Genomic DNA, 144179 nt, shown 5'->3' with positions numbered 1-144179 from the left:
GATTCAGGATGCAGAAATTATTTAAATATATAGCCAACGTAAACTGCCTCATATTAACTCTGACCCCAAAAGGCACACATCATTTCAAATGACCCAGAGCATCCACCCCACCAGAACCCCACCCTCTCCACTCTGAAGGGCCCGTTTTCAGCAAAAGGGTGTACTCAATTACACTTCACTCAACATCTGCTTGAAGCTCTTGTTTTTAATGAGTCTGTACATGGTCAGGTGTCTTATTTGTACATTGTATAATGTGTACCGTGTATGTTCTATGTTTAAACGTGCGCCACAATGTGTACAGGAGTCATGTGTAGCATGACCATCATCCAAAGCATACTTGTGAGACACCGAATGTCAGACATGTCCATGCTTGCAAACACAAAACAAACTCAAGCCAAGATATGTCCAGACAGGTAACAAGAGGGCTTTGACGACAACATCGGCATGAGCATCCATGTCCACAAGCTCAGCCAATGGCTGAGTCGCCCAATGCCCCTGGACTATATTTTGATAGATATACACATGGCTCCAGCATCGGCTGCAGTCGGATTCCATGCGCGTTCGCAACGGCCTAAATTTACTGGATGGACATCCAGTTTCCTCTGATCAGTGTGCGTAACACAGAGAACTGTGCCAGTACTCTGCCTCTGTGTTGTCTGGTGGATGAGGGGGAGTGAGACAGAAGGCATGTTTTTCATAGATTACACAGGGTGTGTTCCCATGCCATGTTTTTTTGGACATCACACAGGATGAATTATGTGGATGGCTAGATCTTCAAAATACTACAATAATGAATCAGGTAAACCCATCAGCAAAATGAGAATGAAAATATTCACACATATGCACATAACTCCCAGGCAAACTTGCATGATCACATGAGACTTTTAATGCAGAGTCTCAGTTAAACTCTGAGTGTGTAATTATGAGGTTTTCTGGCTAGAATATAGTCTAGCCGGAAAGCATAATATTCCCTGGTACACTGGTGCACCAGGGGGACTGACTAGTCATCCTGATAGGGGGGTGAAGGGGGCCATGACCCTCCACCTTTACCTCCACCACCACCACCACCACCACCACCACCACGTCTTTCAGGACTAAATAATCAACCAGACAACTCTGCGACACCGTGTCCACTCAGACAAACACGTACACGCAAAACACACACAGACAGGCTCCAGGGTTGCGGTTTTGGCCAAATGACAGCAGTGAACGGATTGAAGGGAGTGAAAACACAGGCTGAAAGACACCTAGAATAGCCAACAAGTGGGACAGGGACATAAGGAGGGGAAAAAACCAAGACTCCCTACCATGAAAGTGTGTACTGTCCAGACAACCAGGCGGCTCTCATTGCCCCTCTTTCTCACACCCAGGCGTCAACAAACACGGCAGCCGGGTGGAAGAGCAGAAAGGCTCCTGTCCTTTGCAGCTCGGGCCCTGAAAAAAATAGCGACTAGGCCAGCCCACCGTGGGACAGGGCGAGGTAGGCGTACAAAAGTAATTATGTAAATTAATGATGATATGCACGTCGGCAAGTTCCTGCTCGTGACAATAGGGCCGGATCCGGTTCCGAGCGCACAGAGGATAACAAGCAGCCGGTGGATAAGAGTGAGAAGAAAGATATGGAGAGGAGAGGAAAATAGAGGAAGAAAAGGGAAAGAGTAGGTGGAGCAGAGCAGAGGAGTCATCCGAACGTCTTTCCCAAGGATTTGAAAAATCGCCCACAGAGACTTGCATTCTTGTAAAGAGCGAGAGAAATTAGGAAACCGAGGCGAGAGATTAAACACACAAAAACACCTGCCTGAGAGCCGTGCAGAGTTGCAGGTCATTGCGTTCCCATTCTTCACTTAAAGCGAAAACAAGGAAATAAACGACAAAAATGAATTCCTCGCCTTCTGTTATTATTGCAACTTTTGTAGAGGGATTTCGACCTGGCAGTGTACAAATCCCCACATGGTGAAATTGAGCTGAGCTGAAATGCCCTTAGCAGAAAGTAAGGAAGATCCACCAGAGGTCAATGGAGACAACAAAGCTACAATACAAGCATACTGTTGCAGTAGAAAATAAACATTTATTCCTACTACTCCAGTCCACTCAATTTACCCAATAGGGTTTAACACTGGGCATCATGGGAATTTTTTTTGGCGATGCTACCAAACCATATTGCAAGGAACCAAAAGTAACGTCTTCCATTACAAATGAATCAATGACCTAAAACCCATACTACTAACATAACAATATCCATTCCAATGCACCTATGCTTCCAAAATGGAGGTTGTTTGGATATAATAGCAACGGCCTATATATACATATATAAAAAAAAACTCTCATTGAGATTTTTGGATAAGTCGTCTTTATGAAGGCATAACATCTATATCAACTATAAGATCACAAAAAGGTTCTAGATTCAGCCTCGATTGTACCTCCCCCCCATCGACTTGCCCACCATCCCCCTTCGCGTGATTACTCCCCTCTCATCTTTCTCCCCGGGGAGAGGACAAGAGCTCCTATTGCATGCCTCCTCACTCCTTCCATCCTCGCTCACTACTTTACCCAGAGCCTTACGCTGTGCACAGTCTCGCCATTAAGCTCCAAGTGTTAAGCCCTGCATCTCGACTTCAGCAGAAAAACCGAGGCTAAAGCTTCCACTGAATGGAAACAAAATGCACACTCACCACATTCCTAATAGATTCAGGTAGACTTCAAGAGAGCCTTCCCACCCACCGCAGCGAGAGCTGCCGCATGCCTGCCTGCCTTGTTTCGGCCTGGCCTGGTGTTTTCATAGGGCATCATAGGGTAGCTGGAAACCGAATGACCTTAGGGGGTGGGGGCGGAGGGTCAGAGTGTTCGTGCCTGCGTGTGTGTGGACACTGCACTTAGCATGGAAAGCAGAGAAGGCATTTGATTGATGAACAGTGAATGAATGATTTAGAGAAGCCGTCGTTGACTCCAGCAGCAGGAAGTAGATATATAAAAGCCACTTAAGCGAATGATCGCAGGCCGACAGTGTGTGCCCGGGGGGGGGGGGGGGGGGGGGGAGAAACTGAACAGCAGGGAATGGGGAATTAGAGCAATGGAATTAAAATTGCAAATACCGCCGACATAGCTTGAACCTTCAAATGTAACTGAACTGAAGAGCCTTTGCCCTACCTAACGGGCTGAGCCTAGGCTTGGCCGGTACTAGGAAATACTGACTGTATACACACCGTCAAAAAAAAAGACTCCTCTTTTTAATATTTTAATTTCCGACATCTGGATCAATGGTTTCATCCATCTATAAATCCATCTTTTTATGTGTTATTTATTTTGGCCGAATGTAAAATAATAGTCCAATATAAATTCTTTGCCGTTGCATCCTTGTTGAGACAATAGGTTTGTTCGGCAACATTTAGTGGCCGAAAATTATAAAACTTGTAGCCTTGAAGCCCGCCCTGATAGCCAAACTAAAATGCAATTAACCCGGACACGTCTCAAAATGTCCCCAATGGACGGAATATTTAAATAGCAGTTTTAGCAGTCCCATTACTTCAACAGTAAAGAACAGTGGCGCTTCGGTTCAAGTGTAACGCACATAGGAGGCACAATTAAGAAAAAAAATACAGGTTTAACAGGCTTTCCATGGACCATACACAATACACTTTACAGGTTCAACTGACCTTCCATAGACCTTATATAATACATTTTAACCTGGCTTTCCCTAGGTGAAACTCTCCCGTCTTTAATTCAACAGAGTTTTGGATCGAATGTATGGAAGAAGGGTGATTATTTCTTAGCTATTCATTATTTGATGGGCCCAGTATTTAAACCCAGCAAGACTTTTGTCAACTACACATTTCACAGTTGCCAGCAGCATTGTAGGCTAGGCAACATCATACATGTTACAAGATCTTCTACCACAAGCAGTTCAGCTTAAAGTTGAGTAATCATTGTATTATTTACAAATTACCTGGTGAAATGTCAGCCAGGTATGAAAAAGTAGATGCCGCTCAAGCCTAGCTGGGCTTTTCGTTCACACAAGTGGGGATGAAAGGGTCTGAGCAGACTGAAGAGATGGCGTGGGACTGAGGGGCTCGGCTGTGGAGAGACCATTTGTCCAAACGACTTCCTTCCCCATAGACGGTCGTGCTCACAGGCCGATGGCTTTTGTGCCGCCTCCACATCTTTATTTACACAGGGGCCAAACGTGCCTACCACCTCATCGAGGTAGCAGCCAGAGCCCAGTTCAAAGCCAGACGTTGCCTATTTACATTGGAAAAGATGTGCGTGCGTGCGTGCCTCTCCCCAATCCGCATGCATTCGTTTTGCAAATTTACCATTGGGGGGGGAACTGTATACTTTGAATGAATGATTGCCATGGTTTATTTGTAGAAATCCTGCCTCATTCTTTTGCAAATACTGCTGGTCCAACACCATATTATTGGTCCCAAGGTACTAGGGGTGTAACGATACATGTATTCGTATTGAACTATATCGGTACGGACGTCACGGTTCGGTGCATGGATTTACACGGAGAATACACAGTATAAAATTAAATAAAACTGGCGTGTGAATTAATCAATGTAATGCGGAACTAATGTTAGGTACGCAAGTTCTTCAGGGACAACTAAACTGCAACCCCCGCCCACTTTTGGCATTTCCTCCGCCAAAAGTGGGTGTGATCTGAACTGAGCCGTATTGAGCCGTACTCATCTCGCAGTACTCCTCCGTTGGTGTACTGAGATGCCTGAAAGGGTGCCGGCAAGTTCGAGCTACACGCGCCATCCATTGATTGGTCGACAAAATCGCACTTCTGTGCGACAGGGGGATGATAACAAACACATTATCCGCAAGGTATTTCTGGACAACGGCGAAACCTTCGTTTATTGAAGAAAATGGATGGATGGAATGTATGATACACTTGGAATGTATGGTACACTTTCACTTCCTTTCTAATTTGAAAATTGCACTTTGAGACTTGATACAGTTTTGTTTACAGCTCAAGTTTAAACAGTCCAATTTACAAGTTTGCACTTAAAACCTGTAGTTTAATATCAGATTATTCATTATTTAAGAGCAGATCGAATCTAATCGAATCGTGATTAATCGATTCAGAACCTTATGAATCGAAATTGAATCGATTTAGGAAATTGGCCACGATACCCAGCCCTAAGTGAAAATGCTCCATTTTAATTCTGTGTACTTTGCACTTTCATAAGTAAGACAGGGTGCATTTTCAGTTTTAAATGTTGTTGTTTTGTACAAGTTATGGCTGGACTGGTCTGGAGATGATGCGGGGTACTTATTGTTTACATCTTAAATTACACATTTCAGGCTATTGCAGCTAGCTCAGGGGAGAGACTGTATGACACTAGTTGGTACAACGTGAGACATGCAAAATAAAATGTGCTTGCGTTCATGGTGTATGATTTTATATCCTCCTCACGGCATCTGGTAGGCCTAGTCACCAAGTGTCTCCCTGTTGAATTTAAGGGAGTATGGAATATTGGCAGGCGATTGAGTCGACTAGTTCTGATCTGACTCACATCTGCGTCATGTTCTTATAAGAATGCAACAGAACTCTCACCCTTTCATTCCATGACAGCAGTGGCCACATTGCACACTGAAGTGATTACACCGAGTATAACAATAAGAACCATTATAAAGACAGAGACCATTCAAGCCTTCATACAAAAGCAGAGTAAGGTCTGTCTTCATTTTGGTCACTGAAGTACCCATGCATTGATTTTTTTATACTTGGACAGGATACACTGGATACTACAAATACGAAAGGGAAACCTCACCTCCTTGACAAAGGAACTAACTTTTTTCTTGCATGCAGAGAGAATGTAGGAGTAGAGTAGGTCAAATGGAAATGCAACAGGGCTCTCTGGGGCTTCCTTACATGGATCAGAGGACGTTTCTGCAAGGTAAACCACGGGCAACGGCCTAGCAAGTCAATCAGAGTTGCTAGAAGTAGGCAATCAAAAATAAATACGTTTAAATTAAGTCCCCTACCGTTCATTCTATTGCAATTCTAGGACTTCACAAAAGTACCACACAGAAAACTGTTTTGCAACAGGAAGTGAAGAGAGCAGATATCAATGTAAAATGTTCGTACGCCTGCTTTGCACACTGTGGCAGTTGGTCGTTACCCTCAATATCCTCTTAATTCTTTCACAACTACCGAGCAACGCATCAGATTTCCATATCTTACGACGGGGTTCGTAAAAAAATGAGTGACCCGTTGTATGAAATCCCAACCGGGTCTCTGCAAGCCCACAGGCTCATATTGGGGTTTGAGCCTAGTTTAAATAATCAGCAGCAACCTGTGTATCTATTTTCCTGTACCTGCAGGCAAGGCCAAACAAATAAGCTCACGTTTCGTCCAGAACCTGAGTTTTTACAATCGTCGAACAAGGCCTCCTGATGACGTCAGCAAGTCCCCAACTATCAAGTGTTTCCCCATTCTAGCATTATCATTTTAAATTAGTCATTTGTGAGGATGAAAAAGCAGACCAGTACAATCCTACTCCTCTTGTAGTCCCTACTGGGTTACAAAGCTGTGTGATCTGCCATACAAATGTCATTCAAATAATAAGTAAGACAAGACAATGGCGGCAGTGTTGAAGTCTGAAATGAATAGTGAATGGGCCGGGTTAACAGGAAGACTGAAAGCTAACCTGTTATTCCATTTGAAAGCCAGTGTACAGAGAAATCCACATCGCTGCCAAATCCACGGGGCAAAAGGTTGTACAGGGTGAACAGTCTGCGCACTTTCTGTGGAGAGGAAATAGAAAAATATAAGGTATAGGTCAATAGGTCAATGTTCAAAAAAGATGTATAAGCAGGATGGAAGATATATTGAAATTACTATGCACTTCCACCATATTTGCAATGTGGTGGAACACTTTAATGAGTTGTATCGAGCATAATGAATATCACCAAAAAAGTTCAACACAAAATAAAACCTCTTCCTCTACAGCCATTTCTGCAAAAATGAAGATAACAAAGAAGCACCATTGTGAACACTTTGTATAAGGACACATACACACCCTAAGCAACTTTAAAAAAATGTCTAGGAAAAGAGTGCATCTTTTTGGTCTACACCCCAGTCTGGTTGTGGCTTTTTGAAAACACACAACAAATGTTCAATACTGTATTAATCCCTGAGGGGGGATTTGTTCATTACAGCAGTTGTAAGAACAAACCCTGTGAGTGGGGTATAAGTGCAGACAACAGTGTTTATTCAAAGCTTGGTAGAAATACAAACTTTGAAACACTGAAAGAACCATGGGAAGAGACACGTTTACAAGAACATGGTAAACAAAAATTGGTTACTTTGGGTTAACTAAAGAGGGGTGATGAAGGGAGTTGTTGATTGATTAACAAGCAATGAGGGACATGGAAAGATTAGCGTGCTGGGGATTTCTCTGCAACAAAAGCCATAGATGTGGTCATGACAGCAGAACATATTGACAAATGTACCAATGTAATAAAATATTCCAGTCCCTCTTCAGACGCTTCAAAACAGAGTTGGCTTATCTTCTGAAATAATAATATACCTTGGTTGCATACAATTATGATGGTTTCCATATCAATACAGTCTCAAAACATCTTGTTATAGGTCATAATTCATTGCTAGTCTATTCGTGTACATTGGAGTTTAAAGTAATGATCCAAAGCCATAACAGAAATGTGCCAATGGAGGGAAATGTATGTAATTTTGTACTGTTTTACCCCTCTGAAACATCTTCTGGCTCACTGTAGGATAGCTATCTGAAAAATGAGCTTTACAAAGGGGCTCCTAAGTGAGCCACCACAAGGCCAATTGACAAAGATTTCACCTTTCCTTGATAGAAGACTTCGAGGACTTCAACCACATGCTGTGTATCCAGATGTTGACGAACCAGAACTCTGTGCCACGCCCATGAAGTCAACACTGAGCATCATGACGCACCAGCAGGAACTCTCGCTTAGGCCTCAACAGCTATAAAGAACCAATCAGTAGCAGGGGAATGCAGTTTGGCTGCTTGGTGTCAGAACTCAGTGAGCAGAGGGCTGGGTCAGCTCAACAGAAAAAATAGCCATCTAGGAGGCTGAGAATGAGGAATTGTACATTTTTGGCATTTCATTAATGAGACAGATAGAATACTTGGAATAGTTGGAGAAAGAACAATATACCGATTTTAGAATAGAATATTGTTAGGGGGAATGTTCCCTTCAAAAAAAGAGCTGCAGAGAGCTAAAGCACTGCCATCAGCATATCCAGTACATCATAATGGATAAGCAAATGTGACCAGCCAAACCAATGAGCATAAATATAATTCTGTTCTGTTCTGTTTGGATCACTCAATGCCCCAGTGGTAGCAAAGCATACAGCTGACAATTAGTTTGAATTTGTACAAATTGGTACTTTTTCAGAGCTGTGTTAATAAGCAGGCGCCGTAAGCCGTGTGGATAAAAATAAAGCAAACCCGGCCAGATATGACCTTAACAGCTATTTATATTGTTCTCCGGTGAGCCTTGGGAATTACAGCCATTTAGTGTGGAGATATGACATTTCTCAGGCTGTGTGCATGTCAGTGTGTGGTGTACATGTTTGCCTTTGCCTCAGGTCAGTGGTCGCATTACTGATTGGCGGAGAGGGTCACCTTAACTAAATCATGCCCGGAGGGCGCCATGCCGCTTGGCCCTTGACTGGTCAAAGAATTTATCGACGGGAGCCCTTCAAAGCAGACCTCAGCTGCGGTGTTCGTGATGGTGTGCAGTGCACCAAACTTTCAAAACCAGAGTTTGATCTGTAAAACTCCAGTTTGCATCTTGGTGTCCTCCCTGCTCATTTTATTGCTGATGGTCGTGTTTTCATTAAAGGCCCCCACATGCTTAAAAACATTTAATAAAAATAAACATGTGCGTTTGTACTAAAATGAAGCGCCATCGGGCTGCCATTGTTTTTATAAAAGAAATGACAGGTATTTGCAAATATTTGGCATTTGTAAAATATGACCATGATGTTCCCGTCCTTACCATCGTCATTCTCCATGTCGATTCCAAAAGAATGATCGTACCCAGAGATGTCACAGAGAGAAGGAGAATTGATATACCCTTAATCTAGGAAAAGTGAGGAAAGCTGGTGGCAAGTAAGCAAGTCTTTCACATCCTGAAATGGTGTAGATTAAAATGATGTGTCGTCTTAAGTGATGACTAAAATGAATGTCTGAAGGGGACTTACTTATTGTAAGTCATTTTGGATAAAAGCATCAGATGTGTATTTTATCAGCTGTAGAATGCGGTTTGCACCGTCTCTCCACAATACAACTTATACCTCCCAATCTCTACATCCTTTGGACCATTAGAGTCAGATCTCCATTAGTCCTGGCCGAGTAGGACTACCCGGGATCATTACTTTGTGTTACTAAAGTATAGCCAGAGCCCTTGGTGTCGCTCCCCTTCCCATCTATTAATTCTGTATGCAGCTCCAGTAGAAAGGGCAAAAGGGGCAACGGAAATACAATGTAGCAATTGCACACATGGCCCTCCAGACATGGTGTTAGACAGCTGACTAGAGGGCGGGAGGCCACGTTAATAAACAGAAAAACATTGCTGAAGCCTTACGTCACCATGATCCCCTCAACAACACACACATGGACAGGTTGCTTGGTCTACATAGTATACATTGCTTCTGAATTCACAAATGCAGTCAACAAGAAACTACGTTTGTTAACTTTAACCTCTTCCCACACTCCACTAAACTGAGGAATGTACGAGTTGCAAGTCGTTACGTTACAAAATGAAATGGCTAAGAAGGCCATTATTTTTCATATTTCCTTTGTTAAAACTCAAAGTAGCAGCCGATTATCAGAGTGAGAAAGCGACATTAAATAAATAAGTTGAAAAATTGCTGAATCCTGCTGGATGTAGGCCAATGCATGCCCCAAAAGACACAAGGCCTATTTGGATGACTTGTTACCCAAGCAAATGGTGCCAGTTCACCTAGGCAGCTAAATCACATCATGTCAAGCTAGGGCCTTGTGTGTAAAAAAAGAAAGCAAGTACATTAGCACCATCATATTGTAAATTTGATATTTTATTGGTCGCTTTGCTCAACCAGTTGACTGCCTTCTAAAAATGCTGAATTGTATTTTATTACAGCACCGCGCTTCTGTTATAGCAACAGAACTGTCTTGCTCTGCAGAAAGATCAATTTGTCAGTTGATCTGAAAAAATCCCTGAACTCAGAGGGTTGGGCCAACTGCCAGCTACATGGGAACATCAACCAAGACAAAGAACCCAGTTATATGGCCTTAGATTAAGGTAAATTAGAGTTGCGATCGTGTGGCGGGAAACCGGCTAGTGTGAATGAAGATCATTACATCATGCAGCAGAGGTAGGCCGGTCGGGCCAGCATGCAACAAAGCTGTGAAATCAATTGCCACTAGGACACACACACACACACACACACACACACACACACACACACACACACACACCCCCGTCCCCGCCCTAGACCTCCAACATGTCACCCCCAATTTGGCAGGTTCACTTTACTCTATAATTAGCACTACCGCAGCTAAAATACAACACTGCTCGGCGTCCTCAACCTTGTCCAGCCTCGTCTACTCCTTCCTAAACAGCTTCAATAAAAGCATTTTCTTCATACAATTATGTTCCACTAGTGTAGTGGTATTCACTATTTTCTCAGGAGAGCCGCACTGACAGGACAAAGTCAGCAGGAGAGACATATTTACGGCAAAGTATCAAAACCTATAAATCCAGTCATACATAAGTATGCCTGCTTATTAATATGTCATCCCTGAAGCAGTGTTTCCCACAGAATTTTGTGAAACTGTCGAGGGAACCCAGTCCTTAGGGGGGTCCGGGAACATGCTCCCCCGGAAGAAATGTTGGTACCTTTTAACCTAGAATGCATCAATCTGGTGCACTTTGAGAGGAAAATTAAGACTTGTGTGACTGTACTATTTTCTGGAATAATGTAGAGACACTGGGCCACATAACATGAAAGCTATTGAAGAATAAGTTATTACTTTTTATTAAAATATTTGTAAAAAAGAAAAAATCCCCACAGTAGCCCAACCCATCCAAGAGCACATTCTTTCGTTATGCAGGAAAACCGCCAATCTGGCAACCCCATTGTCAGTCATCATAGGGCCGAGCAAGTTTAAATATATTTTCTTGTCTAGGCTATATTTTCACCTTGTAATGCCGCTGATTTATTTTTTGATTAATTGTTTATAAGAGAGCAGCCACATTTGTTTTGTAACAAGTTTTATGGTATATATCTGCTTGTTTTGCTCTTCTTTTTTTAAATCTGTATTCACTGCATGATCATATCATTACTTCCATATAGTCCACAATCATGCATCAACATTTAAAATGTTGTTTTTTTTGTTATATATGCAACATGGGCTTACAAATTATAATTACATATGTCCCATCTTAAAACACTTTCAGAAACTCTTTCAAAAACATATTTGCATTTGCTTTATTCAGATTTGACTAAACGCATAATGGCTACTTCTAGGCCCGATGTACTTCTAGGCTCCAACTTAAATATTGATGAACGACCACACTAATTAGGAGAAACGAAGCGGCATCAAAATGCTAACTTGACTTTATAGGGCCCACAATAAATGAATAAAATGGGCACTACCGTACATATGATCCTAGTTTTACGTATGTGTCCTTCAGCCATACAATAGGGAAACACGTGAGAACGAGGGGGAGGCAACCTGCAGAGCCCCAAAGACACAGTCAGTGTCATCAGTAAAAAAACTCAAGTAAATGGCAATTTCGTAAAAGGTTTAGGTTACAGGCCATTTTAAGAAACCCTCAATTAACAACGCAGCCGGATGAGTGGGACTTAAAGGTCCCATGCTATTTTATGTATTCTTTAATAAAGGTATTAGTGGGCAACTAACACAGTATTCAAAGACGTTCCCTAAATTCAGCCGTGGTGCAGAGTTACAGCCACTCCGAGCCAGTCGCACATTGAGCTTCCCCCAAATACGCTGTTTCGGTGGGCGTGTCTAGGAGGAGGGGGGGGGTGTGGCCCTGAGCAGCTTGCAGCCACCATGCGCTCTGTTTACAGTGGATGTATCGCAATGGCGAGGCGCACACCTTTTAGCCGTGTTCTGTAAATATTCTAGAACACACGGGAGTCCTGGAGCTCTACATCTAAATATTATCATATAGCCTACACAGATATCTATATCATATAATATATATTATCACGGCCAAAAGCTGTGTGAGCCGATATTATGAATCTCAAACGACCGCGTTGGGTTCTCCGACGTTCCTGGTTCTTCAACGTCCACATCAATGTGAATACACACACTAACGCAAGTGTTTCTTGTTGGTTCTTTGACTTGTCTTGTATTTCCACAACGAGACTGTCGTGGGGGTTATCTGAGCCATGGTTGAGAAGGAATTGGGGGAAAGGAACTTTGGTTTGACTCGCTGAAGTACATGAACTGCGACATGCCGCCGGTTGCCGCGAGGCACCATCGCCCGGCAGCGGGCAGCCGGCAGCAGGCAGCGCGCGGTTCAGTCGACTTCAGGTTGATGTGAAATTGGAAGAACCAGAGACGTTGCAGAACCCGACAAAGTCGTTTGTGATTCATAATATCGTCTGGAGGCGCACACAATATGTTATATGATATAGATATCTATGTATTATATGATATTATTTAGATATAGAGCTCCAGGACTGTAACGCAAGTGTTGTACACTTCCTTGTTATTTGGATAACCGTTCTGCTGTTGGTGTGATGGCGCATAACACGAATGAATGAATTGGGGGGAAGGAACTTTGGCTTTGACTCCCTCAAGAACATGAACCACGACATGGAGGAGAAAGGGATTGTTGGCGGCGAATGTCTCCCGCTTGAGCCCCGCTGAGGGACCACCGCCGGAGGCGGAGGTGCATAAGCGCTGCCCGGCAAAGATCCCTTTCTCCTCCTTGTCGTGGTTCATGGTCTTGAGGGAGTCAAAGCCAAAGTTCCTTCCCCCCAATTCATTCTCAACCTTGGCTGAGATAACCCCCAATACGAGTCTCGTTGTAGAAATACCAGAGACGAGAGTCCGACGTGATGCGCCATCACACCAACAGCAGAACGGTTATCCAAATAACAAGGAAGTGTACAACACTTGCGTTACAGTCCTGGAGCTCTATATCTAAATAATATCATATAATACATAGATATCTATATCATATAACATATTGTGTGCGCCTCCAGACGATATTATGAATCACAAACGACTTTGTCGGGTTCTGCAACGTCTCTGGTTCTTCCAATTTCACATCAACCTGAAGTCGACTGAACCGCGCGCTGCCTGCTGCCGGCTGCCCGCTGCCGGGCGATGGTGCCTCGCGGCAACCGGCGGCATGTCGCAGTTCATGTACTTCAGCGAGTCAAACCAAAGTTCCTTTCCCCCAATTCCTTCTCAACCATGGCTCAGATAACCCCCACGACAGTCTCGTTGTGGAAATACAAGACACGTCAAAGAACCGACAAGAAACACTTGCGTTACAGTGTGTGTATTCACACACACACATCTGGGGCTCGCACGGTCGAGTCTCATTGGCGGGCCAACGTCTCTGGGCGGGCCAGGCAGAGTAAGGGGAGGAGCTGAGATTCCTCATGACGTCATGAGCACAGATTTCCAAATCAGCGCGCTTGAGCCTCCGTTTTTTCAAAGGCGAGCAGAACAGCTAGTGCTCGTTTTACACCAAACGCAAGTTTTAGCCACTGGGGGACCATAGGCAGGCTAGGGGAACTCATATTTATGTTAGAAAACCTCATAAATTGAGATTTTCATGTCATGGGACCTTTAAGAGGCAAATTCCAATCTCAGCCTGCTTCTGCACTATCATCGGCCCCCTCTCTGTTATTGATCACAATAGCCCTCCTTCCCAGCCACTCAGTCCCTGTGTCCAACTTATCCTCTACAACCAGAGCTTATCCCCCTCAATCGTTTTTTGTGTCCCATTTCAATGCATTTCAATGCAGAAACCAGTGGTTGGTTTGCATCTAGCAGCCTCTGGCATCGCAATTATGGGGACAGCAAAGTGAAGGGCACGGCAACACACGACGCACACGTCCATATAAAACACTACTGGGCTCCTCTGCACAAAGACACTTTACAGAGTACCCAAGTACTAAAACCAAACAGCAATAGCAGGTGGTTGAACCAGGTGATATCTCTCACTATAGGGATAGAAGACACCTCCTAGGTCTCACTACTCTGATGTGTGTCAAACATGACATGGCCATGAAAGATGAGTAGTAGAATATTGCCCATTTACAATATCAGAAGAACCATTACCATCTGAAAGCAGACGGCAGCCCAATGCTGAACAATATACAGGGAGCACCTTGCATGCAGATGTATAGTGTGTTGTGTGGGTGGAAGGTGCCTTTAATTAGTCTGTCTCCCGCTCCTCTAGTGCCGCACGATTTGGTGAAAAAATCATATTGCGATAATTGTGGACAATATTGCGATTGCGATATAATAAACAAATGGTGTCATGAGTAGGGATGCAAATTATCGAGTAATTCATTAATCGATAGTTGTTTCATCTTATCGATCGATGATCGATTAATTGATAAGCGGCAATTCTTCTGAGAAGCTGAATTTCCTTCTGAATGTGACACATTTAGGTGGTAATTCAACGAAGTCGTTTAGTTGTTGTACTTAAAAATACTTCCACATATTGTGCATTTGGCGTCTTTGTCATCATTAACCAACTTAAAGTGGCTCCATACTGCACTCCGTTTTGCCCTCTTCATCGTGTCAGTGTCCCGCTTTTCGTTTGTCTTGTCCTGCCGTGTTCCAATACCCGTACTGTCCGTACTTACTAGCCAAAATTTGAGTACGCAGTACTCCAATTCAGATCCGGCGAGAAGAAGTATACTTCAAGGACCCGGATGCCGTACTCAAAACGGGCTAATCGTGAAGTGTGGATCGAAGGACACTCCCCGTACTCAACGGCAGCCTTCTTAGCTACGTAGCAGAAGAGGCGGAGCCAGGCTGAGCCAAAGTCGGCGCATTTTCCACATAGCCTGCATTAATAGTCATTTTGTAGTTTTTATAGTTTTTATAGCTGCTAGGCGTAAAGAGTTCACCGTTCAAAGCGGGATGTTTATTGCGGGGGAGGAGCCACGGCGGCAGTCGTGATCGTAATTTCCGGTTAGTGCACCACGGAGTAGCCTACTCGATTTGGAACAGCACTCACATCTGAAAAATTAACGTAGTAGCCAGTGCGGATAGTATACTTCCTTTAAGTATACTCATGGAAGTACGGGTATTGGAACACGGCCCTGCTTTGCTTGTGTTCCCGCTTGTGTTCCCGCGTGTGCGTCAAGTACGTCTGGCGTCAAGTGCGCCCTCACGTGGACGGTTGGGGAATTACGGGTTAAAATGCGATTAATTGCAAGTAATTTATTTTAATCGAGTAATCTCTTATCGACAATTAATCGATAATCGATTAATTGTTTGCATCCCTAGTCATGAGTAAACTTGCTTGGTTATCAAGGAAAATGCATACAGATTACCGATAATTTTATTCTCAACTCATACAAACTTAACTAGCATAAAAAATACAAAAACTAAAAAATGTGTACAGTACCGGTCAAAATAAAAATATTTTACAGAATTAGATAAATATATATTATTTTCAATATAAAGGCATTTCTGCTGTGCAAACTTGTTAGGTTTTCTCAATAGTACAACTAAATAAACTAAATAAGAGAATACATACAATTATTTATTTATTTATTTTTAATTAAATGGCAGCCTTCTGCGGTTATACAATCGCAAAGGCTGATATCATGATTGCGATTCGATTAATCGTGCAGCACTACGCTCCACCTCCCCCTCATCTGCAGACGACGCAAAGGACTGACACACATATGCTTGCGTCACTCCTCATGCATCACTCCATCGCACCATGAGACAGCTAAGGCATATGTATTCAGTTAACTATTCTGTTTAAAATAAATACCACAAAGCCATGGCTGCAGGATAGAAAGCGGAATGTGGAGAGCACATTAGGAACCCTCTTTAATGGAGCAAGATTGGAATCAAGCCTAATCAATACTCAGGCCACTGATGTAGAACCAATGAAGTTTAGACCACACCCACCCAGAGCAGTAAATCCAAATGACATTGAACAAATTATATTGTGCGTGTTGGCCCTAGAGAACAAGTAATTTAATTTGAACGTAGTGTGAATGGGTAGAACACCATCCAGTAAGCAAAATATAACTTCCAATTTTGGGAATCTACGAGCACTATGAAAATACAACCAAAACGACAAGAAAGTAATTAGCTTAAAGATGCGGATGGTTGCAGGACCACGTCCATTTTGACCTCTATTCCAAGGTTTCCCTCAGCAAATTCAGCCGCTAACAGCAGATAAGTTTAGCTGCCTCAAACACTCATTATATTATATGTAATTTAAACACTCACAACACTAACTGTAACAACACATAAAGCAGATGAAAGGGTTTTTAAATGTTTGTGAAAATACTTCTAAGCCATTACTAGTTGAAGACGTAACAATGAGGTTCGGCACCACCGTGCCCTATTGAGGTGAACCAGGAGTTGAATCCACACCCTGAATTTGTACACGTTCTGACAAGTTCTCAAAATCCAGATACCTATTAAGTGGTGGAACAAAAACATGAGTTGGCGTTAAAGAAAAGAAAAACCTGATGGAGCACAATTTACTCCATCAGTGTTGTCAATAAAAGCCATAGCATCGCCCAGCCCCTGAACAAATCGTCAAAGAGCAAGCGGACATGGGAGGGCCGCATTAAGGGGAGTGCTACTTCTTTTTCCTCTCAAGTTGTTTGAATCCAATACGGTGTGAACCACAAGGGCAGCGTTGGCCTTCCCACAAAAACAGCCTGCTCGTCCACTGACGTCCGGGCATGCCCCCGCTCTGTCAGAAAGAGCCCTTAATGGGATTTCACAACCTTAACACATTGTCCGGACTCAGCACCACTCGCACACTTGCTACAGCGCTCCACTGCCGAACAGCCTCGTGGGCGTGTTTTGGTTTGTGTGTGCCTGTTTGGCATCAGGGAGGGGTGGGGAATGACCGGGTGAGGTGTGTAGGAGGGAGTACACCAACTTCTCCATGTACAACTCCTGCTAAGTAAAGTCTTAAGGCTGGCCGACAAACACAGCAGTGGGAGGGATCGAGAACGTGTGCATGAGCGAATGTATTCAATGGTAAGGTGGCCTGTTTTGTTCACAAATATGAAACAGAAAGACGACATTAGACTAGAGCCCTGTTTTCTGTACTTCATTGTGTTGCTGCACTTTTTTTTTCATTACTCACTTGTCTCCAACTTTAGCCAAATCCTTACGGCGATGCTAGATAAATGGCTACTGATGAGTGAGACTGAAAGAAAAGACAACGACAGTGCCAGACGTGGGCGAGAGAAAATATGAAGAGCGAGGGAAGCACAAGCAGCATCATCATGCACTTATGTGTCACACATTGTACGTTGGCGATGGTATGATTGCTGCTTGACACAGGCGGTAGTGAACGGGGAGGAACTCCGCCATCATCCTAAATCTCCCAAGAAATTCTGGTGACAGTTGATGCCAGGGTAATGAGCACCGCAACACACAGGATTTCCTCTTGGGCTGGAGCCTCTCCTTCAAAAGGGAATTTAGCAAGCATGCATTCCCGTTGACACAATGCACTGTTCTGCGTTCGTGTGGATCACCGGGTTCCAGTTTTTCCGGGCGCTCAAGTCAGATCTTGTGTGACTGCCTGCACGGTGATTGCCTTGAGACATTAAGAGGGAGGAAAGGGAGGGAAATCTGGATCATCGGCTCAGCCAATCAGTATGTGACAGCATGAGACAGAGGCACCTTATATATGTGTTGCATTAAAAAGACAAGTATTCAATTCAGATTATGATATAATAAACATTCTGCTAGAAGGACCTGGACCCGGCATACACTTGCGGGTGTAGTCTATCAAAAACAATTTAAGTCGCCGTACAACTGCATCAACGAATATATAGTAAGTTATATATTAACATGAAAAAAATGGAACGAAAGCAATCATGTTTGCAACAACCGTAATATAAGTTGATTCTTCACAGTGATTGAAGATTAAAGAACAAACGGAAAATGACCCAAGAGGGCTTCAGACCGTTTTAAGTGGCACTTTTTGTTGACTGTGATAATATTAAGTAGCAGTAATCTCTGTGGGTGGAAACTAACTTCTAATGCCAGCTCACCGCTTCTGCACCTTGCGTGTTATCTGGATGCAATATCACACCAGTTGTTAATAGAAGCTGGCCAAGCAGGACTACAAGTTGGTGGCAAGAACAGAATAAAATAAACCTCCAATAAGCCCTTTCAAAGACTCATGTGTATGGGGTATTAAAAAAGAACTGTGCTTCAGGATTAAAAGGGTGGGCATATGCCAGTTATAAAACAGCACAATGTAACCAAAGCACGTTCATGTTGGCGAGGGAAAAACTGAAACGCATCAAACTCTCTTGGTTGCCAAGGGCAGGTGGCTGCTGGGAGACACAGGATCCCTCCCTGTGGATCCTAGGCCTTTCACAGCCTGGAATATGCTCCTGAATATAGACCAAAACAGGAGAAATGGTCCCACATGCTTTAACCCCAGCAAGGACTCCAAAAAGACTGTTGGAACAACATTCACAAGAAGAAAGTGTTAAGCGATCTCCTTGATGGAATTTGTCCCAGGTCCCAAGTTACTCATGTCAAGGTCAAGGTCAAGGTCGCCGGCAACAAAAATTAATAAAACATGTTCAAGCAGTCCTGGTTTCGTATAGATTTTCAATGACATGTGAAATTTGTGAAAGTCATTTAAGATGAAGAAAATAAAAATATTCTTGATAAGATGATCATACCACAGCTCTTGAGAAAGGCCTTGGTGACACGGAAGTGAGCGAAAGTTCTTCCATGGTTTCGATTCTTATTACAAGCTCAAATCGAGAACTCAAAACAGGCAGGAGAAAGTTTTGGGAGTCAAAACTCTGGGCATCTTTCGTTTTCTGGAGTCATGTTAAGACATGTGGCCCCTTACTGAACTGCTACCATAGGGTTTCACCTCAAGCGTACACATATTTGGAGATGTGTGCCGAGGACAGCCCTGTTTCGCATCCAGTGTTGTTGTGAACTGATTGTTGTTTGCCCAGGGCCACACAAGCACCATGACACACACACCCAGGTGGCAACACAGGGGGAGGAGCATAGGCCACCTGATGACAGAGGTCACAAGGTTATCTCCCAGATGCTGGTTGTAGTAGTTGGGAGATTATGTTGGGAAGAGAGCTCTATGATGGCCCCATCGGCATTAGAGAACAACAGTCGTGGACTACTGGCTGTATCTGGGAGTTTTGATTTCATTGAGGTACATACGTAGTGCAGAAATTGATACGACATACTGTGCCTACACCGGACATGGTAATAACTAATTAAGGGCATCTGGTGAAATAGGGTCCTCATCTGCTGCCATTGGCTCTCCTAATTGCCGTCCCACATTCTGATGTTGGAAGAATATGAGACAAGATGCGTTATTTGTTTTGTTACACAAAATATAACGATTTTGCCCCTAGACTGACCAACAAACATTGACGTAGGATCAGACCTGGACGCCAGACAACTCCGGGTGGGGTGGCCAGACATCAGCCCATGTTTGCGCACCTGTATGTTTGCCCACCTTGGTTGTCTCTATCACACACACACACACACACACACACACACACACACACACACACACACACACACACACACACACACACACACACACACACACACACACACACACACACACACACACACACACCTACCTCTACCAGTGGTGTTAGAACAAATGAATCCATCGTTACCTTAAACGGCACATGCCGAGAGTTGGTTAGAAAAGTTGGTTATTAGCCTATGTTTACATGCCGAACACGTCCCATCGGTGAGAATAGGAATTCAATCGCCTTGTTTTATCTTAAGATATCCCGAATCAAGTCAGTAAATGTAACCTTTTTACTCACGTTGTCGGATAAAAGAAAAAGGTGAAAACGAGGAAGCCTCGCCTCCGGTTTTCTCCTCGCGAGTCGCGACGCACGAAGTTTCCTCTTTCTCGGGCAACGAAAAACTGTTGGAGTTTTCCTTGGGTGTCGGTTGAAATGTCCGATTCGTCGTGATTCGCACGGAAAACGGTACTCAAGGAGGAATTCTTGTAGTCAAAACGAGTTCAATTTATGGATACAAGCCGACTCCGCAAACCGGCGGCTTCTTTGTTCCTCGAGCCCTTTTCTGTGGGACTTCCCATTCATGTGTGGCTGACACGCGCTGATTGGCTGCGCCGTCAGAGGGATGGGATCATTGGGAATAGGTGAGGAGGAGGCCACTGAATGACTTTAAGGACTGCCATCCCTCCCTTTGGCCCCTTGGGCGAAGCAGAAATGGGTTTCATTAGCATGATAGTGATGCCTTTACAGCCCAAGCATTTGCATTGTCTTTGCATTGTGGTAGAAGGCTACTTCACTGCAGACTTCTTTACATTGACTGGACTTTAGCAACGCTCAGCTGGGCTGAAAGGGAGTTTGATTCTCCTGACCGATGCAGCAATTTTCTCAAAATCTCAAATCTTTCAAATCTTCTTTTCATTATCATATCTACATTTTTTGTTATATCACACACCTTATGTATTCTTTCTTTAACCGAGAAATGCTCTCATTCTCTCGTTTCATAGATCTATCTCCATATGCTTTGAATTCACATTTGAGCCAAAGCCAAAACCAGATTCTTCCATACCCCTATATTGATCAAGATACATACTGTATATCAGTATAGGGGTGCAATATTTAATGTGTAAACACAGATTGTGAGGCCGGCAGGCGTTAATCAGTTCTCATGAAAGGCCTGCAGTGTCGATAGGCGACTTCTCTAATGACAAAGGGATGCAGAGGACTTTGTATAAACTTGGCTCAGCTGAACTTCCTCTTTCTGCTTTTGCCTCTCACGCTTTTCGAGGGTCATTTTTGTGTGTGTTAGAGAGAGAGAGAGAGAGAGAGAGAGAGAGAGAGAGAGAGAGAGAGAGAGAGAGAGAGAGAGAAGGGCAGTGGGAGCAGTCTTTAAATGTCTTCTCCCCAATGGGTATTTCATGCACCACTGTGTGTAGGAGGATTAGCACACACACACACACACACGGACACACATAAGCACATTCACATAAGCACTCAAACACACACACTCAATCAATTCAAGAGTTACTTGATTTCAACTCATGTGTGTGTGCAAGCTTGCATGTGTATGATGTCCATACGCTATTGACACGGTCTTCCCTTAGGGGAGGCCCAGAATATTGTTTTGATTCTTAAAAAGCCTTTTCTTCCATCTTTACCAGGATGGTCCTCCTAACTATGGTCCATCTTTACTAGATAGATTCTAGCTGTGGTTAAGTTGTAAATAAACTGCTTTTTATATCACACTTTTCTAACCATTGACCACTGAAACCTCTTTATTGCCTATAATTCACACAAGCATTCACACACTGGCGGTGTCAACCATGCAATACAACAGCCAGCTCGTCGGGACAAGTTAGGGTGAGGCGTCTTGCTCAGGGACACCTCGACACTCAGGAGGCATTGCCTCCTGAGGCAATACCTCCCAAGGTTTTTTTTCAAAATGTTAAAACATAAAAAAATAAAGAAACCTTACAGTGACATCTACTGGCCGTATTCTTAATAACAACAATAAAAGAAAAAATCAACAGAGATACGTGCATTCTTTCCATTTTATTGAATGTTTTCCAAAAACAGGCATGAGAATGCATAGACAGAGTCACACTTACTCATCAAATATGACATGGGAAAAAAGGGGGCCAGAAAACCAACCTCACATTCAAATGAAAACACTGCTTGTGGCAATAAGAACGACTGCATACTATTATACACACACTGAAAGAGACATGACGCAACGTGGAGACGAGCGCACCAACACAAACGCGCAGACACACACCAACACGCACCCGCGCACATACACACACACACACACACACCTCAAGGTGACGCAATGCAAACGTTTAATTGCCAATTGAGCCATCTTCAGGCTGTGATTTTCGTCAAGGTTAACACAACTCCAATTAGATCGAACAGGGAGGTTGGTAATCCCGAGCCACAGAAAGCATAAGCAACCCAACATAGCCTTTACATATAAAGGATCACCCAAGTCTAGGTCCAGCCCTACAGTTGCAAGCTGAAACTGGAGTCTGAGCAACATTATAATAAACAACGTTGTGTGGACCATAGCCATATTTACTTGCATATTTAACTAGTGTATTTTAGTAGTCTAGAATCTAGTCAAGCCTAGATAGTATATGTTGGGCAGCAGGCGCAGATACTTGTATAGCTTCAGGTGAGACGGCACAAAGTGTAGCACATGTGTTGCATATTAAGGACGGGGAGTTGGGCATGAGGGTGCATATTGCCAGTTGGAAGTCATCAACATAAGCTTGAGTGAAATGCATCATAGAAAAGGATCAGGGTATTCACATAGGACGCTTCTTTATTACGGGAGTTCATCATTTGAGAGGTCAAATGATGAGGGCCCTCAATGGTGCAAAAAATAAAAACAGCTCAACAAGGAATGGGTTCAGCCTCAGTTGTGTAACATCACACACAAATCCTGACGCACGTACACATACAAAAGAGTAAATTAGATGATTGACCTGGTCATCCATCCTGGATTGCAAAAAGGGCACAACAATACAACATTAACATATAGAGAACACATACAACTGCTAGAAGCAATGTAAAAGTGCATAAATAATGACGACAGCTTGATGGAGAAGCAAATGACGTGTGGGAAGACTGGCTTATGCATTTAACTTAACACATAAAAATGCCACAACAACCCTTCATTTGTTGAAATTAGGGATGCAAACAATTAATCGATTATCGATTAATTGTCGATAAGAGATTACTCGATTAAAATAAATTACTTGCAATTAATCGCATTTTAACCCGTAATTCCCCAACCGTCCACGTGAGGGCGCACTTGACGCCAGACGTACTTGACGCACACGCGGGAACACAAGCGGGAACACAAGCAAAGCAGGGCCGTGTTCCAATACCCGTACTTCCATGAGTATACTTAAAGGAAGTATACTATCCGCACTGGCTACTACGTTAATTTTTCAGATGTGAGTGCTGTTCCAAATCGAGTAGGCTACTCCGTGGTGCACTAACCGGAAATTACGATCACGACTGCCGCCGTGGCTCCTCCCCCGCAATAAACATCCCGCTTTGAACGGTGAACTCTTTACGCCTAGCAGCTATAAAAACTATAAAAACTACAAAATGACTATTAATGCAGGCTATGTGGAAAATGCGCCGACTTTGGCTCAGCCTGGCTCCGCCTCTTCTGCTACGTAGCTAAGAAGGCTGCCGTTGAGTACGGGGAGTGTCCTTCGATCCACACTTCACGATTAGCCCGTTTTGAGTACGGCATCCGGGTCCTTGAAGTATACTTCTTCTCGCCGGATCTGAATTGGAGTACTGCGTACTCAAATTTTGGCTAGTAAGTACGGACAGTACGGGTATTGGAACACGGCAGGACAAGACAAACGAAAAGCGGGACACTGACACGATGAAGAGGGCAAAACGGAGTGCAGTATGGAGCCACTTTAAGTTGGTTAATGATGACAAAGACGCCAAATGCACAATATGTGGAAGTATTTTTAAGTACAACAACTAAACGACTTCGTTGAATTACCACCTAAATGTGTCACATTCAGAAGGAAATTCAGCTTCTCAGAAGAATTGCCGCTTATCAATTAATCGATCATCGATCGATAAGATGAAACAACTATCGATTAATGAATTACTCGATAATTTGCATCCCTAGTTGAAATACTTTATCATTATAAAGCATGTCCTGTAGCCAATAGAATAACTAGTTTAAATTGTCTATTTTGGATGTTTCACAAATTGGTCAGTTACTGGTTTGAGTTAATGGCTTATTAGTAATGATGATATTGTTTTTCCTTCTTAGATTCCAGTTGGTTAAGAAACTGCTGCCTGCAGGCAAATCTCAGACTCCATGTGATACGCACACTCCATGTGAAGAGGTAAGGTCTGAACACTGCCTTTAAACCGATACTTTATTCTATATTTGATGAGGTATAATCACAGAACTATGCGTTAAACATCGGGTACGTTTAGGGACACCTACATGTCTCGACCACGGCAAGCATCTGGCACATCTTAAGGGACCGGGGTGTTGAGGATGAACCGCAGAGCTAGCTATCGGTCCGTGAGTTTGCTTAGCACTTATCGATAAAGGCTCCCTTGAGTGCAAGCAGCGACCACACACACAACTCACCTTGTGTTTAACACTAGGAGAATGAGCATCCACAACCCTATCACTGCATCCATTGTGCTTTTCTACTCGGTTCACACAAGAAAGCACAACCCCCCCCCTGGCCCCTAGACTGCACCAGTGGTCCCCCGACCACTTACAGATTATCAATGCGGGGCAGCTGCACTGCAACGGCCATTCAAGTTTCTGAATCCAACTTGCAGACAAAAAAAACAAAATAATCTGAAAGGCCCCCAAAGCCAAAGAATGCATCTAAATTATCAGATGGCAAGAATATCTGGTTTGGTTTCCTGCCACTATACTTAATTCCGGCTCAGTGCCAGCAATGAGATTACTTTGACTTATTTTTTATTAGTATTGGAGTTTTTTTAACTTCATTTATTGTCTTCGGCTCGGTTATCGTAATTAAATATACTTTTCGGTACAGTAATGTGGCCCCTATAACCCCTGAGAGAGAGAGGGAGGGAGGAAGGGTGGTCAAATTATAACGTTTTCAAAAGCAACAAGAAGTTTTCAGGGGTCAACACCATTGGCCAACAACTTCACAATGTTTTAGGCTGCCCATGGGAACAGAGAAAGACACATCCCCATTTATAAAGCAGCCAACTGACCTCAGTAAGACACAGGGTGAGCCCAGCGCTCAGGCTGTCTATCTGAAGAGGGGGTCTCGCTTCTTCACATACCGTTCTATATGGGAGTTGGTTCCCTCTCTCTCACACTCTTTTTCTCAGTCCGACTCTTTGAAATGGAAAGGGGGCAGGGGTTACACAAACACGAATGAATGACTGCGCTGTTTGTTTGTTTTCTAGTCGTGGTGGTCGATGTTGTTGTTTAACCGCTGAGGAGGTAGACCACCAGCTCGTAGGTGCACATCATGATGGCGGTGTTGGGGATCTGCCGCACCAGGTGGGTGGTGAGGCCGCGGTACAGCGCACGGAAGCCCTCCTCCCTGGGCACCGTGGTGAGAGTCTGGAAGAATGAGTGGTACTTGGTGCCTTCCTCTCGTAGCCGGGTACGAATCACTTCTGCAGAAGGAACACGAGAGACAGGAGGAAAGGATTCAGGGGCTTATTAGGGCTACTCCGTGGTGATTCACTACAATGGGATTTCCATGGTACAAATCAGCTTCAAATCATAAATCGGAAAATCCACAAATCCAAATCATGTTTTACGTTATCCTACATAAATCTCCAAAGAAAAAATGAACTTTGCAAAGTTTTTGTGTGTCCCATTCCTGTAAATGATCAGTCACGTCTGCTCTAGCGGGAGCCGGGATGCTCTCACCGTGAGGATAGGCGATGGATGTGGCGCAGGTCTTGGAGGTGGCGGCGGCGAGCATCATGCCAACAAAGTCTGAGGCGTCCTTGGACGCCTCCTCCTCGTCCTCCATGTGGTGGGCGGCCTTGGCCTCCTGGAGGCGCCGCTTGATGCTCTCGTAGATCACAAAGTGGATCACAGTCTCTGAGATGCCCGCGTAGGACGCAGACATGCCACGGTAGAAGCCGCGCAGGCCGTCGGCACGGTACACCCGCCGCATGCACTCAAAAGCACTCATCTGATGCTCCCCGCGGTTTCTGAGGGACGTCAAGGAAAGCACGCGTTTAGAGACAACTTTAGTGTTGAAATATTTGCCATTGAAGTATTGAATACTATCGTGTGTCGTCTGTCCCACTTTTCTTCAACCATAGCCTTGGGCTGGGACAATACAAAACGTCTCATGTTGAACAAAGTGCTGATAGTACCTGATAAACAAAAATGACCCCAGCAGAGCCTACCTGGCGTCCAGCTGCAGCCGAGTCTTTATGAGCCAGATGGGGTTGGTGGCGGTGATGGCAGTGAAGCCTGGGGACAGGGAGGGAGAGGATCACGTTACCATACTATGAGGGCTATTTTAATCTATATACTATATACCACATGAGTGCTAAAAAAACCCCAGATAAAACCAACGTCTTTAAATAAAGAGCTACCAGTCGGGAAACAACTTTACCTACTGGTCAACTGTTATAGCTGAGATGTGTGTATATTCTTTATGCTGCATTCCTGAACTTTGGTTGGCCAGGAGGACAGTAGGGAATTAAAAATTGAGAAGTTTAGCTGGTGTAAAGACTAGTAAGGCAGCTCGGAGAGAAAAAGGAGGAGTTAAACTATTCGACATGGCCGCTGACAGACATAGAAAAGACCCGTGCACTGTGCATCTGATAACTGGTGTGGCAAAAGAAAGAAAGAACAAAAGAAAGGAGGAAGACTGATAGGGGATTATGGAGAAGAGGAAGAAGAAATAGAAGAAGCACAGCTCTGTGGTGAGTACTCACGCAGACCCGAGCTACTCTCCTCACAGATGCAGCACCTCACAGAGACCCCAGGTGGAGAGTGGGGGAGTAGGGGTCTCTGTGCCCTTGTGCCAGAGAAGAGCTACGGTAGAGCAAAGGCCTAAAACAGACACAGGCTTGTGTTGTGTGGCACACTGACCGGCATGCAAGCCCCTCAACGTACCCAGATACACCCCCTCCCCAACGTATCCAGATACAGCCCCCCCCCCCAACGTACCCAGATACACCCCCCCCAATGTACCCAGATACACCCGTCCCACCATCACCACCCTCATTATAGAAAATACACCGTCAACGTACAAACAGCATCCACAGGATTCAATGCACCAGAGTCAAGCCCACAGTGGAAGAAATGTTGGTGGAATAAAGACAGGTTTTGTCCTTCATTTCAACCAATAAACAGAACCCCTTGCACATCCCTGTGTATGTGCCAGCATAGGCCCCCGTGCAAGCTATGCCTGCGCTTGACTGAATTTAGTAACGTTTATCATGTTTGGGGCCCATTTTAAGTGAGAGCCATCTGTATCAACTATCAGAGTGCCTTTGGCAAACAGACGGGCTGGGTATCTTGTTGGCCCATCACCTCATCAGGCTTAGGATTACAGCTAACTCGGGAGCACCCATAATCAGGTCTCCCTGTGAGCCTGCAGCGAATAGGGTTGGCCCCTAGGGGGAGACGTTAGTTTAGGAAAACATGATGGTGGTGGCGGCTGCTAGGATTTGTGTTGTGGTGCACGACACCAAACACGTGGTCAAGCCGTCTGAGTGACATGCACTCCCATCATGAGTATAGGTTTCTGGACTGAACTATGGAGGTTTTTGCTACAATTGAGTGCAGAACATTGCAGAAAGCCGGCAGCAATCAATCAATATGATCGATTTGAGATTTGTTTCCATATATACTGTGTATGGGTGTAGTTCACACAGTAGTTCAACAGCTGCTAGTTCTCAGGAACATGGCTGGATATTAAATAGCTACAGGGTGTGGATGATGTAGGACCAATAATCTTTACACCGGCTTAAATGCAAATTACAACACGTCATGAAGTTGATTACCTGCCAGGCCAGCCGATACCATGTGCACCTGCGTGGAGTCTGGCTCCAGGACTCCATTCAGCCTCTCTTTGGCGCTGGAGTACGCAGCAAAGTAAATGGCTCTGTAAGAAACGGATGCAATTACACATAAAAGTGAGACATTAGAAACATGTTTACAGATGCATGCTACGTTCTGTAGTACGACGGCTAATTAAAGTCTATTTATGTACATCTAAATAAACAAGCCACCCACCATCACTCGTCATGCCGCTACTTAACAACATGACAACCGTATTATCACTGTAACAAGCTAAAAGCTGAAACATTTCAACAGACCCTAAAAGAGCAAAGCATCAAATTCCCTTTGTCCAATTGTGGAGATTGTATTCCCAAATAGGACAATAGTAGGAGGGCAGACTGGTTGTAACTGATGTGATTGACACAAGCAGGGAGATACACAGATGCTGATCTGGCTTAAGCAGATGAAACTCTTGCGGCCTGAGCCCCTGCCCTCTTTTAAGAAGTTTGTAAATAGGTTCAAGTTCAACATGTTTCTGACAAACACGTATCACCACTCAAAGCTTAGTCTCTTTAAGAAAGGAGAGGTTCTGAACTTGGTGGTTTCCTCTATGTATTTCAGTGTTCATTTCAAATTTAAAGAGCAAGTGAACCCAAACCAGTTTTGAACGTGGTCATTTGTCGTATATGATTGGCAACATAGTGATCAATGCATTTGATCACCGTTACTGAAATAAGTTCCCAAGTTAGATGTTTTGTCATTCTCCCCAAAACACTATGTGAACGTTCTACTCTGCTGAACGAAGGTGGCGTTCTTTTCGTGACGTCAAACTACCTTTTCGAGGTAGACTGACGTCACGAGTCACGACCAAAGGGCACCGGCGCCGCAGTTTGTGTGGACGTGTAGAGCTTTGTCTGGGCAGCGGTTGACTGCGATGTCCGTGAGAAAGTAGGGCTTTTTTTTTTACACTTATTTCCAAAAGGCTTTTTTTTTTTTTTTTTTTAACAATGGGCTCACTGGCTCTTTAAGGGAAGACCAGCACGTGTTTACACTGCATAGTCCCTGTGTCAGCATTCATTAGCCCAGAACGCAAACACTCGACACATGCCTAGTGCCAGCACTAGCTCAATATAGCATTAGTCACCACCCAGCATCATTAGGCACAACGTTGCCGACATTATCATCTGGAGGAAAAATAGCATTAGCAGAAATTTTGCATGGCAGGTGAGCAACACTGACACTTTCCACTCAGATCCTTTACTATTCCATGAGTGTGAGCGTCAATGTTATGTACCCTGCTTCGATCCGCTAAGCAGATGTAATTCAGAACCCCATTTGTGTACAAGATGTAACAGTATAAAAGTGTCCTACACAGCATTGAGGGCATTGCTGGCCTTTCAAGGTAAATGGATTCCATTAATAAGCATGCATGAATGACTTTCCCCGAGGTCCATGCATTACTCTAAATGTCTACCGAGACTTTGGAGTACTGGCAAGTCCTGTAGTCTAATTTAAAAGCATGATGAGGGATCCCTTCTTAATGACGTTTTGAAGCGTGCTCTTCTGTCTGTACATGCTTTGTTTGATGATGTTCTGACTGTGACTCTATTTATATGCCTTCTGTTGTTTTCAAATTATTGTCTGTAACTGTGAAACTGTGCTGCTGCCTGTCTTGGCCAGGACTCTCTTGTAAAATAGATTTTTAATCTCAAGCAGACCTATCCTGGTTAAATTAAGGTACTTTTTTTTTTTTTATGTAGGGAAGGGTAGGTGATATAAGGATTTTAAAAATAACTGAATGCTTAAATGTAACAAATATGATCAGATATTGGGCACATCTTTGGCAGGATTTTGAACAACTGTCAAATGTTTCCAACATCGTCCTGATGTCAGTGTTGTCATCAATCAAAGAAATGCCTGAACAATGGAAAAGTAGTAGTAAGTAAGTATAGTACGTAGAGAATAAACCCATTCAACTTCTCCACTAGCCATCCAACCCTAGTGTGATGTGATAACAGAACCTCTTATATCAAATGATCTGGATGGACACAAGCAAAATTGGAGTGGCAATTCCGTAGAGTTTATCTATTTTGTCCTCATCATTGTAATTATGAACAGAAAGGGCTTTTGAACAGAAACAGTCTTACACATTCTTGACACTTTTTACACTCTTACCTGGATGGGGCAACGCCCACCAGGTTGGGTCCCAAACCCCGAAACAGCGAGCGAGGTCCTTCTTTCTCCAAGATCAACCTGAATACACAGAAATACGTGTTAAAGCCTGAAACAACCATCTGCCCAGGGAAAGGAATTCAAATTCTTTGGCCCTCAATACTTTCAAAATGGTATCCTTTGCAGCGTCTCCCCCAGCACTGTATGGTTAAGGCGGCCGCCTTAAACAGTAGGGCCCGCCTTGACTACCAATGTATAAAAATATCTATACATAATTTTTTTTTTTAACAAATATTTTTTTATTATTGTACAATTACATAGTGCAAAACTCTCGTAGGTAAAGAAAACATACTTACATCAAGTAAAAAAATAAAGATAAATAATGAATCGGTAATACTGTTCAAAACAATAGTAGTGCCAAAAAGCTTTTTGAATGGGATTGAAAAGGCGGCGTTGTATATATTATTGCGTAACCCAGTGCAACGTGTTGGACCAGTTTGATACACTTTGCCCAAAAGACCGGAGGGAGGGTGCAGGTTTATGTTACTTGGATCGCCTAACTGACTGCGGCATTCTTTTCTACGCGTAAAAGTAAAAGACCAAAACTGAAGGCCAGCGGGATGCATAGTGAAACCTAAAGGATTGGTGTCTTTTTGGTCAGTGCAGAGCCGGCACCCTCAAGCTGGCGTTGTAGAGTCTGATTACAGAGAGAGGCTGTCAGCATGAGCAACCATGGCAATGACATCCTTTAGCTAATCCTTTTCGACGCTGCCGTAGAGTACATACATGTGGCCGCACAACAGAGCTTCTACCACTCATAAACATACCCAACACTCAACGCTCATGGACACTATAAACATGTAAATTACGTTGTCAACGTATAATAGCCCAGAGAGCCCAGACAAATGTGCGTAGGGAGGAAGCAAACCATTGTTTAATGGTTTAAAAAGATGTAGGCCAGATTCAAGAGTTATTATTAGAGTGAATTTTGTTATAAATGGCATAGCCATCCATCAGCTTCAAGTGAGGGAAATGCTTGGTGAAATATCTGTTTTGAGTCAAATGCGCCTGCCTCTGTATGAGCCAATGTCAGGTTCAGACCACTCCCTGCTAATTTCTGACCAATCAGGGCATCTTTTCTGTGATTGGCTCAGGGAATCTATCTCGTCTGTCAGTCACAGTTGGGTGAATATTACATTTAGCAATAGTGGAAAACAAAGGGAGCAGAGAGGGAGGGTTAATTGTTTGGGTTTAGTCTCAAAATCCTGCTCTCTTGTACGCTTTACCACCATCTTTCATTAAAACTCTTGAATCTTACCGATAGCAGCTTGAAATGTAATTAAACAGAGACCTACTTGAGGCAGTGCAAGGGACCCGGCGGTGACATGCGGGCCACACTCGCCCCATTGGCAGTGCTCAGCTGCACCTCAGACACATAGAGGGTGACGGAGGAGGACTGCAGACGCGTCTTCACCACTTCCAGCGGACAGGTCAATATGGCTCCTACTGTACCTCCAGACCTGGAACAGAGGTAGAAATGACCTTGTTGCATGGCGACGACCACATTCCATGCAATAATCAACGTTCAATATAGCAGGCCTGCATGATAATTGTACAATCTTTAGGTCAGGAGTTTCAAAATAAACTGTTTAACTGCCATAGAAAAAGGGACATCATTGACAACTGCTGTCAAATGATCAATTGTTTACAAAACCTTGGTGTAGTCGTAAGCGTTTAAAGATTTTGTAATTGTGTAATTACTGTATCAAGCAAGAGAAAGGTAAAGGTTTTGTTCATGTTAACCTGATTGCCTAGGATTGGCCCCTCTGTATAGGTATTATTGTAGCAAAATTCTTTAGCACCTGTAACTGCAGAATTTGAATGCGTACACTAAAGTCACAGTAAATTTGAAGTTGTATATATTTATTTTGCATGTGTACTCTACAGTCACAAATGTGCTACAGTACATTTGAAGTCGTAAATATTTTTTCTACCATTGTAAACACAAAATAGGGTCTACGAGTACGCAAATCGGTGTTACAGGTGTACAAATCCTTTTGCTACAATCATTGCAGCGCAGTTGGTGCAAAACACATTCGCACACCCGTGTTTCATAATCTGAGAACATGCCCAAAATGTGTGCATTCGTAAACCCAAATTTGAACTAATGCATCAGAAGTTGCACATCTGTGAAAAATGTCCTCACAAATAAAATGATAAAGAACGCTATGTTGATTCGGCATTTTAATGAGCGAGCACAAGTCCATCGTTACAACTGCTCGAATCTGCTCCTGCAAGTCTCAGCTGTGGGGTTTTTTGCAACACGTCTAGGTGGTAAATGTGTAGCAAAAGTATTCGTATCCGTAGATGCCAGAGCGTCCGTGGGCGGGACAAAATAGTTCCGCCCATAATTTCCTAATCCAATGAAAGTCGCCGGCAGGGATGCATTTCTCAGATTACACTGGGACCCACCGCGTGCCAGCCATGGACCTATAAAGATCGCAGCATACTCTTTGCGCGGGATACGTACCTTTCTGGAGAAGTAGGTGGGTAACCTACATTATGTTAATGAAATTACTTTGTTCAAGTGAATTCCCCCCAAAGTATTGCATTAACATGCCGCAAATGTCCTTCAATGTATTTTAATGGTCGCCATAACACAAGTTCAGAAATGTCTTTGATGCTGCGCCGCCTGTGTGAAGTTGCCCAAAAAAAGATTCAAAAAATAGTTTGAATCCCCCTCATCGCCCAAATGATTTGAAAATATTTTAAGCGCTGGTTTGAACCGGTAAAATTACAATTTGCTACGCGATCACCAGATAGATAGGCTAGTGGTACTCATGCTTGTCCATTGAGCACATTTGCGGCATTAATGCAATACTTTGGGGGGAATTCACTTGAACCAAGTCATTTCAATTAACATAATGTAGGATACCCACCTCCGTTCAGTAGGACGCCCTCTTCACTTCTCCAGAAAGGAACCTATCCCACGCAAAGAGTATGCTGCGATCTTTATAGGTCCATGGCTGAGACTTGCAGGAGCAGATTCGAGCAGTTGTAACGATGGACTTGTGCTCGCTCATTAAAATGCCGAATCAACATAGCGTTCTTTATCATTTTATTTGTGAGAATTTTTCAGATGTGCAACTTCTGATGCATTAGTTCAAATTTGGGTTTACGAATACACCCATTTTGGGCATGTTCTCAGATTATGAAACACGATTGTGCGAATGTGTTTTGCACCAACTGCGCTGCAAAGATTGTAGCAAAAGAATTTGTGCACCTGCTGCAACAGATTTGCGTACTCGTAGACTATGGAGTCAGTTTCCTGCCATAATTCAAACCTGAAAAAAAAAGTTTCAAAGGCTTGTAAGTCTGGGTTTGAAAACTCAACACCTTGTAAAAAAGGTTTTGCAACACTGAAAAAAGAGATTATAACCTGAAAAAAAAATAAAACCAAAATTCAAACATCTGTAAACATGATTTTGTGTTCTATTTTATCTTCATCATTTTCACCAACACATTTTCAAAGTTCAAACAATTTCACCAGCGCATTTGCAGAGTTTCAAATCTGGCACTGTTCTAACAGTGTATTTCATTGTTGCCCGGTTTTGAAACATTGTAAATGGGATTCTGCAAACAGGTGTTCATACATTGAGAAATACGTTTTGAAAGGTTGAATATTTAGTGTTAAAAACTTGTAAAGGTGTACGTTTACGACATTGCAACATATTTTTTCAGAACTTACTTTTCAGCACTGACTTTTCAGAGATTTGACCATACAGGCGCAAGCTTTAAGTCACGTGAATATTGGCAGTGTTCTGACGCCACTCGTTTTGAAACTCCTGACAGTCGAATCTGAAAAAAAAAAAAAACGTTCCTGGGGGCGGTACCATTTAGCTCTAAACCTATTGGTTGCTCTCGGCTGACGTACATTCCAATCACATGTGCCGTTCACCGGGCTGTGCGTGATTGACAGTGCTCTGCCGATGACACGAATAACAAGCGACTTCCGCGGTTGATAGTCTCATCTCCATAGGACGCGACTAGCAAGGACGTGTCCTAGCAAGGCTGCAGCCTTCACTTTGGGAAACAGCCATGGTTCCAGAAAATGGAAATCAAAATCAACCGCGAAAGTCGCTTGTTATTCGTGTCATCACAGCACAGCCCGGTGAACGGCACATGTGATTGGAATGTACGTCAGCCGAGAGCAACCAATAGGTTAAGACCTAAATGGTACCGCCACAGGAACGTTTTTTTTTTTTTCAGATTCGACTGTCAGGAGTTTCAAAACGAGTGGCGTCAGACACTGCCAATATCCGTGACTCACAGCTTGCGCCTGTGGTGGTCAAATCTCTGAAAAGTCAGTGCTGAAAAGTCAGTTCTGAAAAAATACGTTGCAATGTCGTAAACGTACACCTTTACAAGTTTTTAAAACTAAATATTCAACCTTTCAAAACGTATTTCTCAATGTATGAACACCTGTTTGCAGAATCCCATTTACATTTACAAACCCAGACTTACAAGCCTTTGAAACTTTTTTTTTCAGGTTTGAATTATGGCAGGAAACTGAAAAAATATTTACGACTTCAAATACTGTTACACATTTGTGACTTTAGAGTACACATGCAAAATAAATATATACGACTTCAAATTTACTTTGACTTTAGTGTACGCATTCAAATTCTGCAGTTACAGGTGCTAAAGACTTTTGCTACAATAATACCTTCATAGCTCTGTTGCAATACACGGAAAAGGCAACACAGAGGGAGCAGACCTCTTCAGTAAAATCACTAATTCTGTGATTGCATATTTCTATAATGTTTTTGATATACTGGGCAACCCAACAAAATGTAGAAATATGGTCGAGCAATAGTGTCGGGAGCATGCACATTAATTTTTTGCATGTGTTCATTACAAATGGGAAATTAGTTACCTGACTGGCAACATTCTTCACTGGATAATGTGCCAGACTTTTATTTCAAAACCCCTCTTGATAAACCCAAGCTTATAAAAAAAGGAAAGTCTACTACGAATTCAAAAGTTCCTCGTTGTACAGAATATACTCCAGACTGAGGTCATCTGAAAAAAAGATAAACTACTCTGTTTGGCAGGACATTGTGTGTCTACCACTTATCAACAGTCACAGTACTGTGCCACTGGTTTGGGGTTAATTTTCAATCATTACAAATAGAGACGGCAGCGGTAACAGATAAGCTCCGTCAACGGATTTTGCTAGCAGGCCAGCATTTCATGCCTGGGACAAAATTTTGAGATTTAACATGCTGCAGAGAAAGTGCGCTCATGTCTACAGAGGACACTGGATTTGCTTACAAGAGCTCCTTCTGTATCTGAAATACGGTACCAAACTCCAAAGATATTGGTACGACGTTTATTACTTCTGGCATAGGTGCTAATAACATATTATAAATGCAAAACAAATTGATTCTGTGGACATTGGGCACTCGTCTGGATTTTGCCTGACTGCAAACACGTTGAATATATCTCTACAAAGAGACTGCATAGACAAGCACAGATGGGCTACAATGCATAGACAAGCGTGCATTCCGTCTCCAATAGAAACAACGGATGTGATGTTGCATCAGTCAGTTATGCACGACTGGTCTTTATCGATATTGCAATAACTCTGTATAACAGTTTAATCTTGCACAAACTTGTCCTATCCTTCAGTGACAGCCTTGCCAGTCTCACTGTACATTTTATTTGAAGGCTGAATACTGCAATAAACCAATATCACGATGAGCTTATCACAATCGGTTAGGCATGCAAGTGTCATTGAAATAAAAAGCTGAATGACAAGTTTGACATCTTACACTTTACATAGTACATAGTCACCATGTGCCTTGTCACTATATTTAAACATTTCATTTCAGCATTTAAGTCAAGCAATTCGAGGCACATTTAACGTGGGGCATTTCTCTACACCTGTGGTTGTTGTACATGCATATCAGCCTCCATTAGCAGGGTTCACGTATGTTTTGGGTTTCACAACATTCAATTTATTGCAGTAAATGAACACCAATGACTCAAAGTAAATGACACATGCACATTTTGCATTGAGCCAAACTGGGAATCGACGTCAAGCGAAGCGAGGCGATGCGGCGCATCACAAAGCAGAGCAAGCTAACTAGGCTACTGGGAGACATTACTGGGATGCGAACTCACCCTCCTGCGAAGAGATGAACCACGGTGTCCCTCTGACTCATGGTGTATCATATTCAGGAACCGTCCAGACGACCCCAGCTTGGACAAGAGGAGACTATCGCACTGAAGCAACCCACGCCCCCCCAAGCTGTTACTCAATGACTGTTACCAATAAGACCTAGCTAGCCTAGCTACCTAGCATACAGGCTCCCCTGACAGTAGACACTTCCTAGGGGATGACGGGTAAGGCTGCTGGCATGTTTCTGTATCTTTTTTTGTCTCAAAAACTAATTTCCATTGCAGCTTGTGCATACGTTTGAACGCCTCTAATCGAGCCCCTGTAACGAGTGATATTGAACCTCGGCCTCACTTACTCAGTCTGCTGCCCGCCGTGCCTGACTGAAGCCTGCGACATACGGTCACAGTGTTTATGGACGAATGGGAAGCCGCACAACAGATGCGCGGATTGGGCGAGGGCTCTGCCTACGTCAACTTAAGCCCGCCCAATCACTACCTTTGCACGTGATAGCGCTCTTTTACAGAACACAAAAAAACGAGATAGTTAGTGATGATTATGTCTGCCTTATACAGTCTTTCAGTCTTTCACAGACATAATATACAAGCGAGAGATATTTTTGTGGGTGTGATGGGGAATTTTCTTATGTTTAAACATATTGTCCATTTTGTGTAATTATTGTTAGATAATAATTACACAGATTGTTATGTATTATTGGTAATAATCCAATAATATTATAATACTATTATGATATATAGAAGACGTCTGAACAAGTGAACAATGTGTGTAAAAAATCTTAAATTCTAACACATGAAGTACATGTAGAAACTATAGAATGAAATACAACAACAGATACAAAGACAAGACATTAATGCAACAGCTAATATATGTTTGCAATTTAATCACTAATTAACATTTGGAAGGTTCAGTTGTAGAAAAATATCAGGAAAGTAGGCCACAATCTAAAGGGGCATTATTTAATTGTGTGTACAGTTAGTGTTGATTTTGTTGTCCTTTGTTGATGTAATAAGCATAGGTGTACTTCCCCAAAAATCTATAGTATTTCTTTATTTTCAAACGTTGGGACCCTACTCCTTCCACAATTTTTCCACCTAGAGACTTTCAATTTTAGACTCATATTAAGATATCCTATGTTTAATATACTATTTTTACAATGGAAGTCAACCACCTCAGACTTCATACTGTTTTCAGAATCAAAGATTAATTTCATACCTGCTTTGTGCATCTTGGTCTCATTGACTTACGTTGAGCCTGCTAGAGCATGAGAACTTTCTAGATGAGCTTCAGCCCAAGCTGGCTATCACAACAGCAAACCGTTGCAGACAATACCATTTAAACTTGATCACTAGCTATTTGTTTAACTCTTGACTTTATTTGTTTCTAACCATTATTATTTTTTAAATGGTGTACATGTTTACATTGTTTACTCCATTTAGACTCTGTTCAAATCCCTTCACTTGATTTAAGCCATTTAACATTCCTTTACATCTTATACCATGTGTCTTTACTAAAACATATTTTGAACCTCACTTTGTTCTACAGGACCCACCACATTTTCTGCAGGAGATGCATTTTCTAGTTAGCGTTGGTCTTTTTAAGATGCAGGAAGCACGTGTTACCAACGTCTCAATTGGATCAAAAGGCTCCGCTTAGTTTCCTTAGTTGGTTTTGTATCAAACTTGCCCACATGTTCCCCTCTTGTAACCTATTCCTACTAGAGGTCAGAATCAAGTCAGGCATTCTGTCTTGATGTTAGGCATCAGGTATTCTATCTGTGTTCAAATAGATTAAGCCCGTACAGGGACTTGAACCCTGAACCCTTAGATTATCATCCCAAATATTGTGGGATTTAAGGAATGTCCACCCTCTTCCAAATCAAATTCCCCCTAGCACCTAATCAAATACATAACTGTCACCTGTCCACAATATCTTAATGGGCTTATCAGACTCCATGCAGAAATATGAGCAATACATATTGCAAGAGAGCCAGGCTCTTGTAGTATTAAAACCCAAAGACTAGATTCATGGATGACATTTATATCCCTTAATGTTTTTCAGAATATATAGCACAAATGATTTACAAACTGATATCCACATGATTGTAGGGCTGTGTATGTGTGTGTGTGTGTGTGTGTGTGTTTGTGTGTGTGCGTGTGTCCGTGCATGTTCATATTCATTAAATTCAACTGCATTTTATTTATGTAGCCCATCATCACAGTTACAGTCTCAAAAGGCTTAAAATTCCATATTATATTTATTGTATCCCCCAGGGGCAAAAAAAAAATCCCTTAATTAGCATGGAATAGCATAGAGTGCAATGGTGCCATAATTGAAATAGATAGGAATACAAGCAAACATTTTAAGTCATTTAAGAAAAAATAATGGTGTCTATGCTGGCCGGTTAACCGTCAGGGGTTTCCCGGCATTCATTCACAGTCTCCGCAGCATACAAGGCATCCAGTCGCAGTCACCGCAACACAGTAAAACAAACAGAATTATGAACAAGACTGGGCAAGGTGGACAGAAAACCTGTTAATCTAGTTGCTATGTTGTTCATGTCTGTGCTATATTGTAGGGGTCTCGTGCACAAGACCCCTACAATATAGCATAATTTGAACCAGGGGTGCAGGTTGACATGAGCGAATTTTCTGGCGTGGAACGCATAAAATGTGGTATACTCATTTGAGTGGCTAAATAAAATGCATACGCCTCTTAGTTTGATAATTGGAGCTGAGCTTCACCAGGGCCCAGATCATGTGCAGCCAGTTGCAGCAGCTAGTCTAACAACGTTAACTACTAAATTGCCTCAAGATTAAAGACAGACGGAGCAGATAAGGGCCCTCAGCAGACAGCCCTGTCCTCAGTTCTGCATCCTTGGCCCGTTTCAATATTCAACCAAGCACAGCCTTTTGTGTCCTGAATGGCGCTTTATAGATGTTATGTATTATTATTGTTTGCCATATCTGTGGAATATGGACGATGGCTTCATGCCTACATTGTCATTTCATGATGCCTGTTGGATGCAGGGCCTAAACCTGATTCAAAGCATGGCTCTATCTGTTAACGCTACTGTTTGAACTTTTTTGTAAAAATCGGTTAAACTGAATTTAACGCAACACGCCTTTTCCTGCAAAACGCAAGCCCTGCGGTAAGTGCCATGCTTGAATGGGCTAGGCTTGGTTTGTGAGGGCAAAGTATTTTTGTTTTTGTTTTGGGGAATTACCCTGAAGTGGAGCTCCTGTTTCCTTGTATCACTGACTATTGGTCAATAGTGAAACGAACAGAATGCAAGTCTGAACTTTGAGAGTAAATACAGATAGTTTCTGCTTTTGGGTGGCCTCTTCGTCAACATACCTTAAGAGCTAAATGTAGGAATACCAATGTTTTGTTCAAATTTGCATTTGATGCACAGTCCATGCCCAATATCTCTCATGGATAAAGTCCATGTCCCATGCTTTCACGTATATACCCTATGTGGATATACAATCTGAATGACGAAGTAGGACCGTCACTGAAACCGAACCTTTCCTTCTCAACAAATTTTTAGAAAGCAAAAAACGTGGGCAGTATGCATAGTCCGACTAACATGAATAACATAACTGCTCATTGAGTTTTTTTGTTATTTTTACTGTCGTTCACTAGCTCCAGTAGCGCCGAGATCGTTTATTGGCCTGTGGCATGTGACACCACGACCACTGACATACCATGGCACATGCCGTTCAGAAACGGCATATGCCGTTCAGGATCAGTAACTGCCGTTCAGGAACGGCAACTGCCGTTCAGGTGGAACAGTCACTGCCGTTCAGGTGGAACGGCATATGCCATTCAGGAACGGTAACTGCCGTTCCCAACAATGGTATATAACCAACATTTATAATTATAATAAACACATCAGCCTTTTAAATGACATTTCAATTTCCAGTTGGATTCATTTGGAATGTCATTCCCTAAAACCGGAGCGTTGAAAGATGGTTCCTCTGCCTTATATGAAGAGCAGTTAGTGAGTGGTTGTCTGTGACAACCATATTAGGATGCTACCTTATAAAGGGAATTGATTTGGGGGTATTCCTGTTAAGTCATCTTTGCTAAGTATCTGTGTGTCACTGTTGGGTATCCTTTGTGAATCGATACCAAAATACCGATAGCCTATTTTTTTTTATGCATACTGTATGCATTATCCTTAGCCCTTTTGGATGGATCCACTGAAAATAAATAAAAGCAAAACAATACCCCTTTTTACTTGCATTGCATTTAAATGTATTTAAATTAGAGCTGTCAGTTAAACGCGTTATTAACGGCGTTAAGGCAAACCAATTGCAAACCAAATTATTATTTTTTTTTTCTTTGGCTCAAAACAAAGAAGCAGTAGCCTGACTGCTATGTTCAAATGACATTTGTTCAAAGCAGTCGTTTAATTGCACTATAGGCTCTTTTTTTGTATCGTCCTGTTTTGATCAGTATATGCCAATGTTGTTATCAATAAAAAATAATTTGCACAAGGCAAGCCGATGCACTTCACCATGTTTAAAGAGAATTAAAATGATAAGAATTATGGGACAAAAAAATCAAGGGATATTTAGCATAGAAAAATAATTTGCGATTAATCGTGAGTTAACTGTGGCATTAATGCGATTAATCACGATTAAATATTTTAATCGCTTGACAGCTCTAATTTAAATACTTATTAATGACTATTTTCTGATTTGCATACAATCAACAAACAAAAATGTGCTAATCAATACACGATATATATGTAAATATATTAGCCTTAATTTTAATTAAAATGAATGTATTATTTTAATTTACAGATGTTATCCCTGATTTTACAAATAAATGGTAATAGCAAAGTATCTGCAAATAAAACTCAATAACCTTCATTGTTATTGCCATTTATGAGAAATAGATTTTCCTGGTACAGCATTAATGTCAACACGGCTGTTCTCTATTAATGTTTGAATTGGGGTGACACTGGACCTTTGGTTTGTTGACAAATAATGGCACTGAACTTTTTGCTATTAATAGATTGTGGGATTTTAGTTTGTGTGTGTATGTGTGTGTATGTGTGTGTGTGTGTGTGTGTGTGTGTGTGTGTGTGTGTGTGTGGTGTGTGTGTGTGTGTGTGTGTGTGTGTGTGTGAGTGTGCGTGCGTGCGTGCGTGCGTGCGTGCGTGTGTGTGTGCGTATGTGTGTGTGTGTGTGTGTCTGTGTTTTTGTGTGTCTCCTGTGTGTGGTTCATCGTCATTACACATCAAAAAATTACTGGCCGCCAGGCACAGACATAGAGGCCCATGCTTTAATCACATGCTTCTTCTATGCCAGAACTAGGTCAGGTGTAAAGTTCATCCGTAATGTAATATGTAATTTGTCTACACATATGTTAGCTAAAACTTTACCAAAACCTAATCAAACCAAATATAAAAGAAATGTGTTGCCACATATTTACTTCTTTTTTTTTACTTTTGAATTGATGTGCACACCTAGTTATTATGAATATTATGTAATTTAGCTTACATTTACACTTTAGTCCAAAGTGAGTTCCAATGAATTCAGATAGGCCTACAATTCATTAAAGAGCAGGTACTCAGAGGAAGATTTTGATAAGAAATAAAAAAAAAAAAGGATAAAATCAATAAACAACTAGATCGATATTGTTACTTTTGTTACTTGAACTTCTGTTATATTCTCTTGTCAAGACTAATATTTCCTACTCACAGAGAGTGGAACAAAGCCATTGCATTTATGAATCCAATGCTGAGAGGATAGAATGGTTCTATTGATTACTGTAGATTGAGAAAGGCTTTGTGAAATTAATGTTTCTGGAATCAATAGAAGTTCCCAGGCTGCTAGTTGACCTCACTTTTTGCACTTTAAACCTGTCTTGCATTTATTTTATATACATTGCTATTTTGGTAAAGCTGTATCTGGTATTTAGTTTACCTTGGCTTTTTCAAATTTCTTGTACTTTGTTGTGCACTACCTGGGAGTTTTAGTAAACAATATTTAAGCATATAAACTTGCATAATGCAAGTTGCATATGAGGAAAATAAATATCTCTTAAATCTTGAATCGCATATAACTAGTCAAGTGACTCACTGTGATTCAGGCCAGTGTTTTACAATTACAACAATGAAACATCAAAAGGATGCTCCACCCTAAAAAGTATATTGTAATAGGACTCGTGAATTATGACAAGGCACGATGTCATGCCAATGCCAACAATCACATAAGAAAGGTCAGGCCCAACCAGCAGTGTCCTGTGATTCCCATTGGTATGGGCTGGGAAGCCAGAGTAAAGTGGATGCACGTTTTGGCGACTTGTCTCACATGACCACGGTACCTCTGGTCATTAGAGAAGACAAGCACGAGAACTTGATTCAATCATTCATAATCTTTGAAAAGCTCAAGCCTGGGTAATTAGAAAAAGAGAGAGAGGAGCCTCTCTCTGATCACATTTGTTTAGCAACAGAAAAGAAGAAACCGCAGAGGAATTCTCCTTTGTCATCATGAGTAACCTGAGGTGTGAATGTTTCACATAGGCTACTGACCAGGGACAAGACTTGTAGGCCTACATGGCCGGTCCACTCTGTAAAGTCAACACTCCCTGATGCCCTAATGAGGATCCCCTGGATCCATTCTGTGAACATGTTCTCTTCATCCCCTTGTAACAGAGAAGTGTTTTTTTCATGCTACCATCCGTCGACGGACGCAAGTAGTGTGAACAAGGCGTCAGGGCTCAGGCCTCATGGTGCGTTCACATCGCTGGAAATGATGGGGATAACATTTTTGCAACTTTGGAAAGTTTGCGTGAACGACGCCTCATGACGCTCTTCTACTTCCGTTCAGCAACTAGGCCAAATTTTGATAACAGAGTTGTCCAGTTGGTGACGTATGGTTTACTGGTGACGCGCATGAACACGGCGGAACATGATCGTTTTTACTCAATATAAAATAATCATATCACTTTACTATTGATTGACGTTGTAACGTCTGTTGGCATGACTTTGCTCAGTATTAAACATTGTTTACTGGTAAACCAGCTCTCGATTGGGGCAATTGTTGCCTTCCATACAGTGGCAAAACCGTATGTGCTTCTCATAAATAAAAGCAAAAGGATAGTAGGTGATAGGCATCAAGGAAATAAAGGCATGCAAACTTGAAACTGATTCTACCAAGTTCTATTTAATTCTGAGTGTTTTTTATTGGATTAAAACCCCTGCTTTGAAGAACTTTTAGATTCCCAACGCAGTGCACATGAACGGTCGCTGTTGCGTAAGCATGAGCGTCATCACTGGCGAGCCGCTCGTTATCACCAGGACAGTGAACGCGCCTTTACGCCTTGTTCACACTACATGCGTCCGTCGACGGATGACCGAGGGCGTGTCAGAGGGACTAGACTTTGGAGACGCATACTGCAGCCAATCAAATTGCTTCCTGCTACAAAGCCGATGTGTGGATATAAATACAAAAGATGAAACAAACAACAGGTGACTAAAAACAATCCTATCATTCCACATTTCTTTAAAAAAATATAACGGCCGGATTTTTCCTGCTTCTTCCAGCTTGTTATTGCAAAATCCAGTAGACGCGTGGAGTGCATTTGCATAACCACGATCTGATTGGCCGACGGATCCGGCGCTGCCTGAAAAGTTGAACATTTCTCAACTTTTTGACGCAGGCCACGGCGCCGAATGGATGGACGGACCCACAATGCATTTCTCGAGAGCCCCATGCAAAGGAGATCCGTCGACTGACGGAGGTAGTGTGAACAAGCCCTGGCGTGTTCACACTACCTCCGTCTGTCAACGGATCTCATTGATCCCCCAATTATTTTCAACCATGGCCGAGATAACGCCCCACTACGACTCTTTACTTGTTGTGTGCATTTACTGTACTGTTGGAGGTCACGCCCCTTTGCCGACCTTTTCGAGATAGCTAGGGATGCTAAAATGTTTACACACATTTCCCGGGGCCCCGTGTACGACATATCCGAGATTTGGAGTTCTAGCCCTTAGAGAAAAAAAGTTTTCCCAAATGGAGTGTCATTTGGACAAAGCCCCTCAGAAGTGTAGCCTGCAAGACCGAATGGTTCAGAATGTGGTGGAAAAACAGTTTTTGAGATAGGAAGGTCCTACCGCCCTGACATTTTAATACCTTATTCTAGGGCCTAACTGGGACCTCCGCACCGAAACTTGGCCCGGTCGGACCCCGAGGGGAGGAAGGGGGGGCCCTTCCTGCCCGAGACTTGGCCCGGTCAGACCCCGAGGGCAGGCCCCCCCTTCCTGCCCTCGGGGTCCGACCGGGCCAAGTTTCGGTGCGGGGGTCCCAGTTAGGCCCTAGAATATGGTATTCAAATTTCAGGGCGGTAGGACCTTCCTATCTCAAAACTTTTTTTCCACCACATTCTGAACCATTAGGTCTCGCAGGCAACACTTCTGAAGGGGCTTTGTCCAAATGACAGTCCATTTGGGAAAACTTTTTTTCTCTATGGGCTAGAACTACAAATCTTGCATATGTCGTTCTCGGGGCCCCGGGAAATGTGTGTCAACATTTTAGCATCCCTAGCTATCTCGAAAAGGCTGGAAAAGGGGCGTGACCTCCAACAGTCCAGTCAATGTATATAAGACAGAGGTTAGTTTCTAGGCCCCATTTTTTGCGGGATGGAGGTGTACATTTGTGGCTTAATGTGTGTAGACACCGCTGGCCTGTGGCCAAGTCTTTGAAGTCTGGGGTCAAAAGGTCAAAAGGAGCCGGCACCACGCCGCTTATGAGATAACAAAAAGTGAATCTGTATTTCTCTCATTACATTTTGTCATTATTGAAGAGAGGCCTGATTCTCAGATATGCATATTGGACTGTTAGGGTATAGGTCTGGGAAGAACTTCAGGCCAAAATCTTGCAAGCGAGCCGCTGGGTGCAGGTGCAACGAGATGGAGCACTTGCTGAGCCTGGACTTTCATAATCTTCGCTCTGTGAATGTAAAGGATATTTGGTCGGATGTTACGACGAAGAATCATAATGTGAATGGGAATATTCTATAAATCTCTTGATATCATCTTTCGTCTCAACACTTCTGCTGCAGCCACTTAAAGTCTCACTCCGAGAACCTTAAAATATGAATCAATCCATTAGAAGTATGAAAATATGTTCCCGGTGGTGCAACAGAGCAAACAAGGTGTCCTTTGACATCTACGTTTCGAGACGATTGCAACAGTGCCACACATGATCATATTTAAATATGTTTCGGGGTAGTAATTAGCTGTCGATTTTGGAGGCCTTTATCAATAATGACCAGCTATAGATTTGCTTCCCGATGGAGATTTTTGACAAATTACATGTTAATTAGCATCTACACGTTAAGCTGAGTCCAATGAGATCAAGCTCGGCCTCTTGCTACACCGAGATCATGTCCTAGACCTAGGTGTACCATGTAAAATACATGTTACCATTAGCTAGAGTGTCGTTCTTGGTGTCATTGGACTCAGCTCAACGTGTAGATGCTAAATAACATGTCATTTGTGACAAATCTTTATCGGGAAGCAAATCAATAGCTGCTCAGTATTGATTAAGGCCTCCAATTTCGACAGCTAATTACTACCATTAAACATGTTCGAATATGCTCATGTGTGGCACCGTTGCAATCGCCTGGAAGCGTAGATGTTGAAGGACACCTTGTTCGTCCTCTTACCACACCGGAAAGATATTTACATGCTTCTGATTGACTAATGAATTGATTCAGCTATTCCCCCAGAAGTCTGGGGTCAAAAGGTCAAAAGGAGACGGCACCACGCCAGGTCCTGCAAAAAACGTGCCCCCCACATACCGTTCAAAATCCACCCAAAATGTCCTAGAAGCATCCCAAAAAAAATATTATTGGCCATTTTGGCCAACGTTTTGAAAGTAATAATATTTGAGGGAATATTTTTTTGTTGTTGTTTTAGCAGCGAAATGCACCGTGTGCGTGTGTGCGTGTGTGCGTGTGTGTGGTCTGTGTGTCTGTGCGTGCGTGTGTGTGCTTGTGTGTGTGTGTCTGTGGATGTGCGTGCGTGTGTGTCTTGTGTATAACACGCTATTTTATGTTGAAATGCGACGTAATCCAGTGTTCACGAAACGTACACTGTCAACGTAGGTATGATTTTGGCGACTGGGTTGGCTCTCAGATATACGTGTTTCTAACAAGATGATATCATTAAAAGTTACATAAAGTAACAGTTTAATAACACAAACGCAGGAAGCACGTGAGCTGCTAGTTAAGCGAAAGCAACCTGACGTCGTTGAAACATGCGAGCGAGCCGATCAACTCCTAATAACTATAAAACTAAAGATCAGACACAATCACTGACTGAAGATTATGCAATTAAAAAGTATATTTCTCGCTAGAAATGTTGTTAGAAACACGTTTAACGGTGAATCGGTCCTAAAATATTGCATTTCCCATTCAGATAATAAAGATTAATAAAGATCATACACATTCACTGACTGAAGATTATGTAAGGAAAATGTACATTTCTCGCTAGAAATGTCATTAGAAACGCGTTTAATGGTGTATCTGTCCTAAAATATTGCATTTCCCATTCAGATAATAAGATTAATATAAGCTACGCCGTGTTCCGGAGCCGCGGGGGATTCTGGGAATTGGGGTTCTCAGTTGACAAATGGGGCTTTTGTTAACTTGTTTTGTTGTTAGGATTAAGTGGGGTCAATGGGTTCGGGATGTTATGTTTGTGTGTTGTTCTATTAACATTGTTCGTGTCTTCATTATTGTCGACACCGTCACCGAGAGTGACGTGACCATCGTTTCGAGCAGCTGTTCCGTGTTGAAGTCTCGTTCAATAAAAACCAACTCTCGTTGTCGAGCGTTCAATAAAAAACAACTCTCGTTGTCGAGCGTGCCCCCCCCCTACAAACGTGTCTCCCCCCCCCCTCAACAAACGTGTCCCCCCCCCCCCCCCCCCCCCCCCCCTTCAACTAACGTGTCGTCGTCGTCGTCGTCCCCCCACAATCGTGTGTCGTCCCCCCCCCTCAACAAACGTGTCTCCCCCCCCCCCCCCCCCCCCCCCTCCCCGGTCAACAACAGTCTCCCCCCCCCCCCCCCTAAACAATCGTGTCCACAATTTGCCGCGAAAGCCGTGAAACCCAAACCCCGAAACCCGCCTCCACAGCGGCACACGTGGATACTGTAGGTATAACACGCTATTTTTTACGTTGAAATGCTACGTATCCAGTGTTCATGGAAACGTACACCACTGACGTTTTTTCTTGGCGACTGGGTTGTGTGGGAAGTACCAGAGACCTCAAACGCAGTCTTTATGATTCATAATATCATCCGAGGCGCACATTGATTTTGGCCGTGATATTAGATATAATTATGTCTGTAAAATTAATAATAATGAATTAATTTTGATTAATTAATCAGAGAAAAAAATAACGCGTTAAAAAAATTAACGCAGTTTAATCGCGCTTCTATAGTGCCCTTGACCCGGTGCGTCATTTGCATTGAAACTAAATCGAGGCAGACGAGAAGACGCTGCTCGGCCCCGTGAACGAAATGTTTAAGTTTAAACTCCCAGACGGAACTGTAGATAGGAAAACCGTTATCTGCAATCTCTGAAAGGAATTTTCCTATCACCGGAGTTCATCAACCCTTAAATATCACCTCACCGCCAAACATTTGGTAGCAAGCTCGCAGGTACGAGCTACCACAGCCCCTGAAGCTGGCGCTAGCAGCCAGCCTCGTCAAGCCACACTCAACTGAGATGCATTGAATCTTGAGTGAGATGGAAAAGATCAATAATTTGATCTTAAAATGCACCTTATGTTAATGAAAGAGTTTTAAATAAAAGAGGCATTGAACTTTATTATTCATTGAATCACTCATCTGCCATAATTTATTTGAATTTAATTATTTGAAATTCTTTCTCAGAAAAATGTAAGTATGCGATTCATTAAGATTCATTAATCACAGAGCCTGTAATTAATTAGACACATTTTTTTTAATCGCTTGACAGCCCTAGATATATTATATAAATACCTATATATTTTATATTATTATTTTTATTATTATTATATTATATTATATTATACTATAGATATAGTCAGAGCTCCGGGAGTCCGCACACGGCAACAATAACTTCTCCTCCATGCTGTGGTTCACTCTGACAGCATGGTCAATGGGGCAGCAGCTAATTTGCATTAAAGCTACAAAACACCAGAAACAGCTTCAAAAACATGTTTTCTGGAACTCATATACTATGTTTACTTGTTGGGAAAACACCATAATATGTCTCCTTCAAACCAGTCTTCATCCACACACACTCCCACAACCAGCATGTGTTTACATATTTTATATCAACCCAAAATACTAAGACTTCAATGACATGACAAATTGTGATCGACATTCATTTGCTTTCAGCTTTATAAACATTATTGTATAAAAAATAGGCTTCATACATACGTTATACCATTGTACCTCATACCATTATTAGATTTGAAATATTATTTCCATCACGATTATTAAGATGCTTAATAATTACAAAGTTGATACTACATGTAACATGACACATACTCCCCATCCATCGGCATTGCATGACCATGGCATGTTCAAAGTTCAAAGTTTGTCCAGTAAACCCAAGAATGTACACGCCTCTTATTGTGTTACCACTACTTGTCCACTAGATGGCACTACTGAGCTTCAACATATGGAGATTGAATTGAGGCTGGACTGTCTGAGAACCATACGATCCTAGCAACAAACGTGGCGCTGATACTGCCGGCTGTCTGGACGCCAGTCGGTTCACCGTCCGTCATAATGATGAGCAGAGGAGCTGAGTGACGTGCGACTCACAGCCCTACACTACAACATCAGGTCAGTGTGCAGCGATCCCCCCGTTCTCTATTTTTTTGCTTTTTATGCTTTAGGATGATTTGGGATAGGCAGGAAGGTATTGGAGATAGAGGGGAGGACATGTAGCAAAGGACCACGGGCAGGAATCGAACCCGGGTCGCTGCGATCAGGACTGATCCTTCATACGCGCTCTATCCGGTGAGCCATTCCTCTGGTTCTGAACGCTCGTCTGGACGTTCACCCCTTGGCGTCCCGCGGTCATTGTAATGGTATGTGCCTATTTGTTGTTGACAATAGCGTGGGAAGCTAGCGATATAGTTCCAGTCAGCCGAACTACTTTGGTGAAGTTGAAACACTAAGGTGTTCAAGCAGCAGTGACACGTAGCCGTGCTCTGTAATGCGACGTGGGGACCAATTGATCTAAAGCGCGGTGATTGATTTGTAGATGGTTCATAAACTTCCCCATTTACATTTACTGAGCTTATTAACGCCGACCAACAAGGTAAAGACGGTTAGTAGCATTAGCAAACTTGCTAACTAGCAACCAATAAAACAACAACTTGCTGTGTTTCTTGCTGTGTCTTGCATTGCCGAGGAGAACAGAAACGTGCGCGTGCACGCGGGTTTGCATACGCCTCACGCATTCAGCTCGGTTGTTCATGCGCTGCTCGTGAGTTAATAAGGGGGCGCAGCGGCGCGCGCAGTGAGTGAGCCATGTTCGTTCTACCGGGGTCGTCATAACTGCATCCAGACTACCGTAGAGTATTTCGGTCTACTTAATGCTAGGGTTGCAGTAGCACTGCATTTAGTTGGTGGCTGTTTCGTCATTTCCCCCCCCCCCCCCCCCACACACACTTTGTTCTGTTTCCATCCAATTGCTGCTCGTGAATTAGATGGTTGGAGGAAAATTACATAAAGTGGCACGCTGTGTGTGTGTGTGTGTGTGTGTGTGTGGTGTGTGGTGTGTGTGTGGTTGGTGGTGTGTGTGTGTGTGTGTGTGTGTGTGTGTGTGTGTGTGTGTGTGTGAGAGAGAGAAAGAAACCATGTATGTTCATGCGCCAACATGCAGTAATGTCATTTAGATTATACAGTACTGTGGCTCATGTTATATGTCATCATGGGATGTGTTTCGCATCCATCCTTTCCAACGTTTAGATGTGACATGTCCTATGATTAAAATGAGCTCCCCTGGGTGACTTCCAGCGGATCAAGATTACAAAACAAGCAATTTAATTTAATATACAAGGCAGAAATCATCGCACTCGTGATATAATGTTGGCCTTTACACAGAACGGTGATAAAGAATCTGCTAGTATTATATAGCGGGTTTCATTTAAGAATTGACAGACTTCAGCTGTCTGAAGCAGAGAACAATAAAGTGAACTGGTAATAAGAATGAGGAACTGTCTAGGAATTGTACAGTATGGATTCCATACTGGATGCAATCATTTAATTCTGACACTTTACAACATTTACTAGCAGACCATTTCTTCTTCGTCTACAGTTCAGCCTGATGCTTTTCTCCCCCTAATTCTAGTACTATTATCTTTTACGAAATAATAAAAACAACACTTGATATTGTTTTCTACTTTAGTAATACTACTTTACTACTCTTTTAATCATGATCGTCTACTGTGTCCAGACTCGTTGCGTATGGTTGTCTTTATTTTCTAGGGTCTCGGCTGTAGGGATGGTGTGTGAGGTAAGGACGTGGACCAATCAGGTGACAGGATGCTAGCTCGGAACCGCTTCATCCTGCTGGTGTTGGTGGGGGCGGTGCTGGCTATCGTCAGCCTCAGCCTCCAGTTCTGTAAGTCACGACATGTTTGTTTGTTATATTGTCTCAAACACACAAATTTCTAGTTTTCCTACGAATAATGTGGTGTGCTTTGTGGAATTCAAATTTCCACCCAGATTATTTACAAATGTAGACAAATCCAAATATATTGAGATGAGCCTCCTAATGTCCATATTTCTGTAGTTTATTCTTAGTTTATTTCTTTGTCCCAACCATCCCCCCTCCTTTATAGCTTATCCTTTCTGTCCAACTGCCATGTAAACCTAGAGCCATTCATGTATTGTATTTGCATTATTGCACTCTAGGGCTGGTTTGCTGGCCATTACGATGGCAGAGAGACAGGCGGGCAGGCATGCTGGCGGGCTGGCAGACAGACAGACATTGATCACTGGTGCAATAAATTCTGCTCTCTGTTGGACGGATGAATGCAAACCAATGAAGATTCTAAAACACATTCTTGAACATTCTCTATTGGGCCTTCAACATCCCTGGTGGACTCAATCAGCAAGTGGGCATGGCTTAAAGTACTGGTTCAGTTTCCATTTTGTATTATATCTATGCTTCTATCTGAGACTCATCACTTCCACGTCTGCCAAAGATGTGTCAAGACTTTGATGTACCACACACCTTCATAAGATGAGATGGACTGATCCCAGACAGGAAGCCCAGCTTCCACAGAAGCAAATGCATAGAAGTAAAATAAAAGAGATAACCACTTATTATGTACATATACACAGTTATACATTTGTAGGGCATTCATACTGGTTAAAAAGTCATCAAAATGCAACCATTTCACTATGAGTAAGGATGACTGCTGTAGGGGAAGAGTCAAGCAGTCAGTAAAATAGGCATAGGGCAGGTTTAACTTCTCCTCCGACGGTTTTTGAAGAAGTGTCCACTATTCTGTTCTTTCTGCACTGGTACATGCTTCTGGTTGAATTAGAAACTCATTTTTGACACAGCAATGCATTTAAAAACATGCTCTCCTATGTTCCTCTGAAGCCCGGTTTCCCTATGGCCTATGCACAATACAAATGCAGCTGAACTGCAAGAAGTCACTGCATTGGAAGGTATCCGGTGCCAAACGTTGAGTTTATTCGAACGAAGCGTACTGTATTTAGGTCGTTCTTCTATAATATCTCCGTATAGTGTTGACAGCACCAAGTACTAAGTGTGCGAGCAACCCCGTAATGAGTTGTGAAACAGTTTGCAATAATCTTTTTAATTTCCCGTAACAACTATAATGTTTTACAGAAGTGTGTTGCCTTGTAACTAGATAAGGTTAGGATTGGATGCTTTTAAGCCACACAATGAGTCACTTTGCGTCGTTTGCGATAAAGATTATTTTTAAAGCACACAAGAAGAAGCCCATCAGCCATCTGCCCCTCTATTTCCTCTTTGCTCTTTGCTGTTGTGTTAGCCTTTCTCCTCAATGTTTTTCAGTGGAAATCTTGTCTTCAGTGTTTCTCTCCTGAAAATGTCTCAGGGTTTAGGTTGGGCGTTTCTGTACCGTGTGTATTAATCGTGGTAGCTGCTGTGTACATGTTCTCATAGCCCGTTACAAAAGGCCCATTATGTAGTGGACCATGCTTTAGTCAGGCTGCACAGCCAGAGCGGACATGAGCATGTTTGCGTGTGTGTGGGTGTGCTTGTGTTTTTGGCAAGGGGTGCACTGGGTGCCGAGGGGAACAGGTTGTAATAGTGAAAGGGCTTCAGTGTGTGGCTGCACTCCTCACTAGCACACAGTCTGCAGAATGCTCTCCATCGCTGCCCCACACCTTCTACTGGTCCTTCTCGCTGGTGAGTGAATCATGGGGATGGAAACGCTTCCGTAATGATTTGATGGGGGCATCTAATACAACTATTAAGATCACTCTCTGATATCTACTGTAAACATCCACTATGTTCTTTGGTTGCCTGTTTGGGTTTATGTTAATTAATTTGACTAGAACGCGACTAAGGCAGCTGATGAAATTGTAAAGACTTGCCATGATGAGTCTTATGTTGAGCCAGAATGGACAATTCCAACGTTGGTTTTCCTTATTGGAGTGGTAGTTCTCTGTTCAGAGTTTTTGCGTGAGGCAAGCTAGATATTCAGATTGTCCCAGGGAGTTCCCTGTCAGCTTTTCATTTGAGTTGCCATCACCTTCACTGGGCTGAGGACATAAAGGGATGCTTCAGTATTTAGATCCTCTGGAATTGGAGTGGGAGTCGCCATATCCAGCCCCACAGCCAAACCATGCCGTCTTCAGCTCTACTGTGAAACCAGCTGCAGATGGGTCGTTTACCTTTCCGTTCGGCCAGACAAAAACAAAGGGTGGATATTGCAGCGTGTCTGCGCCAACGCAAAAGAGGGAGAAGGTGAAGACTGACCGACTGCTATGCAGAATCCTCCCACGTTGTGTTTGTGCAAAGAGCTTGCAGTGCCGTACCGGTGTTGGTGTCGTGGCAAGACGAATCCTGATGCACTTGTGGTCTTTTATGTGAGGCAGCAGGTGCCCGTCTACTTTGCAGTTAACTCCCACAGTAACACGCAATGTTTGGCTAGTTCAGGGGCTCCTTTCACAGTAGCCAGGGGTTCTTGTGTGTGTGTGAGGGAGAGCCTGCTACATACAAATCTGTGAGAGGAAAAGTGCAAGGAGACCGCTTTCGGTGGTTTTTGTACCGGCACTGCCAGTAGGGACCCCCCCCAATTTTCTTTTCTTCCCTGTGTTCCGTCTCGTTCCTGAATGAGAGGAGCTGTTCCCTTCCCACACCTCCTGGTTAATGATGAGGGCATTTCTTTTTGCGGGGGTCAAAATGTTCTCTGGTCTCCAGGGCAACATCGGTGGGGGGGAAGGGGGAAGGGGGAACAGGTCTGAATTATAGACCCTTCTTTTATTTTCCAGTTTATGCCTTCATTATTACTTAACTCAAACAAGCCTTTGAAGAATATACAGTTACCCTTTTTGGGTTGTAGAGAGTCGGGAGGTGAGCACAAACAGTAGGACATTTGACGAGGAAATTGGACAGTGATCTCAGCGTGATTCATACAGTAAAAGCACTAATGTGACGGGGAGAGATTTTAAATGTGGATGTCGTCTGGCATATAGCCTACTGGAAAACTATTTGTCTTGCTAGTCAATGCCTCCAGTGTTGAGTGGAAAGAAATACTAAGCAAACATGCCCATTTTATGCCCATCCAAGTTCCATTCTTACTAGGGGTAACACAAGAAAATTCACCATTGTGCCATCCAAAAGTCTCCTTAGGCAATTTTCACCGTTAGATGTACCAACTCTGTGTTTCTTTTCAGCACAGTCCCCAGATTTATTTCATATTCATGACAGACGAGCTGCTGACAAAACTCTAACGCCCCTAGCCTCCCTGAAACCTAACATTAGTTCCTGATGCCCTCCCTTTGTGGTCAGACAGACTGTTGTTTGCACTGACACACCTGTGCCATCCGGCTGCACCCTGTGGTCATGTATTATTAGGTGAGTGCTGCATGCAGCGCTCAACTATTGTTCTTCATAAGTTTTATTAGGTGAGTGCTGCATGCAGCGCTCAACTATTGTTCTTCATAAGTTTAATTTGTTCTTTCCTCTTCATTAGGTGAGTGCTGCATGCAGCACTCAACTATTGTTCATAAGTTTTATTCTTTCTTTCTTCATTATTCTCTACAAACTTTGGGACCTATCTCCTTCCACAATTTTTCACCTAGAGACTCCATTCCAATTTTTTAATGTTCAGAATAGCTTGGAATCGCGCACTTCTATTCAGATTTTTTAAATATCTTATACTTTTTAAGATATTCTACTCCTAAAATCCAGAGTCAATGGGAGGCCTCCCATTGTAGTTACGTGACGTCTTAACTGTTTAAGACGTAACTAAATCAATTTGCAACCGTTTATCTTCGTTCAAACCATTTAACATATCTACACACTTGTATCTTCATATTCTACAGTTGTCCCATTGAAGCCATCTGCCCATTCTGACACTTAAATTACTTAAGACATCGTAACTCGGTCAGATTTCCACCGGTTACCATCGTTCACACCTTTAAACAAATCCACACACTTGTATCTTCAATTTCGATATCATTTAAACTTTATTCAGAATCACGGTTTTAGTTTCATACCGCCTCCTTTTTTTAGTTGGTCTCATTGACTTACGTTGAAACTGGAGCGTGAGGACGTTCAGGCAGTGTTGCCAGATTGGGCGGTTTTTCCCGCTCTATTGGGCTACTTTTAATCACACACCGGCTCGCTATTCTCTTAAAGACCTCTCACTCACTCACTCACTCACTCACTCACTCACTCACTCACTCACTCACTCACTCACTCACTCACTCACTCACTCACTCACTCACTCACTCATCACTCACTCACTCACTCACTCACCTCACTCACTCACTCACTCACTCACTCTCATCTCACTCACTCACTCACTCACTCACTCACTCCACTCACTGCACGCACTCACTCACTCACTCACTCACTCACTCACTCACTCACTCACTCACTCACTCACTCACTCACTCACTCACTCACTCACTTGATTTAAGCCATTTAACATTTCTTTATGTCTTAATCTATGTGGTTTTATAAAAAAATATTTACAACCTCACTTTATACCACAGCACTCACTGCATTTTCTGCAGGAAATGCATTTTCTAGTTATTATTATTATTGCTCAGTTCTCCTTCTCCCTGACCTATATTTCCCCCCGGTCCTTGTCTCCCCAGTGAACCTGATGCCCACCACTCCCCTGGAGAAGGAGCAGGTCCCGGGGGGGGCGGCGGGGACCGGCCTGGGGAAGAGCAGGAAGAGGGTCATCCCTGTGCCCCACACCAAAGCCCCAGAGCTGGACCCCATCGCCGAGGCCTATGGCTACTGCAACACTCCCAACCGCACGGAGCAGGCCTGGGAGGGTAAGAGAGTCCTGAAGCCTTAATGAATCAGCTGTCGTTGCTCCGTTATATAACCTGGATGAAGCTGAAAGGCGGAATGTAGATGTGAATGTGAATGGAATTCCAAGGCGCCAATTAGTATTCACTCTGCTTACTGGAATCCTTCAGTTCTGAGTTCACTCTCCACCATGCCCGACCAGAATAATTCATACCTTTTGGAGTTTCCATTGTAACAATCCCGCTCTAAGGTTAAACAAAGACCATGTTGCCCTCAGGGATCAGACAAAACAGCTGAACAAAGTCAAAAGGATCCTACCCTGGGGCAAACAGCTTAAGACAACACAACTGACCTGTATTAATGTTATTAAGGGGTGCATTAAGCATCCCACAATTATGGTTTTAATTGCAAACTCAAGTAATTTCAGTTGATTGACTTCCTTCTATGACTCAAGGCCAATATGAAGCAGGTGTAGTCTAACCCTACCCACCTGGTTACATAGCCATGCCGGGGACTAACTACCAAACATAACGGCAAGCTAAATTAAGCTACAGTGTTTGGATCGTTACAAACTACAAAACATGGCGTTTGTAACTATACAAAATATATGTGTGTTGCATGTGGCAAAACATATTATTTTAAAGATGATTTTGAAGAAATAAACTCTCAAACACGGGCACAAAGTGGCCTGTTTTGACATACACAGACTAGGCTGCATTACATTGTACAGTACTTGAACTGCACTGATGGCTCAGGATGTGAAAGGACACACACACACACACACACACACACACACACACACACACACACACACACACACACAACACACACACACACACACACACACACACACACACATGTCCATAGTGACGTGAACGATGGTGGCGTTGAATCCTTGCATTGAAGAGGAAGACGAGGTGGGACAGCCACTATGATTCTGATGCGAGCGGAACTGTTTCCTCTTCCAGGTCACAGTCCCGCGGACTACACCCTGCTCTCCGTTCAAGTCATGATTCGCCATGGCGACCGCTACCCCCTCTACTCCATCCCCAAGACCAAGCGTCCGACCATCGACTGCACGCTGTCCCCCAACAGGTGCGCACAATCCTCCCCTTCTAGATACATAGATAACAACTTTATTAATCCCCCGGAGGGGAAACTCCTTTGTCCCAACAGCCCAGCAGTAGTTGAACAGTAGTTAAAAATACAAAGTACTAATGAAAACAGAAATAGAGGCTAAAGTAAAGGCTGAAATCAAAACTAAACAGGGCTAACAAAACAAACAGTATCAATTATAAAGAGGCCCAGTACCAGTACTTCACAGGATATTAAAGTGTAAAAATGCAAATGTTGGGCATTGTAGTTTTTGGATGACACACACTTTTGGTTTTACTTGAGGGACAAGGTCTTTGTTGGAGGATGCCGCACTTGCCCTGACGCGTTGGACTGGGTGTAGCGCACCACTGACTTTAAATGAGTGATGCTCGTGTCTAAGTATCCCCGGTGTGAGGTATGCCCTACTTTCTCTCCATTCACTTCGTCTGCTTGTTTCCTCCTACAATCAGAACTTGACACACTGTGTGATACATCAGCAGGTGGGCTGGTGAGCTACTGGTGCAGATGGTTACACATAGATGCTATATATATATATATATCTGTGTGTGCGGAGAGCGCTGGAGCATAGCTGTTGATGGGTTAATCTCGCTCGATTTGAGCAGCACACTCCCTGAGCAATCCTGGCTAAGCACGACAGGGACGTCTAGTTAGCCCCGCTATACATCCTCTGCCTAGGGCGATACACATGCAATCGTACTTTCACCCACACACATGCAAACACGTGTTTAAATACACATGCAGAGTGTGTGGTTTAAGGTGAGGAGGGTGACGGAGAGAAGAGGGTGAGGAGGGAGGAGGGGGTGAGGAGAGAGACGGGGCTGAGGAGAGAAGGGTGAGGAAAAGCGGAGACGGGGTAGAGGAGGGAGACGTAGAGAAGGGAGTGAGGAGAGATGGAGAGAAGGGGGTGAGGAGAGATAGAGAGGGGGATGGGCAGAATGGTGACACTACACAAGGCTTGTATTGGGATTGCTTGGATAAGCAACAGCTTCATGTGGGTAGAACGAAGGGTGGGTGTGTCTGTGTGTCTGTTTGTTGCTGTTGGCACCAGCTCTCGCCCACCGTCTCTGTCTGCGGTTAACTGAGCCCGCCACAGCTGGGAGACATTTCCGTCCTCGTTTCTCTTTCTCTCTGTCTCTCTTCCTCTTGTATACAGGGACTCAAAATTAACTTTGTCATTCTCCCGTGGTCCTCTCTCCGGCTGGTCACCGTCATCCAAGCGTCTCCATATTCACCTTCTCGTTTGGCCGGCTTAATTATTTTACGGTGTACTACGCACGTACGCACGCACAAACACACACCCACACACAGGCGCGTGCACAAACCCACACGGACACACACACACACACATGCACAAACAAACAAACGCACACACTGACTAATCTGCCTCCCGGTCGTATGCCAGTGATGCTAATCCCTTGTTTAATGTAATTGCGCTCCATAATCTGCAGTTGGCAACAATCATCTTAATAGGGCAGCCGGGGGTATCTTAGTGTGAGCCGGCTGGCCAGCGCACATTCCCTCCAGTAGCCAGACACCCAGCGGAGCCAATTAAGATATGGATCAGCCAATTTCCAGTCAGCGCAAAAGGACACGCAGAACGGCTTTTACTGCGGCTGCATGCTAGTGATGGTTCTACCTGTTCAGCCTTGTGGGGACTAGCCCGGTAATATAGTGAAGTGTGTGTGTGTGTGTGTGTGTGTGTGTGTGTGTGTGTGTGGTGTTGGTGTGTGTGTGTGTTGTGTGTGTGTGTGTGTGGTGTGTGTGGTGTGTGGTGGTGTGTGTGTGTGTGTGTGTGCGTGCATTGAGCTACAGTGAGCTACAGCAAAGATAAAAACATGCCATGAGGTCTGCCTCAAGGAGAAGATCACAGATGAATAGTATGCACGCTGGTTTGTAGTGGCCTCTGTATTGAATTAAAGAAAAGGAATTATGTTATAGCTCCTAGTTGTGTGGCTGTGTACAAGAGAGTAGTCTCTGTGTTTCAAGGTCATTCTTTAAAGCTGAGCCATGGAAGTGGAATGTTGTATATCCAGTCCAATCTCTGATCTCCATGGAAACGGTGTGTGTGTGTGTGTGTGTGTGTGTGTGTGTGTGTGTGTGTGTGTGTGTGTGTCCAAATGCGTCAGTGCCTGTGCCCACACGCATTAGTCCCTCGTTTGGCCTCTTAGGTCTTTAATCCGAGACCACTGTGTCACAGCCCCTACACAGAAAACATATTACTGGGTAATCTTCAATCATCTCTGATCTATTGGGTCTGACTGCTTCTCTCATGCCACTGCATGTGCGCTGTATGAACATGAGAGATTATCCTTTTTTATTCCCACCCACACACTTTGTGCAGCGTCTGTTAGGGCAGTGCTGTGTTAGAGCGACACCTGGTGGCACGTTTTGGAAATGTATGTACTACTGAGAGAGTTGGGGGACTTTTGGTTGTTTCAAGACAAACAACCAAAACAACTTTTTTTCTTTTACAATTGGGCCAAATGGAAGGTAACCCCGTACTGTTCGTCTCCCCACCCATTCCATCCATCCATACAACCCCTCCCATCATCCAAACCCCAACCATCCCCCAGGAAGCCTTCCCACCCCCAGCTGAGCGCCTTCATCAGCCACATGGCCAACGGGGACCGCGGCCACTGGGAGTCCACCCTGGGCTCCGTGCCCCGCCTGCCCAACCACAGCGCCTGTGAGATGGGAGAGCTCACGCAGACAGGTGGGTCCTCCGCTTCACCGCCCTGGGCTCTACAGGGGATAGCTCTCCCCATAGGTAGAAGGACACTGTTCCCTCGTCATACAATCACCTAGTTTAAAATGAGGGTCATCAAAAGATTATAACTAGTCTCTACTATAATTGTTTAATAAATAACTATTCAGTGGTTATTATTTATATTTGGTATACAGACAAGACCTTAGAGTATCCTCTTCACAGAACGTCCTGTTCGTGGAGTGAAAAACCTTTCTCTGGTTTGGCCAAACCAAGCTGTAGGGGTGTGGCTAGTGTGTGCTTGTCACACACCAGTTTTATTAGCATCATTGTATGTGTAGTGGGTGTAGGCCAGCATGGTTCATAAGTCAACAGGTCATGAGTTGGAGAGGCCTTTCACCTACGTCTCTCGCTCTCTCTCCCTCTCTCCTCCCCAGGCGTGGTGCAGCACCTGCGCAACGGCCAGCTCCTCCTCCAGGCCTACAAGCGCCACAGCCTCCTCCGCTCGGGCTGGTCGCCACGGCAACTCTGGGTGGAGACCACGGGCAAGAGCCGCACGCTGCAGAGCGGCCTGGCCTTCCTCTTCGGCTTCCTGCCCGACTTTGACTGGCCCAAGGTGACAGTGCGCCACCAGTGGAGCACGCTGTTCTGCGGCGCCGCCTGCGACTGCCCCGCCCGCAACCGCTACCTGGAGGAGGAGCAGCGGCGGCAGTACCGCCTGCGCGTGGGCGACGCCCAGCTGGAGAGCACCTACGCCGAGATGGCGCGCGCCCTTGGCCTGCCCAACCGCCAGCTGCGAGCCGCCAACCCCATAGACTCCCTGCTGTGCCATCTGTGCCACGGCCTGCCGTTCCCCTGCCTGCAGACGGCGGCCGGCGGGGGCGGCGCCAAGGCCTGCCTGACCATGGAGCAGTTCTCGGTCATCCGGCGCCAGCAGCTGGACGACGAGGCGGACAAGCGGCAGGTGGGGCTGTACCGCAAGTACGCCGTCCTGGCAATGCACCCCTACCTGAACCGCACGGCGGCCCGCATGGAGCGGGCGGCGCGGGCCAAGCCGGGCACGGCGGCTGCGGAGGTGGCGCTGGCGCTGGCGGCGGCGCACGATGTCACGGTGGCGCCGCTGCTGAGCGCGCTGGGCCTGGAGGAGGCCCGCTTCCCCCGCTTCGCCGCCAGGGTGGTGTTTGAGCTGTGGAGGAGCCCCCCCGCGGCGGGGGGCAAGCCGCCGGCGAAGGGCAAGGGCAAGGGCACGCCCGGCGGCGAGGCGTTCGTCCGGCTGCTGTACGACGGCGAGGACGTGACCTTCCACACGGCGTTCTGCCGCGCCCACAAGCGCCACGGACCCCGGCCCCTGTGTCCCCTGAAGAACTTCCTGTCGTACGTGAGGAGGGACATGTTGGCCCTGCTGAACGCCTCGTCCTACCAGGAGGCCTGCTACAAGCGGCCCGGCTGAGGGGTGGTCCCCAAGGACCCCCGGAGCGTGGGCATTACAGAGATGACACATCGTCCAGGGCTTTGGTTTCCTTCTTTTTATTTTGTTTCATTTCCACTTCTTTTTATGATGGTGCTTTTGTGCTGTTGATAGTGTCTTAAAGAGTAGCTAAGTGCAGTATCCACAAACCTCAGGAGGACCAAACTAAACCGGTGGCCGGGTGCTCGCTCTCCATGCCCCTGGGCAGGAAGAGGAGTCATCACCTCGAGAGGGACGGAACAATAGCCAGCGATGGCCAGAGATGGCGCTGTAGATAAGGTTTGATGGAAATGTTTGGTTCCTGTTAGAAAATGTTTTTTTATGTCCCTTTACATTCCTTTAGTTTATACACATTCTTCCTTAAGGTCGGAGGGCTCTGTTCCTTGAGTTTGACCTCTGCCCTATTCAGATCAAGTTGACAGCAATGTCATTAAGAAACCAACAATTGTAAACCTTTGTACACCGCTTTTTCTAAATATTGTCTTTTCAGAACATGTTTGTACGCTAAATGCAATTGGTCGGAAATACAACAGCACATGGCCACTTTAAATCTCTACCTTTTCTATAAGAGGGAAATGTCGTTGGGTGTTGAAATGTCGTTGCTTGATGCTAACATTAACTGCCTGTTTGAGAAGGGAGAAAGACCGGGGAAATAAACCTCACAATGCTGGATTAGTAATTCCTGTTTAATGTGTAGTCAGTATTAAACATTTAGAGTTTAAGGGAAAACATGAGTCCTCTGCCTTGTTATTTCATTACTTATTTTCATGACTAACTGTTGAAACTTTTTTGTAATAAGAAACTTGAAATTTGTTCATTGATGGTTTGCTCCGTAAGAAGGGAGCAACAAACTATGGTTTAGCATTCAACTCACTAAAGCACATAGCGAGGTTTTATAAACGCACAAATGGTATTCAAATCATCATTCGTAGTCACTCATTTGATTTGAGGATATTGTCAATACTGGAAGATCTTAATTATGGGATTCATCATGATTAATGTTATCAATTTTTATAATAATGATGAGGAAAATGAATGGCTTTTCTTTTCTCATTTGCTGACCTAATATATTAGCATCCGATTAGTTTTGAAAGAACCCCATTGTATTTTCTGCATGCCAGGCATAACAAGAACAGTTATCCCTTGGGGCTGCTTCTAGTGACTTAACACTCTTGTGCACTCACACTAGGCCATCTGGCCGTGGCCGTGGCCGTTTTCACACCTAACCGTGCTCAAATCTGCCAGTGTGAGTGTGGCCAGTCTGACCAGGGCCCCGTTTCCCGAAAGCGTCGTTAGCCTAAGTGGATCGTGAAGTGCGTCGAAAGGGCATCGTAGAGTTTTCACCGCGTTTCCCGAAAGCATCGTGGGGAACGAACGTCTTGAAAACGCTCGTAGCTAACGAGTACTCCAGGGGTGCTCGTAGGTACTCGTAGGACGCTAAGAGCATCGTCAGCTATAGCCTCAGTGGCGACACCATCGGACATTCCGTCTATTGGATGCGTTTTATTAAAACGCATTGCGCCTTTATGTTCTTAGTTTGGTAATTAATAAAGATTATTAATTAATTTATTAATAAAGATGTTAAAATGGCCAAAATAAAACGGGACAGTCCAGAAAATGTTTGCGCAGGCAGGGCACTCAAAATGTGTGAGAGAAAGTGGGGGGATTTGTGCAGACTGACATAGGCTACTCATAAAACGTAGCATAAAATAATGTAAAAAATTAAAAAAATAAAAGAAATAAAATAAAATAAATTATAAAAAACAAGCAAAGGAGGCAGGCCAAAAGGCTGGGATATGGTGGGGATTGGTCCCGTTGACGGGAATGTTTAGTGACATGTGGGAGGGTGGAGGGGGTTAAAAAAAAGTCTCAATCACTCTTCGACGCGCATGAAAACCAGCCGCGTAGTTATGAGGGAGGCCGTCCTCACACCGATCTTCCTCATCGTCATCGTCCTCAACGTCCTCCGGTTCAAGCAATGCCACCCCAGCCTTAGCTGCAATGTTGTGCAACATAGCCGCCCGTCACACAAATCACGGCGCATGACTTGGCCGGCGCGAAAACTGGAGCCCTCCGCCTGACATGTGAAGGCATCTAAAGCGCAACTTCCACCTCCCGATCGTGCGCTCAACGATGCACCGGGCCAGACGGTGGGCTTCGTTGTAGGTATTCCTCATCAATACATACCTTACCCTATTTCCGGAGGTGGCTTTTATAGCCAATCAAATTATCAATCAAGGAAACCCTTATGCGGAATCAGATTAAGTCGGCTCTCTTTGCTGCGCAAAGCATGTTTCAGAAATCAGCCCATTAAGATAAATGTAGTTTGTCACACAAGCTATTTTAATTTTTGGTCATATGGAATTATTACAGGGGGGAAAATGCCGTGAAACGCACAGTGCATTCAGGATTAGGACTGATATATGTCGGTTTAAGCCTAATCAATTGTGTTTTAAATGTCTTTTAGCATTCATATAATTGCAGTCTATTTTTTTCGTAGGCTACTCTGCTGTTGTCCTCGATGGGGATATATTTTAACCCTTTTTAAAAAAATTTCCTGCGACATTCCTGCGTCTCCCCCTTCTACGGAGCCCATTTCAGCACCGTGTCAGTAGACAGTTACAATCCTACGACGTCGTGAGTGCAGCGAATGCGCGTTCACGTTAAGAGGAGTTTCGGGAAACGCTCCAAAGAAATTATCGATGGATCGCAAGATCCATCGGGAGAATGATCGTACGAGCGAAGATCCATCGTTATCGGGAACTGACACGGTGCTGAAATGGGCTCCGTAGGAGGGGGAGACGCAGGAATGTCGCAGGAAAATTGTGTTAAAAAAGGGTTCAAATAATCCCCATCAAGGACAACAGCAGAGGTAGCCTCCGAAAAAAATAGACTGCAATTAGATGAATGCTATAGCAAGACATTAAAACACAATTGATTAGGCTTAACCCGACATATATCAGTCCTAATCCTGATGCACTGTGCGTTTCACGGCATTTTCCCCCCTGAAATAATTCCATATGACAAAAATTAAAAAATTGCTTGTGTGACAACTACATTTATCTTAATGGGCTGATTTCTGAAACATGCTTTGCGCAGCAAAGAGAGCCGACTTAATCTGATTCCGCATAAGGGTTTCCTTGATTGATAATTTGATTGGCTATAAAAGCCCCTCCGGAAATAGGGTAAGGTATGTATTGATGAGGAATACAACGAAGCCCACCGTCTGGCCCGGTGCATCGTTGAGCGCACGATCGGGAGGTGGAAGTTGCGCTATATTAGATGCCTTCACAAGTCAGGCGGAGGGCTCCAGTTTTCGGCGGCCAAGTCATGCGCCGTGATATGTGTGACGGCTATGTTGCACAACATTGCAGCTAAGGCTGGGGTGGCATTGCTTGAACCGGAGGACGCTGAGGACGATGACGACGAGGAAGATCGGTGTGAGGACGGCCTCCCTCATACTACGCGGCTGGTTTTCATGCGCGTCGAAGAGTGATTGAGACTTTTTTTTAACCCCCTCCACCCTCCCACATGTCACTAAACATTCCCGTCAACGTGACCAATCCCCACCATATCCCAGCCTTTTGCCTGCTCCTTTGCTTGTTTTTTATAATTAATTTTATTTCTTTATTTTATTTTTTTTAATTTAATTTAATTTTTTACATTATTTTATGCTACGTTTTATGAGTAGCCTATGTCAGTCCTGCACAAATCCCCCCCACTTTCTCTCACACATTTTGAGTGCCCTGCCTGCGCAAACATTTTCTGACTGTCCCGTTTTATTTTGGCCATTTTAACATCTTTATTAATTACCAAACTAAGAACATAAAGGCGCAATGCGTTTTAATAAAACGCATCCAATAGACGGAATGTCCGATGGTGTCGCCACTGAGGCTATAGCTGACGATGCTCTTAGCGTCCTACGAGCAACCCCTGGAGTACTCGTTAGCTACGAGCGTTTTCAAGACGGTTCGTTCCCCACGATGCTTTCGGGAAACGCGGTGAAAACTCTACGATGCCCTTACGACGCACTTCACGATCCACTTAGGCTAACGACGCTTTCGGGAAACGGGGCCCAGGTCAATTTGGCCACTTGGGAGAGGTGTGCTGCCGGTGTGGGTACCATATGTGTTCGGCTGCCAGGTCGGTTCGGGGGTCCTAGATGCGCAATAATGACGCACTTCCTGTAAACGATGTCATTAAATGCGCATGCGCATACTAACGCTAACGCTGACGTATTTTTCCGCTCTTTAGGTAAGTATTAACGACCTCCTTTTCTTTTCTAATCTATGAATAATAATCAGATTGATGGCATTTCGGAGCTAATTATTTCAACCTTTTCAAATAAGCCTAGGCGTTTTTATGTGACTAAACACGCCACAAACTATTCTAAGCAGCATACTTGAGAAATAAAACAAAATAACTACAGCCAACTTATAAAAAAACAAAAACAATATAAAATAAATAGACATTTTAAAAATGAACTTCATTTGAATGAAGTTCTTTTTGGTTTTACTAGTAATGTTACTAGTAAAACCATGTTCTCTATAAAAAATAAATCAGTTGGGACTGACTTATGCAAATGAGAATCAATGCTCGATCATAAGCAGTAGTCATAGTTGAATGGGTGACATACCTTAATGGGCTTCTAAGGCGTATGAATGTAGCCTACGTTGTGTTCGATAAGACTCCTGTGAAGCGTTTGAATAGTGTAACATTGCAGAGTTTAAATATCTGTGCCCTGTTTCAGGTAGCTGGTTTTGAGGCAACCCCGTGTTTGTTTGCTCTGAGTTAATGGAAACTCTGGGTTTTCCGTTTCAGGTAGCAGGTTCAGCTCAACCGAGAGTTAGTTGCTGCGGCAACATACGCCGTGGGTCTAACCTGCTCGGGAGGTGGTTAGACCTACTCTGAGTTTGTTGTCTATAAGGCTGAAGGCAGCTCTCCGACAGAAGGAAGTGTTAGAAATGGCATGTCCTTTTCTACGAGAGCCTGCGGACGTAGAGGCTGCGATCCTCAAAGGGAATCTCCGTGAGGAACGATTATTAAGACCCCGGCTGGATATACTTTCTTTTCCTGATAATTTTCTTCACGAGTGCTATCGTTTTTCAGCGCAATCTATCATTTATTTAGACCACCTTCTCAGCCCCCATGTTAACTCTCAAACGCACCGGGGGCATGCTTTAAGTCTGGTTTTAAGTTGCATCTGGTTCTGGTTTTTGTACTTCATCTTCATTTGCTGCCAAGTCCTCTTAGGGCAACTCGGGTTGTTCCTGCGTAAATTGACACACACGCACACGCACACAAATTACATATCGAATAAGTGGAAGATATTAAACTTTCCTCTTATTTTTATTTTATTTTACTAATTTATTTTACTCACGCATTGACTTGTTCAGCTATTTCATGCCGAGCTCTCTCTCACGCTCTCGCTGCCGCGGGAGCGTATGCCGTTCTAATGAACGGCATACGCGTTCATTAGAATTTCCAATTCCGTGGGGGAAAAGTAAGTGGATCTACGCTTTTGGTCCATGTTTGATCATGTTATCAGAGATCCATTGATGATGGCTCTTCATAGTCAACAGGCACGCCCTCAACCCAGAGTGAACATACTCAGAGTTGATTAACCCAACGCTGATCACCTGTTCTGAAACCAAAAACCCAGAGTTGCTTTTCAACCCTGAACTCTGAGTCAACAAACTCAGGGCGCAGGATTAAACTCAGAGTATGTTAAACCAGCTACCTGAAACAGGCCTCTGGTAGCCTCTAGGTAGGATAACTGTCGGAGAGAAGAGGCCTAATGAATATGATTTGGGTTGGGAAGAATTTTAGATCTACAAGGCTCCACCTAGATTTGAACTCGGATCACTGGATTCAAAGTCCAGAGTGCTAAGCATTACACCATGGAACCTACATCAATAAAAATTGATGAATACAAAATTATCTAAAGTGTGAAAAATATATAGGCAAGGCAAGGCAGGCAACTTTATTTATCTAGCACTTTTCATACACAAGGCAGACTCAAAGTGCTTCACATATAAACATTGTCATACAATAAAATAAAATAATAGATATTTAGCTGAAAGCTAAAGCAACATAAAATAGAAAAAGGCATTTTAGTATTAAAATAGAAAATAAAGGCAAAGTTAAAAAAAGCTTTTTAGAAAGTGCAATGTATTTAAGATTTAGCAGAAAGCTACTGGCAAACATAAAAGTCTTCAGTCTTGTTTTAAAGGTGCTCAGAGTTGGGGCAAGTCTAAAATCCTCTGGGAGTTTATTCCAGCTATTTGTTGCATAGTAACTAAATCCTGCTTTCCCATGTTTTGTGTTTACTCTGGGGATAATTAACAGATTGGTCTCAGAGGATCTTAGTGGTCTAGAAGGCTGATGTAGAGGAAGCATATCAGTTAAATATTTTGGGCCTAAACCATGTAGGGATTTATAGGTTAGCAACATGATTTTAAAGTCAATTCTCTGACCTACAGGAAGCCAATGTAACGATTTCAGAATTGGTGTAATATGATCAAATTTTTTGGTCTTTGTTAGAACTCTAGCAGCAGCATTCTGAACAAGCTGAAGCTTGCTCAGAGTTTGTTTTGGGAGACCTGTAAGGAGACCATTGCAGTAATCAAGCTTACTAGTGATAAAGGCATGTACACGTTTTTGCAAGTCTTCGGTGGACATGAGCCCTCTAAGTCTTGCTACATTTTTAAGGTGATAATATGCTGATTTTGTAACTGATTTGATGTGACTGTCGAAATGTAAATCTGAATCCATGATAACCCCTAGATTTCTGGCTTTGATTGAGGTTTTCAGGGACAGAGAGTGAAGGTGTTCGGTTACTTTAAGCCTTTCCGTTTTAGAACCAAATACAATTATCTCTGTTTTGTCCTCATTTAGTTGAAGGAAATTTCGGCACATCCATTCTTTCACTTGCTCAATGCACTGGCACAGCAGATCTATGGGCCGATAGTCATTTGGTGATAGCGATACATAGATTTGCGTGTCATCAGCATAGCAATGATGGTCAATATTGTTATTTTGCATGATTTGCCCTAGTGGGAGCATGTAGATGTTGAATAAAGAGGGTCCTAAGATCGAACCTTGTGGGACTCCACATGTCACGTTGGTTGATTCTGATACAAAGTCGCCAATGGAAACAAAGTAGTTCCTATTTTGTAGGTAGGACCTGAACCAATTTAAGACGGTGCCTGAAAGCCCCACCCAGTTTTCTAATCTGTCCAGAAATAATGTATGGTCTACAGTGTCGAATGCAGCACTGAGGTCAAGTAGCATTAGTATTGAGATTTTGCCAGAGTCTGTGTTAAGACGGATGTCGTTTACAACTTTAATAAGGGCGGTCTCTGTGCTGTGCAGGGGTCGAAATCCTGATTGGAAGGTGTCATAGCATCCAGTTGATGCCAGGAAGTGATTAAGTTGCTGGAGGACAACTTTCTCAATGATTTTACTTATGAAGGGTAGATTTGATATTGGTCTGTAGTTGTTAATAACAGAGGCATCTAGGCTCCGCTTTTTTAAAAGGGGTTTAATAACTGCAGTTTTCAAAGCTTTTGGGAAATTGCCTGACTGGAGAGAGTTGTTAACTATCTGCAATATGTCTGCTGCTAGGCAGTCGAAAACATTCTTAAAGAGGTTGGTAGGTATAGTATCAAGGCAACAGGTGGATGTCTTTAGTTGTGTCACAGTTTCCACAAGATTTTGAGAGTCTATAACATTAAAGCATGCCATCCTTGCCACGTTATTTTTGCCTGAACAGGGTGGCAGTCCAACATTTTTGTTTGAAGTGGAGATATTGATGGCGCGTCTGATACCTTCAATTTTATCAGTATAAAAAGCTGCAAACTCATTGCATTTCTGCGTGGAATGGAGATCAGGTGGAATTTGTGTTGGGGGGTTGGTCAGTCTGTCAACAGTTGCAAACAGGGTTTTTGCATTATTAGTGTTGGTTTTAATGATATTGGAGAAAAATGTTTCTCTAGCATTTTTTAAGTCTAAATTGTAGGCACGGAGGCTCTCTTTATAGATATCATGGTGAATATGAAGTTTTGTTTTACGCCAGATGCGTTCAACCTTCCTGCATTCTTTTTTTCTGTGCTGTTACAGAAGCAGCTTTTCTCCAGGGTGCCTTTTGCTTTCCAGAAATCATTTTAACCTTATAAGGTGCAATGACATCTATGACTTTCAAAATTTTCAAATTAAAGTTTTCTACATGGGTTTAGAGGTGGTAGCAAGGAGATGGCCTTTTTAAAAAAGTACATTAGAATCTTCATTGATATACCGTTTTTTGACAGTGTTTGATTTTGTCTGTATGTCGGGAATAAAAGATATGTTAAAGAAAACACAAAAGTGGTCAGACAAGGAAGGATCAGTCACAGAGAGATCAGAAACATTGAGGCCCTTTGTGATAACCAGGTCTAGAGTGTGCCCCTTACAATGAGTAGCCTCTTTCACATGTTGAGACAGTTCAAATGTGTCCAAAATGGTAAAAAGTTTTTTTGCACACTTGTCATTCAAATCATCAGTATGAAAATTGAAGTCACCAGTTATAACTAGACAGTCAAATTCTGTGGAGATGCTAGACAATAATTCTGTGAAGTCATCGAAAAAAAATTCAGAATATGTGGGTGGCCTTTAAATAATTAATAGGAGAACTCTGGGGGAGCATTTCAATACAGCACTAAGGTATTCAAACGATGGAAAATCACCAAATAACATCTGTTTCCCCTGAAATACATTTTTTAATATAGCAGTAACCCCTCCACCTCTTTTTCCAGATCTACATGCATCAAAAAAGTTATAGTTGGGAGGAGCTGTCTCTATCAGAACGGTTGCACTGTTAATTTGTTCCAGCCATGTTTCAGTTAAAAACATAAAATCCAGTTTAGAAGTGGTAATAAAATCATTAACTAAAAATGATTTGTTATTAAGAGACCTCACATTAAGTAGAGCCATCCTGATGGTGTTGTTGATAGGCTTTAAGGTTGTTTTTGGTTTGGAGGCAATAGATATGAGATTTGTGAGGTTAGCAGTGTGTCTAAGTTTCCCTTTGTTTACTCTCTTAGTGGTTACAGCATGAATGCGAAAGTTGCCCTGCTTTGACGTAGGCAACCTTGGGTTCAGCAGATTATGTGAAACTTGCTATCAATGACACAGATATAAATTTGCTGCCAACATATTCCAGTCTCTTATATTCGGCTGGAAAATTGCAAAGGGAGGAGACATTGGGGCTGGAGTTGTTGTTGTAGCTATGGGAGAGATGAGGCTGGAGGTCATCGTCGATGGGGGAATGCAGAGGAGGGGGGTGGCCGTTCCTCGCCAAGCCAGCATCAGCGATGGGGGAAGGCACAGTGTTGATGGCGTCGGGCGGGCTGTTGTCTCTCTTCAAGGTCTGTGGGCTGTCTGCTATCTGTGTGTCAGATAGTGGCAGAGTAGATGTGTGGGGGAGGCTGTAGTCTCGCTTCTTCTCAGCTCGCCTCAATGGCGACTGGTTATTGTTCCGTCTCTGTCCGCACTGTCCGTCCGGACGCATCTCGGGGCTCAGGGGTGCATGGGTGGCAGGCGCGTTCGTGGACTCTTGAAGTGGCAGGAACCGGTTCTTCAGTGGCAGGGTTAATTTCAGTGACGGGCTAATCCGGCTGATACATGTAACTTTAGCGTTTAAGAACAATTGTATAATTCCAACTTATTGCCACCAACTTAAAAGTATTCATTCTCCATTCAGACTGCATTAAAGTCTTACTTTGAAATACAACAATAGTTGCAGATGTCCTGTGATAAAGTGTTGTCGAGTGTTGTCTCCAGTTCAAGGAGGCGTTGCTTCAAATCCTTGCAAGGGCAGTCAACCCCTTTGAACTGAAGCATCATTTTGAAATGCCATTAAGAAAGCACTTAATTTGTGGTAGCGTGGCCGAGCGGTCTAAGGTGTTGGATTTAGGCTGTAGTCTCTTTGGAGGCGTGGGGTCAAATCCCACCACTGCCAGTCAATGACCTGTGTCCAGGGACTATTTTGAAACTCTTTTCTCAAAAGGAAATACTGTGGACTGACAATGTCTCGCTTAAATATTTAGAATCCCCTCAGAAAACGACAACATTCCTTGAAGAATTGCACAAGGTCTTGTTTATGTTTCATTCTCACTTACCCAGTTGGGACTGACTTACGCAAATGAGAATCAATGCTCGATCATAAGCAGTAGTCAAAGTTGAATGGGTGACTTACCTTAATGAGCTTCTAAGGCGTATGAATGTACGTTGTGTTCGATAAGACTCCTGTGAAGCGTTTGAATAGTGTGACATTGCAGAGTTTAAATATCTGGTAGCCTCTAGGATAACTGTCGGAGAGAAGAGGCCTAATGAAAATGCTTTGGTTTGGGAAGAATTTTAGATCTACAAGGCTCCAATAATACATTTAGCCCATTCACAGGAAAAAACCCAAGATATATCATACATCCTGGGTTTTTCGGTCACTTTTTGGTGCTGTTGCTGCTTTAGGTTCTACCAAAATATAAAACAATATGTTCTAAGGTTTTTAATAATATTTTTTGATTTTTACTGTAAAAGGTAGGGAGGGCTTAGCCCTGTTAGCCCATTTATACCAGCCGTCCCTGGTTGTCATTCCCCACTAACAACACATTGAGTCATACAGATGTGTGCTTTATATTGGTCTGTGGTAACAGAGGAGGCCTCTCTTTTGGATGGGGAATGAGATTTCCAACCTGCACACTCGCTGTACTCCAGGCTCTTGGCCACGCTGCGGTCCGCAGACAGCGAGCTCAAGGCCTCCAGTTTGACACGTGAAGAGGGTTTCATGACTGTCGACTGCCAGTGCACCCTCCCCTTTTCCGTAGACACAAGGATCCGCAGCTCCTCGTTGTGACTGGAAATGTGGGAGGAGCCAGGGGCGTCCACAAGCAGACTCTCTGAGGTGGCGGCGCGCTGTGTGCTGTGTGTCGTGGCAATTTCTCTACCAGAGTTTGCGTCTAAGACAGATGAGATATTTAGATGCCAAAAGCACACAATACTTGTAGGCAATCGTTGGTCATATATATTTGCAATAAAAGTACAAACAAAGATACATCTCAACATGCATCAACAAAAAATAAAACAGGTATATACTACAATACACCAGTTGTGGCTTGTGACTCCTGGGGGGGCCGCAGGGCTTTCATTTTAACAGCAGAGATTGAGAGGTGTAAACAGATTGGTTTAGAACGTGTGAGGCAAGAATATGAAACAGAGAGAAAAACTCAGTGAATATCTCCTTACGATCCTATAACTGTCCATACTGCAGGTATGGACAGTTTCTGGTAAGTGGGTAAGTGCAAGATCAGTTTCGAAATATTCTTTGCTTCGATTCTCTATGTTGCGATTCCTAGCAACCCAGTCAGTCAAACTCCCGTAGAACCAGATGTGGTGCAACCAACTCCAAATGGAACCGCACCATAATGCTTGTTTCCACCCAGCGGTGCGGGGTGAAAAAGAAAAATGTCCAAAAAAAGGTTATTCTTATTTCTCATCATACTGACATAAATTATTTACAACAGAAAGCGAATCAAAAATTGGAAAGTATCTTTATCATGATGCCAAAAACCTACAGCAGTCATTTCAACAAATACAGGATAGAGGTGTCAATCAAACAGTTCCGTTGCCCAGTGTCAAATCACCCCTTTGCCCGTGTGCTTGAGCATGTGCACACGCAAATTGCTCGGGTCACTGAAGCTGGCGTCGCACTGCAGACACAAGCAGGGCTTCTCTCTGGAGTGAGTCCTCATGTGGATCTTCAGGTTGATGTTTTGACTGAAGCACTTCATGCATTGGTCACACCTGTAGGGCTTCTCCCCGGAGTGAGACATCATGTGGAGCTTCAGGTTGGAGCTTTGACTGTAGCGCTTCATGCATTGGTCACAACTGTAGGGCTTCTCCCCGGAGTGAATCTTCATGTGGAGGGTCAGGTTGGAGCGTTGACTGAAGCGCTTCACGCATTGGTCACAGCTGAAGGGCTTCTCCCCGGAATGAGTCCTCATGTGGGTCTTCAGGCTGGAGCTGTGTCCGAAGCGCTTCATGCATTGGTCACACCTGTAGGGCTTCTCCCCGGAGTGAGTCCTCATGTGGATGTCAAGGTTGCCTTTCTGTCCGAATCTCTTCAAGCATCGGTCGCACCTGTAGGGCTTCTCCCCAGAGTGAGTCCTCATGTGGATCTTCAGGTAGCCTTTGCTTTGAAAGCGCTTCATGCATTGGTCACACCCGTATGGCTTCTTGCTGGTGTGGGTACCCATGTGGATGGTCATCTTGGTATTGTCGGGAAAACCCTTGCCAAACAAGTCACAGGGCTGGCCCTTGCAGCCTCCCCGATGCCCAGTCAGCTCCCCATTGGGACTGGACATGTGGGAGGCAGGGGCGTCCACATGCAGACTCTCTGAGGTGGCGCCGCGCTGTGTGCTGCGGTCTCCAAAGTCATCGCCGTCCTCTGAAGAGTGGGGGAAAAAAAAGTGTGAATTTGTACATTTGAAAGAAATGATTTAAATGCATGTGTATGTAACATTGATACAGAGTGTTTAAAATGTATAGTGCTGACAGTTTTTTGAGGGGCGAAATTCAATTTTTTTTTATAGATTTTTTTTCTTTTACTTTTCCTGACTGATCAGTAAGGTTTGTATATATTTTTATTTTACAATTCAATAGTTATATAAGGATGTTATAACATCAATTCATTCATCAATTAATCTCAACACATAGGCCTGGCCTAAAGGAAAGAGCAGTTGACATGTTGACTGCTTCCAATGTTGTGTTGGACATACTATAAAATGATTTATTGCTTGTTTTGTGAATAATACAGAACATAAGGACCTTTAAAAAGAATAATCGCATTCTATATCGCAAACATTTATATCTTTTGAATTTATTGATGTTTGAGAAAGACAAACGAGCGTCTGTGGCATCTGTCTTGAAACCCTTCTGGGCTCTTGACTTTTTCCATCTTTGAAATGCAACTCCGAAGGTTGACTCGTGTTTTATTAGGGCTCTGGTCGTGATGTATTTTCAAAAGAGGACCAGGCTTTTAGCGCAGGTAGAATCGAGTACATTCTCAGTTAATCCAGGTCGTTTGCTTGCTTGCATAGATGCAATGTGTATTACTAACCTACAGCGGGCATGCCTCCACCAATAACCTCTTCAACCTTGATTGAAATGGTGTCCAGGGTCTGCTGCTTTCCACATAACGAAGGAAACACACACAAGACATATTCTTTCATTTGCACAGAAAAGTTATCAATGCCCACTAACAACACATTGAGTCATAAAGGTGTGTCACTTCTATGGGTGTGTGCTGGAGTTTCAACAGAGGAGGCCTCTCTTTTGGATGCTGAATGAGAAGATGATTTCCAACCTGCACACTCGGCTCCTCGCGGCAGACCAAGCGCTCGCCGCGCTCCAAGCTCTTGGCCACGCTGTGGTCCGCAGACAGCGAGCACGAGGCCTCCAATTTGGACGTAGTGAAGAGGGTGTCATGGCCGTCCACCGCCAGTGGGCCCTCCCCTTTTCCGTAGACACTCAGGATGTGCAGCTCCCCGTTGTGACTGGACATGTGGGAGGAGCCAGGGGCTTCCACATGCAGACTCTCTGAGGGGGCCCCGCACTGTGTGCTGCGGTCTCTAATGTCTTTGCAGTCTTCTGCAGAGAGGAAAACAAAGACAGAGAGAAAGTAATGGTCTTCATTAATTATTTGCACAAAGGGATACTGTATGTATTTTGTACACACTTGTGTATTGGAAGAAGTATATTTTGACATTCTTTCTTTCCATCTTCTATTTGTTGATCATACCTTTTCCTTGTTCCCCTTGGGGTGGTCAAGGGTCAAAGGGTCCTGCTGAGAAGGCAACGCTTCATCTCCCCCTTTTAAGGATGTGGGGAGGTCATAAATACACAACCCAGGTCATCTGTTTCCTATCACCTGTTTTACCAATACTGTAGTTATATTGGGAATAAGAGCTGATCTCAGCATTCCTGACACCTGTCTGCCATGAAGATGTCAATTATTCTACTTTATACCACGGTCTGCGGGAATACTCGATTCTGATTGGATGCAGGGTGTGCATTAACTCCTGATATACGGACACCTGGACAAGTAGTTCCGTCAAATTGTCTGTTTACCGTTCTCAATTAATGCGCTAGCTGGCGTATCGTCTCTAAAATAGTAGTAACCATAGCAACGGGAAACAAAACAAAGCTCAGCGGACTATAATACCTCCCGCTACCTCCCTAATTACTGGAGGAGTGAACAACGTTTCCGTTGCATGAGAACCCAACGGGCGTGTAATGGTGGTTCCGGGTATTAGTCGGACCCTCAGGCGTAACCAGGGAAACAAATGCATGTTTTGTGGAAAACTTTATATTCAGATTGTAAAACTCATGAAAATATAAATGAATGGTCTTAATTTGGTCACCGTTGGTAAGTGACCGTGGTATAAGCGGGATAATGCCCTTCGAGGTGTCCATTATCAGGAATTAATGGACTTCGCGGAGGCAACCGTCCTCCGCTTCGCGTCGGACGGTTCACGCCTCCACGTCGTCCATTAATTCCTGATAATGGACACCTCGTCGGGCATTATCCCTTACATAAACTGTGTAATCCTAGGGCTCTGGTCCTGATGAGCTTTCAAAAGAGGACCAGACTTCTTAGCGCAGGTAGAATCGAGTACATTCTCAGTTAATCCAGGTCGTTTGTTTGCTTGCTTGCATAGATGCAATGTGTAATACTAACCTACAGCGGGCATGCGTCCATCAAAATCCTCTTCAACCTTGATTGAAATGGTGTCTGGGGTCTGCTGCTTTGACATAAAGAAGGAACACGCATAAGACATTCTTCAATTTACACAGAATAGTTAACTTTATATAATAGTTAATCCCCACTAACGACACATTGAATCATAAAGGTGTGTGCTTTCAATGGGTGTGTGCTGGAGGTGTAACAGAGGAAGCCTCTCCTTTGGATGGTGAATGAGGAGATGATTTCCAACCTGCACACTCAGCTCCTCACGGCGGACCAACCGATCGCCGAGCTCCAGGCCCGTGGCCTTGCTGTGTTCTGCAGACAGCGAGTTCAAGGCCTCCGTTTCAGACGTGTTGAAGAGGTTGTCATGGCCGTCCAGCGCCATTGGGCCCTCCCCTTTTCCGTAGACACTCAGGATCCTCAGCTCCCCGTTGTGACTGGCCATGCGGGAGGAGCCAAGGGCGTCCACATGCAGACTCTCTGAGGTGGTGCCACACTGTGGGCTGCGGTCTCGAAAGTCATCACAGTCTTCTGCAGAGAGGGGGAAAAAAGATAGAAAGTCATGTTTTTATACATTAGTTGCACTAAAGGAACAGTGTAGTGAACGAAACGATTTAAATGCATTGATGTAACATTGACACAGAGGGTTTAAAATGTGACACAGATTTTGGAGAGGGATGTCTCCTCCAGCCCAGACCTCCCTAGAATCAAAGCTCAAGCGGGTGACCAGGTTGAAGACACTGAACGAATACCAGCGCAAAATTATCTGAGCACAATATTTACTCATAATATCCAACACATGGCAACTCCAATGCTGTAAAAAACCTTTAATTTCTTTCTGTTATTCATTTTGGCAGATTGATATTAAACTTGACAAGAGTCTGAGCGTTTGCCGTTTGTCACACAGTCAGCTATAAACATTGTATTTCCTAAATTTTGCAATCTATGATTACTGCATAACTTAATTAATAATCCGGATGTGTCAGACTTTTCTCTGAAATGTCACCGGAACGTGCCAGGATGTATCCGACTTTTAGTAAGACTCCGGCTGCAATTATTCTATTTTGACAATAACAAGCGACAATGTGACAATCCCTGTAAACTGATCAGTTTACATTTATACATTTTGAATTCATTGATGTTTGAGAATGGTAAACCAACTCATGTGGCATCCGTCTGAAACCCTTCTGGGCTCTTGAAATGCAACTCATGTTTAATCAGGGCTCTGGTCATGATGCTTTTCAAAAGAGGACCAGGCTTTTTAGAGCAGGTAGAATCAAGTACATTCTCAGTTAATCCAGGTTGTTTCCTTGCTTGCTTGCATAGATGCAATGTGTATTACTAACCTACAGCGGGCATGCCTCCATCAATATCCTCTTCAACCTTGATTAAAATGGTGTCTGGGGTCTGCTGCTTTCGACATAAAGAAGGAACACACATATTCTTTCATTTGCACAGAATAGTTGATATAATGTAATAGTTAATCCCCACTAACGACACATTGAATCATAAAGGTGTGTGCTTTCTATGGGTGTGTGCTGGAGGTGTAACAGAGGAAGCCTCTCCTTTGGATGGTGAATGAGGAGATGAATTCCAACCTGCACACTCAGCTCCTCACGGCGGACCAACCGATCGCCGAGCTCCAGGCCCGTGGTCTTGCTGTGGTCCGCAGACAGCGAGTTCAGGGCCTCCATTTCAGACGCTTTGAAGAGGGTGTCATGGCCGTCCAGCGCCATTGGGCCCTCCCCTTTTCCGTAGACGCACAGGATCCTCAGCTCCTCGCTGTGACTGGCCATGTGGGAGGAGCCAAGGGCGTCCACATGCAGACTCTGAGGTGGCGCCGCAGTGTGGGCTGCGGTCTCGAAAGTCATCACAGTCTTCTACAGAGAGGGGGAAAAAAGATAGAAAGTCATGTTTTTATACATTAGTTGTACGAAAGGAAAAACGATTTAAATGCATGCATGTAACATTGACACAAATTTAAAATGTTAACTGCAGACACAGATTTTGGAGAGGGATGTCTCCTCCAGCCCAGACCTCCCTAGAATCAAAGCTCAAGCGGGTGACCAGGTTGAAGACACTGAACGAACACCGGGGCAAAATTATTCTATTTTGACAATAACAAGCGACAACGTGTCATTCCCTGTAAAGTGATCCGTTTACATTTATACATTTTGAATTCATTGATGTTTGAGAATGGTAAACCAACTCATGTGGCATCCGTCTGAAACCCTTCTGGGCTCTTGAAATGCAACTCATGTTTTATCAGGGCTCTGGTCATGATGCTTTTCAAAAGAGCACCAGGCTTCTTAGCGCGGGTAGAATGAATAGTAGGGTGGAGCATAAACTATAAAAAAATTTTTTACTTACCCCCCCTAATCTGTGCGGCATAATAAAAAAACACTATGCAAAGTTTGAACAATAAATCATGTTTAAGGGTAGCTCAAGTGCTTCAAAGATTACGACATTTATAAAAATGCAACGAATTACACAACTTTACCTCTACCAATTTGTTTTAAACAACACTATTTATTTTGAACACAGTAGTAGTGAATTCTTGTTCAGTATCTGACAACTAATATCAGTCTAACAATGTCCAGCAAACTCTAGAGTTTATGTTTTTCCATGGCAGCCCGGACAGAGTCTGTTTCCTGCGATAAGGATACAATCTGCAATGGTCCCTCAACAAACTTGCAGCAGGAATTATAGCTGCGTTGCATCACAGGTCAGTATTCCACTGTACTCCTGAATGAGTGCCACTCCACGTTCAGGTTGGTCATTGACAACATTAAGAGACTTGTAATCATTACCTGCTTGTAATCATCTCTGTCCTGCCACAAGTCCAGATCAACCGCGAGAAATCCATCTGGAAGTTCCATGACGGTCAGTTTCATTGATTTGCCGTGACAAAGTCTTCTAATCTTGTCATGGATGATCCAATCAACAGTGTGGGCTTGGAATATCGTGCTCTTGGTTTTTCATTCATCCTGCTTGCACTAACAATCCTATCTCTTGGTTGACGAACTGACACGACTGTCGAAGAAAGCCAGCCAACAAGTTCCTGTGACAAGTACCATAAGTGTTTGGAAAACTTGCGTGATGTTGATGTGGATTGATGAGTATTCAATCAGTGACTTAAGTAGCAGCAGGTCACTGGAAGGAGCACCTGATGCCTAGGAGCAGAGACCAGGCTTTCAGGTAGACACGTCTGCGAACACACACACCACATCACGAACCTCTCTCTTCGGCGGGATTCAGTTTGTTGGAGAACTGAGCTTACATACAGATCTTTCTTGAGACTGTATAGAACTTTGGACATCCAACGGGCATGGTGCCATTGCACCAGGTGACATGAATTGCACTCTCGTGCAGGAGCAGCACGAGAAACACAATCACGAGTTCCAAGAATTCTTTATAGTCATCTCTTGTAGACTCTGTTCAAGATGCTTGGTTGACGTAATCAATGGTGCTTTGCTTAATGTCTTCCACAAGACCTGCCACAATCATCAGCTGCAATCCCCCGGTTCATACTTTGCTGTGTCCAATAAATCCCCAGTATTCCTGGAACCGTTTGAAGAGTGGAACTCCGGGAGAAGATGTGGCTCCCATACATACTTGGAACACTGCACCAATTATCAGTTCCATAATGTGGTGCCTACAAGCCAGTGACAAGAGCTCTTTCTTAAGCTTCTGCTCTAGAAGACACAGGCAACAGCAATCCGACCAGTGTTTGAGCTGGAGGTGTCAAAGCACATAGCTCGGATGCTGTCTGCTAAGCCCCAGTCTCGAATGGCTCAGAAGACAGCAGCAGCCTGAGCCTCGCCTGTTCTGGATGGAATTTTGGCAACTGTAAGTAGTTGAGAAATTCCTTTACCTGAAACCAATACTAGCAGACGATCAACCTTCTTTTTTCCAATTAGATCCGGAATCAGTTTGCCATCCCAATGAACAACAAGGGGAACGTTACCCTGAAACTTGGCTTTAATGTTTGCAGCTCTCTGGCCTCTGTGTTGTACTCTGTTTCGGTGAATTGAGTCTCTGTTTAGAGCAAGTTCAGTTCTGCCCCAAGCTTTTGGCAGTTTGTGCTATGATAAAAGCAGCCTTGCGGTCTGACACTTGTGTGCGATCTAGAACAGCTGCGAGTTCTGGAGTAATGACAGTTTTTCGCCCCCTCTTTCTTTTTGGTGCATGCATTGTGATGTCCATCTCTTCACCATATTCTGCTAAGCAGGTTTCAGAATCAGATGAATTCAGCTCAGCGGTAGATGCTGCTGACTGTTTTATTGTTCCATTTGATGACGCCTGGCAAGCATTTGCTCCTCTCTTTCGAACGCCCTTTTCTCCTTAGCAGCATGCTTTTTATCTAATCCAGCTATTGACCCCCTTCTTCCTTTCTCTCGCTGGGCTAACAAGAAATCCTTGTCTTCTTGTAATACTGACGTCTTGGTCAAAGCATCAGCATGAGCGACATCAAAAAGATCTTCAAGCCTGGAAACAAAAGCTGACTCTCTCGCGAGTTGAGTTGGTGACGTTCGCGCTTTGTTCTTTTTCAGAAGTCGCCACTCTTCAAAAGTCAACTCAAGCTTAGTTTGGCAGTTTTTGATGATCCCTCATTGGGATTCTAGCTTTGTGCCAAAACTTTGCTATTTCCATGATGGTAACAGCTGACGATTGTCTTATGGTCTCCTTTAGTTCGAGATGGTGATGTGGGAAGAATCCCAGAGCCATACGCAATGACGGCAACTTGCTGCCATTTAACTCGGTCACAGAGTCACCAAGGAGATACAGTTTGGTCTGAGATCTTGATACTCACTGATAGAGCTACTCCAAGGATTGGACAAACATCTCTGTGGTGGAGTAAAAAAATAAATAAAAAAAGGGGGCTGCAGCTTTTGGGTATCAGAAACTTCACGGTCATTGAGCCCCCTAAATATTGTTCAATTGTGCTCATATTTTGCCAGATTTATTTTCAAACAAAATGAGAGGGTAAGAAGAACATATTTCAAAAGTTCCTAAATAAGCTCCACCCTAATGAATAGGTATAATCTATCAGCCTGGAACTATGCTGCCTAGAATCTATGGGTGGTGTAAGAGGAGGGGAATTTCCAACCGCCTTGTTCCTTTTAGGGACTTTAGGCCTGATGTGAAGAGGAAGAAAACATTATATCAAAGACCACGGTGAAGTTAGTTTTAGGTTGGACATTCGACGGATATTCGGTCCAGTTCCAGCCGCGACTTCACAGAGATTTGCCCGGCAATAGCAGCAGGAGAACGGTTAGCGCAGCTCGCAGAGCCTCGCGGTGAATCGCTGGAAACTGATTTAAGGACCGTCAATAAATCACTTCACGTAAATATATCAATACAAAATACTTGCAGTTTTTTTTCCATAGTTTCCATTTCATGTGACCCAGTAACTCCAAACCAGTATCTAATTGTATATTAAACCCGAAGAATAAGACACACCACTTGTTATGGTATTTTAGTGCTTCCTCTATTTTATATGAACATTAATATGCAGGAATTATCATATTTCTTTCAACAGCTTCCATGCCATGTGACCCAGTGACTCCAAACCAGTATCCAATTGTAAATCTAAAGCCTAAGAGTAAGACACCACTTTGATTGTATTTTAGTGCTTCCTCTATTTTATATCAATATTAATATTCAGAAATGATGCTGTTCTTTCAATAGCTTCCATGCCATGTGACCCAGACACCATCAAGTGAAGAAGACAGGGACAGTACAGATGGTAGAGACATGTATATATTGTCTGATCTAGAGACTGTTGAGAACAGAGAAGGTCCCGAAATAAACAATACACAGACCCAAAAAAATAAGAGAGAAGGAAAGTTTTAGCAAGAAAGATGAAGAAGAGCAGACACCATCAAATGAAGAAGACAGGGACAATGCAGATGAATAAATATATATTGTTCAGACTGACAGCGACAGTATAAAAGAGAGCAGAGAGGAATGTCAGGAGACTGTGGACCAGACTAAGAGAAAAAGTAAAAGTAGGAAAGGAAAATAATAAAAATGCACTAAATCAGATCAACAAACAGGCTACGAAGGTGCAAAGCAGGGCCAAAAGTTTTCAGAATTACAATCACTAGAAAACAATGGAACAAATTAAAACCAAAACATGGGAAGAAAAGTCTTCGTCCCCCATGGACTGATGTACTGTATGCTGAATTTTTAAAAGAAAATGCATGTTGTACACTTGCTTTCAAGTATCAGCCAAGTTACAGCCGTAAAATAAAATCCCCTTTTTTCTGCGTCTCCGCACACTGTACATTTGAAGGATGCAAGGCTGTCTAAAATAGCAGGCCAAAATCAACGGATAAAATAATATGTTTTAAAGTTATGTGCTTTGGTGAAGTCAGACACCGTAACAACCAAAGAAAATTTAGGCCAGCCAAATACCTACGAAGAGGAAAGATTGCTAAAGCTGTAAGCAATGGTGTCAGCAATTATTATTACAGCATGTTAAAAAACACACCTGTGGAAGAGATCATGGCTGGTAATGTCACCAGAAGCCTCACCAAGGATGTCTTAAAGAAAATTTCATCTGAGGTTAAAAAGAGTGCAAGGCTCCATGATGATGTAATGCTTGAACTCATGCTTACACAAAAGGTCATTAAAGAGAGCAATATGTGTGTGCTTTTTGATGCAGAGGAGTACACTCATTTAGTAAAACAGAGCAAAACATACCTCGACAAGTGTGTTTTGAAAATCCAGGACATAAAGCTGGAAGAAAATGGACATGTAATGGGAGAGGAGGAAAGCAACACTGAGAAATCTGCCAACAGTGCTGTTGGAAAGTCACCTTTTACACATGCTTTTCAAGTCAGGCGTGACCAAGCACAGTGTGACATCCTATCAGAAGATGCTGTTGGCATAAACAACCATTACCTCTGTCCTGGTGTCATCAATGTCCTGTTAAAAAACTATATGGGGATTTTCCCATTGTGGGGTGGTTTGTTGCTTGGGGATCTGTCACGGCACGGAACATGCCTATTCCCGAGCCGACGTTCGGGAATAGAACAGTGGCGTGAAGCTTAGCGGGGCGCCGGTGTGGGCTAGTCCGTCGGAAATAATGGGAGCGTTCGTTTTGGCGCTGCGCTGCGCCGGCGGTGTGTGTTGGGCTTCAGCTGCACCTTCTTGCTGCGCACTCTCGTCCGGGCGCAGCTATATGGTTTCGGTGTGCGCACGAACAAAACAGTTGCATCTCCGCAAAATCAATGATATTTGTCTTGGCATATACGTTGTATGTAGTGGTATGTGTCCATACATGTATAGTCACTGTCAAGGCCGGACGTAAAGATAATTAATAGGTACATTTTTAACTTTGTGTGATGCACATTTGTTTGATGACGGGTAAACACCCCTGTCTGTATCGAGTGTATTGGTATAGGCGTCGATTACGCCGGGGATGCGTCCCCACCAGATTTGTCAAGAATAATTTTGTACCCACCACTTTTTAATAAAAAAAAATATATAAAAAAAATCGAGTTGAATTATTATGGATTATTACACGGGTCTTCTCAATGCCGTGGAACGCTCCGTTCACTTGCATGGGCTCTTCACAACTTTGCAGTGAATACTAGATTTAAATTGACCGCTGTCAAGGAAAACAAAGGACTTTTTGCCTATAATGACGTCTTTGGTATCACTCCTCAAGTAGTCCGGTAAAGTAGTCCCCAGCGTCTTCGGTTGCTAAGCAACGTCAACGTCTTTGGCTGACTATTTCTCTGCTGATCAACACTACGAATGCTGGCAACAAATAAATTGTAACAAGCCACACCATGTGAAGTAGGGATGGGTGTGAGGAATCGATTACTCGAGTACTCCTCGTTACAAATTAACTCGATTGGTGGACAGGCAAACTCGAGTTTGCATATACACACACAAACAAAGTTTTCTGAAGCAAATGTATCAATTTTCTGTCGGCGCCACTAACGCATGACGTGGGCACAAAGTTTCCATGGCGCGTTCCGTGCCGTGTGCAGGCACGCCAGAATTCAAAAAGTTAAGAGATGGCGGTTAAAGCAAAGCGCAGCGAAGAATTGAAATACTTTAAAGAAATAGGAGATCATAAGGTGAAATGTAAAATATGCCAAGCGAAAATCGAGCTACCAGAAAGTACTATGCGGCAACATATGCTCCTGAAACACAACGGTGAGTTCGGGAAAGCAGACCCGCAGCAACCAAGTGTGTCGGCTATTTTCACCGCCACAAGACGCAGCTGTAATCCCGGGCTTGTAGAGAAGATCACAACGCTGAGTATTTCCATAGTCCATTTGCTGCCGTTTTATTTGCAGCTTTAAATTATTTGCAATGGTTAGGCTACTTGTTTCGTTTTTGTTTTTTTAAACCGTTACAGGCCTTGGTTCGACGTGATTTAAATTGTGAGACGCATATTTCTTTTTGTGAGGAAAATGTGTTTTGAACGTTTGCAAAAATAAATAATGAATACTCTGATAACTCTGACTGTTTTGATGGAGAATAAGCATTACATGTTTGGTTGGTAATATTGCCGTTCATCATCAGGCCTATTCCTGCTGCAGATGCGTTGCATTCTAAAAATAGATTTGATTTAACGAGTACTCGATTGATCCTCGAGGAATTCCTTCGATCACTCGAGTTTGGAATTTACTACTCGTGCCCATCCCTAATGTGAAGTCATTTTTTCGTTTTGGCACGTAGCCGTGTAATAAGCGGGATATTGTATAGAACGTCGCCGGTCGAATTTAAGCCCCTTCAGTGGGAAGCAAGACACCCTCGCTGCGCTTCGGTGTCCTGTTTGCCCTGTCGGGGCTTATTTTCCCGATAATGACCGGCATTCTATACATTATCCCTTACTTATTACACGGCTCTTCTCAATGTTGTAGACTACATTCGTATTCAGTTGCTAAGCGACGTGAACTACTTTGGCGAATTATTTCTCTGCTGATCAACGCTACGAATTATAACAAATACAAAGTTATTTTTTCAATTTGGCAAGTAGCCATTACTAATAATACCAATACTCTTTGGCTGGGATGATGAGGCATCAGACAATCAAGTCATTGTAGCCTGAATACATAGGTAAGAAGCACCAGAGCAGGTTGCTAGTACCATGGACAGTATCAGAACGATAACCTGTTGACCTAAATGGATGTGGTAGGCTACACAACGGGATGCATCTGCAGACCACTGCCACATAAATAAAGGTAAGACGCGATATTTATTGCTTAAGATTTGCTGGTGCTGTGGCAAGGTCTTTTGTGTTTTTTGCACTCAAGTGGTCGGCTGTTTTATCTTGCAATTGATAGTCGGTGGAGTCAGTCTCTTGTTGACAAAGTGACTTTTGGTCATTCTTGCTTTGCTTGAATTCTGGAATAATTGTGGGGGGGAGTTCGTGAGTTTGTCAGAATGCATGATGCAGGCTAGTTTTGATGGAATGCGTGTTGTGAATTAGGGCTTTGACTTTTGCCCAAAAATCATATTTGAAGTTCGTTAGTTTATTAATATTAATATTCAAATATGTTCGAATATTTATTAATAATATTTTGACCATTAAATGCCTTCAGTAAGACCTGGGCTGAATCCGAATACTTAGTACATACTATTTCTGTTCAGTGTCTACTACTTGACCGTACTACACTTGACAGTGTAGTACAGTCTACAGCTATGCGTAGAACGCCTCTGAAACTCAACCGGATGTTTGGAGATGACGTCTCTCCCCTCAGATGCTGGCAAAATTACCTTGATAAGTTACCTGTTTTCCGTCTTGTCATCGTTGCTATTAAATAAAAAATTTCTCTTTTTACTTAATTACTTACTTTACTTTTTTAATGTCTCTTTTTTTCGCCGCTTTCTACGACGTCTTTCTAAGCCGCTGTTGGTAGTGTCGGGTCAGCCATCTCTTCTTCATTCGTTACCAGACTCCGGTTGCATTGTGGGATAGCGTAGTGACCTACCGTTGTATACTGTGGCGGTAGTACGCATTCTTTAACGTTTTCCGTACTACAGAATGCGTACTGAGCATTCGGACGAGCTATATTTGTGGCGTACTAAAAAATGCATACCATAAGTATTAGTATTCGGATTCAGCCCTGGATTGGGTTTTGTGAGGTTTGTTTACCGGCGTTGCTATGGTTACCGGTCTTGCGTGTTCCAACGGTTTATTAGGTTTCTAATAAATCGCTGTCTAATCAATACTTCAGTCACTGCCTCTTCCGTGGTCATTACAATACCTAACTCCCACCTTATTCTTCATGTTTAACCTCTGTTTTTCTTTTATTCCTAGTCTGTTTTACATAGTTTTGATAGGCCAATATGTAAAGCGTCTTAGAGTACTATATTAAGCTATATAAATTTCATTTATTATTATTATTATTATTATAACAATATTATGAATAGACTTCGTCAGGTTCTCCGACGTCTCTCCCTCTTGGCCTGCCCATAACAGGTTCGAATATTAAGGGCTGCCTAATATTCGTTCGAATTTTGATTTATTTTTTGATATTCGAATTAGATTCAAATTACGAAGTTCGGAGTCAAAGCCCTATTGTGAATTGAGAACAGCCAGCTCCTGATGTGATACAGCGTTCAGCTGTGCGTGCAAGAAATATTTTTTTCTTTTTCAATCTTGACGACTTTTGTAGTGCTGTGTGTAGCCACACCTTTGGCCCTTCTGAACTTAAACACGCAGTTAAATTCCTTTCCTAGCTCCTCTTGTTTATGTTGTTAGCTTAGCCATATCATGTCACGATGTCAACTTTGGATACATGGAGCAGAACATAGTGGGTCATTTGTCCGATGCTTTTTGAAAACGTTTTCTTCATAAAACGTGGCAGACAGATTTTGTATACATTTTATTCCTTAGTAATTAGCTACATGGTTATGCCGTCTTCAGAACCTGTCATTACCGGCACCAAAGAGAGAAAAAAGAGTGCAACCTCATTGTACCCAGCATTTCTAAAAATGCACTTCCGAATGCGTCTCTGTCCCCAGCACATTTCAAACCAAACTGACGCCCATGGGTATGTACCAATTTGGGGTGGGTCTGTCTAACAGATAAGCGGTGTGTTAGTTGGATAGGGGAGGCGAGAGGGACAGAAACTATGATGTGCTGTCCTAGTCCCTCAGTTACGTGAGGTATGGTGTCGACCATTAACAAACCATTACCGACGATTACCATTACCAAAGGACTTTGGTTTGGCTGAATGTAGCCTAGTCTTAACTTATTATATTTTACTTATTTGTTTGATTTGATTTATTTGATTGTGCTGATCCTTAAGACCCTCAACACACTACCCTTCAACATAGACATAACAAGTAGGTGGACACTTGAGTACAGCTAATAGAAAGCCAACTGACAAAAGCATGTAAACATACTTATAGAAAAAGTAGAAATAAAATAATTAATGTTTTGGTTTTCTTTACTTTAACAGGTCCAGTGTGATGACTGTGAACGATGGTTTCATGCCCTGTGTTTGGCAACGGACAGCAACAGTTATGAAAAGGCCAAGAAAGAAGACTGGGAATTGTATCTTCTTGTGCAAATAGTGTTTCTTTGAAACTAAAAGTGTTGAACTTGGAAAGGCATATGTTAACTAAGCCTGCAGTTAATAAATAGAGGAAGCAGTAAAATTCCATAAAGAGGTGTTTTATGTGTTTTCCTGTTTAGTAATACAATTGGATACTGGTTTGGAGTCTCTGGGTCACATGGCATGGAAGCTATTGAAGAAATATGATAATTCCTGCAGATTAATATTAATCTAAAATAGAGGAAGCACCAAAATGCAATACAAAGTGGTGTCTTATTCTTAGGCTATAGATGGCATGGAGCTATTGAAAGAAATATGATAAAACAAACACATCACGTCTTCATTAAACAAACGGAATGTCTAAGTTAACCTTTCCGTGTCATTACATGTTATATCACATTATATTGACTTATAGCTTCATTTTGCACAAAACTACACCAACTCACCTGCAAAAGACAGATGATACATTCCGTTTCAGGCAACAGCTTACCATGCACTTCTTTCTTCTTCTTGTCAGTTTCCGGCTGATGGGACGCTGTCCAGCGTATTACTGCCCTCCACAGGTCAGATGATGAACTACATTTCTACATACAGTCCCGGGGTCTCATTTATAACCGTTGCGTACGCACAAAACGGGGCTGAAATTGGCGTACGTGACTTTCCACGCCAAGGTTGTGATAAAAAAAACAACTTGACGGTGACGGGAGAATGTGCGCAGCCCTAAGCAAACTCTGACCCATTTATACAGAGCGCTATGGAAGTAAATCTGTGCCATCGGGTTTTGAAAATAAAAACACATTGAATTATAAGCACTGAATATTTATGCATTGAAATAACCTACCTGAATTTTTTGCCTCTGAATTTAACTCTTTACATTTTCAATATATCATATTCACCTTCATTTTTCAATGTTAAAAAATTCAACGTTAAACAATTCAACGTTAAAATATTCAACGCAAATATTTTCAGCGTCCAAAAATTCAGTCCGCCAAAGTCACTATCAAAATTCAATGTACGAAATTCAGTGTTAACATCCGGGGACCCAAGAAAGAGCAATCGATCCTAGATGCTAGATCGCGGTCAAACGAGTGGTCGCGTCATTCGGGTCAGAGGAAAAAACTAACCGCGACAACGATGGAGTTTGGGGGATTTATCAATGTTTATTTTGAGCTTGGCCTCAAATATTCGGACATCAAATCAATACTTGCCAGTAGGCACGCCTTCCACATAAGTGAGAGACATCTGAAGAGGATACTGCGAGATAGGGGACACTCGCCGCAAGGCGTAGCCTACTCTGACCTGTGGGTCCTGGTGGATTTTATTAGCGACCAACTGCAGTACTCTGGACAGCTTCACGGGTACCGATGGATGTACGCTAAATGCAGGGAGCATCGACTGCGTGTGAGGAAAGTGGATGTGCGGTTGTTGTTGAAAGAGCTCGATCTCAGAGTGTCACGAAGGGCGAGACGTCTCAGACGACGAAACTAACTCCAGTATAGATAATAATAGATAGTGTACATAATAATACAACTAGTATTACTTTTCATACCCTGACATGTTTTGATTGTAAATGTTCCTGCAGTCTTCTTCTAAATGTCACATGATGTTGCTGTGGTGTCAAGAAAGCTGATTTTATACAGGTTTCAGGTCATCCTACTTGAACCGGCAGGACGACCGCACCCCCTGCTGTATACAATCAGCTGTCTTGACACCTTAGCAACATTTATGTGACATTAAGAAGAAGTCTGCAGGAACTTGTCATGGTATGAAAAGTAATACTATTTTGATTACAAGAATAATTAAGTCAATTGTTCTTGAACAAGTACAATCATTAATTCATTAAGTTTTTCATCTAGCTAATGTGCACTAAACTTGTTTGGCAATTTTTTGTTTATTCAGAGTTCCACATACGGGATAGCAATATAGTTACAGTAATAAAAAATCTTCCATTCTCAACAAAAACATGAATAGCGTGTGTTGTCGTTTTTTAACCCCTCTCTCAGTATTTGAAACGACAGGTTGTAAATGCAGATAATTTCAAAATGCTTTTCTGTCGGTAACATGTCAATATTTGTACTGATTGGCCATCAGAAGTTCAGAGTTCGATAGATACATACATTTTTTTGGTCCCATCATTTGAAATCCAATGATATTCTATCATGAAAGAAAGTATTCACATTTAGTTACTGAAGCCAGTTACCTTTTTGTTAAATACAATTCTAACTGAAAAAAGTGATACATTTGTTAAAGTAAAGTTCTGAAATTGATACACATTTGATTTACTTTTTACAGGCTTTGTCTATAAAGCCCCCCCTAATTTTTTGTGTTTCTAAACTATCGTTTAAAGGAATATAACATTTGCCAAAAGCTAGAGATGTTGAGCTATGACTTTAAAGGAAACTTATAAAGGAAAAGGACAGCAAGGTGAATTACTTATGTGACCAAAAAATCCTGCCACTTCGAAGCTCAACACAAGACACAACTAAATACGCCTGACCTACACACATGCCCTGATGGCCTCTCTGAGGTGCATGTACAAATTCACTGCCTGATATGAATCTGTTGCTAGAGTGAGATTGGACTCAGCCATAAAGATGTTGCATAGTTCATATAGATCTGGATCACACGGTTTGGTCTGGCGAAAGATACATTCATTTTTGCACAGTTGAAAATCATAATCTTCAATTGGGGAAAGGAAGTCTCTTGTCCCATAGAGTTCAGGTAATGCAAACATCACGTTCGGCCGACCGCTGGGGACGTTAAGGTTTTTCGATGGCCTGATGGTGTGTGTGTTCCAGGCCTGTGCAGTGTCATCCAACTCATCCTGTTAAAAGCAAGAATATAAAAACAGTCAATACATTAAGGAAGAACTATAATGCATATCCAGGGCTGTTCGCTTATTTTTTTTAAGTGGTAGCACTGGTGCCAGCAAGCACAAAAATTCAGTAGCATAAAAATACATTTTGTAGCAGTGTGATATTGCATAACCATAACCCTTGCATTTCACTCTAATTACCTTTGAGCATGTCATCTTGGTCCATTGGCCCATAGAACAATAATATTAATATCTATATCTGTATATTGTTTATCTATACACATAATTATCATAATAATGATAAACATTTTTAGAACATTTCCTTTTAATTAAAACCAAACTTTATACATTGAACACAGCCTATTCAATTAATTAGTATACATATTTCTACAATCTAGGATAAATTAAATAGATTGTTGTGAATGTTTTTGGAGTAGTTCTTCCATGGCTTATTTCAAAATGTGTCTATATAGGCTACTGTTGACTGCTCTCAGCTCTCTGCAGCTGAAGGACAAGATGTGTCCAGCCAAAGTGGCGGGTGGACTCAATAACTTAAGACTACTTTACCCAGTTTGGCGAGTGTTAATTTTGAGCCCTCTAAGCAGTGTTGTGCATCACTTATGGAAGTAAATCTGTGCCATCGGATTTTGAAAATAAAAACCCATTGAATTCTAAGCACTGAATATCTATGCATTGAAATAACGTAACTCAAAATAAAATGTTTGTATTATTGGATATTTTGAATAATTATTAGCTATTGCATATATAAACCCATGCAAAATCCCATTCACAAATATGTACAATTTTTAACAATACTTGCTACACTTTTGTAGTTGATGTTATTTATTTAGTTTAATTGATTATTTATGTTTTTTCTTGAAGTGCTATTTTTTTTACATTACATACATTTGCACATACTGCACCCCTGAAATCTTCAATATATACGTTATAAAACCATGTACATGGGGTGAGTAGTGGTGTAAAATAACGTGATTCTGCAGTGGGAGCATTATTTGATAGAGCCAATTGGTCTATCCACATACTGTGTAACGTGCGATGGTACAGTAGGTCAGGGTTAGCATGAAGGAGACAACATGCGAGATTCTCCTCACGGTACTTTTAGTATACTATAAGCTTTTGACCATACCACGCCAGGTCTCAACGGCACTATATTTAACACACAGGTGGAAAGTCCGGGATTCCTGCCTACAACAAATCAGTAACTAAATAACTCATATTAAAAAGGGAGACTTCGATCGTATAGAGCTGTTTATTCTAGCCGAGCGAAAGAGCACGCACTTCTTCACTGTACGTGAAGAAGAGGGAGGCGCCACCTAGTGGCGCTACATATTATAAACCTGACTGTTAGAACTGTACCCCTGAAATCTTCAATAAAGACGTTATAAACCAGCATCAAAATATGCCCGTTGACTTGTGGCTAGCCTAGCTAGCCTAGTCTCCAATGATAAAGAACACCAAGGCTAACTTGGGAATCAGGCCCTATGTCCAAAATTCCGAACTACCCCTATTTTTCAATTCGATGTCCTTCGTATGTACAAGTGTCCGTTAGTATTGTCCATTGCTGAATCTTACAGAAACAACCCAAACGAATGGCATATATATAAAATGTACTCACCGAAGCACTATTACTGCTGCTGTTGCCATTGGACATGGCTAAATCTGTTTTGCCTTCCCGCGTGAGAGAGTCAGGTATCCAACGACGCGCACACTCGTTTGACCGCGATCTAGCATCTAGGATCTAATGCTCTTTCTTGGGTCCCCGGATGTTAACACTGAATTTCGTACACTGAATTTTGATGGTGACTTTGGCGGACTGAATTTTTGGACGCTGAAAATATTTGAGTTGAATATTTTAACGTTGAATTTTTTAACATTGAAAAATAAAGGTGAACATGATATATTGAAAATGGAAAGAGTTAAATTCAGAGGCAAAAAAATCAGATAGGTTATTTCAATGCATAAATATTCAGTGCTTATAATTCAATGTGTTTTTATTTTCAAAACCCGATGGCACAGATTTACTTCCATAGAGCGCCGTGGTAATGCTGCACCATATGTCACTTCTGGCGGACCATGAAAATGGCAGGATTCGGAGGGAGAGGGTCTTTAGGGAATAGGGACCATAACGATTTATTGGTAGGCTACATAAAAATATGTACGTTTATGTCAGACCACTTCCTTTAATTCTGGGACTGTGCGCTCCGTAATACTGACAGAGTTCACTGCTGCAGCATCATGTTAACACTCACTCTGCTTTTTGTTGTTGGCGATCCCAATCCCGTGACCGCCGAACAAAACTACCTTTCGGGCCTCCATCTCACCCACAAGTGTCTCCACTTCAACCTCCGTGAAATTTCGCTTTTTTGCTTTTCTCAGTCCGGGTTGCTCCTTCGCATGGAGCCTCTTTGGGGAAGTCACAAAAGCTTTGTTGCGGTTGATAGAATCGTCTTTATTAAAAGGAAAGTCCATTCAATTTTTATAAAACTAAGTGAAATTGTCTGAGAACTTAATTCATGCATCACATTTACAGTAGGGTAGACTGTGTACAGTTGAGTACAGGGTACAGTTGAGACATCCGTAATATCTTTAGTGCGCAAACATGCATCGCGCTGATTTTTGCTCTGCACATGCGTATAGACGTCCTCTTTCAGCGTGGGAGATTTGAACTCTGTGTGTGGCTCCGCTACGAAGTTATCGGCAAAAGTCTGTTTTTGCAGGTAAGATTTTGACTTCACCATGTCCATTTCGCAATGAATACCTTCTTACCCCTTCGTGACTCAAAAAGTAATGTTGCATATTTGTAAACGTTAGTTTGTGCTCTAAAAATAGATATATTGCATGGCATAGTTGCATTGAAGGGCATTACGTAATACTGTGTAATGTGCCAGGAGGTCATCGGGGGACAGTTGAGACACATCGTCTCAACTGTACCCGACCTAGAACTCCGTTGCGTTACATGTGAAGCGCTTGCCCGTTTATGACAACAGGGTTTGAATCACAATTAGATTCAATTGTTGTTATTATATTTGTTATTATATTTGTTATAAGTTATTTGTTATAAGTTATTTGTTTAACTAGTTTTTTAATATTATATGATGACATTGATGAGTTGAAAAAATTAATAAATGTAGCCTAGGCTAAGCTTAAAAAGTGGATGTTTGTTGTTTGCTTTACACAATAGATGGTGTGATGTAAATGACATTGATTATAGACGTATGGGTTGTAGTCTATGGTATTTTAACCTAATACATTAAAAAAATACATGAACACATAATTATTTCAATGATTTAAATACAAAGACAAAGACTGCAAAGACTGGCATGTCACATTTCCATTGTTTTCAATGGAATCTCAACTGTACCCGCGACCGTCTCAACTGTACCCTACCATTTTTCAGCGAGGGTACAGTTGAGACAAAAGTGCACTTTTTTTATTTGATTGATTGTATAAAAATTAGACACCTTCAAGATATAAATCCTTGGTTATATTTTGGCACACACTCTGAAAATATGTTAAGTCTAAAATAATTTATTTTTTGGTGTCTTTTAATAGTCTAATTTGTGTGAGGAAGCTGGTAAAAGTAAACGTGTATCCAACTGTACTCAGTCTACCCTACGGTTGATTACTATTATGCAGGAAAGAGATGATAAACATGTATTTATTTGGATATATTATTTAACTGATCTGATTCATTCATTCATGTATGTATGCCTACAATCTACCAGTGGTTTGAACACTTAAGTATATCATATAAAATACAATTATATACGTTCATTAAAAATTACAAACATTGCAAATGATCGGTTGTGGATTAATTTTACAACTTTGGATAGTGGCACTATCCCTTCCACCGGTAAACAAATGTTTGCGCGCCACCCGGCGCACTAAAGCCTCCGTTTGCTGGGCTGACCCAAAAGAAAACGATTCAACACAAACATAAATAGGTATACATAAATAATGTAATCTTGTGAGCGAGTAAATTGACATTGGTGACAGTGGTGTTTAACACCAGCTACGTCCATGCAAAATATAGCAACGTATCATTAAGTTGCAAAAACGTTTGAAAAGTGGCACTGGTCTTTAGGCTTCATTATTTGCATTAACATGATGAATCTATAAAAAGCAATACGGCACAAAATATTTCTGAAAACTAATATAACTTCACTTCAAAAGGGCAGCCTTTGAGCATGCTTCCTTGACATTGGGAAACAGCCAGAGTCAGCGTTGAAAGAGAGGGGGTAGGACCATTTGAGATGTGTGTTTTCAAAATCTGCTGGCGTTTCGCAAATCCCATACCCAACCTTTAAGTAAAAATACAAATTCACATAGATGTATAGGATCTATTGTCAAAGATAATGAGACTTTAGTTAAGGTAAAAATACAAATTCACATGCATGTATAGGATCTATTGTAAAGATATTAAACAAAAAATTGTGTTACCAATCATATATAAATGTTGCAAGTGGCCATTCTTTCTTTTTATTCCTATGATATTACATGTGTAACGCTTGAATAAGCATCAATCATACATCCATGGGACCAACTAGGAATTTAGCTATTTGCCCCGACCGCCAAAAGTGCTGTAGGAAAGATTTAAGGGCTATTATTTGAGTGTAATTTGTCGTAAATGACATAGTCATCCCCGTCAGCATTGAATGAGTTGAGAGAATAAACCCTTTTTTGAGTTGACTGCGCCTGCTAATGTGTGAGCTCATTAAGAAAATGTAGACCCTTCCAGGTTTCATTTCATCAGGGCCTCTCTTCTCTGATAGGTTTGGGGAATCCATCATGACTGTTAATCACTGATCCACCAATGCAATTATACTTCCAAAGGAAGCAGACTGTTTGATTGGTCAATTTCAAAATCAGAATAAGAGATTAGTTCTGTTATTTAATAACTATTGAAAAACTATAAAATAATATGAAAGCAATGTTCATTACGTAAAGTTAACTTTCTATAACCAACACATAAAATACAATAATGTGCTATTCTGTTGTGCATAATCATTTTATAATAATAATAAGATATCCATTTCATTCTCTTTGGCGACATCTTAGATGATAAGTAATTGATCCCATAGGTCCCAATTATGCGAATGCAAGGGCTTTCAACAGTGATGATGACAGAGCTTGACGTGAAGCTCTGTCTGGACAGGGGTTGATACCAAGATACAGATAAGCTTCTAGGACACTTATATATAACAGCACCACCAGACTCTTCACACCAGGGGGGTACTCTGTCCCTGCACAAGCAGTATAGATGCTTTGTCTATATCTGAATCCTCCCTGTGTCACCTTGGTCCCCGGGCCTGAATATTAGTACATTCTGGTGGCACAGAACATCGGATGACCTTTCTAAGAAGCAAGATTCTCTTCAGAAGGCTCCACGCTTTTTTCATCCTTATAGAATAGGCGAGATATTAATTATAATCCCTCTAAGGGTATAGTAATATTCTTCCACAATACAAACTGCATTATATTCCATTATATTTTGATTGTCACCGGATAACTGAGGTATTTTTTTATTCCTTCACATAAATTAAGAATTTCTACCATCAACTGATGCAGAAAAGGCTGAATTGGTGCATAACAATTCCCCAGAATGCAAGAAATTTGATGCTCAGAATGTCAAGAATAAGACTGTCATAACGCTATTTGTTTTATTCAACAGTGTTTTATTCCAGCTGAAACAATGGGTTCACTGACACTACAATAGCCTATGACAAAAATAACACACGCTGCACACAGTTTAAACTAAATAGTAAATATTTGCTTCATGTCCGAACTTTCTGTTCTCCCTTCCTCACCCCTTGTCTCTTTGACTGATGACCTCAGAGATTTCTCAGTTAATAGATCACCAAGAGCACATAATTGTATGCGGATAACTGCCACTCTGTGCCACCCCTGAGGTTGTGCCCTGGCTGGAAATCCTGTTATATGTTCACAAGCGCCATTCCATATTGATCACTAAGCCCTTCTCATGAGAGAGCGGTCTGACTGGTCTAAACTTGATTGCAATTACCAATAATACAAATATTAACATTTGCCTATATTAACACCACACATGCAATTTAATATATTAACATAGTAAGTTATGACATGAGAAAACATAAATGGGGGATCATGGCATCTTGAATATATTTAACTAGCTACAGGACAAATTTGGTAGGGAGGGGGTTGTGCAGGATGTCAGGGATCAGAGATTTGCTCTCTTTAGCAGTTAGCAATACTACTCCTTATATTTCAACTGTGTGTGTGTGTGTGTGTGTGTGTGTGTGTGTGTGTGTGTGTGTGTGTGTGTGTGTGTGTGTGTGTGTGTGTGTGTGTGTGTGTGTGTGTGTGTGTGTGTGTGTGTAACTATGTATTATTTAACATTTGATTAATTAAAGATGATTCTGCCATGATGCAACCATTATAGGTTTAAGATACTGTACTAGATTAGGTGCCTGAAAACATAACATACACAAGTTGGATGGAGGTTACCATCCATTAACAAAAATGGAGGTTACCATCCATTTAACTCAAAAGTGTGATGTGTAATTTAAAATCGGAGTCTGTATCGGAAACCAACATCTCTTGTGGGTTGCATGGCCCCAAAACCCCATCGCTTAACATCAATGTCAGGTACCTCCTCATTAGGATTCTTCAGCTCAAAGTCAAAATATAATATCATGAAAAACACAAACTGCTTCAACTCATTCATAGCAAAGAAACGGCCAGGGCACATACTGACACCAGCTCCCCACGGCATTGTGTAGTACCTCAACTTCTTCCCGTTCTTGTAAAAATCTGTTTTCTTGCTGCCATCTGGGTTAATAAAGCGGTCGTATTTGAAAGAAAGTGGGTCAGGGTGAATTTTGGAATCAATTTGAATGGCAGTGTAAGGGAAGAGAGAAATTATATCGCCTTGTCGAATCTGATACGCACGACCATCAGACATTTTGAGGTTCATGTTTTCCATCACAGCTCTGTTGAGAACGGGCGCAACAGTCAGTCTCAGGGTCTCCTCAAGAGCACTGTCAAGGATCAGACTTTTCTGGATCATGTCATAGGTCAGATTGATGATAGGGCCACCACGCCTCACTTCCTGCCCAGATTCCGTCACAACCCTGTCCACCTCTCTCCTCACAGCAGCCATAGCCTCTGGATTCTTCATGAGGTACATTAATAGCCAAAAGGCAGCAGGCCCTGTGTTTCCCTGGGACGCCCAGAGCATTAGAAACATGAATCGGTCTTGCATGAACTCCTTCATTCCTAGTCCCTCGCTGGTCTGCAGCTGTTCACGCACCCAGTTGCTGGCATTCCCCTTATTCTTGACAACCTGTGATGACAAAGTTTTCCAAAACATTCTCAGAAGCTTCCTGATCTCAATCCTCTCTCTGGGTGACTGGACACCATACGCCAGTTTGGGGAAGTATTGATCAAATTTATGAAACTCTGTAAACATTGCATCAGATTGTATTCTGTCCATCTCAAAGGATTTCTCAGTGCTACCGGCCTCCCTTAAAGACACATTGCCGAACAGTGATAGGTACCCTGCCCTGAAAACAATATTGTAACTATACATGAAAAGTCTATCCTCAATCCAGGTATTTTGGTCTCCACCTTTGCCTATACTGCGGAGCATGAGATTTTGGAAAAATGTCATTGTACTTTCTGTCAATAATACTAGTCCATCACCCATCAGATGTCTGTTGTTGGAATCATGAAATTGCTTTTTTGTAAGTTCTGGATAGAAATGAAAAACTCTGATCACCAGCTTCCTTGCAAAAGCACTGAAGTCCAGTTTTGTGTGGGCCTCCTTGAAGACAGCACCAAAAGATGAAGGATCCATGAGAAATGTGAAGTAATTCCCAGCAAGTTGTACCGTGAATATGTCCCCATGTTTTTGCTTCATCCTCTCTAAGAACTTTGCTGTGTCCCTGCGAAACTCCAACACATGGCCCAACCAGGGAATGGGACCTCTATCTAATGGGGGTTCACCTGGCCTTTGCTTTCTGAATGCTCCTAAAAGGTAATATCCTCCAAATAGAGAGGCTAGAAGAGCCAGCAGGATTGGCACCAGCAAACCCATTGCTCTCTGTCCCCTTCAAAGTGCAAAAAATAAATGAGGCAGAGCTCAAGATCCTTGTTGGTATAATCCTCTTGCTCCTCCTCTTGCCCTGTGCGTGGGGACGGGTTTCAAAGTCCACGGAATCCAATATCATCCCACTGCAGACACAAATGGGCGTTCTCGTGTGGTGGGGGTTCCCGTTTACACAGACTGGAACGCCCCCTTCTTATTCTTCAACCCAGTCGCCAAGAAAAAACGTCAGTGGTGTACGTTTCCATGAACACTGGATACGTAGCATTTCAACGTAAAAAATAGCGTGTTATACCTACAGTATCCACGTGTGCCGCTGTGGAGGCGGGTTTCGGGGTTTGGGTTTCACGGCTTTCGCGGCAAATTGTGGACACGATTGTTTAGGGGGGGGGGGGGGGGGGGGGAGACTGTTGTTGACCGGGGAGGGGGGGGGGGGGGGAAGACACGTTTGTTGAGGGGGGACGACGACACACGATTGTGGGGGGACGACGACGACGAAGACGACACGTTAGTTGAAGGGGGGGGGGGGGGACACGTTTGTTGAGGGGGGGGGAGACACCACGTTTGTAGGGGGGGGGGGCACGCTCGACAACGAGAGTTGGTTTTTATTGAACGCTCGACAACGAGAGTTGGTTTTTATTGAACGAGACTTCAACACGGAACAGCTGCTCGAAACGATGGTCACGTCACTCTCGGTGACGGTGTCGACAATAATGAACACACGAACAATGTTAATAGAACAACACACAACCACATAACATCCCGAACCCATTAACCCCACTTAATCCTAACAACAAAACAAGTTAACAAAAGCCCCATTTGTCAACTGAGAACCCCAATTCCCAGAATCCCCCGCGGCTCCGGAACACGGCGTAGCTTATATTAATCTTTATTATCTGAATGGGAAATGCAATATTTTAGGACAGATACACCATTAAACGCGTTTCTAATGACATTTCTAGCGAGAAATGTACATTTTCCTTACATAATCTTCAGTCAGTGAATGTGTATGATCTTTATTAATCTTTATTATCTGAATGGGAAATGCAATATTTTAGGACCGATTCACCGTTAAACGTGTTTCTAACAACATTTCTAGCGAGAAATATACTTTTTAATTGCATAATCTTCAGTCAGTGATTGTGTCTGATCTTTAGTTTTATAGTTATTAGGAGTTGATCGGCTCGCTCGCATGTTTCAACGACGTCAGGTTGCTTTCGCTAAACTAGCAGCTCACGTGCTTCCTGCGTTTGTGTTATTAAACTGTTACTTTATGTAACTTTTAATGATATCATCTTGTTTGAAACACGTATATCTGAGAGCCAACCCAGTCGCCAAAATCATACCTACATTGACAGTGTACGTTTCGTGAACACTGGATTACGTCGCATTTCAACATAAAATAGCGTGTTATACACACACACACACGCACGCACATGCACAGACACACAGACACAAGCACACACACGCACGCACAGACACACAGACACACACACACACACACACACACACACACACACACACACACACACACACACACACACACACACACACACACACACACACACACACACACACACACACACACGCACACGGTGCATTTCGCTGCTAAAACAACAACAAAAAAATATTCCCTCAAATATTATTACTTTCAAAACGTTGGCCAAAATGGCCAATAATATCTTTTTTTTTTGGGATGCTTCTAGGACATTTTGGGTGGATTTTGAACGGTATGTGGGGGGCACGTTTTTTGCAGGACCTGGCAACCCTGTGCTGTTGCCCGAGATCTGGATCCACTGGATCCAGACGGCACCACAGCGTGGTGCCGTGTGAATCCAGTGGATCCAGACGGCACTGAGAAGAGAGGCCTGATTCTCAGATATGCATATTGGACTGTTAGGGTATAGGTCTGGGAAGAACTTCAGGCCAAAATCTTGCAAGCGAGCCGCTGGGTGCAGGTGCAACGAGATGGAGCACTTGCTGAGCCTGGACTTTCATAATCTTCGCTCTGTGAATGTGAAGGATGTTTGGTCGGATGTTACGACAAAGAATCATAATGTGAATGGGAATATTCTATAAATCTCTTGATATCATCTTTCGTCTCAACACTTCTGCTGCAGCCACTTAAAGTCTCACTCCGAGAACCTTAAAACATGAATCAATCCATTAGAAGTATGAAAATATGTTCCCGGTGGTGCAACAGAGCAAACAAGGTGTCCTTTGACATCTACGTTTCGAGACGATTGCAACAGTGCCACACATGATCATATTTGAATATGTTTCGGGGTAGTAATTAGCTGTCGATTTTGGAGGCCTTTATCAATAATGACCAGCTATAGATTTGCTTCCCCATGGAGATTTTTGACAAATTACATGTTAATTAGCATCTACACGTTAAGCTGAGTCCAATGAGATCAAGCTCGGCCTCTTGCTACACCGAGATCATGTCCTAGACCTAGGTGTACCATGTAAAATACATGTTACCATTAGCTAGAGTGTCGTTCTTGGTGTCATTGGACTCAGCTCAACGTGTAGATGCTAAATAACATGTCATTTGTGACAAATCTTTATCGGGAAGCAAATCAATAGCTGCTCAGTATTGATTAAGGCCTCCAATTTCGACAGCTAATTACTACCATTAAACATGTTCGAATATGCTCATGTGTGGCACCGTTGCAATCGCCTGGAAGCGTAGATGTTGAAGGACACCTTGTTCGTCCTCTTACCCCACCGGAAAGATATTTACATGCTTCTGATTGACTAATGAATTGATTCAGCTATTCCCCCAGAAGTCTGGGGTCAAAAGGTCAAAAGGAGACGGCACCACGCCGGGGTGGATCCAGATCTCGGGCAACAGCGCAGGGTTGCCAGGTCCTGCAAAAAACGTGCCCCCCACATACCGTTCAAAATCCACCCAAAATGTCCTAGAAGCATCCCAAAAAAAAAAGATATTATTGGCCATTTTGGCCAACTTTTTGAAAGTAATAATATTTGAGGGAATATTTTTTTGTTGTTTTAGCAGCGAAATGCACCGTGTGCGTGTGTGCGTGTGTGTGTGTGTGTGTGTGTGTGTGTGTGTGTGTGTGTGTGTGTGTGTGTCTGTGTCTGTGTCTGTGTGTCTGTGCGTGCGTGCGTGTGTGTGCTTGTGTGTGCTTGTGTGTGTGTGTCTGTGCATGTGCGTGCGTGTGTGTGTGTGTATAACACGCTATTTTATGTTGAAATGCGACGTAATCCAGTGTTCACGAAACGTACACTGTCAACGTAGGTATGTTTTTGGCGACTGGGTTGGCTCTCAGATATACGTGTTTCTAACAAGATTATATCATTAAAAGTTACATAAAGTAACAGTTTAATAACATAAACGCAGGAAGCACGTGAGCTGCTAGTTTAGCGAAAGCAACCTGACGTCGTTGAAACATGCGAGCGAGCCGATCAACTCCTAATAACTATAAAACTAAAGATCAGACACAATCACTGACTGAAGATTATGCAATTAAAAAGTATATTTCTCGCTAGAAATGTTATTAGAAACATGTTTAACGGTGAATCGGTCCTAAAATATTGCATTTCCCATTCAGATAATAAAGATTAATAAAGATCATACACATTCACTGACTGAAGATTATGTAAGGAAAATGTACATTTCTCGCTAGAAATGTCATTAGAAACGCGTTTAATGGTGTATCTGTCCTAAAATATTGCATTTCCCATTCAGATAATAAAGATTAATATAAGCTACGCCGTGTTCCGGAGCCGCGGGGGATTCTGGGAATTGGGGTTCTCAGTTGACAAATGGGGCTTTTGTTAACTTGTTTTGTTGTTAGGATTAAGTGGGGTTAATGGGTTCGGGATGTTATGTGGTTGTGTGTTGTTCTATTAACATTGTCCGTGTGTTCATTATTGTCGACACCGTCACCGAGAGTGACGTGACCATCGTTTCGCGCAGCTGTTCCGTGTTGAAGTCTCGTTCAATAAAAACCAACTCTCGTTGTCGAGCGTTCAATAAAAACCAACTCTCGTTGTCGAGCGTGCCCCCCCCCTACAAACGTGTCTCCCCCCCCCTCAACAAATGTGTCCCCCCCCCCCCCCCTTCAACTAACGTGTCCCCCCCCCCCCCCCCCCCCCCTCCCCGGTCAACAACAGTCTCCCCCCCCCCCCCCTAAACAATCGTGTCCACAATTTACCGCGAAAGCCGTGAAACCCAAACCCCGAAACCCGCCTCCACAGCGGCACACGTGGATACTGTAGGTATAACACGCTATTTTTTACGTTGAAATGCTACGTATCCAGTGTTCATGGAAACGTACACCACTGACGTTTTTTCTTGGAGACTGGGTTGTATTCTTCGTCGCCTTTCTTGCTGAACTGTATTAAAATGTCAAAGTGTACTACTCCGAAACCATGTAAATAGTGTTGTAAATAAACTTCCAAAGCTTTTCAAATCTTATTTGGAAAATAACATCACATGTGTCTTTTTACAATTTATTCTTTACCAGCATTCGTAGTGTTGATCAGCAGCGAAATAGTCCGCCAAAGACGTTGACGTCGCTTAGCAACCGAAGACGCTGGGGTTGACAAGTTACCGGACTACTACCATGGACATAATAAAGGATGGACCACAGACTGGAAAATGGCCGCCCATTCATTCCTATACAAACTTAGGGTTAAGAAATTAACCAAGGTTTTCTGATATATGAGTGAGGTATCTCACTATGGGACACGCCCCTCGCGCTGTCCCCCAGAAGCAATTTTACACTACGCCAGTCGTGACTGGCCAACAGACGTGACGTCTGCCTGCAGAGGAGGGGCTCACTCCTACTACATAAGCCCCGTCGTCACGTCATCTCTTCAGTCTAGGCAAAACACCTCTTCCTCGCTCCGGGCAAGGAGGGTGGTCTGGTGAGATACCTCACTCATATATCAGAAAACCTTGGTTAATTTCTTAACCCTAAGTTTTCTTTCAATATTCATTCGGTATCTCACTATGGGATATAGTAACTCCCGTATTGCCAAAGAAGTACCAGTGCAAACCCATCAAACAGGCATGTTCACCGATCCAACGCTCAAGACTGTGTGAGACAGATTAGGCGCAGTAACATCCAACCTGTAGAATCTAGCGAAAGTGTGAGGCGTCGCCCAGCTGGCAGCCGCACATATCTCTTCCACTGAGACCCCCTGAAACAGTGCCCAGGATGCGGACATGCCGCGAGTCGAATGTGCGCGCAGGCCGATAGGGGGTTCCAAACCCACGCTACTATAAGCCATGGCTATAGCCCCCACGATCCAGTGTGATAAACGCTGCTTCGAGAGAGGCTTCCCCATATGTGACGTAGCACATGATACAAACAGCTGCTCCGATTTCCTGAATCCAGCCGTCCTATCAACATAGACGCGTAAAGCCCGCACCGGGCAGAGCGCATTCAGCCGCTCCTGCTCCTGGGAGGAGAAAGGGGGAGAATGGAAAGCCAACAGCTCAATAGGGCGGTATGACAACGCAGAGTCGAATACCTTGGGAACAAACGCAGGGTTCGGCTTTAATAGAACCTTTGAGTTCCCCCGCAAAAACTGCATACACGTCGGGCTAACCGACAGCGCATGGATGTCACTAGTGCGTTTAGCCGAGGCCAACGCGAGCAACAAAGCCGTCTTAAACGAGAGCGTCTTAAGCTCTACCTGTTGTAAGGGCTCAAACGGTGGGCGTGACAGTGCATCAAGCACCGTAGATAAATCCCAAGGAGCAGCCAAGCTCCGCAACACCGGCCGAAGACGGCGTGCACCTTTCATAAACCGGCAAACGATAGGGTGCTGACCTGCCGATTTGTCCCCAAAACCTATGTGACAAGCCGATATAGCGGCCAAGTACACTTTGACAGTGGAGAAAGCCCGGCCTTTATCCAGCAAATCCTGTAGAAATGTCAGAATAACAGGCACGGGACTCTGGAAAGCTATTTCCCCAGCTTTCGCGCACCAATCCTCGAACGCACGCCATTTCCCTTCATATGCGCTACGCGTGGAGGAAGCCCTGGCGCCCTGGATAGTCGTAATGACATTCAATGGGAGTCCAGCCGTCGTTAGGTTCATCCTTTCACGGGCCAGGCCCATAGAGCCATGCGCTCCGGATGAGGATGGAAGATTTCCCCATGCGCTTGCGTCAGGAGGTCCCTTCGTAAAGGCAGAGGCCAAGGCTGGCCGCACAGCAACTGGACTATTTCCGCCAACCAATATTTCCCCGGCCAACGGGGGGCTATAAGGATCAGCGCATGACCCTTCTCTCGCACCCTGGCGAGAGTAGGAATGATCAGTTCTAATGGGGGGAAAGCGTACAGGAGGACGCGCGGCCACTCGTATGCCAAAGCATCCAGCCCCATTGGGGCGCTCCGACCGGTTAGGGAATAGAACAGAGGGCACTGAGTGTTCTCCTCTGATGCAAAGAGATCGACCTCTGCTCGACCGTATTTCTCCCATATCTGGTTCACGACCACGACGTGGAGTTTCCAGTCCTTGTAGCGAGGGTCGCCCCTGGACATTAAATCTGCTCCCCAGTTCCGCGCGCCCGGCACGTGTGTTGCTCTCAGCGACAACAGGTGGGCGTTGCCCCAAATGATCAGTCTGTGTGCCAACGTGTGCATTTGAGGGGAGCGCAGCCCCCCCTGACGGTTTATATACGCCACCACCGTGGTGTTGTCCGTCCTGACTAGAACATGTTGCCCTCTCAGAAAGGGAAGAAAATGTTTCAGCGCCAGTGACACCGCCTGAAGTTCCAGGCAGTTTATGTGAACAAACTGCATATGTGAGCTCCAAGTGCCATTTACTGATCTGCCCTCGTATACGGCTCCCCAGCCCGCCCGAGAGGCATCCGTTGAAAGGACCTTCCTCGCCAGGACAGTTCCCATGGTAACGCCTGTAGTCAGAAAGTACGCGCGTCCCCAAGGGCGCAGCGCCGAGACGCACGCCATGGAGATCAAAACCCGGCGATGGCCATGGCACGTCGGGTTCAGTCTGAGTGATGCAACCCATCGCTGAACCGGCCTCATATGGAGGCGGCCAAGTGGGACTACTACCAGCGCCGACGCCATCAGACCCAATAGTCTGAGGCACGTTCTGAACTTCAACATCGTCCCCCTGCGAAAAAGTGCCAGACAAGCCTGAAAGGCTTCCACTCTCTCCGCGGATAGACGTGCTTTGAACGTCACTGAATCGAGGCACAAGCCTATGAACGTTATGCTTTGAGTAGGGACCAAAACACTCTTTTTCACGTTTATTGTGAAACCCAGGGACACTAGGTGCGATATGAGCACGCTGGTCTGCGCCTGAGCCTCCTGGGGCGACTGTGTGGCTAGAAGCCAGTCGTCTATGTATATTGCCAAACGCATTCCCTTCAACCTGAGGGGCGCGATGGCAGCCTCCGTGCATTTCACAAACACCCGTGGACTTAACGAAAGGCCGAACGGGAGAACCAAATACTCGTACGTTACGCCCTGGAAGGCGAACCTGAGATATTTCCTGTGAGGGGGATAAATGGCGATATGGAAATAAGCGTCCCTCAGATCTATGCTTGTGAACCAGCCTCCCGGGCGCACGAAGCGTATGAGAGCGGCGTGTGTCAGCATCCTGAAACTGTACTGTCTCATGTATCTGTTCAGAGCGCGTAAATCTAATATCGGCCGGAGGCCCCCTCCCTTCTTCGGGACTAGAAAGTACCTCGAGTAAAAACCGCTTTGGTTTTTCTCCGGTGGCACTACCCGAATTGCCCTTTTGTTTCTTAGAGAGGTGATTTCCTCCTGTAGAACCTGAGCTTTCTCTCCACGGGCCTGCGACTGCAGTATCCCGTTGAAACGGGGAGGAGTGGACGCAAATTGGAGCCTGTAGCCGGCGGTTACAGTTTTTATAACCCAATCCGACGCACCACATGCCCGCCACTGTTGAGCCCGGCCAGCCAGCGGTCCCAGCGTCGCTGGTTCCGCTGTCGTGCCGGCCCGAACGGGCGTGGTGGGTTGCGCACCGGAGCGCACGCCCACCAGGCACCGTCTTATTACGTTCTGTTCCTTTTTTATGTTTATCATTTTTTTCATTTTTTTCGTTTTCACAAGCAGCTGCGCCCTCGGCTCGGAGCCTGGATGCGCGCTGGCAAACATTTTTAATGAATAATGATTTGGGGAAGGGGGACACATGTGTGATGTTGGGCACTGGTGTGTGCTTGAACACATGCATGTGTCTGCGAGACACTGCTGCGGCTCCACCGAGCTCTCTGCAGGTCCGACCCTTCTCTCCTTCGCGTCGTGAACTGTGAAGGCTGTATGGCCTTCTGCACGCCTTTTGCAGGGCTTGGAACATGCCCTCTGTAACCCTTCTTGGAACCGGGTTTGGAACAGAACACCTAGGGGGGACGGCGACGGCGTCTGGCCGGGCCTGCCGCACCCCCCTGGTCGCAGCGCCTCAGGTAGCGCGCCGTTTCTTCCCGGCCCCCTGAGTAGCCGAAGGGGCTGCACGGCCACCTGGCGCCACCCCGGGCGCGGGTGGCTTCCTCGCCCACGCGCCACTGTGCTCCGGCGGCTTGTTCTGGCCCCGGCCGGCCCCGTGGGTTGGGTGGGGCTGACGCTTCTGTCCGCGGTAAGCCGGCGGAGGAGCGCGGGGCTGGGTGAACACCTGGCCGGGTGCGTTGGCGGGGAAAGGCGCTCTTCTGGGAAGACACAGTCGCAGCGCCTCACCCTCCCTCTTTTTTTTCCTCCCAGCGTTTCAGCATGACATCATACGCCGGGCCAAACAGGCCTTTCGGGTCCACGGGCACGTCTAGGAGTTGGGTTTTCTCCCTCAGAGAGAGACTGGAGAGGTTCAGCCACCTCGCCCTCTCCTGAGCGACCATCAGCGCCATGGCCCTTCCGGACGCCTGGACAGCGCTCCTGTGAAGGCGCAGGCACAGGTCCGTCACCACGCACAGTTCATCCCAAAGGGCTGGGGTGGGTGACGAGGACATGTCGAGCTCCAGCTCAGCCTGGTAGGCCAGCAGCAGCGACGACGCGTTGAGCGCCTTCACCGTCGTCGCCATCGCCTTGTAGCCCTTCTCGGTCATTGATGACTGGAAGGAGTCGGCTCTGGACGGCAGTGTAGGGCTCGCTGAAGTCATGGCGGACTTCTGTGTGGGGTGGAGGTGCGACGCCAGCAGTGGTTCAACCGGAGGAAGATGGGAGAACCCCTTTTCCTCCATACCGGCCCAATCCAACCCCGATCCACCCTGGACGGGGATCTTGGCTGAGAGAGGCTTGCCCCAAGACCGGGTCGCTTCCTCCAGGCACTCGGGAAAGGCCGGAAGTAGCAGACTGGTTGAAGCCTTCGCCTTCGGGAGTCGCTTGCCCTCGTACCGAGATGTGGCGGTCTCCACCGGGGCCTCCGGCCACTCGATGTTTAGCCGCGCAGCCGCCCTCTTGCAGGCCTCGTGTAGGTCCATGCTCACGGCCGGGTTCGGGGAGGGGGTGCACGCACCGCCCACCACCATAGGCGACGCGGTGCGCGGGGAAAAGGAATCATCATCCTCGTCCTCATCAGACCCGAGGCTAATGGATTCCCCCCCCGACTCGGAGTGATCGCCCTCGGCTTCGTCGGGCCCTTCCAGCAGGTTAGCCTCGAAAGCGTCGGGCTGAATCAACTCCAGCGGCTGGGAAGCGTCGGTGAGGTCCACCTCCGATCCCCAGCTGGTTCCCAGTGGGGCGGAGAGCCCCCGGGAACCTCCCGCTAGCTCCGGTAGTGGAGGGTCGGTTACCCCCATTACCGGATCATCTGTGCTGAGCTTCGCCTGCTTAGTCAGCCGGCGTTTGCGGGTTTTATTTGAAAACCGTGCGCAATGCTCACAGGTAGGCGGGAATGCAAGGGCAGCCTTGGCATGTTCCAGCCCAAGGCAGCGAATGCAGGCGGTGTGGCTATCCGCTCCCGACATTTTGTTCCCGCACGCGCAGAACTTTGTCGGAGGCTTCCCCGAGCCCTCGGTTAGGGTAGGTTCAACCTCTGACTGCATGTTCTCGCCTTCCGTTTATGCCGGCTGCTGTTTGGTGACAGGTCAGCCTGGACACGGGTGTAGCTAGTGTAGATGCTAGCAGCTAGTATGGATACTAGCAGAGGCTACTGTTTGGTGACAGACTAGCTTACTTCTTCAATCTCACAGAGGTCAGAGGTAGCGATAGGCTAGCGTTCGGTGACCGAGGGGTTAGCTCGCTCAGTGAACAGTGTGCTAGTCCGTCTACGACTTCTGTCTGCGAGGTGCTTCTAGGAGCGAGAAGAGGTTAAAGACTGAAGAGATGACGTGACGACGGGGCTTATGTAGTAGGAGGGAGCCCCTCCTCCGCAGGCAGACGTCACGTCTGTTGGCCAGTCACGACTGGCGTAGTGTAAAATTGCTTCTGGGGGACAGCGCGAGGGGCGTGTCCCATAGTGAGATACCGAATGAATATTGAAAGAAAACTGCTCAGTGGCGCAGGGTAACATACAGGAGCGATTTGCTTCCGCGTTATGGGCATGGTTATGGGGCCAAGACACGTGACCTAGTCCGTGACGTACCGGATGCAGAGATCTTCTTCTTCTTCTAGTTTAGTGGAGGATCATAGTTTTTCCCCATATACCGCCACCTACTGGACTACTACACAGGAGTTTGTGACAAGGACGTTGGCAAATGAGTTTAAATCATAAAAATAAATTCAAAGAAAAAACCAAACTAACGAAACAAAATAAAACAAACTAACAAAAGAAATGAATGAATAAATAAAAAAAAAAAATGTATATACTTAAGGTTAAATTCTTCTAATTAGGTTAGTATCTTTTAGCTAATTTATCAGCAATTTCATTGCCATATATGCCATGGTGGGCTGGAATCCAACAGAACTGAATAACTAAACCAAGGCTTATAATATTTAAAAGAAGATGCTTTACCTCTCACCAAATCATCACGTATTGAATTATTACCATTTTTTTAAAAAGCATTTCACAGTCTTTTGAAGCGATAATCCAGAGTGGGTGAAACTGAAACTTTTAGGACCAATGCCTTCAGCCTTCTCCACTCTGAATTGTAATTTCAACAGTTTTCAATACTGTAAAATATAATCCAGGTACTTAATCTTTATTCGATGATGCTCTTCTCTGCGTATTTGATAAATCAGTAATTATAACTTTTGTGGTAATCATATGGTTTATCACACTGTTCATTCATTTCACTGTTCTTCCTCTCATTCCTTTCTTTACTTCTTCTTTAGGCTACCTGTCTTTGTTTCCCCTTCCACTCTTCTGCCCCAGCCAAACAGCCAAAAAAAAGTGTTTTGTTAAAATCTGGGGTGGGGGGTCTTGTAATAAAAGCTTTTTTTATTGTAACCCTTGGTTCAAATCCTATTTCTTACACATGCAGCCATTTGGACACCATTCTATGATAGCTGATAACCAAGGTACACACTGTAATACTATAATCAAGAGGACATACAGGCAGTTCAAATAAAAAGAGAGAACTTTATTGATCTGGAAACTTCATAAATATGTAAGATTGCTCCATATAATACCATAGTAACATAGTAAACGTATGTAGGCCTAAACAATTCAGTTCAATGTTAATGCTTACGAAACAGATTCCTTCCAACTAACTATTTACGAAAAATGCAATCAATAATTTTTATAAAAGTAAATGTTTACATATCGACCAGCAACGAAGTTGGAGTAGCCTATACCCAAATAATGAATTGTAATACACCAACATTGTCAACTGTCATACATAGCTAACCATAACCCTGTCATACATAGCTAAACAAGCAAATGAAAATGAAATACCTACCAACGCAACTGAAATGTTAATATTAGACAATTAACAATATTATGAAAATTACGTCGGTCTCCCATAATCATTCAGGTAATCAATACGTCCGTGCCTGTTACAGCTATTTCAATGATATGTCATATGTGTGTTATATATCCGTGTTCAACGCCATTCATGTTAAGTAAAAGGACAAATCTCAGACTTTGGAAGTTAATGGAGTTAATGGAAGTTTATTCGGAATTTAATTTAATTCGGAAGTTAATGGAGACGTGCACTTCAAAATAGGTCCATAGCAAGGAGCCGTTTGTTTCAGTACGACTCCTTTCAGCTGCCCACCCAACATAAACTGCTAATAAAACGCTTGAGGAGGCGTTTTGAAAAGAAAAAACGTACATTTTTTTAGAACAGGGTAGAAATATAATTATGAGCCTTTGATTGATATCCAGACATTTTTTGCGGAGACACAATCCTGTTCCCCACTTGTATTGGAGTGGACGGCGATATCTACTTCTGGGCCACATGAAATGACGGACGCCCGTCCACACCGTCTATGTAGGCCTAGAAGAAAATACAGTTCAATGTCATTGCTTAAGAAACAGATTCCTTCCAACTATTTACTAAAAATGCAATCAATAATTTATAAACAAATAAATGGTAACATATCAATCAGCAATGAGGTTGGAGTAGCCTACCCACATAAATAATTGTAATACACCAACATTCTTAACTGCCATACACAGCTAAAAAAGCAAATTCAAAATTACAGTAAATGGATGGTAACCTCCATTTTTGTTTATGGATGGTAACCTCCATCCAACTTGTGTATGTTATGTTTTCAGGCACCTAATCTAGTACAGTATCTTAAACCTATAATGGTTGCATCATGGCAGCATCATCTTTAATTAATCAAATGTTAAATAATACACACACACACACACACGCACACACGCACACACACACACACACACACACACATTTGAAATATAAGGAGTAGTATTGCTAACAGCTAAAGAGAGCAAATCTCTGATCCCTGACATCCTGCACAACCCCCTCCCTACCAAATTTGTCCTGTAGCTAGTTAAATATATTCAAGATGCCATGATCCCCCATTTATGTTTTCTCATGTCATAACTTACTATGTTAATATATTAAATTGCATGTGTGGTGTTAATATAGGCAAATGTTAATATTTGTATTATTGGTAATTGCAATCAAGTTTAGACCAGTCAGACCGCTCTCTCATGAGAAGGGCTTAGTGATCAATATGGAATGGCGCTTGTGAACATATAACAGGATTTCCAGCCAGGGCACAACCTCAGGGGTGGCACAGAGTGGCAGTTATCCGCATACAATAATGTGCTCTTGGTGATCTATTAACTGAGAAATCTCTGAGGTCATCAGTCAAAGAGACAAGGGGTGAGGAAGGGAGAACAGAAAGTTTGGACGCGAAGCAAATATTTACTATTTAGTTTAAACTGTGTGCAGCGTGTGTTATTTTTGTCACAGGCTATTGTAGTGTCAGTGAACCCATTGTTTCAGCTGGAATAAAACACTGTTGAATAAAACAAATAGCGTTATGACAGTCTAATTCTTGACATTCTGAGCATCAAATTTCTTGCATTCTGGGGAATTGTTATGCACCAATTCAGCCTTTTCTGCATCAGTTGATGGTAGAAATTCTTAATTTATGTGAAGGAATAAAAAAATACCTCAGTTATCCGGTGACAATCAAAATATAATGCAGTTTGTATTGTGGAAGAATATTACTATACCCTTAGAGGGATTATAATTAATATCTCGCCTATTCTATAAGGATGAAAAAAGCGTGGAGCCTTCTGAAGAGAATCTTGCTTCTTAGAAAGGTCATCCGATGTTCTGTGCCACCAGAATGTACTAATATTCAGGCCCGGGGACCAAGGTGACACAGGGAGGATTCAGATATAGACAAAGCATCTATACTGCTTGTGCAGGGACAGAGAACACCCCTGGTGTGAAGAGTCTGGTGGTGCTGTTATATATAAGTGTCCTAGAAGCTTATCCGTATCTTGGTATCAACCCCTGTCCAGACAGAGCTTCACGTCAAGCTCTGTCATCATCACTGTTGAAAGCCCTTGCATTCGCATAATTGGGACCTATGGGATCAATTACTTATCATCTAAGATGTCGCCAAAGAGAATGAAATGGATATATTATTATTATTATAAAATGATTATGCACAACAGAATAGCACATTATTATATTTTATGTGTTGGTTATAGAAAGTTAACTTTACGTAATGAACATTGCTTTAATATTATTTTATAGTTCTTCAATAGTTATTAAATAACAGAACTAATCTCTTATTCTGATTTTGAAATTGACCAATCAAACAGTCTGCTTCCTTTGGAAGGTCTTCTAGTCATTCTATAGAAAAAAGCAACCACGAAATGTTACTGTATTGGTTTGCTTCATTTTTACAGTACTGTATGTACTGTACTTTACTGTATATACCATAGAACGTACTGAAACATCTCAATGTAGGTAATCACAAAACTACTACTTTCGTTCAAAAAGGAGCATTAGCCACCCTGCAATACAGTACATGTGATATGGTACAGTACTGCAAATACTCTAGATACAGTCTGAGTAGAGTAGAAAGTAGAGAGTTGAAGACATACCTGTTTTCCAGTCGGAATGTCCTTATTATGGATGAAACTGTGAAACGGCTTAGATTATGGTGGACTCTCTGCCCAGCTTCCCTCACATTCAGACCTTGGTTTATGACATGGTCCGCCAAAGTTGCTTTTATGTCATCGGAAATAATGTTCCCTGCACGGCCTCTTCCACCACGTCCTCCTCTATGTCCCTGTCCTCCTCTTCCTCCTCTACCTCTGCCTCTTGCTCTACCTGCATCCATGCTGGCAAAGTTCTCAAAATGGCTTAACTGAGGCCTTTTTGTAGCTGGCTGACTGGTGTTCAGTTTTGGAAGAAAGTGTTTTCAGGTGTGTAAGTAAGTATTCTCAATTAACCAATGTGTTTAGGATTTTGAATAGATTTGTTTTCCCAATGGTACAATGAGACGTCCTTTTTGAATTAAGTGTCTTATGTATGAAATAGTGTGTAGTGTGCAGGAGCAAGTGTGTTGCAGAAAGGAGCAAGGTTATGTCTCTCGCGCACACCTGACATCTCTGGACCGGCGGCGACATAATGGATGTCTTATCACTATCGGGGATTTTAAATTTGATTTTAATGAAAGCACAGCCTGCTCCTTCAATTAAGAAGGAGCAGGACAGCGCAGCAACGTCAATTTCTCGTCAGATCTTTATATTTACCCTAAGCTCCGCCGGAGGAATTTGGATGCGAGTCCGCAGCCAAGACTGGTGGGAGAGTGGTCTTACGGGAATTTAGTGACCAGGAATCCTCGAAGGTCCAATTGCGCACTACTGCAGATGCCATCTCTCTAAGTTAAGAAGTATTTTAACGTTCAGCCTGCAAAAGGACTAGTAGTAGCCTACTCATTTACAGTTATTTCGGACGCGGGCGGACACGTCATTAATAAACACCCATGTCCCGTCGCTAAGCAACCGGACACGCTTACCGGACTACTTTTACGGAGTGATAACAAAGACGTGAACCAGGCAATAAATCCACTTTCCTTGACAGCGGTGAAGTTCGCTGTGCTTAAAAGTACCGACAGCGCTCAGTGGACCAATGGCGAACTACTGCGGCTGCTCTAAGTTAAACCCCAATCTATTCGGAATAAGTGTATACATGGCGATTAAAACGGACTACACCACCACTTCTATTCGGTATTCCGAATGAGGCGTATACATGATCATTTTCTGTTCCGCATAGAAATCTATGCGGAACAGATGTCATCTCCCGGCTCTGCCCGTCCACAGGATGTTGTTTACAGCTATGAAAAGTAGTACACGGGTGCAGCAGCTGGGCTACCACGCTGTCTTACAGTTCGTTAATTTCATGATACATGTAATTGTCGTGCCATTTGGGTGTGCACATGAATATGCGAAAATAGTGCAACCGACGGTGTTTGCAAATGGATTATATCCGAAATCAATGGATTATTTTGGCGATGGATTAGAAATGATCAAGAGCATGGAGCGAGTCTGCAAACAAGACAATCTTCGAACAGTGAGTGTACTAATTTCTCTGGTTCTCCAGTACTAGAAGCTAATGCCGCTTTTCCACTGCATGGTACCAGCTCGACACGACTCGACTCGACTCGACTCAGCTCGCTTTTTTTGCGTTTCCACCGCGAAAACATGGTATCTGGTACCTGAAGTGGCTGCTTTTTCTAGTACCGCCTCGCTCTAGGTTCCAAGCGGCTGAGCCGATGCTAAAAGGTGTCGTCAGCAGACGGCCGGCCGCTGATTGGCCAGAGAGTGTGACGAAGTCACGAGAGCGACATGGCAACCATGCTGGTAACAGCCATAGCAGCGCCGCAGCCAACATATTCCACTTCTTCAACATGCCAGCTAATAATACGAACACGAATACCATCGCATCGATGTTCTCCATTGTTGTTTTGTGGGTTCTGTCCATGTGTGGGTTACGTAGGTGTTGTTTGCGTCGCGTACAAAAATACGTCACGGCCCTTTCGCGCAGACGACCCCGCCCACGTCCCGGAGGTACTATTTGCGGTGGAAAAGCACCCGCGCTGCTACCGTGTCGAGTCGTGTCGTGTCGAGTCGAGCTACATATGCGGTGGAAAAGCGGCATTTCTCTGCGCATAAGAGCAGCGCCCGGGTCCGATTTGACAGGTCTGTCCGTGTCTCCAGCACTATAGCCACTAAAATTAAAAATTGTTGGCACACCATCTGGCTTCAGCCGATTGGTGGGACAGCAAAAGCTCCATCTTCAATGTAATCAGCCTCTATAAAGTGGTCGCTACCTACTCTCTGCCCTCATCCCATTCCGGGGCTGAGGCGTTTCAATGCAGCTAACCATCTTTGGAGCAGTTTAGGCTTCTTGACAGGAATGACATGGAAATGAATACCCGATAATATTTGTTTGAACATCCAGGGGCAATACAAAATGACCCCCCTGTTCTTCTTCCAAGATTTGACATGTTTATTTGAAAGCGCTAACCATTCTGATGACGTAGTGCCTGCATTTTTAAAACATGGCCGCGCCCTAGTTGCGAAAGTCGTTATCAACATTTCATTTTCCAGTGAAACTACTTGAATTTCAGGTTTAATGAAAATCCATGTATTCTCAAAAATGAAAAAGCAACCAAAAAATGGTCACAGTTCTCATTGCTTCATTTCCACTTTAAGCTTGCATTGTAAATCAGACGGCACTTGCTGGAAATCCAACTCCTCAACTATGTTTAACAAAAAGCATTAAGCTTTATCCATGTGAGGCTCTAACCCACAACCTCGTCGTGTCTTGGTGCAGGTTACTGTCGTATAAGTACCACGCGCTGACCGATTACCCCAATGGAGCACTGTTTTGATGCAGACTTGAACATTAAACCAAAACTTGCTAGGCCAACAGCTTAGGTTTTACACAAAGAGAAATGAGAAAATGAGTAAGTTGATCTGTTATAATTGGTTCAAGTCTATGATTAGATCTCTTGGACTCTGGCCTCAAATCAAACATATACAAAAAATTGGGAGGGTTATTTTAAACAAAGCTTTTGTAAATCAGACAGAATTTGCTTGTGTGCACAGATTGTTACTTTACAGAAGAAGTCCAATAGTCCTCAACATTTTTAACAAAGTTGTTCCAGGGGATGCTCGAACTCAGAACCTCGGCATGACTTGGTGCAGGTTACTGTCTTATATGTACCACGCGCCGACCGATTGCGCCACTGGAGCTCAGAGAAAGTACAATAAGAACTTACAAATCACAACGTAGTCTTTTAATTGTCCGCCTGTGAAATAATATCTCCTCCGGAATTGGGACCTTCATGTTTAGTTCTTTCAACAAATTAATGTATAGAGAGATGAGAGTATAAGTCCATTAATCGTATACTGTTTGATTACGCCACGGGAGCGTTGGTTAAAAAGTGCAGATGACCTTGAGAAAAAGAACAACCTTGAAACAAAGGCTTTAGTATGCTAACTTGTCGCATAATACAACCCTTCGCCTAAGTGGAGTTGTGTTTATGTACTATGAGTGAAAGTAAACATAGTGTTGAACGAATAATTCACTCAAACCTGGACTACTCGGGAATGGCTAAACATACATATGATCAACTCATATCAATGGAAACAATAGGATGTACTGTTCGTTTTGATATCTGACTTGTCATATTTGGACGAGGGATCTATGACGTTCTGTGCTGAGAAGTATGGATTGTGCAGGCGGACGGCTGATGCAACCGGATAAAAGTTAATTTCTCTAGTTTCATGTGATATGTGTATGTTGTCTGTGTGGTATCTCCTTGATAAGCAATTAAGCTGAGAACAAAGGAGGACACTAGGTGTCGTTCTAAGAGGCGTTTCTAGGAGAGCTGGGTTGGGGGCAGGGGGGGCTAGAGGGGGGCCCATCCTCTGACTAGGAGGGGCCATGGCCCTCACTGCCCCCACCCCCCCCGCCACGCCCCTGCGGAGAACTATGTCCAGTCAATGCCAGCTCGATTAATAGAGCGCAACAGTGTGGTTCCGGAAGTAAAAGTCCCCTTCATTTTTTTATCATGGAGGTTTTGGATTAAAAGCCTTAATGTCGTAACCACCATGTGTGTGTGTGTGTGTGTGTGTGTGTGTGTGGTTTACCAACAACCAGCAACAGGACGTCAACGGATCGTTCCACATAGACCAAGGCAAGGACCAGAGGAATGAGAGCACACTGACAGGTTTGTCTGAAATACATGCACACACACACACACACACACACACACACACACACACACACACACACACACACACACACACACACACACACACACACACACTGAGTGACACACAGACACTGACACTTACTCTAGCTCGCGCACAGTGACACACACACACACACACACACACACACACACACACACACACACACACACACACACACACAAACACACACACAGTGTGTGTGTGTGCGTGTGTGACACATAGACACTGACTCTAGCTTGCACGCATGGTGACACACACACACAAACACACACACAGACACCGACTCTAGCTTGCACACATGGTGACACACACACACCCACACACACAAACACACACACACACACACACAATGAGTGACACACAGACACTGACACTTACTCTAGCTCGCGCACAGTGACACACACACACACACACACACACACACACACACACACACACACACACACACACACACACACACACACACAAACACACACACAAACACAGAGACAAAGACCGAGAGAGAGAGGACAGATGGAGAGAGAGAGGGACATAGAGAGAGAGACAGACACAGAGAGAGAGACAGACAGACAGAGAGAGAGACAGAGTGACAGAGAGAGAGACAGAGAGAGAGGGACGAGAGATAGAGAGGACAGAGACAAGTGAGAGAGGGTAGGCACAGCGATAAAAAAATCTGGGTGTTGATGAGATAAAAATATGCAACCACCGTATCCATATTTTAACACCAACCAGACAAACACGTCTGCTTTTAGTGAGTCAGGGCTAAAAATACTGACATAATTAAATTGACCACTAGGGGGCAACAAAAGTCCGGTTCCTCACTGAGAGCCAATGGCCCCATGTGGCGCACGAAGGGCCCATGCTAATAGAATACCAGACCCTTCACACCTTCACATTACCTGGTAAACACGCATGATATGGGCTGTGGACCACACAGGGCGTGTGAGTGTATGTGTGTCTGCCCCAGTTGATCTACAAGAATGACACTCTCAAACTTGTGTTTGAATATCAAGAGTTGATCAAAGACAAACTAATAGCCTGACTAGTCTTTCTTGACCCCACTGTGAGTGTTAATGCAAATGTTTGGGTATAAAACATATATAGACTTGGAAACAGCTGATGGACTTGGGAGAACAAAAAAAGTGTGTTTTCGTCTACTTTTTCTATTAAAGTAATATTCTTATTTCAGTGGTTTCCATTTGAGTTATTAAAAGGCCTATTCCAAAGAGTGCAATAAAAAAAAATCCAGTTGCCTGCGACGACGAATCAACATCAGGTGCCACCTCTGGCCAGCGGAACCCGACCGGCCTTTGTGACATCACCGCCTCTATATAAGTCCCCGCTCCTCAGTCCAGTCCTCAGTGGTGATCAGAGAGCAACGACGAGCAGCCATATCAATAACCAGTGACAGCAACAAACTGCGAGATCCACTATTGGGAAGAACAGACGAATCAAGAGACAGGAGGGAGACCAGGAGACCCTGTGTGGGGACTCCTCGTCGTCCCCCAGAGAACATCGTCCGGCACAGGTGAGGAAGGAGAGGACACGCACGCCGACCGCACACGCACACTTTAAGTCTGCAGACGCACATTTGTATTCTGTAAAAACTTGTGGTTGTGCATGATTATATTAAGTTAGGGTCCAACTGACTTTTGTCCAAAAGAAGTGCAGGCAACACACACCCACACACATACACTCACACTCCCACACACACAAACACACACACACACACTCACCCACCCACACACACGATTGAACACATTTAATATCAGTGCATTATCAAAAATATATATGATATATATATATGATTTATAAATATGTTTATGCATGTTTTTCTTGAACTTTTTCTATTGGAAAATACATCAAAATTATTGATTTATGCTTCAGCATATTTTTGCCATTTCCAAAAGGATGTATACCCAAACATTCCGTCCCCGTGACGACGTCCCCGTGACGACGTCACCACGGCGCCTCTGGCCAGCGGAACGCGGCAGCCCTCTGACATCACAGGGCCACGCTCCTATATAAGACAATAATAATAATAATAACCTTTATTTATGCAGCGCTTTTCTACACAGAGCTACAAAGTGCTTTACAGATAAAAAGAAAGAAAGCAAAACAACCAAACAAAAATATATGTCTAGGAATAACTGTATCACAGGTCTTTTTTTTTTTCTTTTTACAATTAGAAAAAAAAAATACAATCAAGGAAAAGTGTACCAGGCAAAACATAGAAAATAACATTTAACTCCATTAAACCCTTTAAAAGGTACAGGTGGGACTTAAGGAGGGACTTAATGATGTCACCGAATCAGCTAACCTTATTTTCTCAGGCAATGCATTCTAAAGCTTTGGGGCTGACACAGAAAAAGACCCGTCCCCTTTAGCAGCTAGCCGGGAGTCAGGAATAGTGAGTCAAATATAAGTCACCGCTCCTCAGTGCCGTGCTCAGTGGTGATCAGAGAGCGGAGCGATGAGCGTTACCTGGTGATCAGAGAGCGAGCACAGCGGCCAGTGAGCCAAGTTAGCAAAGAGCAAGGGAACTATGGAGAAGAGAGGGGCGAGGAAACCTTAGCGGTGACGATCTCCTCCGACAGGAGGAAGAGGCCACCCCCGATCCGGACCCCTCCTCCCCCTCTCCGGACCCCCCCCGCCCCATCAGGTCTCCAACTCGTCGCAAAACAAAGAACGTCTGAGACAGGTGAGGAAGGAGAGGACACCAACACGGACACGGAGCGACTGAGACGTCTTTGTGTTTCCTGTCGTGGGTCTTCAGTGTCGGTTCGTGTTTAACCCGAAGAGTTCCTGATGCCGTGTGTTTGTGTCCTAGGTGGTGATCAGATGGATGGAGACAAATGAGGAGGCGAATGACCCGGACCAAGGCCAGACACCCCCGGGCCGAGGCCAGACCCCCCCGGACCGAGGCCAGACCCCCCCGGACCAGGGCCAGACCGCCCCGGGCCGAGGCCAGACCCCCCCGGACCAAGGCCAGACCCCCCCGGACCAGGGCCAGACCCCCCCGGACCGAGGCCAGACCCCCCCGGACCAAGGCCAGACCACCCCGGACCAGGGCCAGACCCCCCCGGACCGAGGCCAGACCCCCCCCGGACCAGGGCCAGACCGCCCCGGACCAGGGCCAGACCGCCCCGGACGAAGACCAGGCCGCCCCGGACCAGGGCCAGACCGCCCTGGACCAAGACCAGACCGCCGATGAACCTGGTGAGTTAGCGCATTGTTGTTTTTACCTGCTTGCGTGTGTGTGTGTGTGTTTACCTGCTTGCGTGTGTGTGTGTGTAGCTGCTTGTATGTGTGTGCATGTGTGCGTGTGCATGTGTGCGTGCATGCGTGTAAGTGTGTGTGCGTGTTATACGTCAGAATAATCACAAAACATTGACTGAGCGACTCTCACACTCACGTCACTAAAACAGACCCCATAGCAGCAACAAACACACAGCAGACACTATGGTCGTCACTAAACACAGTTCTGTCGTTCATTTCTGACAGAACCCCAACACCAGGGAGAAGGCTCAGGCCCTTTGGTGGCCTGGCTGCCTCAGACCGCAGACGGGCCCCCCAGGAAGGACCTGGCCCAGGTGGTGGGGAACCTGAAGGTCCGGGTGAAGGGAGTCAGGAAGCTGAGGGTGGAAACAGCAACCATGGACCCAGGCCAGACCGCCCAGGACCCAAACCAGCTCCCCAATGTGCCTGGTGAGCTGGCTGCATTGTGTTTACCTGCTTGTGTGTGTGTTTACCTGCTTGTGTGTGTGAGTTTACCTGCTTGTGTGTGTGTTTACCTGCTTGTGTGTGTGTGTTTACCTGCTTGTGTGTGTGTTTACCTGCTTGTGTGTGTGCGTTTACCTGCTTGTGTGTGTGTGTTTACCTGCTTGTGTGTGTGTGTGTTTACCTGCTTGTGTGTGTGTTTACCTGCTTGTGTGTGTGTTTACCTGCTTGTGTGTGTGTTTACCTGCTTGTGTGTGTGTTTACCTGCTTGTGTGTGTGTTTACCTGCTTGTGTGTGTGTCTACCTGCTTGTGTGTGTGTTTACCTGCTTGTGTGTGTGTGTGTTTACCTGCTTGTGTGAGTGTTTACCAGACAGCCCCCCCACAAAGGCCCTGGCCCAGGTCATGGGGAACCTGAGGTTCCGGGTGAAGGGCCTCAAAAAGAAGAGGGTTCAACCAGCAACCACCTCCCGGCTTGATGAGGAGAAGCCTTTGGGCCACCCTTCAGGCCGGAGCCCCTTCCCTGGCCAGACCGCCCCGGACCAAGACCAGACCGCCCCGGACCCAAGCCAGACCGCCCCGGACCAAGGCCAGACCGCCAATGAACCTGGTGAGTTTGCGCATTGTTGTTTTTACCTGTTTGTGTGTGTGTGTGTGTGTGTGTGTGTGTGTGTGTGTGTGTGTGTGTGTGTGTGTGTGTGTGTTTGTGTAGCTGCTTGTATGTGTGTAGCTGTTGTATGTGTGTGTTTGTGTGTAGCTGCTTGTATGTGTGTGCGTGCAACTGCTTGTGTGTGCGCGCATGTGTGTGTGAGTGCGCGCGTGTGTACGTGTGCATGTGTGCGTGCGTGCGAGTAAGTGTGTGTGCGTGTTATACGTCAGAATAATCACAAAACATTGACTGAGCGACTCTCACATTCAGCGTCACTAAAACAGACCCCATAGCAGCAACAAACACACAGCAGCCACTATGGTCGTCACTAAACACAGTTCTGTCGTTCATTTCTGACAGAACCCCAACACCAGGGAGAAGGCTCAGGCCCTTTGGTGGCCTGGCTGCCTCAGACCGCAGACGGGCCCCCCAGGAAGGACCTGGCCCAGGTGGTGGGGAACCTGAAGGTCCGGGTGAAGGGAGTCAGGAAGCTGAGGGTGGAAACAGCAACCATGGACCCAGGCCAGACCGCCCAGGACCCAAACCAGCTTCCCATTAAAGGAAGAAATCCAAAATAGAGCCAGAGCAGGGGCAGAGCAGTCAGTCAGAGGATGAGAGCCAGGCTTCAGCTTCAGCTGTACACATAGGTATGTGAAATCCTGATGGTTCAAGTTTGTTCTCATGTTTGAACTTACTCATTTGGTTTGACTGTAACATACCACTTAGTTTACTAAGGAAAGGCTGATTGTATTATCATTTTAATCACAGTTTCTGTGGATGTACATGTGGATGGTAAAGTGGAAAGACCCTCAACATCACAAACAGATCAGGGTATGTATGAATTTACCTTCTTTAAAACATTATGTGCATTGATTCGAACTGGGATATTTCACTTATACTACAGTGGGATATACTGTCATTAAGCATGTAGACACATTTTTTAACAAGCGTGTAGACACATTTTTTAACAATGCTGGTGTGAAAAGCCTAAATGTGACAATTTGACATATAAATGAATGATACAATCTCTGTATTGCTTCAGGTGTGTCCAGTGCTGCTGACAATCCAGAGGTTCCTGCAGGCCATGAAAGCTGAGAGTGGGGCGGCACAGTTGGGAAACATCCTAGATTTAACAGTGTTTTTGGAACCATACCAAGAGGTGTTTGTTGAGCTCTTCAGGCTATGCAAAATAGCTCTAGTCCTCCCAGTCAGCAGTGCTGCATGTGAGCGGAGTTTTTCAGCTCTAAAGCTCATTAAAACTCATTTGAGGACAACCATGCTAGACAACAGACTAAGCCATTTATCTTTGCTAAGTATTGAGACAAGAAGAGCGAGGGCACTCAACATGGATGATTTTATCAAAGTGTTTGCAAGCAAACACAAGAACAGGCGAATTGCACTGTTTTAACCCTCCTGTTTACCTAAGCTTAATAGTCCATGAGCCAGGGGTCTGTACCTCCAACCATTGTTGCACATGTTAAGTTTTGCACAGTTTTGTTAAGGTCATATTTTGCCCAAAGAGTCTTATTTATTTTAATTTTGTTGGCACTTTATTTGTTGGCACTTTATTGTTGCGCATGTTAAGTTTTGCACAGTTTTGTTAAGTTCATATTTTGCCCAGAGTCTTCAGAAAGTGCATTGTCTTTTTTGTATGTACTATTGAAGTTAGAATAAAGTATGGTAGTTTTCAATCACATTTGTATTTTGCCTTTTCCTGAATGTTGTGACTTCGCACCCCATATTTTTCCCGGCGGGTTACCCAGTGCCCCTTGTTCCCGCCTTTGCAGCACTTGTTTATTGCTGCAGGTGAGGACACATCGACCCTGAAGGCTCCGGTAAGATCCGACACGGATTTCACCAACGTGGAGGGGTGGGCCGATACTCAGGCCTCCCCTGGCAGCGCTTCTCTGTCCGGGCGTCGGATGGCTCCCTAACGAAAAGCCGCTGCCCCCGACCGCCTCCAGAAGCAGATTGTCGGCCTAACGGACAGGGTGTTCGTTTGTGCCTCTCAATCCGCGGCGGCGGTCAACAACATCGCCCTGCTCTCCTCTGCCATGGTCTCCTTGTCGGCTGACAGGGAGGCCTACGGCCCGGAGGAAGCCGCGAGATGGCTGGCGGTTTCCCGCTTTTCCAGCGCCATCCTCCAGCTATGCCAGCCGATAGCCATTTCGGCCGGCCGGCATATGGCGTGGGCTACCATGATTCAAAGGGTCATATGGCTCTCCCACACTGCGGTGCCGGAACGAGAGCGGGCCAGCCTCGTCCACGGTCCACTAGCGCCGGATGGCCTATTTGGTCCCAGGTTCTCCGAGGTGCTCGCGCACCAGCAGTCAGTCCGTGAGAATCGTTCCCGGTTCGGGGCGATTCTCACGGGCTCCTCCCGCCAGCAGGCTGGGAGGAAGCGGGGTCTAGGCCGGTCCCAGCGTTCCAGGGCGCCGCCTCCGACTCCAGCCCCTTTGCAGCAGCAGCAGCAGCCGCAGCCGCCACGCACGGGGAGAGCAGCAGCGCCACGGACCGGGAAGTTCCGGACGCTTGCTCCTACTTTTTCTTTCCCTATTAAAGAAAAAAGTAAAGACCGTTCGGCCGAACGGCAGTACATGGTACCTAAAGAGCGATATTCCTCAGGCCACCTGCGGCCTACGCTTGTGGTGCGCTCCTCCATGTTGCCTCTTTCCCCCTCTCAGCCCGGTGGCTGTAGGGTGGCGGTAGGACGGCGTGTTCACATGGCCTCTGGTACACCTGCTTCTAAGAAGCGGCGTCCCTAAGAGCCTCGTGGACGGATCAGAGACTCGTTGCACGAGCCTGTGGATACGGCCGCTCTTACCGGTATCCTGGTTCCCCACATTATAGGTGAGGAGACGGGTCCGCGCGCTGTGGCTACAGCCTGCGGACAGCGCATGCGCACAGGTGCTGCGGCCGGACGGCTCGCTCCCTGTTCAGCGGGCACGAGCGCAACGTCAGCTCGTTGTTCGTTGTTTTTACAGCGGCTAGTTCTGGTACGTCTCCTACGCTCGCTGAGCCTCCTCCCTTTCATGGGAAGCCCCCCTTGGTTCACACGCAGTGTGGAGGCGGTAGGGGCAGAGGAATACGGGTTATTCCTGGACGGTCTTCCTCAGCTGTCGGCTCGCCCTCTCTCCGACCGCTATGCGTGTTGGCAAGAGCGGTGCGTTCTGCCATCGTGGTTGGACACCACGTTGAGATGGGGCCATCCCATACAGTTCAAGCGTCGTCCCCCACCCTTTATGGGGTTGGTGGAGACCACGCTACGGGACCCGGCTGCGAGCACGGCTCTAGCAGTAGAGGTGGCACGTCTCTTGGTAAAGGGGGCCATCACTGTCGTTCCCCCCTACGAGTCTCACCTAGGGTTTTATTCCCGCTACTTCCTGGTTTCCAAGAAGTCAGGGGTTATCGTCATGTACTGGTATACTATATAACGTGGGGGGTTTGGGCACCGTAGTTGCTTCTGTTCGCAGCCACCATGCCCTGGAACCCATTAGTCCAATGTCCATTTGTTCACACTGTCTGAAATGGTTGTGGTTCCCATGGCGAGGTCACCAGTTAAGAAAATAGGACCTCCTTCTGATGTCCGATTCTCACATTCCGGTCTCCTTTCTAGTGTCACTCCAATCTATCTCCCCAGAGAGCATCCTCTCCCAGTCACCCAACTCCTCTATGCCAGACTGGCTGAAGGTTAATGCACATAACGGTTGTTTATCCGAAATAACAGCAAACACAAATTCATTAACTTGGTTCTGCGGTGGTATCTGAGCATATAGGACTATTTTCCCTTTCTTGTTGACTATTCCTGAGTGAGTTGGGGCCGGATTGTCCTGTGTTTCTCTCTGGCTTCCTTCAGTACCAGCGCCTAATTCCTGGCCCTTCCAGGTTTGTGTTGTCCCCGTGGTTTCATCCTTCCTCGGGGTCTGTGCTTGTGCCAGCGAAATCTGGCACAACCCGTAAAGGATCAGGAACAGGCTCCCCGTTTTCAGCATCATCATGCTGCTGTATCTCTCGGCTCGACTGGATCTGGTCCTGGGGCAGCTGGTCAGCCCCACGTGTGTCTGCGTCTGGCTCCTCCTCCTCACGCTCGTCTCTGGCTTTAGGTTGAGCAGCTTTTGTGCAGTGGTTGAGATGATACCACGTGGCACTTCCTTCCACTTGGATGGCTGTTGGTGTTGCGTTGGTGACTTTGTATGGTCCTTCTCTCCTGGGCTCGTTCCACTTTCTTCTGAACATCCTGAGGTACACTTGGTCACCTGGCTCCACCCCCCTTGGTGGCTCCTTCTCCAACTCTGGAACTCTGTCTTTCTCTTGTTGAAAAATAAGCCTGTGTATGCCAGTTAGTTGTCCCATATAACGTCTTAATTCAGTTTCCAATTGTTCTTATGGAGGTCTTTTATGAGGCCCTCGAATGACAGGTGAAGGCATGGGTCGTAAGCATTTCATGCGGGGTTAGATGCATCGTTCTGTTAGTTTTCATGCGATAACTCATTAGTGTCAGTCGTAGTGCATTAGTCCTTTAATTTAGTACTCTAATTTAATTTTGTTAATCTTTGTCTTAAGCGTCCGATTCCTCTCTCCACCATACCTTGTGGTTTGAGGAATGTAGACACGGACTAGTCTTTATTTGACATGCAGATGTTAAATCACTTGTTTGAGTGTTTTCTGAATAAATGCAGCCCTTTCGCCTGAGCTAGTTTGTGACGGAATTCCAAACCTTGGCATGACCTCTCTAGTCAGAACCTTGATTACCGTAGCCGCACTTTGGTCTTCTGATGGGACTGCTTCTACCCATCTGTTGAACACTGTTTTTTCAAATATTTCACACTCATTTAGCTGGATGTCAATCATTGTTTGCAAGTATGGTGAAGCAAAACCTTGTTTTCAAAAAAAATCCTAATTCTCCTCAATACCTCCCCCCTTGCGCAATGGTCAAAACCATGCGCATTAAATGATAAGCAAATCTAAGAACGCCGTTGGTGCAACCAACGTCGAAACGTCTAACCTTAAGCATCAGCAAACTGAAACCAATATTTTGGGAAGGGAAATCGAAACCAGTATGTCCAAATCCTAAACCCAATATGGGTGGGTTTACCATCAGCCGCCCGAAACCACGCTGTTCCGAAGTCATGCACTAAACCGAAAAAACGTACATGCGTTAGTGGCCTTCTATACCACAAAGGTAAAATAAAATGAAATAAAACGCGACATGCCCCGTTTCAAGACGACCTCTGCTGCCAGAGCTGACATATCTGACTCCTGTTCCCCCTCCACCTTTCATCAGCCGGCTTTCCCTTGCAGTTCGTCACTACATGTTCAAGTGAGCCAGTGCTCACAGTGACTCTGCCAAGTAATCGTGACTGTGCCTGATTTAGGTTGTCCCGGGCTTCAAGGTGGGATCTTACCCGTCGTTGGCTAACCAGCCTTCCATACTGGCTTATTGCAGGATGCCGTACCTGGGATACGATCAATCCCCACCTATATGGTGGTATAGATCGCAAAATGGAGGGATGGAGACAGAGTCTTCAGCCGCATCTGCCTTATGCAGCCATATGTGTGCGTCATGAATACACATCAGGGCGACTATAAAACAAAAGATAATTTATCAGAGTTAAAATTATTATTAAGTGTTGCAGCAGTATTAGTGGCATTTGAAGGTAAACCCACTACTTCCGAATCCAATTTGACAACATAGCATGTATGTCTCCTTCCCAGCAGATGTAGCGTCAATCCACCTATTGTCCTTAACTAGGGAGATGTGAAAGAAAACAAAAATCACAATATTAAAACTTGCATCTTCAATATTGGGCGACTCACTTTTGTCTTAACCGTTACTCAAAATCACAATTCTCTTCATAATCCTACCCGATTGCCCTTCACTATCTATTTAAATTGGACGACCTAATTAAACCTTTTATTCTACCTATTGCTTGCATTTAGTGTTTTCCATATTTTGATTCACTACTATACCAAACCCAAATCCTCTATGTTGATCTTAACTAGTTTATTCAACACTGAATTGATACATTGTTTCTATTTAGTAATTAACCATATTGTTTTATCTGAAGTATGCTTGTGTATCCCCTTGTGTACTCCATCACTCGGAGTAGGAGAGGATTCTCCCCTACCTCGGCAGCCCTGACACACACACGAGAACAGGCTCACACACACCCTTTCTTATTTTATTTTACTTATTTTAAATGACATTTGTCATTGTGGATAACCTAAATTAGAAATTTGGATAACGTTTTATCATGCTTATTTGGTCTAATTTTTAAGTATTGCCGATTGTTTTTTCTAAATTATAAGATCACTTTTAATAAATTGTCTATTACTTATCATAATCTCGGAGGAAATATTTTATTTGTGTTGTTATCTTGGCACCTAGACCAATTTTTTAACGCTAATTGCTCATGTTTTGGAGTCTAAATAATTATTCCTAAATCCTGTAATCACCATTTAACTTGCTCAGGGACACATCAACACTCAGCTAGGAGAGATGGGGATCGAACCAGCAACCCTTCGGTTACTAGACAACTGCTCTACCTCCTGAGCTAAACGACCCCAGTCACCTCTCCGCTGATTTATTACCTCCGGCTCGGTCCTCATCCGCCCTTTTTGCTTTCTATACATTCCTCTCCCTTCTCCAAACACCTTCTCTCTCCGATCCAACCCGTTGTCTCACCAGTGCTCTGTGTACCAAGATGTAATGATATATACCATATGGTGTTCCGACGCGTTGGAGAGTCTCCAAGAACCACAGAATCACCAATCCCAGTGGTTGTTCTATGTTTTTTCTAAAACAGTGGACAAGGGTTAAATTCAGGAACCAATTACAGAGTACATCCAAACGCACAAATAATCTATTAAGCACAATGCAAATTCAATCTCTTTCTCTCTGTTTTCTCTCTGTCCAGCCCCCACCGGCGGGTTTTCCTTACTTACGTTCCTTCTCTCTAACTCTCTTTACCTCTCTTTATCTACTTCCTTTGCTTTCACAAATCTCCATAACCATTTTCACTTTCAGTAATCCTTTCCTTTCCTTTCTGGTTTATTCGTTTTTGGACACACTCCAAAACTAGATTATTAATCTTAAAAGGCCATCGAAAGACATGAATGTCCCCAAAGAAAATTCTAACCGGAAAACCTTCTCCAATCTCATCGCCACTTCTCGTTGCCAATCTACACACTCTTCCTCTTCTCTGTCTCACTCTTCACATATCACTTCATCTGTCCCCTCTAACTCAACTCAATGCTAACTCTTTCTCACTCACTCACTCACTCACTCACTCACTCACTCACTTATTCGCTCACTCACTCACTCACTCATTCGCTCACATATACAACTTAAAATAAGAATTCACAGACTGTCATCCTTGGAGCTGTCATAGGTATTAACTGCGTGTGCTCCGAGAATCCCAAAGTTTTGGTGAATTTTCCTGCCAGGGGGAGGTGAGAGGCATAATGTGTAAGTGGCTCCAGTGTGGGCCATCATTGGCGTGCCTCTATACTTTATCAGAACCTGCAGTATTGGTTCCTCATCAGCTTGTTTTGTGATTGCTACAAGCTGACCCTCCCCCTGTGGATTCTCTGGGCACCCCTAGTATCCCTGACCTACAAAGGGACCCGCCTGTCCCTGGTCGCTGTTACCCTGTCCTTGCTGGGATGGAAGAGGGTTAGTCAAACAATTTCTCTTCATATGTCCTTCCTGGTTGCACCCATAACATATTAAAGGACCTCTGCGTTGTCCTTGGGATCCTGCTTGTTGATTGTTTCTAAACTGTCCTTGGGGCCCCTTGTACTGATTCTGTCTATTTTTATTTGTGGGGTTCCCATAATTATGGATGTGTACATGTGTAACAGGTGGAGTAGGTGACAGTTGGCTTTGAGGCTGTTGTACTGGAAGAGAAAATGCCAATCGTGGATATTGGTTTTGAAGTGCGCCCTTCTGGGCGGCTTGCGAATTTACTGCAGCTGGTTCTAAAACACCTGCCTGTCTCTTATCTCTTTCCTTCCTTGTGAGATCTTCCAGCTGAAGCTGATATAGCTTCCTCTGGACCTCTTTGCTTTGTTCCTGTATTCTTTGTTTATTCTGACGATGTTCATCCACTGCATGAACTAAATGGTCATTAACATTTCTATGAGATCCTGATGTAGACAGTCCAACCACATCCTCTAGCTTGGCTTTGATTTGGCTGGGAAGTGTCTCTATCACAGAGTTTCTAAACATGACAGAGAACACCGGATGGATCTCAGGATCCTCATCCGTCTCCATGCGCCATCTGTCTACTTGGGCCTGCAGGTAGGATGCAGGGTTCTCTGTGTCACCAATGGGGAGAACTCTCATGTTTTTAGGATCCATGCGGACCGGGAACTCCCTCCTGAGTGTGGCCCACAACGCCCCTCTGTAATGATCAAGTGTAGTCTCATCATACTTTCCATCCAGTATATTCAACCCTCCATTCCTCAGTACAAACTCCATCTTGGATAACCCCAATACTCTTGCCAACAGAGCTTTCAGGTCACCCACTGCAATTAGCTTTCCCACTGTGAGCTCCTCAAATGTTCTAATCCATTTAGACGCCCCGTTAATTATGTTAGGAAGTCTAGAAATGACTCCCTCCAAGTCCTGTGAACCCCACGGTTGACAATGGACCTGTTGTCCTTTGACTAGAATAGGATAGTTCCCTAGGAGAGTGTCGGGTGCCTTTTTCTCCCTTTGTGATCTCCTTTGTTTCTTATCTAACTCGAATGGTGTGGGGCTTAGTACTGATGTACTGCAGCCAGGCTCCTCTGCCCCTTGTATCCCACTCGACCTCTCCCTCTGTCTTTCGATCCGCTTCTTTAATTTCCTCTTAGCATTCTTTGTAATGTGTTTTACATATGGTTCTGATGACCCTTCGCCAACATGCTCAATGTCATCCTTCTCCTCTTCTTCATTCCCGCTTTCACTCTCACTAGAAGTAATGTCAGCATTGCTACACTCTTCCCTTTTAGATTCTATGTTGTCTTTTAGCAATGGGTACAATGATACTAGTTTGTGCAGCGGTGACTCAACCGTCAGAGGCAATGGTTGAGCCTTGTTGTTATTAGCTATTATTTCTCCCGCCACTCTCTGTAATGTTCGCCACCTCTCTCCTTCCTCTAAGAACAAAGCTAGTACTAACTTTTCCCTGTCCATCTTTGCTGAGGCCGTTTTTTCCACTTCTGTTATCTATGTAGTTCCTTATCACTACCTCCATGTCCCGATACATTATTGGATCAAAAGTCCCTCCCATGGGCCATATAGTACCTGCTGCTTCTGTCCTTTCTTCCCAATTCTCAGAGATCTTTTTCATCTCACCTTTGAGCCATAGACGGCCTCTACTCAAAATCTCTACCGCTGTTGGTGCCATTTTTAATCATTACTTTATTACTTTATTTATCTATTCTGAAGTACACTATTGATTAATACAATTTATTTGAGTTTATTCTACTAGTTATTTTCTATACTTTACTATCTCTAAGCTACAAATGTGAACTCCTCCCAAGCGCTCGTCTCCCTCCCGAAGGTTGGAATGTGGCCCCCACCCTTCACTGTTATCTTTAACCCTGGCCTGCAGGCTCCTGTTCGTCCCCTGTGTGTTTGCTCGTGCACGTGCAGTTAGAGTCAGCGCGATGATAGTCAAAGAAGATTTACACATTTATTCAGTACTTCAACAAATTAACTATTCTTTATCCGTCTAATTTATTTATGATTATCAACTACTTTAAACAAATTAACTATTCTCTGTCCGCCTAATTTATTTATGACAGAATCAACAACAAAAAATGAACCGGGTCGTAAAAACCTCTGAGGTAACTTAATCCTAACACGACTTAAATACAGACAATAAGCCGGTTCATACAATTTCTTTATCTTATATTGAAAAATGTCCGAATTGTTTGTAATTAATTACAAATAAAAGGTTGACCGAGTGTAGAAACTGGCCTTTTGGTTAACACATGAACAGTCGGATGAATAATGAATCAACCAGAATTTCAAACAAGAATGATTGCCACAAAGCACCAAGATCAGAATTAAAGACCTCCAGATCCAATATCTGCAGCTTAATTGAATCACGTTTAGGGCATTGAACTCATACAAACGATGCTTCGCACAACTAGTCTATTCCTTCAAAATAATGGCTGAACACAAACACTCGACCAGATCACGAACAAACAAGAGACTCCTCAAAATACCAACTCAAACGGTACTCCAATCGAGAAACTTATCTATTCAAAAGCGCGAGAGTCTGCTTTCTCAAAAATGCCAACATCGGAACTAGAAATTCACCAGTCGACATCCCAAGCAAACCTCTAAAATAAAAACGAATTAATCAACGGCAATGAATTCCAACTCAACTCTCTGTGATACTCTCAAACATCCAACAGGCACTTCAATCGACCTGCGGACCTGTTACTGTCCTATTGGAACTTTCCCACTAATTCGATCCTCTAGAATACAGCCACAGGACTTTATAATAGGTCTATTTGACCAAAACCTCAAAACTCCAAATAACAACAACTCGTATCAAAAATAGGGAGCCACACAGCGTCTTGGTCATTTAGAACCACAGAGCGCGAATGGCCTATGTGCGCGCGCACGTCAATCTCTCCCGGAGCCCCCGTATCTCTCACTCGCTCATTTATCTATAATTTTGGTTCGTTTGATCGAAGAGACACTTTACCTGCTGCTCGGCGTTCAGACAGGGCAAGAACAGATCAAACGACTCTATCCTATATATGGCAAGACAACTTGAGCTCTGGTCGTATGATCCGTTCGCGTCCTGTCCTCTGGCCCGGCAGCTGGCGAGTCCCTATTTCCTCCTGGTCGCGACGCCAAATATGTCGGAGATTAATCGAGATTTAAAACACTTAGACTAATTTAAGAGAGAGTGTAAAAGAAATCGAGGGGTCCGGAGCAAGAATTGAAAAATACTTTATCGTGAAGAAAAACAACAACGACAACAGCCTGAGTGGATCTATAGAGTCACTGCCCCAACGTCGACTCCAGCTCCTCTTTATACACATACCCACATACAAGAATTTCTTTGTTACAATGGAGGTTCCCTTTGTCCCAATCGGGTTTCCGCCCAGTCAATCTTCGTCTCAGCATGTTATCAACCGCGCCCTGGTCTGAGGTCCGCATGGATTGACCTCGTTAGCCAAGGTGACCCAAGGCTGAAAGGCTGAGGTCAACTTAGCTTGACCCCCCAGTTCCCTGGACATTCCTGTGCGCCATCTGTTCTGAACCCAGACTCTGCAAGCATCTTGTGCTTTCAACCATTTAAAATATAAAACCTATTAATAATCATGGTTTACCATAGAATATACTCACTAATTTCTACCACAGAAGACATCTGCGCGGCTGCGTCTTGGTCTTCCACCGGCCCCTTTGTCCGTTTTTACATGTTAGACATGTCCAGGGGCTCACTCGGCAACTCTGTGCTGGAGTCCGGGACCCCTTTTACGGCTTAAGAATCTAGACATGTACTTTAAAGCGGCGTGGTTGGATTTCCTCTCGCCGGCTGGCGAGTTGGACTTGATTACCAGTCTTACTCTCCAGACTTTTTTCAAATTAAAAACAGGCTAGGGGGTTTTCTATTGGCTCGCCAATTGTCTGGTGGTTTTGTTTACCAGTGTGGCACTCCCGCCGTTTTCGTCAAATAAGAAACGGCCGAGAGAGTCCCATGATTGGAGAGCCGGATTCCGTAGCTCCGCCCCCGGTGGTAGCGGACCTAATGGAAACCGTGTTGCTCTGGTTTTTCTTTTCCTTTTCATGGGTTCCATGAAGCACGGATTAGAGCCGGAGTCTTTACAGACTCACTTTTTTCTCCCTTGATCATTGCCTTGCTTGATCTAGGAGGAATTCGTTTTTTATTAAGCTGTTGTGTTTTACACTTCCTTGGCTTTTTGAGTCTTAATGTGCTCTGGTGACTCAGGTCGTTTTGACTGGGGTCCAGCAGGAGTACATTGATCGGGCTCCGCTCGCAGCTTCACCTTAGCCCATAAGGCGAAGCCTAGACGGCGTAGCCTACATGAAATAGAACGATAGTTATGTTATTATAACTCTAGTTCTATGATTGTAGGCGTAGCCATCTAGTCCACCTGCTGTACCCTCCAAATGCTGAAAGAAAAGTGTGGAGGATGAGCGACGGTATACACCGCGTTATATAGACACGATACCGTGGGAAATGTGGGCGGTGCCCACGCTGATAGGTGCATAGTTTGAATTTTCAGCGTGCGCGGCTACGCCTACAATCATAGAACTAGAGTTATAATAACATAACTATCATTTTCCCCTCCAGCGTCATCGAATCGGCCCACTGTGTGCTTGCACTCGTGTTCCTGAAGGCTCTCAAACTTTCGATTTACCAGAAAACACCCTTCGGACTGAGAGATGGGGTGGTTCCTGTGAGGTATCCGAGGCTGTGATTGGCTATCATCGAGAGGGGGGGGGGGGTTCCTGTGAGGTATCCGAGGCTGTGATTGGCTATCACGAAGAGGGGTGGTGGTTACTGTGAGTTATCTGAACCTCAGTCTTTCTCAATAAAGAGCGATCTTTCTCTACATCCCCTTTAGACCGTTTGGACACATTTTAATCCCGGAATAGATAAGGTAAGATAAGATAAAATAAGGTAGTCCGACAGTTCACTACCATTTTCATTGTCTTTCGGCAGGGACGCGGGAAGTGGGGGTGCTTAGGGTGCTGCAGCACCCCCCTGGCGGTCCCTGGCTGTAACTGCAAGTGAGAACGTGATTATTCATGAAATTATTGACATCCACCCTTTTTGTTATATTTATCATATTAGCATTTCATTTTATTTAGGACATTGTCTGTGGAGGCTGACGTAGTGACGCACAACGCAGAACAATACTGTGTGCGCGAAGGGAAAATTCGAAAAGTCAAGCTTGTTACAAGTGCAATGTGTCGCAGAAAATAAGTATTTTCCGATTTTTTTGGCACCAAGAAGGCAAAACTTCGCGATCAAAACACCAGCCGGAGTCGGACATCCAATTCCCTGCATTCCATATGTGACCTGTCCATAGCTCAATATGGTACTATGCTGATTTTACAAGCATGTTGGTGTTCAACATCTGATGTAGTGCAAAACATTCTAAAACTGGTGTAAAATGTTGCTGGCCATATTAATAGACACGTTGAATGTTATCGTTTTGATTCTGGAATCCCGCACGTAAACTGGTTGGCAAAAAAAGAGTGACGTTTCACTTGACGGAGAAATCGTCACCTTCCTCATATCAGACAACTCGTAAGTCTGGATGAAAATTAAGGCTTTCGTTTACTGTCACTTTCCTTTGTAAACCTTTGGAAATAACCTACTGAATCCTTGTTATAACGCTGTGTATAATCCCGGACCGCATAGCTTGTCGGCATGTTGTTAGTGTGTGCAATTCAGCACAGTATCAGCCGAGTTGACTCTAATTTCCACATTGTTTACTTGCTAACGTTTTCGAATAACAGTGGCTAGTTGGCAGAGTTAGTATTTTTACACACCAGTAAGTGTTTATCAGAGCGGAGCCCTAAATGTGACGTCACCCGTCATCTCGTCTCTGTAAACATTGGATGTTGCGCAGCATTTATTATGACGTCATTATATAGACTCTCTCTCAGCACCCCCCACTCGGACTGACTTCCTGCGTCCCTGCACAGAGGTGAATACGACGTGAAACGACACAGACAATGCGGTGACAATCGCTGTGCCTACTCTTTGTCTCTGTCTCTGTCGCTCTCTCTCTCTCTTTCTCTCTCTCTCTCATCTGTCTGTCTGTCTCTCGTCTGTCTGTCTGTCTGTCTGTCTGTCTGTCTGTCTGTCTCTCCCTCTGTTCTCTCCCTCCCTCTGTCTGTGTGTGTGTGTGTGCGCGTGTGTGTGTGTGTGTGTGTGTGTGTGTGCGTGTGCATGTGTATGTGTGCGTGTGCGTGAGAAGGAAGGTGAGGAAATTGATTTTATTTCCAAAGTTCCAATAAATCTCAAATGGGAAAACATTTATTGGTTTGCTTTTTTTATTAACAGTATTTAGTTGTACTTTTAGTTTCCATGCTCAAGTACATATAATATCAGAAAATTACCTTTGATACTTAAGTGCAATTAATATCAGATAGTGGAAGACTTTTACTCAAGTCGTATTCTATTGGGGGCCTTTTACTTTTACCGGGGCCCTTTTCTTGGAAGATATCTGTACTTTTACTCAAGCTTTCGGGTTCTTCTTCCACCACCTGCTGTTGTTGTGTGTGTGCACGCTCACCCACGTATGTGTCAAAGAGTGTGTGTCTGCCATTGAGTATATACATCTATAAACAGACAGGAGGTCGAAGATTTCGGCAAACATTTTTATTGTTTTTTTTATACATGAATTGCAGTTGGGCCCAGGCGAATCGAAACAAAGTGTGTACGTCCAACATCGGATGGGACCCAACCAAGTCCACATCGATGTGATTGAAAACACTGGAGAGAAACCGCAGCTTGGTCCAAGCGCAGGTGAATTTAAACAAAGCATTACACACCTCAGTGTGATGTAGCACCGATGAGGACTTGGTTGGGTCCCATCAGATGTTTGACTACTTTGTTTAAATTCACCCGGGCTCAGACAAAGCTGGGGTTTCACTCCTGTGTGATGTCACATCGATGTCGACCTGGTCGGGTCACTTCAGTTGTTTGACGTACATACTTTGTTTAAATTCACCTGGGCCCAGACAAAGTATGGACGTCAAACATCGGATAAGTCCAGCCCAGGTCCACATCGATGTGACATCCCACTGGAGTGAAACCCCCAGCTTTGTCCTAGCGTAGGTGAATTTAAACAAAGTATGACACACCTCAGTGTGATGCAACATCGATGAGGACTTGGTTGAGTCCCATCAGATGTTTCAATACTTTGTTTAAATTCTCCCGGGCTTAGACAAAGCTGGGGTTTCCCTCCTGTGTGACTTCACATCGATGTGGACTTGGTCGGGCGACATCAGATGTTTGACGTGCATACTTTGTCTTCACAATGGCGCCGTAATACATTTTATTTTGCAGTTTTTTTTTTGTTGTTTTTATATGCTATTTTCTTTTCTTTCCTTTTTTTTTTCTTAGCGCACACACGACCCACACTGGAACCGGGCCGCGAATGTAGACATCTCCTTCATTCTACGGTTCAGCCACTTGTTGACCCGGGGCCTGAGGCCCGTCCCCTCAGCCTGAGCTGTGGCTTCCCCCTCCTCCTCAGCCTCGATGACCAGATCCTGATGTTCAGGGGTGTTCGGGGGTGCGTCGGTGGTGATGACGGCCTTTGGGTCGGCCCAGGCCATCTTGATTCGCCTAAAGGTGTTCTGGCGTGAAGGGCGGCCCAAAGGCTTCTCCTCCTCCTGCTCCGTCAGGGCGGTGGTAGCTGTTTCGACCCTCTTCTTTCTTAGTGCCCTCACCCGGACCCTCACGTTCCCCAAGACCTGGGACAGGTCCTTTCTCGGGGCCCTGTCTGCTGTCAGAGACGGTGAGAGAGTCGCTCAGTCAATGTTTCGTGATTATGGTGACACATAAAACTCAAAAGATAAATGCACACACACACACACACACACACACACACACACACACACACACACACACACACACACACACACACACACACACACACACACACACACACACACACACACACACACACACACACACACACACACACACACACAATCAGGTAAACACACACACAAGCAGGTACACACAAACAAGCAGGTAAACACACACACAAGCAGGTAAACACAATGCAGCCAGCTCACCAGGCACATTCGAAGAAATCCTTAATATTCTGACCTCTTTTCATACTGTAATAGTCCCACAATGCACGTGTAACCAACTGTATTTTTAAAGGTAATATAACAATGCAGTGGTGCATCAATCCCAGGTTATAAGGAGACTGGCTTGTATTCTTAATATAACTCTGATAAAAGGAATAACACACAGACACAGTGAGGCACGTTTGACCTTTTATCTAACGATCAATCAGAATCAATCAGATTATTTACACAATAATAATAATAATAATAACAACACTGAACCTAAAACACTGAACTCAAAACACTGAACCCAAAAGAGGTCCCCAAGAAAAATAACAACTAAATAAAATGGGTACCCAGCAAGTCTTTGAGTGCACTCGATTCAATGAAAGGGGGCGTTCTGTTCCTACCACTACCGCTACGGCCGAACGCTCTTGAGCAGGGGCCATTCGATGACAGGCTGTCCTCTTGTTCAAAGTAACGTCAAATCTTCCTCCATATCTTCTATTTCTTCCGTGATAACCTTTTCTTCGTTTCTCTTCTAGTCTATATGTTCACTCAAGTCTATGTTCGCTCTTCAAGTCTATGTTCGCTCTATTAGGGAGCGTCAACAAAAACACGGTCTCCAGGCAACCGTTTCAGTTAGCGGCCGTCAGGAATATAACTTTTTCTTCGTTTCTCTTCTAGCCTATATGTTCACTCTTCAAGTCTATGTTCGCTCTTCAAGTCTATGTTCGCTCTTCAAGTCTATGTTCGTTCTTCAAGTCTATGTTCGTTCTTCAAGTCTATGTTCGTTCTTCAAGTCTATGTTCGCTCTTCTTACGCGTCCAGCAGAGAACCACTTTTTTGGGAGCGTCAACAAAACACGGTCTCCAGGCAACCGTTTCAGTTAGCGGCCGTCAGGAATATATTGTAGCACGTGAACACTGGTCGCTACAATATACTGGGAATATACATATACTATAGATATACACCATACACACTACATTATATATATTATTATAATATATACATTCATATAAATTGACATATACATATATTAGCAGAGAGAGTGAAATAGCATGGGTTACACACGACATTCTTATATGTTGTACAATAGATAATTGTGCATACACACGAATTATATTGATGTTACACGGGTCTAACATAACAATGTTACGCAGTACAGAATAGCTAAATGTTAGCTTTAGCATCGTTGACAGTCAAAACAGTGTTTGCTAATGAGATGAGATGATGACAGCCTTGTGCCAATTACAATAAAAAGAAATAAAACAAGACAGGATAAACGTTTAGCTTATTACCGTTACAGCTTTTAACTACAGGCACAGTAAGTGTAGTGAAATGTAGGTTACTCACATCTTTCTCGACGACGCTCCAGAAACGTGTTGCTTCCATAGACAGTTTGTTTCACGTGTAGGTTTGCTCAAACTTCTTCTTCTTCGGGACTTTTTTTTTGCAGGCTACATACTACTTTAGCGCATCTCTGCTGCCTCTCAGGTTTGAGAAGGAACTGCAACTCTAAACAAGCTTCCAGTTTACATTCAGTGCCGTGAATATTGGGGTGGCACTCCCTGAACACGCCACTGCGTCAGATACGGGGGCGAGAGGCGGGGCCGGTGTTGTGTCGAGATCTGTTTCCCCGTCGAGATGTGTTTCCCCTAGTCCCCGCCCCCGTCCGAAATTACCCGAAAAGGCCCTCTGTTCCATAGGAAAGGAGGCTCACACATCTTTCAAATTCATACTGTTGACTTATTTCCCCACAATAGATAAGTGCTGTGATTTTCAGGCTGATATCGTTCAATTTGACCATTTAGAACAGGGGGAACGCATCCTGACAGCTTGGAATATTACTGTCAGATACTGTTCCCCCTCTGTTTCATAGGAAAGGAGGCTCACACATCTTTCAAATTCATACTGCTGACTTATTTCCCCACAACAGATAAGTGCTGTGATTTTCAGGCTGATATCATTCAATTTGACCATTTAGAACAGGGGGAACGCATCCTGACAGTCATTATCTGGGACTAGGGGAAACACATCTCGACGGGGAAACAGATCTCGACACAACACCGGCATGGGAATCCTTTTGATGGCCGCCGCCTCACCCATGATCTCCCGGAAGACATCGGTCATCCGGCGCGGACCCTCGTGTTGTATGACGGTGGCGGTTGGTTGTAACCCGAGAGCGGGAAAAACCGGACGCCGAAGACGTTGTCCAGGGAGGCGTCGATGATGCCATCGTCGACGTCAGGGCCGGCCCTGAACAGGTCGATGGCGTCAGCCAGTTCCACCGCAGGGGAAAAAAAGAGATGCCTGGAGAGGATCCCCTCTTCAGGCAGCTCCCGGCAGGCGACACAGGAGACGGGGGCCGCCATAGCAGCCGCGGCGTGGTCGGCGCCGAAAGCACGCCAAGTGCCCGTCACCCGGTGCCAGGGAGGCGGGACAGGAGGCGCATAGGAGTCCTGAAAAGGACCTAGCTCCAGGAGCGCTCTCAGGTGGCCCTGAAAAGGGCCGTTTGTCCGCGGCCTCGCCCGAGCCGCTGCCACTGGCTTGGGAGATCCGTGTTGAAGTTCTCATCTTCTTAATAGTAGTTCTCAATTTCTCGCTGATAAGCACAAGTGCTGAAAGAAAAGGGAGGATGAGCGACGGTATACACCGCGTTATATAGACACGATACCGTGGGAAATGTGGGCGGTGCCCACGCTGATAGGTGCATAGTTTGAATTTTCAGCGGGCACGGGACAAGCCCATAAGGCGAAGCCTAGACGGCGTAGCCTACATGAAATAGAACGCACGGCTATGGTCGTTCCAGCCTCACACAGTGCGAGGACGAGGGGAGGGAGAAACTGTCATCACATAACAACACAGAAACATGCAGGAAGAGAGGAAGAGATGATTTACAAAAGCTTGGCTTAAACCAACCCTTACTATGTTTGATTTGAGGCCTGAGTCCAAGAGATCCGATCATAGACTTTAACCAATAATAACAGATCATTTTACACATTTAACATTTTATCTTTTGTCTTTGTGTAAAACCAAAGCTGTCGACCTAGTAGGTTTTGGTTTAAGGTTTCGATTAACATCAAATTATGATTAAATCATCATCAAGTCTTCCTAAAAAATGGGCTCCAGTGGCGCAATCGGTCAGCGCGCGGTACTTATAAGACAGTAACCTGCACAAAGACATGCCGAGGTTGTGAGTTCGAGCCTCACCTGGAGCAAGCATTGGCTTTGTTGAAGATAGTTTAGGACAACTGGACTTCTTCTGTAAAGTAACAATGTTAAATGTGTAACATGACATAACATTTTTGGTTCAAGCCATGATTACATCTCTTGGACTCTGCATGGCTTCAAATCGAACATCGACCAGACATAGTGAATGTTGGTTTAATCCAGGCTTCTGTCAATAAGACAGAATATGTTCATGTGAACAGATTGTTACTTTACAGAAGAAGTCCAATAGTCCTTAACAAAGCTAAAGCTTGCTCCAGGTGAGGCTTGAACTCACAACCTCGGCATGACTTGGTGCAGGTTACTGTCTTATCAGTACCGTGCGCTGACCGATTGTGCCACTGGAGCACTATCGGATGAACACTTGAAGATGATTTTACAATTTTCTAAACATTAAACCAAAACCAACTTGGTCAACAACTTTGGTTTTACACAAAGGCAAAACTGAAAATTATAATTGTGGTACATGATCTGATATTAAGGGTTCCAAGTATATGATTAGATCTCTTGGACTCTGGCCTCAAATAAAGTGAGGATTGGTTTAAGAACAGTTTTGTAAATGAGACATAGTTTGCTGTTGTGAACAGATTGTAACTTTACACAAGTCCATTCGTCTTAACTATCGTCAAAGCTTAAGCTTGCATTGTGAATCAGACGGCACTTGCTGGAAATCCAACTCCTCAACTATGTTTAACAAAAAGCATTAAGCTTTATCCATGTGAGGCTCTAACCCACAACCTCGTCGTGTCTTGGTGCAGGTTACTGTCGTATAAGTACCACGCGCTGACCGATTACCCCAATGGAGCACTGTTTTGATGCAGACTTGAACATTAAACCAAAACTTGCTAGGCCAACAGCTTTGGTTTTACACAAAGAGAAATGAGAAAATGCGTAAGTTGATCTGTTATAATTGGTTCGTCTATGATTAGATCTCTTGGACTCTGGCCTCAAATCAAACATATACAAAAAATAAGGAGGGTTATTTTAAGCAAAGCTTTTGTAAATCAGACAGAATTTGCTTGTGTGCACAGATTGTTACTTTACTGAAGAAGTCCAATAGTCCTCAACATTTTTAACAAAGTTGTTCCAGGTGATGCTCGAACTCACAACCTCGGCATGACTTGGTGCAGGTTACTGTCTTATAAGTACCACGCGCCGACCGATTGCGCCACTGGAGCTCAGAGAAAGTACAACAAGAACTTACAAATCACAACGTAGTCTTTTAATTGTCCGCCTGTGAAATAATATCTCCTCCGGAATTGGGACCTTCATGTTTAGTTCTTTCAACAAATTAATGTATAGAGAGATGAGAGTATAAGTCCATTAATCGTATACTGTTTGATTACGCCACGGGAGCGTTGGTTAAAAAGTGCAGATGACCTCGAGAAAAAGAACAACCTTGAAACAAAGGCTTTAGTATGCTAACTTGTCGCATAATACAACCCTTCGCCTAAGTGGAGTTGTGTTTATGTACTATGAGTGAAAGTAAACATAGTGTTGAACGAATAATTCACTCAAACGTGGACTACTCGGGAATGGCTAAACATACATATGATCAACTCATATCAATGGAAACATTAGGATGTAATGTTCGTTTTGATATCTGACTTGTCATATTTGGACGAGGGATCTATGACGTTCTGTGCTGAGAAGTATGGATTGTGCAGGCGGACGGCTGATGCAACCGGATAAAAGTTAATTTCTCTAGTTTCATGTGATATGTGTATGTTGTCTGTGTGGTATCTCCTTGATAAGCAATTAAGCTGAGAACAAAGGAAGACACTAGGTGTCGTTCTAAGAGGCGTTTCTAGGAGAGCTGGGTTGGGGGCAGGTGGGGCTAGAGGGGGGCCCATCCTCTGACTAGGAGGGGCCATGGCCCTCACTGCCCCCCCCACCACCACCCCCCCCGCCACGCCCCTGCGGAGAACTATGTCCAGTCAAAGCCAGCTCGATTAATAGAGCGCAACAGTGTGGTTCCGGAAGTAAAAGTCCCCTTCATTTTCATCATGGAGGTTTTGGATTAAAAGCCTTAATGTCGTAACCACCATGTGTGTGTGTGTGTGTGTGTGTGTGGTTTACCTACAACCAGCAACAGGACGTCAACGGATCGTTCCACCTAGACCAAGGCAAGGACCAGAGGAATGAGAGCACACTGACAGGTTTGTCTGAAACACATGCACACACAAACACACACACACACACACACACACTGTGTGTTTGTGCGTGTGTGACACATAGACACTGACTCTAGCTTGCACGCATGGTGACACACACACACACACACACACACACACACACACACACACACACACACACAAACACCGACTCTAGCTTGCACACATGGTGACACACACACATACACACACACACACACTGAGTGACACACAGACACTGACACTTACTCTAGCTCGCGCAGTGACACACACACACACACACACACACACACACACACACACACACACACACACACACACACACACACACACACACACACACACACACACACACAAACACAGAATTTGGATTTAAGGAAAAATAAAATTAAGTGTCTCGAGCACTCAAATAAAATACACTGGCTACTGAATCCAGCACAGCAATAACATCACTGTATTTAAAAAAAAAAGTATATATATATATATATATATGAAAAAGAGTATACCAGAGAGGGATAATAACTAGATTATAGGTCATCATATAGGCTGCACCATATGGTTCTGCCATTGCACACTTAGTGGCGAATTTAAATATTGGCGTGCCTCTCAGGATCTGCACGGAGCTCCTGGACCAGATTGTGGCATACCCCCTGTTCTTGTCTCTGTTCATTGATGGGGTGCACCCAAACCCTTCTCCTTGCCCGCCTACAGCGCAGGAGAAGAAGGGCAGCCCCCCTCTGTCTGGCAACAGTTATTTATTCTGTTGAAATAAAAAAAACTCAATAAAATGTAAAAGAGCTTGCTCAATTAAAATGGATAACTACTGGCTGCATACATGTAAATGTGTGGCTATGTTAAGGCTATATAGATGGATAGATACTGTATTGGTCCCAATGGGGATCAATAAAGCCATCCAGGAGCTCAATACAATAAATACACACAATAACAATTGGCCTTAAAAGGTGACTGCACTATTACTAAAAAGGCTTAATAGAAGGTCCTGCAGTTATTGAGATTGTTGATGCAGTAGATGAATAATGGCAAAATATAAAATAAATAAGAAATGAGAGTAAATAAAACGATAAAGTGCCCTACAAACTAAGTTGATCTGATGCTTGAAAACATACTTTCACTTCGCAGATTATACATTTTTCAAATTATTCAGCCAAAAATATGGAAAATAAATAAACTAGGCTACAATAGGCTACTCACCCATTGCGTTTCGTCTCTTTGCTGCGGTTGATTGACAGGTGACTTCCTGATTTTATACTGCAGCGCGGCCGTCGCGCCGCCTCCTGTTGGTGCTAGGGGCGTGCTTTTGACGCGCGTAAAATGCGCGCCGCGCCGCTGCGGCGCCGGTGTGTGGAGGCCTTTACAGTGCTTAAATTTGCATACGTGATCTGATTGGATGACGGATCCGTCGCTGCCGAAAAAGTTTAACATTTTTCAACTTTTTGACTGAGCCATGACTGAGCCGACGGCTCCAACGGAACGGACGGATCCACAATGCATTGCGCGTCCGTCCCCATTGAAAGTCAATGGGGATCAGTCGACGGACGCATGTAGTGGGCACGGGGCGTAACGCCTCGTGCCCACTGCACCGTCAGTCAACGGACGTGGGAAGGCGTGGCTGACGGATGGGGGAGTAGTCTTTGCAGATGCATCCGTCAGCCAATCAAATCGGTTCGCCGGGTTCTTCCCGCTTCTTCCTGCTTGTTGCGAGGCAAGATGACCCGCTTTCCCGCTTTCCAGTATCGTCAGAGCCCGAGTCGCGTCACAGTGCTTACATTTGCATACGCGGTCTGATTGGATGACGGAACCGTCGCTGCCGAAAAAGTTGAACATT

General features: G+C 44.1%; 5 protein-coding genes and 2 non-coding genes across 13 annotated transcripts in view; 2 read left to right on the top strand and 5 right to left on the bottom strand.

Annotated features, from left to right (window-relative positions):
* LOC130405571 (SPRY domain-containing SOCS box protein 4-like) overlaps window positions 1-20384 on the bottom strand; it is a 45980-nt gene extending 25596 nt beyond the window's left edge. The window contains exons 1-2 of one of the 2 annotated variants that reach the window (XM_056610740.1): window positions 20042-20381; window positions 6657-6753 (exon numbers count right to left, since the gene is read on the bottom strand). The gene's annotated coding sequence lies outside the window, so the exon portion shown is untranslated. Of the gene's footprint in view, window positions 1-6656; window positions 6754-20041 lie in introns of both variants that reach the window. The other variant, XM_056610741.1, reaches the window with a different exon arrangement.
* A 1377-nt stretch (window positions 20385-21761) lies between these two features.
* LOC130405806 (solute carrier family 25 member 36-A-like) lies at window positions 21762-36531 on the bottom strand. The gene is made up of 7 exons (XM_056611039.1): window positions 36117-36531; window positions 31286-31450; window positions 29934-30011; window positions 27761-27861; window positions 26150-26216; window positions 25659-25948; window positions 21762-25399 (listed from the first exon to the last, which is right to left on the bottom strand). Exons 1-7 carry the CDS (start codon window positions 36155-36157, stop codon window positions 25206-25208), a joined length of 936 nt encoding a protein of 311 aa, XP_056467014.1. The 5' UTR covers window positions 36158-36531; the 3' UTR covers window positions 21762-25205.
* Window positions 36532-48807: 12276 nt separating this feature from the next.
* On the top strand, window positions 48808-62182 carry pxylp1 (2-phosphoxylose phosphatase 1). 4 transcript variants are annotated; one of them, XM_056611697.1, is made up of 6 exons: window positions 48808-48993; window positions 50647-50782; window positions 55495-55680; window positions 56626-56752; window positions 59347-59486; window positions 59915-62174. In XM_056611697.1, the coding sequence occupies exons 2-6, from the start codon at window positions 50704-50706 to the stop codon at window positions 60925-60927; spliced, it is 1545 nt and encodes a 514-aa protein (XP_056467672.1). In that variant the 5' UTR covers window positions 48808-48993; window positions 50647-50703; the 3' UTR covers window positions 60928-62174. The 4 variants fall into 4 exon arrangements, with proteins under 4 accessions (XP_056467672.1, XP_056467673.1, XP_056467675.1 ...); XM_056611698.1 differs by lacking the exon at window positions 48808-48993 and adding an exon at window positions 49001-49241 and having other exon boundaries at window positions 59915-62175; XM_056611700.1 differs by lacking the exon at window positions 48808-48993 and having other exon boundaries at window positions 50680-50782; window positions 59915-62177.
* A 9073-nt stretch (window positions 62183-71255) lies between these two features.
* LOC130406094 (zinc finger protein 878-like) lies at window positions 71256-87807 on the bottom strand. Of its 3 annotated transcripts, none has more exons than XM_056611478.1 (9): window positions 87705-87807; window positions 78538-78593; window positions 77326-77607; window positions 77074-77140; window positions 75975-76258; window positions 75719-75785; window positions 74345-74628; window positions 74099-74165; window positions 71256-73426 (listed from the first exon to the last, which is right to left on the bottom strand). In XM_056611478.1, exons 1-9 carry the CDS (start codon window positions 87724-87726, stop codon window positions 72615-72617), a joined length of 1941 nt encoding a protein of 646 aa, XP_056467453.1. In that variant the 5' UTR covers window positions 87727-87807; the 3' UTR covers window positions 71256-72614. The 3 variants fall into 3 exon arrangements, with proteins under 3 accessions (XP_056467453.1, XP_056467454.1, XP_056467455.1); XM_056611479.1 differs by having other exon boundaries at window positions 74099-74162; XM_056611480.1 differs by having other exon boundaries at window positions 75719-75782.
* Window positions 87808-95547: 7740 nt separating this feature from the next.
* Window positions 95548-98183, bottom strand: LOC130406013 (7-alpha-hydroxycholest-4-en-3-one 12-alpha-hydroxylase-like). The gene has a single exon (XM_056611378.1). It carries the CDS (start codon window positions 98166-98168, stop codon window positions 96636-96638), a length of 1533 nt encoding a protein of 510 aa, XP_056467353.1. The 5' UTR covers window positions 98169-98183; the 3' UTR covers window positions 95548-96635.
* A 41891-nt stretch (window positions 98184-140074) lies between these two features.
* trnai-uau (transfer RNA isoleucine (anticodon UAU)) lies at window positions 140075-140170 on the top strand. The gene is made up of 2 exons: window positions 140075-140112; window positions 140135-140170. It is a non-coding gene; the product is annotated as a tRNA-Ile (tRNA).
* A 262-nt stretch (window positions 140171-140432) lies between these two features.
* On the bottom strand, window positions 140433-140528 carry trnai-gau (transfer RNA isoleucine (anticodon GAU)). The gene is made up of 2 exons: window positions 140491-140528; window positions 140433-140468 (listed from the first exon to the last, which is right to left on the bottom strand). It is a non-coding gene; the product is annotated as a tRNA-Ile (tRNA).
* Window positions 140529-144179: the final 3651 nt, after the last annotated feature.

This window comes from Gadus chalcogrammus, chromosome 16 (genome assembly GCF_026213295.1).
Source record: "Gadus chalcogrammus isolate NIFS_2021 chromosome 16, NIFS_Gcha_1.0, whole genome shotgun sequence".
In the NCBI taxonomy this organism is placed as follows: Eukaryota; Metazoa; Chordata; class Actinopteri; order Gadiformes; family Gadidae; genus Gadus; species Gadus chalcogrammus.
The sequence above is the reverse complement of the archived record's forward strand: the minus strand, read 5'-3'. Positions and strand labels throughout refer to the sequence as shown.

Bases quoted from the DNA above. Each gene is read 5' to 3' on its own strand.
- pxylp1 (XM_056611700.1), top strand. From the start codon at position 50,704: ATGCTAGCTCGGAACCGCTTCATCCTGCTGGTGTTGGTGGGGGCGGTG. The intron at 50,783-55,494 runs GTAAGTCACGAC...TTGTCTCCCCAG, and splicing joins CAGCCTCAGCCTCCAGTTCT to TGAACCTGATGCCCACCACT. The intron at 55,681-56,625 runs GTAAGAGAGTCC...TTCCTCTTCCAG, and splicing joins CACGGAGCAGGCCTGGGAGG to GTCACAGTCCCGCGGACTAC.
- LOC130406013 (XM_056611378.1), bottom strand. From the start codon at position 98,168: ATGGGTTTGCTGGTGCCAATCCTGCTGGCTCTTCTAGCCTCTCTATTT.
- LOC130405806 (XM_056611039.1), bottom strand. From the start codon at position 36,157: ATGAGTCAGAGGGACACCGTGGTTCATCTCTTCGCAGGAGG. The intron at 26,217-27,760 runs GTAATCAACTTC...CCCTGTCCCCAG, and splicing joins GGTATCGGCTGGCCTGGCAG to GCTTCACTGCCATCACCGCC. The intron at 25,400-25,658 runs GTGAGAGCATCC...TTCCTTCTGCAG, and splicing joins ATCCATCGCCTATCCTCACG to AAGTGATTCGTACCCGGCTA.
- LOC130406094 (XM_056611478.1), bottom strand. From the start codon at position 87,726: ATGTATCATCTGTCTTTTGCAG. The intron at 78,594-87,704 runs GTGAGTTGGTGT...TGGAACTTCCAG, and splicing joins GTATCATCTGTCTTTTGCAG to ATGGATTTCTCGCGGTTGAT. The intron at 77,608-78,537 runs GTAATGATTACA...CCCTCTCTGTAG, and splicing joins ACAGAGATGATTACAAGCAG to AAGACTGTGATGACTTTCGA.